Here is a 144,179-nt window from a genome sequence, read left to right as displayed (position 1 = left end):
TACTTTGGATACCCGTGTTTGGATTACAGCTGTGACCCTGTGTCGGTGCTGTGTACTTTAATGGTCCCAGAAAATGGGTCTGGCACTCTGAATTGACGACAAATTGATTGAAACCAGATGTCGTGAAAAATGCCCTTTCCAAGTTCAATGGCACATGAATGGTCTTAGCATGCCCCCGGATAATCTGACTTCTGTGCCCCAGTCTGCTGCAATAAACTAATTGGAAGGATAATATTTTGTCTCTGCATTGTGAACTCCTTGGGGAAAGGAGCTTTTTAATTGCATACACAGCCTATGACCTGGTAGGCTCTAAATCTCACTGGATGATGTGCAAAGTTATAGTGGGACCTCGGCTGAACACCCTGAGCTCATGTTACTGTCTGGATTAGCAAAACTTCAGACTATTAAATCGTCTGTATTCTTCAGGCATTGCTAGGAGTTTGGTTTCCCCACTGAGCTAAGCTCTTTTTTGGCATAGTCAAAAGAAGACAAACAGTACACTACAGGTACAAAAGCACAGAAGAAAAAGAAGCATCAGGCTGTTGTTTGGCCAAGCCAGCAGATGCACTGTGGCAATATTGGGTTTGTGGGAGAGCCGAGATGGCCAGAGCCTGCATGCTCAGGCCTCATCACTTTGCAGACCTCATCATAACAGATATATTTACACAGGCTCCACCTAATTAACACACCCTGCCAGACCCAACCTTGCACTCTTCAGCCTGCACATGCGGAGCAAGACCCCAGTTTGGTCAGCTTGTACTCCCCAAGGCAGATAAAAATGACCTGGAAAGCCAAGTTTGATTCATAGACTGCCATTAGACGGTCCTTGGGAGGATGATTGATTGATCCTGTTTACCTTTGGCACTGCAAGGCATTTAACATCAGGTTGGGAGAAGCACAGCTTTGTAGTTGTTATTCTAATGGGCTTCAGGACAGAGCTATTTGTTTAGGAGCATGGTAAGACTTTTCAGACCACTGGCTCCCCGGGCAAGGCTCTGAACGTCTATCTCAGCACATGCAAAGGCACAGCACTAAATATGCCTTGCAGAGTATTACCAAGAAAACCTGTCCCTGTTAAATTTCGTTGTCAAAATTACAAAAAGCCAAATGAATCCTACAGCGTTCAGCTCACATCTTTTCCAAAAACTGGGGGAAGAAGCCTGCAGCTAAGGTATGGAAGAGAAAAGGTTGAGAGCAGACTCTCCTGGTGACTAATGCAGCCGAGATAAACATCTAGATGCTCCGCTAAAACATACAGTATCACACGCAGATTAAAGGCTCCTTCCGAGATTTTGCAAGCCGCCAGTAACTCCTACCCAGCCATCTGCCCAGAAAGGGCCTCCGACTTGTCAACCAATCCATTTCCCTCCAGTGCCACAGGCTGGGTGATACCGATCTCTGCTGTGTTTTGTTATGAGAGCTTTGATGTACGAGTCTCCGCTGCAGCAGCAGCCCCCCTTTATGGAACAAAGCCGTGGTCTAGCCAGGCTCTTCACCAGTTGTCCAGGTATTAGGTTCTTTCTCTCAGCTTGGGGGCAACCCTGTCACTAACCTTTTCCTGTGACCTTTTGCAGGGAACCTTCTGCTCGTGGCCATCTGCGTCCTCCCCCTTTCCTTTTAAAGCGTTCACCTGAGCGTTTGCAGCAAGCAATTACACACACACTGGTTTGCATCAGTCACAAAAGCTGTAAGCCTCCAATTAACCACCTCATGCCTTTTAATGATACAACGCTAAACAAGGAAGAGAATTAGAGGGAACATGCTCAGAAGTGGTTTGCAGCAGGACAGAGCAGTCTTTATTATTGTTTATATTAGGGTAGCACCTAGGAAACTCAGCTAGAGGCTGTGAAAACAAATGGAGAACTTGGGGAATTAATTTAATATGGAGAATTTATAGTCTATAGGACAAGACAGAGTAGGTGGATGAGGTGTAGTGTAATGAGGAGAACACAATGATTTTCTAAGGATCAGAATAACCTGCCAGCATCCTTCACTTGTCACTGCCAAGTTCCTGTATCCTCCCTCCTCAACACCACTTCAAGAGTGTGAATGCTGGCAGAGGGCTCAATAGCAAAGATGAGTGTTTTTTTGACTCCCAGAAGACCCATGCTGCAAAGTGCAGGGGAACGTGTTGTCTCTATCTTCAAAAGATAGCTGAAGATACTGCACCTGCTTAGAAGGTTTCAGGCAAAACAGCATTTCAGAGGAATTCACCAATTCAGCAAAATCTCAACAAGGTGAGTCAATTTTGCCCAGGTTCCCATGAAACTCACACAGGGCTCCAAACACCAGAAACCTGCTGAGTTTCCTGCCTGGTCACCCATCTGGTTCCTCCGCCGTTCAGGTTTCCAGGGCCCTGGGGCAGCCTGCTGCCAAATAGGCTGCTTCACGAGAGGGGATTTCACTGCTCCCACACTTCTCAGTTTGGGGTGTCCCAGATGTTAGACGGTCTCATGGAGGAAACGCAAGAGCATCCACAGATGGAGAGCCCATGAAATCCAGTGGAGAGGCTCAGCGCTCCAGAGATCAGCTCTTGAGACAACCCACAGTGCAAGCTGGTGCACTGTTCTCTTTTTGCAGAATTGCTGCCTGGTAGTGTTTTGCTCCACTTCAGAGGGAATTCAGCTTAATTTCATGAAAATTAAACTTCTTCCCAAAACAGAATCATCTTTTTAAACCCATTCCTAGCAGATACCCTCACAGGACAGCTGTAACCATTTCCCTCTCAGCAGCAGCCTCTGCACAGCAGTCCTGTTTCAGCTGCTCTTCGCTCAGAGGCAGAGAGCTGTGTATCCTGTACAGCCCACCAGAAACACTGCGGGGATATACAAATCAGTCGAATCTAAATTGCCTGGTCTGGAAGGCAGATGATGCAAACAATCTTGCAGTCCCACGAGCTACCCAAGGGAGGAGAACGAGGTAAAATCTCTGTAATTTATCCATCAGCTTGTAATTGAAACACTTGATCTGCCTGAGGACTACACACCTGATATTGAGAGTGCCTGTAGCATTGCGTAAGGCTCAGACCAGTTCATCAGACTCACAGACAAAGGAAATGGGGGAAAAGGAAGAGGTTCACTTGGAAAAATCACATTTTTTTCTCTGACTTGCTAGAAAATACAGGGGACAGATTTTGGAAAGATTGAGATGAGGCAATACCAGCAGAAAAGGGACTGAAGCAAAGTATGTGAGAGGTTTCTTGTTCTGCTTCATGTGACACTGGACATTTCTCACTGCTCATGGACCTGGAGAACAGCAGCAGCAGCTGCTGTGCACAGACAACTTTGTTGTTCAGTCACCAACAGACTCCACTGGGAGCCTAATTTTGTCTACGCTATGAGAAATACGTTTCCAGAAGTCTTTGCTGTTCCCAAAGACATACCTGCAACGTGCTGAGCAAGCGCCGAGGCTCCTTCTTGGGATGCAGCCGGGTGTGCTGTGAAAACTGAGACCTCCTGAGCACGCTGTGGGGAAGTTCTCCTGGGAAACATCTGTGGGAGACACTGACACCAGCTGTAGGGTTATGTGGGGCTTCAGCAACAAACCATCTGTCAAGACCTGCTTATTAGGATGTTTACTCACAAAACTGGCCTTTTCATCAGTGCACCATAAGTGATTTCTGAAAGCAGCCCTGGCCACCAAGAAAACTGTCTCAGAATCAATCAACAGGAACAAGAGTGGACCCAGCAGCCAGAGGAATCAGTTTCTAGCACAAGGACCAGCTACATTTTGCCCAGCTTCACAGCGGCTATTTGTCTATTTTGTTACCCCTCCTAATTGTAGATCAGTAAATTACTTGTGCGTTTAGATTAATATCAGTGAGAATCCTTTGGCAGGACAAAAAGCCTTCTGTTTCCTTCCCCCATGCAAAAACATTGACTGTCTGCTATACAGTAGGGATGGTGATTTATTATTTTCACTTCTTTTGCTGTGTTTCCTGTCCATATCATGACACTTGTGTTGCAAAGTCAATAAAGAGGGGAAACACAATAGAAAGAAAAAATAGAAAGAGAACCCAGCTCTCCACCCGCCTTTTTTTTTTTTTTTCAAATATGAAATTCATTGGGTTTTTCATATTTTTGTAGTGGATCCACAAAGTTTACTTAGCCCAAAGAGAGAAGTGCTGTGCTCTGAAGTCATGAGGAACACCCCCACAGCTGGATGGCTTCAGATGAGAGTCAACAGGACAGAGGATGAAAGTTAAACAATCCCACTTTAGTGGCAAAGAAGAGGGAAGGGAAGAAGGCTCTGAGCAGCCACACTACCATGTACACGAGCCCAAGCAAGCTCCCCAGGGTGATGGTGGGCATCTGCAACACACCCAGGGAAGACACATGCTCTGAATCAAAAGTCAACAGCTCAGCAATAAAAGCCTCTCTCAGGGCTAAGACCATCCTTCGAGGGCAGCAAGTCTTACTGTAGATCAACACAGGAAAAAGAAAGCAGCAGGGACCACAGCAGAGATCACTATCTCCATGGCAGGGAAGGGGGCGGGGGGGGGGGGGGGGCGGGAAGAAAGGGAGCTTGTCATTTAACAGTAATAATAAACATTTCTGAGCATGCTTCCTCTTCTCCCTGCAGGACCATCTTCACCCTAAGTGCTGATGGGCTTCAGGTGGGATGAGTCAGATCCAAACCTCCCAGTCCCAATATCCCTGTCAGAAAAATATCTTGGGGTAGCTATGGATTGTGCAGACACAGAGTTGCTCCAGGATGTCCTGCACAGTGTTGAAGACAGCAGTCTCTTGTCTCGATGGGCTGTTCCATACAAGCCACTCAGAAGGCACCTGTAAAAAATGGATGTGTTGCAGATGAGAAGGGGATAGCTTCTCCTCCTTCCAAGCAACTGAACATCAAGGAAAACACTATCATGAGGTGTTTGACAGGAGAAACAAGCCAGAACTTCAGTTTCATTCAGTGCTTGTGCTTTAATGCCAAGCCACAATTTATTTCGTGAAGAAGCAAAAAGCAGTAAAGGAAACACTTACCAGGATGAACATGCTGTCTGCTGTGGCCTGGAGGCATGAAGGTGGCTTAAGGAATAGCAGAGATTGGGATATCCAGGTCAATAGCCAACACTGCCCTTGACCTCATTGGCCACTGGGTGAGATGGCTGCTTGGACGACACAGTCAGGCACTGCTCCTGTGGTTGGTGCTATGGCCTTTGCAAGCTGCTCCAACAGGATTTAGAGACTGCTCTCTTATCAAACCTGGTGGATTTCCTCTCCCACTCCTTTCCCAGCCCTTGCCCTACACTGGGAGATACAGAGCATGATGCAGCATTGAGGAATGACCTTATGTCTAGAAAGAAAAGGCCATCACCGTGATTTTGCCTTCCAAGGCTCTGGATTTTTAGCAAACTCCTACTCTTTCCTGAGTTCACCTTCCCAAGAGAAGAGCAGCTTCAGGAAATTGTGGCAGTCAAGAGTCCAGGAAAAAAAAAACCCTGATATGCGATATAGGTCTAACCCGCAGAAACACTGGGAACGTCTCCTTTTACAGTGGGCCCTTCCAAAAGGAAACCAACCCACTGTAAATAATGTGTCTGGGAAAAGAAGACAAACTTTTAACCCTTCCCTTGCCTCTACTGTTTGCTCAGTCAAACTGCAGCTTTCCTTGACACCAGTCACCTTCTCTACACTTCCTAGCTCTGTTCTCCAGCTCTGGGTATCCCCGAGATCCCGCTGTTTTGTTCATCCCACTGCCTGAAACTGGGATTCCAGTAAGATTAGCCAGGCATGTGAATGGGTGGTGCTCCAGGCCCTGCAGGTTTGGTTTCTGCGCCTGGCCCTCCCTGACTGCATCATTCTCCCAGCTCCACCTGGACATCCAAGGGAACAGAGTGAAGGTAGAAAGGGTCACTCTGTCTCTTCCCAAGTGCCGTTCCCAGGGCTTACACAAAGTCCTGCTATTGATACAGAGCACAAGTGCATTCACTCTTATATGTCTCTAAGTGGTTTTAGCTCAGTGTCCTCAAATACAGAAAATAACAAATGCATCTCTTCCTTTAAAAACACTTCTTTTATTACTGCTTAAAGCATGGACTCAAGACACTGCCTCTCCCAAATTCAGATTAACAGTTTGAATCAAGTTTCACCATACAGGGTCTGGCTCTTAAGGGAGAGCAGGGAGTCCTTCCAATACTAGCCAAGAGAAGTCACAGGGACAGCTTGTACCAACAGACATAGGACGCTTGCAAAGACAAGCTTAGAGACCTTGATCTACCAGCATTCCTGAGCATGTGCTTAATTCACTCCAACCACGAAGTACCCAAAGCATGCACAGAAATGCTTCGCTGGGTAAGAATGGGCTTAATCACATGCTTAAACACTTACTGCATGAGTACTTTAGAGATTAAGATTGATTAGGTCTTTCTCCTCCCTGTACCTCATGCTTCCCCTCCTCCTCATGAAAATCCCATTTCTGAAGACACGAGGCTCACAGAGTGCAAGGAGATCCAGGGAGCACATTTCTCAACAGGCTGCAAGTCTTCCAGCTTCCTGCCCTTGACCACAGACGACTTGAACCTTTTTGGGGAGAAAACACTTAATGTGCTTACAAAGCCATTACATCATGAAGTCGGAGTCCAAATTATATAGTTTTTCCTTCAGTATTGTCATGAAAATCTTAGTTCCCAGGTCTTTAAACTCCAACTCCTTTAAAAAGAACAAAAGCCAGATTTTCAGAGCTTGGCTCAGTGAGATCAAGTTATTAATGTTAATATACTTTATTGATCTTAAAGGAATACAGCATGGAAACAAAGGCCATTAATTGAGAGAGAGGCTCTGTTTACATTAACAAGTCATTCAGCACAAAAGGAGCAGATCCAAACTGAGGTCCCCCCAAGTACAATAGCTGCAGTTCAAGCGTTTACTTCAGCCTAGATTTAGTCTGGTCCCCAATGTCATTTGGACAAAATTTGTCCGCATTTTTTGACTGGAAGCTATTCTAGGGAGTCATCACTGGTTCAGAGCCCCATGTCCCTGTCCAGGTAGAAGCATATTTGCTGTACCCCTGGAATGGACTGGCGGGGTCAGTGTTCCAAAGGCGTCTAGATAGCATGCACCAAAACTGCTCTGCTGTCAAACCAACACGCAGCAAGTGGAGACAACCATGGGATTCACTTCCAGAATGCTCTGTTGCTCCGAACAAAAGCATGAATGTAGACACAGTCAGAGGGAAAGAAAAACTCTCCAAGGACAGCGAAGTCCCAAAGGAGGGTGCAGTAGATGCATTCTGTCACTAGGATGGTTCATCTGGTTTGGAGGTCATCGACATTTCCTACAGTTTAGAAGCAACTGTAGGATGCAAAATTGCTGCCCAACAGTGACTCCTATGGTAGACTAATATACGGACCATGGCCATAACAGCGTTTGCCTTACAGCGGGACGACGTTCACCATAACAAAGGACTTTGGCACAGACTGCCTATGTGAAAGGGTGGGTGAAATTATTCTGCCATAGGACAAGAGTGACAGAAACACACGTCCATAGTTTGAACAAAAGCATGCCACCATCAGCCAAGTGTGCAAAGTGAACTTCTTTGCAAAGCAACACGAAACTCATCTTCAGTAGCTGTTGGGAGGACAAAAGACTACTAGAGTGAGGAAATTCGATTGCATAGACAAATCCCTTCAGCTACACCAAGATCATAGGAATACAGGAAATGGTCTGCTGGGTCAGCAGGATGGTGCATCTCCTCCAGCTAAGGGTGCTTCAGCAGTTGCAGGAAAAGACAGTCTTTAGAGGGAGCACATAAGCTTGGCCACTATTTGCAGTCCATTCACCTCACACTCCTCCTAGCATCCACAGTCATTGACACATCCCTCCCTACCTTCTCTAGCCCCTTTGAACTTGCTGATATTACATCTGTCTCACTATTTCCTATAACAGCAAATTCCCTGCTGTGTGAAAAGGCACCTTCTATTACCCCTTTTAAATGGATCTCCCACTTGTTTCCATACGTCTCCCCTCATTCCAGCATTGTGGTATTTTTTTTTAAACCCCAGAGCAATTGTTTCTCACCACAGTGTTCCATCTATCGTGCTTAGTTAGAGAAAGAAACATCATGCCATGCAAGGAGCCTCAATTCCTTGGAGGTTCAGAAGAATTCAGGAGAAAAGCAAGTTTGAAAGACCACCCTGGGGTTTTAAATTGTCTCCATTGGTTTGCAGTCTCTGATTCCTCTCCGCACCGTGCACAGGACATTGCAGAGAGTTGAGAATGGTTCAGGTTTTTTGTACTAGCAGCTCAGTTGTACGTATTATTGTTGGCTACTCCAAAGGTACATACTAGATGCTGAAGTTAGCTATAAAAAATGTCTTTAGCTGTTTCTGCTTCCTAAAAATGTTCATTGTTCCTTGTTCCCTCCTGTGGGAAAAATCACATGCTGAGGGAGAGCCATGCCCAGTGTGGCAAGTCATCTGCCGAGTGGCGATCACAGCTAATAAAAGCCTTGGCTGCCCTTTGTGTCAGAAAAGGATGCAGGTCTTTCAGCGATGGCTTTGCCGGCTGCCACCTGAGGCGTGCCTGACCTTACTCTGAGCCAACAAACAGATAGATTTGGAATTAGTGAAGGCACAGGCCTCTTCTGTCATGGAGAATCTGTTGTCAGGCCTTATCCAAGATCAACCCCCAGCCAGAAGAAAACTAGAAAACATCCCTTATAAGGGATGGACAGATTCCATCTGAAGCCCCATGACAGGGAAAGCTAGAAAGAGCTGGGACCTAGGGGCTCTCTGCAAGCAGGGGTTGTGCTATGGAAGGTCAAAAACAGACTGGAGCTTATCACTCGTCCCGATAAAGCTGTTGCAGGACTTGGCCAGATGGTTAAAGCACCTCAGCAACAGGCAGTACTGATAGTGGTCTTGATCATTTAAAAAGCACTAGAAGAAATGAGGCAGAGTCCCTCAGAGGACTCTGTTTAGCCCAGTCCAACTTACTAAGCTAGGCGTTAGACTGAAATGCCTCCTCTTTGAGCCTCTCCTGGAAATGGGTGAATCAGGGTCAGACCACTCCGTTTACGCTCCATTCTCACTCTCCTTCAGTCCCAGCTGTCCAAACCCTTGCACCACAGACACATCACATTTCTCACAAGCGTGAGGTCCACAACAAGGGCCCCACACAGTTGGGACGTCTAGGCACAACGCCAGGGCCTCTCTGACCTCGCACACACCAGACACAGCTTGCTTCATGAGCTGCTGACCCACAGCTGGTGGCTGGGGTTGGGGAGCAGACGACAGACCCCAAAAGCCTGCTGGAAGGCAGACAGCCCAGTGACATTCTGATCCCTTTCAGATGACAGCACTTCAGTGTGAGTGATGCCGATTCCTGCAGTGGGAGAGACGGTACTTCAGAGGTGTGCAGAGACACTACATAACCTGAATCGCAAGGAATCCAGCTAAAGCGATCTGCTCTTGTTCTTTATGTTAAGCATATAACTGAGTGCAGGAAAGTACAGAAGCATATGCGGAGCACAATGGTAGCTAAACCCAACCCCCCCCCGCCACAACCTGCCCCCACCTTGAAATAGGCCCCGGTGTGCTGAAACATTCCTGCTTCAAGCTTCCAAAGACTACCATAAACACTGCGGATAACTGAAACATGAACATTATGAAAATACACTGGCAAGGACTCAAGGCTGTGGAGCTGGAAAGCCAGGTAGCTTAAAGAAGTGCCAGAGATTTAACTGGTCTCCAAGATTAGCAGATGTTTTTCAACGTAACATTGCAAAAACTGACTAACTTAGATGTGTTTCCTAAATCAGAACCAGAGATGAGAATGTGTGTTGTGTATTGGGACCATATCAAGTGCTTTTCCAGCACTGTAAGATCTTTTATTAAAAAAAAAAAAAAAAAAAGAAAAAAAAAAGAAGAGGGCAGGGGGTGGGAGGGGGAGATGTAAAGAGAAAAAACTAGGCCTGTTCGAAGGATTCTGGATGCTTACCTAAATCGTGTAAGAAAAGGAAAATTCCTTCCCCAAAATGAAAAGACACGGATGCAATTAAGACAGAGATAGCATCAGCCCATTTCCCTGTCTGGTATTAAGCTATTCAGCAAGAGTACTGCAGAATACAGAGGTTGTGGCTGACACAGTCTTAGTGATAATCAGGTGGTTATTTTCTTCCTTTTTTTTTTTTTTTTTTACTCAATTACCCAAAAAGAAACTATTCAGCAGCTCACTTTTGAAAACCAGCCTCCCTCACCTGGTATGAGACAATCTGCTATAGCACTGCAATTAAAAACTCACCATCCCAGAGCCACTGGTCAGTTAGTCTTCTCACCAGCAGCTCCTTTGCAGCCAGAGAGAGAGACTGTACGTCTGAAGATCCTCTCTGCTACTCTGCTACACCTTTGAGGAGATTTACAGGGATTTGCAAGTGTTTTTCTCACTTAAAGAGAGATTATGTGGCATGATTAAGAGATATTCTAGGAAAGAAACTACTAGCTTCGACAAGCTTTTTGACATACCCTTTGTTTGATACAACTCCCATCAGTTGTTAACAGGAATGCATTGAGCTGCTGCTCAGCTTTAGTAATGCCACGTTTAATAACAAACATTATTTCCCTCCCCTCTCTGCAGTGGCAGTCATTGTCTAGTAATTTCTGGACAAATTATTCTGTATCAATATATAAAACTTTCATACATACACATATATATATATACACACACACACACGCTGCCCTTCCATGTGTGAAGCAATGGGAGAGTCACAACCAGATCAGGCGAGTCACACCTTTCCTGTACCATGGGAGATGGAAGTGCAAGGACTTTCTGGGTCACTGAATCCAGAACGTTGCGACCATACTGCGAGATCCCTTACAGAAACCGACATTCCTCTATTAAAAAAAAAAAAAAAAAAGAAAAAAATAATACTAGGAAGACATTTTATAGGTAGGGATTTACTACACCGCAGATTAAAAAATAAAACCTGTCACTTAGAAGTGTTACCACTGTCTCAGAAGCTGCTCCCAGAGATGTTCAATTCTGGGTGGCTCTCTTCTCCCTACATTTGCAATGCAAGAAAATCTGAGAGAAAAACTGCTCTGCCTTTCAGGTGGGTGACAGCAGGAAGGACACAGAGGAATGACAAAGGAAGGTGTCTACTCAGCAGATCTTGCTATGGAATGGACAGGCTGCACACATAGCCATGAAATTCATACCAGTCACAGCATCCACACCACTTGTATGTCCACCACTTCACAGATGCCAGAGCAGAAGATGAACCTGCAGAAACCAGCCCAGCCTCTGGGCCTGCTCCATCAGACATGCATGCCACAAACCTCCAGCCTTCCCGCCAGGCAGCTTCAAAGTTGTTGCTGCAATGGGAAGCAATGCTGTCTACGGTTAGCTCCCTTCTCCTTTGCTGGCAGACTCACCTCCAGCCCTATGGGAAGAAAGAAACGGAGACAGAAACCAGCAGGTGACACAATTGTCACTTCTTTCCATAACCTTGTCCGGGCTGTGATACAGTCAGCTATCACACCTAAAGAGGGCACCAGGGACAGCAAGTCTGTGGTCTCCTCCACCCAGCCCAGCTCGCAGAGCACACAGCTCTCCAGGATTCATTTACTGGATATTTCAGAGGGACACCTGTCGTGTTACACAGGTGTGTTTGAAGGTGACAGAAACCTACCATCTGCCCCTGTGCTGTACCAACCAGTCTGCAAGCACCCTGACAGTGAGAAGGATTAATATTACATTTCCATCTGCTCCACAATGTGAGCTGCCCATAAGCAACAACCTGATGATGCCTCTGGGCTCCTAAATCCCACCTTGCCCTTAAAAAATGCAAGTTACAGGAAAAACAAGAGGAGCCATGACAATCCAGTTCCCTCAAAGCACAAGTCTCATCCACAACATTTTAAAGTTGCTCCATTTCCTGCATGGCTAAATGCAGGGAACATTAACAGGTCACATCAGAGACACCTAAGTGGTGACAACGCCAATATAAAGCCATTAACTGGGTTTGCGCCAACGTAACAAACTTTAAAAAAGTATTAAAACAGACTGTTTATTACAGCATATGATGTGTTATATTAATTTACACAATGATATATATATAAAAACAGCCATTGATGATGTACAGTAAATTGGACATCAACAGGAATATTAAAACTACTGATACTCATGCACGTGACATGCATATGATTTTTTTTTTCTTTTTCAAAAGCAGTTTTACACAATATACTGAAGTTACTAAGCCTTGGTCAGCTGCTCCAACAGTTTACTCTGAACACCACCGCCGTCTGCAGTGGGATTCCCAGGAGATCAGAGCAGAGTGCACTCCAGAGAAGGCGGCTTAACCTCGGAGACAGATTGAACAGGAGCCCTTTCCTGGTGGGGGAAGGCTAGGGGAGGACAGGGGTGAGTTTCAAGAAGAGGATCAACAAGAAAAGAAAACAAAACAGGCCAAACTACCAGGAGGAAGAAGTTCAAGATGTGGCAACAGGAGCAGCAGAAAGGGACAAGCAAAAACATCAAGACCACCCACACTCCCTCCCCCTTACCCCCTAAAACCTTATGACCTTAAGCTGTCGATATCCTGTATAAGACCCAGAACTGGAAAAACTAGGCAAGGAAGATGCATTCCCAGAAACATTAGCCTTTTTTCAAAGCCTTCTGACACCATGCACTGGAGGCTGTTCACCACTGAAATGGCAGTGTTACGTTGTTGGGGTTTTTTTAAAATGAGTACAATGGTCTTTTATTTCCACGTAAAAGGCACTAGTATCCACCCAAGTTCTGAAGACAAGTGACATAATTTACCTTAAGTTTTAAATATTTGTATAAAAAAAAAAATTTCTGTGGAAATATGTACACAAAAGCACCTCGCTTCCGAAAGTGGAAGCAGATACATTCCACCAAGTCACCTCACTAGACAGTTGTCATGAGCTTCAGGGAGCCCGACCGAAAGCGGAGGATTTTCTTCTTGAGGTTATGGGAGGCTTTGATTTTGACAAAGGCCTTTGCCGCATTTTCATGCAGCTCTGGTGCCGTGACCGTTTGGATGGGGAGCGTCTGGACAAATTGAGACCAAATAAGGCCCCCGCTCTCATCAGAGTCACTGGTGGTCGTGCTCTCCCCTACGAACTCCACCTCACTCAGGCTCGACTCACTGTCTCCAAAGCAGTTCGTCGTGTAGTTGCTCTGCTCGTCCTCGCTCGTGTCCACCACGGTGGAGTGGAACAAGGACTCGCACTCTGCCGAGTACTCCGAGTCACTGGCCACATAGGCGTATGGACTGACATAGGGCAGGGGGACTTGCGAGTAGACCCCCACGCCTTCCCGCCGGTTCCTCCTCGCCCTCCGTAGGGCCTCCTCGTAAGAAATCTCCGCCGACGACTTCCAGCGGCGGTAGTCAGCCCGCTTGTGTTTAGGCTTGGCCACCACCACCTCTCGGCCATGCCCGTGGGACCGGATGGCGGATTTGTGCAGGCCAGCCTGCCGACTCTGGAGGCCCGACTCCGGCTGCAAGCCGCTGCCTCTCTTCCCCCGTGAGGAGGGTTTTTTCAGTTTCTTATTTGTATCCAACTCATCGGGAAAGCGGCACTTCTTGCCGACCGGCTTGGCTTTCTCCCGCAAGGTCTGCGAACTGTTTTCCAGACCATTGGCAAGGTGGGGCCTGTGTTTCAGCACGGAGCTTTTCAAAATCTTGACGTTTCGGGTGCCTTTGTGAAGCTTCACACTTTGCTGCTGAGCCGGTATGTACTGGGCGTTCACCAGCAACCCATCATCCAGGCTCTGGGAGGAAGAGCCCTCGCTTTTGAAATCCAGCGCCGGCCTCTCCTCGACGGCAGGCGACGAGGAGCGAGCCACTTGCAAGCTGCTCTTCAGCAGGATTTTTTTGGGAGGCTGGCTGACCCTGTTCTCTGGCTGCAGCACCACGGGCTTCCCTGGACTCTCTTTGGGAGACGTGGCAAAGAGCTGGCCATTCTCCTTGGGGACATCCCCCGCCACGGCCACTGCATTGCGGTTGAGCTCTGGGGGTGCCGGTTTGACACCCCGGGGCAGATGCTTGCTCTGAAGTTCGCTTGTCGCACCGGGCGGTAAAGCTGCCGGCAAAGGTGCCTTCCTACCCTCCAGCTGCTCACCAGCTGGCTCCCTCGGCCTCTGCTTTAACGGGGAGGGTGCTGTGTGGTCCAAAGCAGTGGTCCCACCAGAAGGCAAGCATGTTTGCTTGGAGCTCTTCAGGTTCACGACATTACCATGAGCCACCACCCCTGCAGGCTGCCTGACGCACATGCTTCCATGCCTCAAGATCCCTTTGGTGGGATCGGCGTTGAGACTCGTCCTTGGTTTGTTAGTCCTTACTGCGTGAGTCTTTTTCTGAACCAGGCTTAAGATGTAACCGTCTATCCTCTTGCTGGTGGAAGGGCACGGCGCCGGCCAGGAGCTTTGTGGGAGAAAGGTGTTGGTGGATTTTCCCGAGTCCGTTTCAGATCCGGCGCAAACGTTGCTAATATCACAACCAAGCCTCTCCTCTTCTCGCTGGGGGTCTTCAGTCACGGGGAGAAGAAACATGGGACTCTGCACAGCTACCGCATGGAGTGGGCTGGGGTACCGGTAGACATCATTCCCGTTTTTAGACACCAGATCGCACTGGTACTTTGGATGTACATCTGCAACGACATCGAGGGAATTTGAGTGCGGTGTGGACAAAGAGCGACAGACAGAGCCTGCAGTCTGGTCCTCATGCTGGCCTTCCTTATTATAGTCCATCCAGCCTATGAGATCTGAAAGGCATTTTAGAAGAGTTTAGAGAGCCTGCCAGGGACAATTCTGCTACGTTTTTCACGTGCCATCAAGGACTCTGGTCCCATCTACACATACAATGCAACGTTTATGCTACAGCAGCGCTGTTTGAACAGCAGAAACCTTGCAACCAGGGATGCCATTCAAGCGACATAAAAGTAGCACTATTCTTCTGCGGGTCTCTTTGTAACTGCATCTATGGAGGGTTTGCCCCAATATGACTATATGGTTAAAAAAATATCAATCATAGCCCTAATGAGAACATTTGACATTGGTTTCAAACCTGTGCCTAGGTTGCTAAGAGCCTCCTATTTGACATCCAAGCCACCCAGAAGTCTGTAAGGGTCTCTTACGTTTATCTGTTACACAGCCACCTGTAAAACTCACTGCAGACCTCAGTATGTACGAATTTCGTATTTTATTTGCTAAATCCAAATAGAAACATAAAACATATAGACAAGAGAGCAATGAATTCTTTCAGCTTATTGACAAATACCACTTCCAGATTTTTTCAAGCATATCTTAGGTCAGAAGAAATCCAGAAGAAATTGTTGTTATCATTATCGTTACTACTATTGCTATAATCATAATTATTTTATAGTTATAATAATGTTAATAACAGATGCTCCTTTTGAGCAATAAAGGGTTAAACAATGGGAACAGGCTCGTCTTTCCACACAAGTACAAGGAGTGCAGGTCAATCCAGCTGACATCCTAGCCTTGGCTCTGCAAAGAGAGTTCTGTAAGAGAAATCCAGTGCGTTTCAAGGTGCATGAGTCAGATTTAATGGCTAAGGCACTTATTTAGGAGGTAAGCGACCTTAGGAGCAGGTCTTCAATCCAAGCATGTAAGATTATTATTTTCTTAAGCTTATGTTGCCCTTGTCTTCTTGGGTAGGGGTACAATCTAAATGATCCTTCCAGATCACTGTCAGTCCTGTTTTCTACCCTTGGGCTAGAAACTTCAGCCAGGGTACTCAAATTTGAATGCTCAGTGCTCATCACTTATCTAAGGCTTATTTCAAAAGAGGTCTCACAGACTTTGATGAAATTAGCTGATAGAGATGATGTCCCTGTGTGGCCAGGAGAGGAAGAACAGGGAAGTTAGGAGCAGGAACTTCCTCCAGATCACCTCACAGTTTTCCCACGTTTCCTAAATTCTATGCTAGAGTCAGAAAACATTGCCAAAAAGACTTCTTTGAAACGTGCCAATTTGTGAAATTTCATCTCTAAAAGTCAGACAGTGTGATTAATGAGAGTTTTAGGATTTCATGATGTATACAGAAAAAAACAGCAATGCAATCTGCTGGAACTCCCTGTGTATGTTTTTCTGTTTATGTATGGCCAATGAAGATCACAAACACCTTACAGCAGGGAGCATTAAATTACCTCAAGCTGCTCAAAGGATAACTCAGAGGACTTCTCAGCATCTTGGAATGAATGTATCCCAGGCTGTATATTCCCACTTTAGAGTTAGAAGAACTGGAATTATTTTGTCCTCAATTCACAAAAAAAAAACCACAACACTACAAATTAACCTTAAAGAGCAGAATGGAAACTGGTAATACTGTGGTTAGAAGCATCCTCTACAACCCAGAATGAGCTAAGGCTTTTGAATGAGTAGGTCTGCAACGAATAACGCTTGATCATGAAAGTTCTACTGAAGTGTCCTTTCTGGACAACAGAGGAGGCCTTCCTATTTAACCCTCCCGCACATCAAGGCTCGCACCTTCAGCCTAGTGTCAAAGGAAATTCAACAGCTGTCTGCCAGAGAGACAAAATACTTTCTCCCTGTTCATGATGTCTCTTTGTCTATACTATATAAATGCAGGACACACCTCAGCCTGGTCACCTGGGGGTTGAAGACCATCGGAACTGACAAAATGACTGCTACAGACAGACTGATGTGCACCCTGACCTCCCAAAACCTGTCGCTAGCTCCTTGCTCTATCGCTTGTAATAAGGACATGGCTGTTCAGATATATTTCATTATTGACATTTAGTAAAAACGCTTTTCTAGAGGAAAACATGAGAAATTAGCCGACTAACGTGTTTATGTGTATAGGTACCACTGCCCTCTACTGGGTAGAGCAGCTGTCATATTTGCATATGTTCTTTTCATGTGTTTAGAGCGACATATTCACACATAAGGCTGGAGCAGTGGAGGGCAAAGAGTCCTGCCTCGTGACCCATGTACGTGATAGGCACTGGAATCTTTTCAGAGCATAATATGTCAAATGCAAGGAAGAAGGGTTAATCCAACCCAGATACTCCTGAGGCAGTATTTCCAAAGCCAAAGCCACCTCCTGGAGTATGATGTATTCGACCTGCTTTTACTATACCTGCAGATTTAGGGCGTCCATCTGAGATATTCAGTGTTGCCTCCAAAGGGCTGCAAAAGCAAGTGCTAGAATGGCAACTGGATAAACACTCACTGAAGACAGAGTTAGATGAATTGGAGAGCGATCCAGAAGCTCCATCACTCAGCTCATAAAACCCTATAAAAATAAGAGTTTGGATTTATATTAGTTATGTCTGCACAAAGTTACCATTTGTGTCCCTAGTAAGGCAGTCAAGCTGATGTTTATGTTGGCTTACTCTATTGCAATTACCTACAGGATTTCATTCAGTCACCCAAAAAATAGCGCACAATTTAGTAGTACCCTTATTGCTATGAAGGATTCAGTTTAAACGTAAAGCACTTAAAAGTTAAGAAGTAGAATTTCAGTTAGCATATGAAGTTTTGAACTTTTTTTTTATCCTTTACAGGGGCTTTCAGATTTTTGCAAGAAGGATCCAGGCTGTGTTTGACACCCCATTCATTTAATAGTGTATTATACTTCCGAGACAAACTCTCCAGCTATTATTGGACTACAAAATTTTTAACCAGTGCTATCCATTATTTTCATCAAAGTTCCGGAGATAAATAGCAGATGACATGAAAGAAGGAAAATGGTAAATAATGTGCAGACACAGAAAATTTTATTTCTTGGAAAACAAGGTCTACTCAAGAAAAATATGACATACCATAGTCAAGATTTAAATTTAGGAAAAACAAATGCAGGGCATGTCTACAGAATGGGGATGCATCCTGGAAAACAATAATCCTGAAAAGGACTTAGTCAGCATGGAGAAGCAGCTCAATCAAGCTTAATGATATGGCAAAAAAAGCTAATGAGATTGTTGGATGTACAAAGAGACTAATGAATAGCAGTAGGGAAATGACTTCAGCAGTCTATACAGCACTAGTAAGAAAGACATTGGAACGGTATGCCTAGTCCTCGACTCCAGCACGCTTCAAACAAAGCTAAAGAATTGGAAAGGGGCCACAAAGCTATTTAAGAGCTTGGAAAAATGCCTTAAAACAAATGACTTAATGAACTTGACCTGTTTAGCTCATCAAAAAGAGTCAGGAATTATACTGTGTAGCACCTCCAAGAGGAGAAAAAGCTGGGTACAGAAAAGACTATGGGAGAAAAGCATGTTAAAAAAAAAAAAAAATCAGTGATGGAAGACGTCAAATTCAGATTAGAAATTAGCAACAGTTTTAACAATTGCAAGTTGGTGGATTCTCCGCTTTTTAGTGTCTTCAGAACAAGTCTCGATGCCTCTAAGAAAGGTTACCCATAGTTAAATATCACTTACTGGCTTCAACACAGTTAGAATGGGATGAAATTCAATATATGGGGGATCAAATTGTTTGATTCAGTGTTCCCTTCTGGCTGTAACATCAATTTTGACATCTTCCTCCTCCTGGTGGTGCTTCCTTTCACCATTTTTCCTGCAGCCTCCTTCCTAACATGCAGGAGAATTAGAACTTTTTGAACTAATTTGTGGGTGGCCTTGAAAAAAAAAAAATATGCCCCAAACACTAAAAATCTAATAAAGCTTGACGTGCTCCTCTGAATGTGTTGTTTACAAACAGCAACCTTTCCAGTGGTAGGTGAACTTTGCTAGTAGGCATTACTCATCACAGTGTGAACAAGCTATAGACATTTACTGTTGTAGTACTGAAAACTACAACCAGGTTAATTCCAAGGGAGGCTCCATTTTGCTGAATATTGGCCTTACCTGAACTTGGACGACTGTCTGTCTCAAGGTGTTCATCCGTTGTTTTTTCCACGTCCAGGCGGAGATCACTTATTTGCTTATCTAGCTCTTGTAACTGATTTAGTAGGCCAGCGTCCCTCCTCCTCAAGCAGTTCTGGAAAACAAGAAGACAAACAACATCAGCTCCTTCAGTGAGGCAGACATGAAGGGGCTCCAAAGACAAACAGTCTTCTCCCTCTGAGCACCGTGGAAATACCTTGTCAATATTCTTCTTTAAAAAGTAAAACAGAACAAAGCCCTAAAATACTAGCGAGACGCTCTGGATAAATACTTAACTGAAGAATTATGGCAGCACTTCATTCCAGCCTCTTCCAGCCAGTTCTCCATAAAGAGCACGCCCCACAATTTAGGAAGACCAACACACTATGTTGGCAAAGGGCTCCTTTGCAGGACCACAGCTGTAACAACAAAGCTGTGTCGTATGATATGGTCAAACCAGACCTGCGCAGACGAAACGGGCTGCTTGGGTGAAAGCACAGCTTTGCCAGCGTAATAGGGGATGATCACCACCACAGTGATGTTAGTCAAAGATCACATCTGTTCACACAATGGGATATAACAGCTCTGCCAACAAGTGCTTGTAGTGTGGGAACCGCCTTGTTCTGCTGCACATTATGAGCTTATAGTCAACCATATAGACAGCAAGATTCCCAGGGCTGGGATCACAGCCCTTTTATTAGTTTTGCAGTGCAGCAGGAAGGAAGAGTAATTCTTCCTCTTCTCCCATTATAATTGTATAAAATTGCTGTGAGATGAATTTTAAGGCTATTTATGAAGGTAATTTGATGGCATAAAATAAGCAATAAGAAATGATTTTGTAAGGCACTCATTAACCCACGGTCAACGCAATCAGTTTCCCTGTGTGTATTATAATGTTGCTCATCCATCATCTCTTCAGCTTCATACCCTTTAATTGTTCTGGCTTTGGGGAAAGTGGGGGAGGCAGGAGGAAGGTTCATCCCTTTTTTAAGCGCATCATTTGATAGGTGCCCAGCAGTGCTCTGATACGCTCATCGCAAAGAGTCTTCGTGCTCATAACTGGACTAGTTCTAAACCCATTAAATCCAGGACAACCTTTCCCCTGGGGTGGGCCAGTCCTCGGGCAAGGGGAAAGCAAACGCTAATGGTATTAGGGAGGCAGTTTGAAGATGTGCTAGCATGTTAAGACCATCCTTGGAGAACTAAAGGGGCGATCCCAGGTCTTCTCGCACATTTCTGTTGGGAGCTGGGAGCTGGCTGGAAGCCTGGCTGGCAGAAGCGATGGGTTCAAGCGGTGACTCCCTGCGCCACCTACTGCCACCACAGTCCCCCCTCCCCCAGCGAGCACCGCATCTGTTTCCCATCTGCAATGTCAAGTGCACAAATTGAAGTGCTACCACAAATCCCCGGGTTTTGGGGTGGGTTTTTTTGAGTAATGATTCCTCGGTCCTTCACTGCGTCTTTTAGACAGCCAGCCCCTTCTCAGCAGCAAAATCATTTATTTTAATCTTTTAAAGAAGGAAATCATCCTAAATTAACTAAATCAAAAGGCTAACAAGAAAAAAAAAAAAAAGGGGGGTGGGGAAGGGGGGGGGGGGAAGCAGAAATCAAGCAAATAAATCACGCAATCCAACTTCTCCCTGGGTGAAAGCAAATGCTGAGCCGCGCACAAAGACCGCCAGGCACAGCTGTACGCTATTTTCATTGAAAAATGATCTGCCGCTTCATGCCGCCCTCCATCTCTTCCCACACCAGCTACAAAGCGCGTCCTTCAACAAAAGCATCCCTTATTTTAAGGGGCCTGATCCTGCCCGTGCCGGAGCGCTCGTTACCTCCTCTCGGGGTGGCGACCCAGGAGCTCGCTCCCAACTTCCATTCAAGGTAACGGCAGCGCCTCTCTTCGCCTTGAATGGAAGTTGGACCCGCCGGCCTGGCTCTGGGAACCGAAGGGAAACTCTGTAGCCACGAGCAAAACGCCGATCAATCCGGCCGATGACACCGATTTGTCACCGCTTCGCCCAAACCCCCGGAGCCCCGTTTCCCTCTCCCCGCCGCCTCACCTGCACGCCCTGGCGGGGCGGCTGGGACGCTGCCCCGGAGTGACAGCGGCGTCGCGGGGAGGGGGGGAATGCGTGAACCCCTCGGGGGAACCGCGGCCATCCCCAGCCCCTCTTCCTCCGCCCCCCCGCGGGGTCAGGGCGACCGCGACAGCCGCGCAGCCCCCGCCGACGCAGGAGCGCATCCCGCGGCGCTCCAAGCCCGCAGCCCCCGGCGCCCCCCACCACCTCCCCAGCCGCCCCCCGCTCACCAGCTGCCTCCGGAGGAGGAGGATGTTCTCCTCCAGGAACTTCTCCTCCAGGCTGCGCGGCGACTGCCCCTCGCCCGGCGGCTCCCCTCGGCCGCCCTGCGCCCCGGGCACCGCGCCGGCCGGCCGCCGCAGCAGAAGGCTCTTCACCAGCAGCTCCTGCCTCTGCCTCAGGTACTCCAGCTCGCCCAACCCGGCTAACGTGGCTTCCAGCCTTTCCCGGGTGCGCTGCCGCTCAGTCTCCGCTTCTCCCTTCTCCCGCCAGCGCCCATCGGGCCCCCCCGCTTGCCCCGGCCCCGCCGCCCCGCCGGCAGCGGCGGCGGTTACCGCGGGGCTCGCCTTCATCGCAGGGGAGGGGGCGGCCGCCGCTGACAGGCCCTGCCCGCGGGGGGCCAAGCGCCGCCGAGCGCCGCGCTGCCGCCGCCGCCGCCGGTCGCGAATGGGCCGCGGGGCGCCCGGCTCCCTCCCCGGCTGCCGCCGCCCCGCGCCCGCCCACCGCCGCCCCCCGCCCGCCTCCACTCCCCTCTCCTCTCCTCTCCTCCCTCCCTCCTTCCCTCCCCGCCCGGCGGCAGCTCCACGCCCGCGGTCGCCTTCTTCCTCCTCCTCCTCCTCCTCCCACCCCGCGCCTCCATCGTCCCCCCGCGCCGGGCCTGGCGGGGTGTGGAGAGGTGGGGTAAGCGGGCGTGCTGCCCAGCGACCTCTCCCAAAAAAGTCCCGCGGTGACCTCCGGAGCCCTGCAGGGCATAGTCGGGGGCCACCGGCAGCGCGTCGTGGTGCCATGTGGCTTATACAGCCCGACGCGTCCCGAACAGGAGCATAAACGGTGCAGCCGGGGAAAACAAAAGTCCGGGCATGAAGGAGTGAGGGGGTAAGGAGAGGGTAGGGAAAGGTGGAAAGCGAAGGAGAACATGGCAGTGCCCGCGCCGGGGTGCTGGCCGCGGCGGAGGCATGAGGATCAAAGCGCCAGCGAGGTGTTGCTTCGAAGCCCGCTTGAGTGGACTAGCCAAAAAAAAGCGGTAATGAAGCGAACTTCGTAACAGCGTGTAGACTAATTGCAGCAAGGGATCTGCGGTTAGGTTTTCAGTGGGCACGCAAAGAGGAAGGGCGGCTAAATGCAGATGCTGAAGGAAAAACGGAAAAACGTTCGTATCGGAGCAAAACCGGAGTTGCGGACGTGTTCTGAGGGGGGAGAATGGAGGAGGCAGAAGGAAGCATTGAGGGAGCCCTTCACAATATGGGGATTGATTGGAAAGATGTGAGCCCGCCGTGCAGCGGCTCTCATGGACATTGTGAGCGTAATGAAATGTTCTTTCCTGCTCTCCCTCTGTTCCTCAGAAGATCATGATTGCTGGGGGTTCTGAGAGGTCTCAGGTGAAATTTGTCTCCCCACTCCCGTGCTGTTTTATATTGCGGTGTGCCGTGCACCTACTTTATCCAGTGTAGGTGTTGGTCCTTGTTCGGAGAGCCTGCAGCTGACACAGATCATTATTTCACCATCTTCTTAAAACAGTGTAAAGTGCTTTCTAAAAAGGAGATCCATTCTCCTCCTCCATCTTACGACCGGCCCTTGGTCCCTCCCAAATGCTGGCCCAGATGTAGGTGAGCCCACACGCACCAGCTCAGAGGACGGTCAAAGCTAACGCTAGCTCCATTTCTTTTTGCTTCTGATCTCTTCCCAGAGCTGGTTCACCACAAAGCCGTGTCAGCACAGCGCATCTATTTTTGATATTTTGGTTTGGATTAGGATTGCCTTTTTTGAACCAAGCCTCTAGGTCGTTCTGGCTTACCGTGCTTCAACTCATATCCCAGGGGGATTTGTGAACAAATGAACTGAGCTGATTTGGGGGGGGGGGGGGGGAAAGGCAGGAGAAGGGAGCACACCTAAAACACTCCGGCTATTCATGGATGTTCATCAATTGGCATTCAGTCTGCGGGATGAGAACACAACTAGCCTAAAGTAACACCCTTGAAATACAGACAACGTGGATGGCAGGTCCTCATACTGCTCGGTAAATCCACGCCTCCTGTCCTGTCCTAGCTGCTGATGTAGGTGTAGGTGTATGGACCAGCAAAAGCGGAGAAAATAAGGCAGCATAGGAATAGGCAGCCAGAGAAGGCAGGGCCACTTCTTTGGGGAGCAATGTCACTCCTGCCAGATTCAAGAGACCATGAAATTGCAGCCACAGAGCAAACTGACAAACACTGAAAGGACAAGAGATGCCCCAAGGGCAAAAGATTGACTGAGGTTGCTAAGCAAATCTGGAAATAAAACCCAAGTCCCATCCTGGGCCACTGTCTCCCTACTCCTCTGATGTATCTGGGCCCATAAAAGGCCCAGATGTAGGTTCAGCCCCTGCCCCACAACCTGCAGGCCACCACTGCTGACCTAAAAACCTGCTCCGTGGGTTTCTGTCCTGAGTGGAGCTTGGCACGCAGCACCCTCGGAGCATGTTTATGCTGAAAGCTGTGTCGCAATGCAGAGTTGCTTTCCCAAGTGGGTACCAGAAGCTCTCCGGCTATGGAAGCAGAGAGCTCCCACACTTTCCTTGACCCTTTTTAGCCAGATTTTGCATGTAGCTCTGTGCTTCGTATGCGTTTGCACACAAAGCTTCATGCAATATTTATGCAAAGCTATTTCAACTATTTCTGTGCTGTTGTGCACTGTGCAGTGTAGACGGTGCTTCAAAGATAAATTAGAGGGCTAAATAAAATCTGCCTTAAGGTTGAGATTTATTTATTTTGCCATTTCTCGTTTGGTAGATTTCGGTCTGATTCCTCCCTCCCAAGTCATCTTTTCCACTCTGAAGAGTATAAGATGCTGCTCGTCTCTTATACTCCCTGCTGACATTTCTGTGTTCATCCTTCACAGTGCATCAGTTCCAGGAAGGAAAAGAAACACAAGAACTGCCAAAACAGTCAACTGCCTACATCACGTGGAGAGGAGAATGCGGCTCTGACTGAACCAGACTCAGTGTGCGGCTAGGATCAGCAAAGAGGAAAGGAAGGGGAGTCTGAAGAGGAGCTCAAGTTTCACCCCATAGATGAAGGGATAATAAGGTGCCAGAGAAGCAGTGGGAATTAGGAGGCTGGACAGCATGGGAGAAGGAGATATACAAGTGAGCAGCCAGCAAGAAATGTCCAATTATGTGAATAAGAAAAGAAGGTGTGACCTAAGACACCACGAGTGAGGGGAGGGCCACAGAAGACTATTCAAGAATTAGAACGCAGCCCAGCAGAGTGTAGGTCATAGAGACAAGGGAAGGGAGAGCCCAGAAAGACAGCTTTTGAAGGCAGCAGAAAGAGCATGAGCAAAGAGAATGAGCATAAAATACAGGCCCTTTAATTTACTCGGGAAGATGTTGTTCAGAAAACAACAAAATAAAGAGTCCATAAGCAGCAAGAGAAAAAGTCCGGCCATAGGCAGTGGAATATAGATGAAAGACAGAATCAGAAGAGAACAATAAGGTGAGAAGATGGAGAAAAGGCTGCCTTTGATAGGTATTGTCCTCAAGTAAAACAGGTATTTTAAGCACAAAAGGAACAAGAGACTAAGACTGGATTCTCCCCTCTCAGTTACACTGCAGTCGTTTATCCCAGTGAAAAACTGGTCTGAGATAACAGGGAGCCCCCAATCCCCAGATTAGCTCTGACTTGACAACCTTTGGAGGCTTCTATCTCAGCAAACTCTTAGCAAGGGCTCAGTAATAGGACTTTTGCATGAAAAAAGTCTCCGAGTCCAAAACTGTCTTCCATTCTTCTCCTGGCTTGTGGCAACAGCTGAAGGACTTGCTCTTACACTCGTTTGTAAAGTCTCTATTCCTTCACTGGGGGAATCAGCTGAAATTCTCCGAAAACAGATTATCCCAGATTCCCCATCCTAAACTCGAACATAAAAATTGCAAGGAGGGAGGCAGTGAGTTATCTGCAGGGAAGGAGAAGAGATGATGATTGAGGAGCTCTGTTGCTAGGATGTTATGAGAGGTGTAATTCTGTCTGGTACAGAGGCAGTTGTGAAATGGCTCATCTTTTGTGATTATCCTGGCTCATCTCTTATGATTATATTATTAGGTGGTAGAAATGCTGTGTTCCCTTCGTGTTTCATGTGTAGGGAATAAAGAGATGATCTCTGCCCCACAGAGCTTACAAGACAAGAAACAGCAGGTGGCTGCCACGGGTAATATAAAAGGAGCCCTGAGAAGGTAGCAGCTGGCATGACGGGCAGTGAATCCAAAACACTGGGATGGGGCAAGAATCCAAAACACGTGGGCAAGGGGCAAGAATTTCTGACCCCCAATCCACCATTAATTCCCTTCCCACGGGGAGCGAACCCCTACATCCCAATGCACACATTTGTCTTTCCCTCTTCCACCCCTGCTGATCATTAAATTCAGTTTAGATTGAATGAGGCAAATTAACACTTGTTACTTTTCCTAGGTTCATTTCTGACCAGCCACACTAAAATGAATGCAGGAAACTGCAGAAATTAAGAGGAACATTGTAATTCCCCGTTTGTAAAATGAAAGCAATTGCATTCCTTGCTTATTGTAACACAGCCCGTCGGAGGCAGGGTGATACATTATCCGGAAACATCCACTTGGGGACTGTGCTTAAGACCCACAGCTGTCACTACGTCTGTGATACTTTATTTTAATCGATTCTAATGTTAATTTTCCAAGCATTTCTTAATTGCATTGGATAATATGATAGGGTATAAATCTTATCAGCAAACCAGACTGACACCAGTTTGTGTTATCATATTACCATGGTTACATTATTATTACAAGTGAACCTTGCGCGCATTAGTAACCACACACAATTCTAGCAAATAACCTAAACTGAAGCAAAATATCCTGGCAGCGTTTCCATTTTTTGTCAAGCCAAACCAATTTCTCTGGGTGATAGGTAACTGCAGCACACCGATGATGCGTTTTACCCTGCTCACACTTCTGCAGCCGACATTTATTTCCTTGTGTTTGTACAGCATTGAAACATTTCCATGCTGTCAACAAGATGCAGAGGCCAAATTCCTTAAACGTGGAATAGGATCTTTAACACAAATTCACTGTATTCAGATGACAAGCACGACCCCAGCCTGTCAAAACATTACCACCGCTGTATTGTTATGGCAAAAACTGCTCGTGATTGATACATTACGAACCATCAACAACTCGATTAGGTCCCTTAAGGGTCCAGTTTCCCCTCACGCTAATCTTATCTGACTGTGGTCGCCCACCAAAAGACATAGTCCCACTTTACCTCACCCCCGGTGCCACTGCCCATGCCCTGAGTGAAGGGACAGACGTTTCCCATGGGGTCACTGCAATGATCTGATGTCCGAGAGGGGAACACGCACTGGAGCGGGGGAGGACAGCAATGCTGTGCCTTTCCCTGCTCCTGACTGTTAGTTTGGGCATTTCCTACATTTGGCTATTCCTCTGCTGCAGATCATCCTCCCACCAGCTGTGCAGTGACCATGGCTGGAAAACAGATCGCTATCCTGATCTGAGTCAAAAAAACCCAACTCTTCTTTCCTTTTTGTTAACCCAGATACTTCAGCGATCCACTTTTAAGTGTGAGCGGTTGCACTGGCACGACTGAGAAGGCAGAGCTGTGCAGGAACGAAGAGACAAGAGCAGGAAACCCTCCAGCGAGAAGCCCCATCCAGAGGGAATGTGGAAGGAAGGATGGACTGTTTGCAAAACAAGAAGTCACCCAGGAGGCCATAGAAGAGGACGCAGACAACAGCTGCTTGTGGGGAAGCAACATTAGAGCTTCTCCAGACATTCCTGTCAGACTACAAGCCATGCAAAGACACTCATTTCCTTTTCACAGGCAGCAGCCCATCTGTTGACTCAGGAAGAGGACTGAGTTTGAAGCACCCATTGCTGCCTCAGATGGTACGGTGCTCCCCAAGGCCATGAAAGATCCACTTCTGCTTAGCAAAGGAGCCAGAGCAGTGCAGAACCTCTGGAGGGCTGGTGAGCCCTGAGCCCAGCGAGGTTTCACAGTGCTGCTCCAGCAATGCCTGCTGCCTGCATCAGGTGTCAAACTGGCAAAGATGCAATACTGGCTTCTAGTCCCTGGATTAGGGAAGATGTGCGAGAGAGTTGGATGGAAAGGGCGGAAAGCCAGGCAAGATCAGCTCCATTTTTACCTCTGTTTTAAAGATAAGAGAGGGTCTGATAAGGACATGGGGAGGGGGAACACAGAGTTAAACAAACCAGTGCCACTCCTGATATTCACAGCTGACAAGAAGCAGAGCTTGAAGCTGCCCTCCTCATTGCTCACTATAAAGAAACTTTACCAGCATTTTAGCAAATCACCTAATACATCATGTCCTAATGCTAATTGGTGGGGACTGCATTCCCTCCCCAGGCTCACGGGCACCGTTCAAATGAAGTCAGAGCTGGACCACTCCAAGTGACACTTTCTTTCTCACTTTTTTTTTTCTTTCTCCCTCATCACCAAGCAGATGATGTCAGTTGAGTTCTGCTGCAATTACTTTTGATTCATCCTTACAATATCATTCATGTCTGATGTTCCTGTACTTTGATCCTTTTTTTTCTCATGGCCTGGGTTTCATATTTACACTTAAAAATGCCTCACCTTTGGTGACACGGACTTCTGCTCAATTTAATGCCTTCTTGCACCCATGCTGCCGGTGTTCATCTCAGCACATCAGGCTGGGAACAGCCCTCATCAGCATGGCCTTTGCAGAATATCTATTAAACTGCCAATAATCAGCCACTGTGAATGGAAGAATAGAAACAATGGGCTTTAATTACAGCTTGAGGTTTAGACAGCCTGGGAAAAATTCCCAACAGAAGGAACTGGAACAGCCTGAGGAGAAGAAAGGTTCTCCATCATAAGACAGCATTGACAAAAGGTTAGGCACGGACATGTCCGGATCAATAAAGACTGTTCAAGAGAGAACAATACACTGAGCTCATGCTCTTCAGGTCCCACATTAACGTAGGCCCCAATGGCAGCCAGTCCAGTAAAGCAAGTCCGTGCAAAGGCCAGACCCAGCCCTACCACTGGCTGACTTCCCTTCTCCTCTCCCTCTGCCTTCAGCCCTTGATCTGCCCTGGAGAAGCACACGTCCTTGCTTACCAGGAAGGTAAGCAAGGTTCCACCATACCTGTGCTTGGCTACACAAAGATCTCTCCCTCCTGCCGTCACCAGTACCCCTGATCTAGCCTTCAGAGACTGACCCATGGCAGCTGCGCAGAGGACCACTCGTGCTGCTGAGCTCTCCCTTGCTCCTTCACGTTGCTAAGACCCTCTGCGTCCCCACAAAACCCCATCTGTGTTCCCCTCTCAGCCCCACGTGCCCAGCAGCCCCGCTCTGCTCCAGCTCTCTGCCAGGAGGAGGAAAGGCAGATTGGTCTCACCTCCAGCCCTCCTTTCTTCCCAGTGCCGCAGCGGAAGGGCATCCACGTAGGGGTAGGGAGGAGGGAGGAGCGCAGCAGGGCAAGAGAGGGAAAGCTGGGGTCAGCCCTACTTTGGGGACACTACAAAACTATGGTGACATGGCGACTGTAATTAAGTATAGCAACAGGTCTGTTGTTACGCAGCGGTGTAGCACCATCTCAGCCTGTGTGAACACTTACCCCGTACAGGGCTAACCCAGCCAGCTAATGTAGGGTCGCTAGTGAAGGTATAGCATTAGTGACAGCTGCACGGCCCAAATGTTTTGTCCCAAACAGGCTTACAAGTTTTGGGCTCTCTTTGCTAGCTGAATCATTGCGCCTACCTCACCACATATCAATAAACAGCCACAGCTCGGCCTTCAACCCAGGGCCGGAGAGGTTCATGCCCGAAGTAGTAAGCCTTTCCCAGAAGAAAGGACATAATTTACAGTACGATTTGCATTCAGACTGCCTGCGAGGAAGGCAGAGCTGCCTGCAGTTGTGCTCTTTGGATGGCCTTGGGACCCCTCAGGTGAAGCAGGGCACGTGATGGGAGCCTGGAGCTGGGCAGAAATGCTCGCAGGAAGGCTTTCCAATCAAGCCTGCCCACACGCCGTGGGAAGCTGAGCAAGATCAAACTGCACCCACAACACGTTTTAGTTCATACAAACCTGACAGCAACAGCACGGATTTTTTTTTTCTTTTCTTTTCCTCAGCAAATTCTAGCCCTACAGCCTTCAAAGGAGTTCATTCAGTCTCAGCTGATGCTCACTTGGACAAAGACCCCTTTACATGAGATGCACTGCCAGTGAAAAATGGCCCTTGAATACGAATCAGAGGCAACCTGCATGTGTCTTGTTTGCACCAAACGGCACATTTTACGAACTGTCTTTTAATCTTCTTTTGGATATGGGCAAAATGACATGGGCTAAATGACTCAACCAAGGTCACAAGATCTCAGTGGCAGAGGCAGAAGAGATTATACCTAATCCCCTGCATTTGGGCTCTCCCTTAAACCAGGAGATGTCACATGTAAAGGAAGAAGGCAGGAGATGTCACATGTAAAGGAAGAAGGCTCAAAGATCTTGTGGTATCTAAGTGGTCTACTAAGTGGTCCTCAGTGCATCACTTTGCTCTGACTGTCTCACCCTTGCGTTATTTACATCTAAGAACAATTCATTTAAGAATTTAGCCTAACGCTTCAGCTTTATCTCCATGCATTGCCTCCCTACTGGTTTTCCACACTCAGAGGGTTAATGGGAGTGAGTCTCATTTAGTGTATAACAACAACAGGTCAAGGAACCACTAAAAAAAAAAACCAACATAAATCTCTTTGCCTGAAATAATTCCCTTTCCACTGCCCAGGGAGAACAAACACAGACCTCTTGCTGTTGCTTAAGGCACGTGCCTGAGGGAAGGGAGGTGGCTGGCTCCAGGCTTCGCATCAGTGAGTCCCATAAAACTTGGAAGGTCAGGTGTGCAGTCACGGAGCCCACGACACGTAAACAGCAGGATCTGAATCAGAACAGAGAGGGCTCTGGAGGGACTTGCTGCCAGTCTCTGAGCCTTAACTTAAAACCTGAGCTGAGAAACTGCCGCACTGAAAAGCTGGCTTTGAATTCAGGTGCAAGCTGACCTGCAATGGTACCTGAATCTCTGCTGTTTTCATTGTTTCTTTTTTTTTTTTTTTTTTTTTTTTTTTTTTGAGTATTGAGCCTCTTACCAATGTTGGCTTAAGAGGAAATACTACTTTTTAATCTTCTTTAATGAAGGCTTTCTCCTGGAAGAACACATTTTCCATCAACCCAGGCATCTGCAAACCTGCAAGATAAAAGAATGGCATTTGAATTTCCAGAAATGATTGGCCCAAAACTTTAATCTGAATCTCCCAGCACTCATTCAGGGCACGCTGCATCTTTGCGTATCCATTTGCTGTATTAGCATCGGATGTGCAGACAGGAACGTTGGTTTTTTTTTTTTTTAAATAGCCTGCAACAGCAAGGCAGCACTGGGGAAGTTATTTCGTTTGGCATTGCAAATCAAAGCCTCTCCCTCACATGGCACTGCTAGTCCTGGGATGGCGCTGCCAGCCCTGTCCCAGGACCGACTGGGCAGCCAGCCTGCCTGTCCCTCCAGACCGGGGAGAGAGGACTCAGGGGAGGGAGGGCTGCACCTGGTTTGCCCAGAGAAGGCCACTCCAGCCCTGTGATTTTAACTTTGTCTTTCATTTAAAAGGCAGCTCGGTTTCTGGTAACCATTTTGGTGCCTCTGTAGTAGGCTGAAATTGTTGCCCAGAACTGTTCCCGCTTTTCAGATGATTACCTCCAAGTGGCTCTCAGATTCCAACCGTTAGTCTCATGCATTATGTATTTCATTTCAAGCCTTTCATCTGTGCATAAGTTTTCCATCTATTTCCATCCTGGTCTCAGACACTCCTTTACCTGTAAAGCAGGAAAAGTTGCTATTTCCCCCGCTTCTTTCTGGAGTCTCATTTCTCTCAAGCGCTGCTTGTCAGTTCCAGCTATTGTGCCACCAAAGCGCTATTTCAGGGGATAAGGTTCATATCGATCCTCTTGTTGCGAACTTTTGGGGACACCTCCTTTCCAGCAGCATCTACACTGGCTGAAAAGTTCACTGCCCGCAGCTACTCTTTGTTCCCTGTTGCTGGTGAGGGATCAGTCAGCTGCGATCACTCCCTACCCCACGTCACCCACCAGGAGCCAGCTTAGCTCATGCTCACCCACTCCTTTGAACCAAACTGACTTCAGGGGCTCTCACAACAAGGAGAAGCTGGTTGCAAGGAGCAGCACGGCAGCCACCAAAAAAGGACACCAGAAGGCCTGCAGTGTGCCTCTTCCATCGGGCCAGCAAAACAGCATCACACTTCGACATCCTGGTAGTACCGTGCTGCCTTGGGATCACCGATGGAAACTGCAGGACAGCTGAACTTCTCCAGGAGTTGTGCTGGGGTGTGTGTTAAGTGTCCATAACTCCCTGTCCTCTCTTCATAATCACCTGGTGGCCAGGGACAAGTCATTTAGATGATTTGGAATAGCAATGAGAGCAGATTTAGAGGAACAAGCCTTCAAAGCAGGAATGCAGAGCTCAGCAGTCAAACATCCAGCAGTATCTGGATGCCACTTCTTTTCCAAATCCTTTCAGATGCAGCCTAAGGGGTTAGTATTGACTTTAAAAGCCAGGGGCCCTGATTCAACAGAAACAGCTAAGCACTTAATAACATTAAGCACATGCTCAAGTCTCTTCCTATTCAACAAAGCACTTAAGCACATACTTCACCCCTCTTAGATGGCCCAGAACCAAAACACTGAGTTCTCAGAATTTCTTCAACCTTTATTTAATTTTGCAGGAGGGACAGGAATTTGAACCTTGATCCATGTTTTGCAAAGGGTCCCTATTTGCAAGTGAGTCAGACTCCGGCTCCAGACCTACACACCCAAACGCTGGCACTTTCATATTTTGGATTGGGATCTGAATTTTTCAGCTTGCGCCTCACTCTGATCTATGCTTATATTCATTAAAGAGATTGAACTGCCGGCAGGGAGCTGTTAAACCATTTTTCTGTGCAAGGTTTAAATTGATGATACTTTCCCCAGCTCCACCTAACTGAGATGGAAAACTGAGGCACCACCTCAGTGTACAGCGTGCAGATGCTCAGCCTAGGAGAGTGCAGGATTTGCAGAGCTCCTAAGATTTGGCTGCTTCTCCAAAAATGTAAACCCACCACAGCTCAGCTCCGTAGCCCAACTCCCAGAGTCATGTGAAACCCTCAGGCTTTGGTTATTATTAAAATGTCATAGAGCGTTCGCTTAGCGGTTGCAGAGGGAAAGTGCAAAGGGAGCGAGCCCGGCGGCTGTGAGCCCGCCGGGGGATGCAGCCGAGGAAGGGGACAGACAGCCAAGAGGGAGAGCCTCGATCTGCCTCCGAGCTGTTGTTCCAAGCTTTCAGCAGACTGAGGCAAACGTCACCGCATCGCTTTACGCACATTTCCAAATGTCGCTGCTTCCTCCAACACCTTCTTCCCCCAACCCCCCTCCCTTTTTTTTTTTTTTTTTAATTTTGATCTGTTTATAACAAAAGCTGAGATCCTCCAGAGCGAAGCAGCAGGCATCAGGAAAAGTAGCAAACAAATAAAGAAATCAAACCCAAACCATCTGGGCCACGTGGCCAAATCCAAGCCCGCTTCCCGTCTCACACCAGCGCCAGCCGCATCTCAGCGCGTGGAGCTCAACTCTTCTCCTCTCTCGCTTTGGCAAGGGAGCTCCAGGGCTGCTGGCAGGGCAGAATCGAGCTACGAAATAAAAGGCCAGGCTTGTTCCAGAGAGACTGAAAACAAGTAGACTGCCAGTTGTCTGGGCGAGCTGGGGAAGTGGTACTCAGACATCTAAGGCAGCAGGAGGAGGTGAGCGCCCTCCCACAGGCATTGCCAGTTGCCTGAAGGAGGAAGAAAATGAAGCTGGTTAAAAAGAAAAGGCAGAATTCAAATAGCCGCATCGTGGGCCTGCCGGGAAGAGCATCACTGGAGGGTTTGCTTATTAAATGGTTGCCAGAAGGACAAGAAGAGGAAGGAGCATCCAGCCAAGGGCTATAGAGCCATAAGGAGGCTGTCACTTTGAGCAACAAAAGGCCCAGGGAATCACCGGGCCCTTCCTTGCTGATGACAGCAGCGAGAGCACCAGGGAAGTCAGAGCAGCTGGAGGGACCGGTTCACTCTGTCTTCCCTCCACTGCTGCTGGGGACCGATAGACATCCAGAGAAACAGCTCTTGTCCTTCCCAGGCAGCTAGGCTCAGGGGGAGTCTGGCACAAAGGCTGAACATGAGACCGGTAATGAGGAGAGGCAGGCGTGACAACTGCCCTGTGGGCAATACCTGCTTTAAACCTGTCCTGTTAATTGGCTTTCCACTATACCTGCTCCGAACAAAAGGACGTGGGCTGGAGACACCGAGCATCCTTCATTTGGGTGGCAGATAAAGAGGCTGCAGTAAATGCCCCGTCTTACCAAGTGGGAAGCAGAGATGGGGAGACCTGCCCGAGCTAAGACGCAGAGATGAGAACAGAGCTGGCACATGCACACACACATCTTACTAGTCACCACCTGGCACTGCTGCCCCAAGATCAGGCTCCTTCACACCACTGGATGACACGGTTAAACAGGGATTCCCCCTGGGAAAGATCAGACTTGGAAAACTTGAAGGAAAACATAAAAATAAAAATTAAAAAAAAATCAAGAACTGCTTGCAGCCCGGCAGCACTCTGAGAGCCTGTCACGCTCATCTGGGCTCAGCCATGTCGCTGGGAAGTGGTGCCATCAGCCCCCTCTCTGCGTTTGCGGTGGCGATGCCGAGGGGCACTGGTTGGGCAGAGGGTTTCCCAGCCTTTGGAAATGGACGACATCCCGGTGCAACGAGCTCTCAAAGTTACTCCACTGCGTTGCAAGAGACAAACACAGCACCCTTCACCGTTGCAATGAGGCAAGAGCTTTATCTTTCATGGACAGGTATATGAAGGCACTAACCACAGCATTTTTGAGAGGGCCACAGTGTTGGGAAGGACTGGATGGCAAGTGTTGGTACAATAACAAGGGTTTGGTTCCTGGGTGTCGCTCACTGCCCTAGAGGCCGTTCCCTGCCCTCTCCCATCCTGCTCTGAAGCCACAGCAAGACAAAAGGTGGGGAGGGGATGGACCCAGCCCAAGAGCCACACCCAGACCGTAGGGTGCTGACTGGGTTGTGCTGGTCTGCCCAGACCTTCCCCACCACTGCCCAGATCACAGGCCATTTCCGAGTGGGTGCGCCAACCCTAAATGTGGGTGCAGCCCCGGGTTTACCACAGCAGGGGTTTTGCCAGCACTTCCAGCTTAATGCACCAAGCCCAGATGATCAACACTGGCTTAGCCAAGAAGGAGGGGAAAATCTCTGCAGGCTGTTACACTCTCTTGTCTTTCCCAGCCACCCCCGGCAGCTTACCCAGGTGACCTTTTCACTAAAGTGGCCAAACAACCATCTTTCGTTCTTGGTCCCTGGTACCTACACTGGCTTATTTTCTACCCTACAATTGCAGAGACCATCGGAAACCTGCAGCCCTTGGAGAGCATGCCATGGCTGCAGCAGCCACCCTGGGAGATTTACGAGGGCAGCAAGCTCTTGGTTTCCCTGGTCACCCTCAGAGGATTTACAGCCCCATGCATTGAGAATGAACAAAGACCTGCTGTTCCTCATCAGAGACCTTATGATTCTGTCCGTGGGGAGGCGGCTTCAAACATAGATAACCTTTGCAAGGAGAAATAGCCATTCCTGGATGTAACACGAGAGATAGGCAGAAAGAAAAGCATCCACAGTGCTCTGGGAAATCTCAGAAAATGAAGCTGGGAGTTTGTGTTATTTGTAAGGGCGGAGAAGAAAGGTTAGTCGTGGGGCAGCGGGAGGAGGAAAGGAGGTTGGTAGCAGAGTTTGCTCATGTAAATTTGGCTTCTGGGCCAATTTTCTCTCGGATTTGATACAATTAAAAGTCGCTGCTGCACAGGACTCAAGTTCCAGCTTCTTCTTCTATCCACAGAGCACACAGTGTCTTGAGGTCTGCACCAGACTCCCGTTTTGAGGGAGCTATGCTCTGACATACAGATACGAGGCACCTATGGGCAGTTTTTGGAGTACAAGGGCTGATAAACTTTCAAAGGCTTCACTGGAGCCTGTGCACTTTGCCCCTCCATCTGCGCAGGGGCTCTGATCTCCCTGTAATCAAGAGCACTACCAGCAATACTTTCTAAAAGACTTTGCTACAGAGCCGTGACCTGTGTGGTTTTCCTCTCAGCTTGTTATCCAGTCTTAAACGACTGGCATGAGGCTTGATTCTGCTAATGGATCTGACCATGAATCCCACACAGCTGTTTACTGTACACTTTGTATTGGAGTCATCAATGAAGGAGGAAAGAGAGTAAACAGTAATTACTATGCAGATTTCAAAGAGAAGTGCATCTGTGCCTTTGGTTTCTGCTTTGTTTGGTGACATTTTCACAGGACAAAGTGGAGGCTTTTTTAGCAGGGGAAGTATGAATTTGTTGTGATACTAATTGTCATATGCATTTAAAAAAAAAAAAAACCCACCAGCAAACAAGAACACCACTCCCTGGGACTGAAGATGCTGCATCTCAGTAAGTGGCTTCCTGGAGGAATATAACCACAAAAGAGCAAATTCCCATTCTAATTAGAAGGGAATCTCTGAGACAAGCTTTTCCATGAAGGAAACAAAAAGGCAGCACTGACACGTCTAATGCATATATTAACACTAAAGACATGGAAATTAATTGGATTTATTACTAGTCACAGCTGCGAAGATGGCTCATTTCTAAGTTTATTTTACAGAAAGTGGCAGGAGGAGTGGGATTTAATAGTCATCTCGGTTAAGGTAATGAGCCAAAACTAATGGTCTCTTCTTGTTTAGAGAGGCCCCAGTTCAGTGGAGCACCTAAGCGTGTGCGCAGCTCTCACCATGGTTTCCAAGGGGTGCTTTGCATCTGCTGGAGTGTTTGTGGATGAGTAGGATGCTTGGAGATGCTTATAGTCTGGGAGGGAGAGGAAGCGTTTTTCTGAATGGCAGTCAGAATCATCAGTTAGGCTCATGCCATGTTATCATTTATGTCCAGAAGAGAGGAAATTGCTTTCCAGAGAAAAAAAAAAGGCGATGAGAAACACAGTGTCATGAGGAGTTCCCTGCTGTCTTTAAGTTCTTAGGGTGAAAACAACAGAATCTCTCCCTGCACTTGCAGGTAATGAAGCGCAACAGAGGGTCTGGCAGGACTCACACCCTATGCACAGGGCACAGCTGGGACAGAGGTGACGGCACAAATACAGTGAAATTAATTGCATTTAAATTATAGATCAAAGCTAAGTAAATCCGGCCTGCCTATAAAGAGGTTTTCGGCTGTCCCGGGAGGGTGGCTGGATCCTGCAAGAAGGCTAGTCACTGAAAAGATTGGTGCCGGGCTTCCGCAGTGACCAAGCTGCAGAAGGAACATTATTCCTTGTTTTCCTCTCTCCCTCTGCTGACTGCAGAGTCTCATCCTCTCCTAGCCCAGCAGAGCCCAGTCTTTTTATTTTTTTTCCCCCAAGTTAGTGTTCTGCTATTTTAACCAGCCAAACCAGCTTTCCAAGGGGTCAGATCCATTCCAAAAGAAAGCCATAGCTACCTTGCGATGGCTCCAGCAGGTACACCACTGAGATGGGAAACAGGAGTCCAGCGGCAGCTCGATACCAGCACCAATGTCCCTAAACCACAGCCTCTCTCACGTTTTCTAAGGTGCATCACTTGAATGGATGCTGAAAAGGTGCCCAAAGGAGCTTTCAGAGATCCCTCCTCTCCTGTAGATGAAGAAAACCAGAGGGTATTTGGTGGGAAAGCTGACCATGGAAGCGGAAAGATGAGTGTCATTTGCAAAGCACTTCTCTCGCCTCGCCATGAGAGGGTTTGGAGGATTTTGGTAGCTTTCTTCCCAAATTGGAAACCAATTTTCTGAGGCAAAGGCAGGCTGCCTTAGGTAGGGAGGTGTTAGACTAACAACAAAAGGGAAAGGTGCAAAGAGGGAACAAATGGAAACTCATTTAGCACGTAATGAAGGTGCTGAGAACAAAATTAATCAGAGCAAAGAAGGAAGTGGAGAGAAATTCTTTCATCACCTATCCACTAAAGGTAGGTCCTGGCTAATAAACAGGAATCACTGTTGTACAGGCAAAAATTTTGCCTAGCTGGAAAAATGGAATCCTGGTGGGAAGCTGATTGGAGTGTTAAAATCATGGCTTTTAGGAAGGCTGAAGTGAGGACAAGATGGAGAACTGTTAGAAATAGGATCACGAGCATCCAGGTCATTGGACTCAGTAGTAAATTAATCTGAAAATTGATGGCTCAATCATCTAAAGTAGAAAGCACGAAATAGACCAACCAGGATCTGCAGTGGAGCACAAAATCAAACCCGCAAACCATCTGAACATCTCCCTGAGCAGCTGCCAAAGACAAGGAGGGGAAAAGGGCCGGATTGTCACAGGGAAACTTCAAATAGTGCGAATTCTGCAGGAAAGCTGCCTCCAGTGCTCAAACAGCCTCCGTATTTGAAAAGATGATGGTGATTGTTTCCTATCTGAAAAGAACTTACACATCCAACAGGGAAGAATTGTATATTAGACCTTTTTTTCTTGGCAGATACAGAGAATTTGATCACAGGACTAAAAATGCACAGTAGCTTAGGTAGGAAGTGATTGCCACTTGAAAACGTTTGTTATGTGCAGACAGAATAAAATCAAAGCCAGTAAGATATTGCCTTGCTGTTCTCCCAGGCTGCTGTTACAAACCTGAAAACAATCATGAGCCAAATCAGTTCAGAGGAAGAATTTAAACAGAAAACAAAACAAAACAAAACAAAACAAAAAAGATAATTGGGGAATACTGAAGAACATTTCTCCGTGCTAACCAAAAGCCACAATCCAACAACCAGGAGACCATTACAGTGGTTAAAACAACAACCTCTTCTTCACCAAGAGGAGAACACAAATATCCTTTATGAAACAAATGGGGAACAGGGAAGCCAAAGGCAGTGAACACAAATCAGAAGGTAGGATCTATAGATCGTCCATATGGGGAAACAAAAGGGCACAAGAAGCAGGAGACAGCCAAGAGAATTACGACAATTTCAGCATTTTTTTTCTGAAGTATAGGGAAACTTCTTGTTTTCCATGCCAGGGGCAATAACCCTGCAGAAAAGGCAGCAACGTAAAAGCAACATTTTTGGTGGGCGTCCTTTGAAAACAGCCAGATGGTAAGGTTACATCATATGGGGCTGATGACACTTTTCACTCCAGTGGTAACCAGAGTGATCGTCAGACAGAGGCTAGATATTTTTAAATATACGGGTTTGCACACTCTGCAGCTAGGCAGAACTGTCTATGTTGGGCTTTTACCTTGAAAATTCCCGTTGCTGCTTTGTTGAGATGAGCAATGCTGGGAGCTTCTGTGCAGAGGCACGGCCAAAAACCATGTTAGGTAAGAATACATAATGCAACACCAAACCACTGGGAGTAGCCTTACGGTAAATCTCTCCCGTATCTCCACTGGTATTCATGAGCCAGCTGTACCCATGGCAAACAGTTCTTTCCTGTCCTCATGAAGAGCAGTGGGGTTTGCCTCCTAGACCCCGGAGATTAACTCTCACGGGGAACCCATGCTGCTGTTGCTGGACGCTGTCCTCAGAGCAGCAAGAAGGACCAGGGCCTTGGGTGGGACAGGATCTTGCTGGCACTCCCCTACAGCTCCTGGGCCTGGGACTTGCTGTGGAATCAAGTGTTTGCCTTTCCAGCTGGACACTCCCAAACCCGCTTCATCTGGGTTTGTTCACAGAGATTGTTTATTGCAATTCTGGTTTAGAGACTCCATATAAATAATCCTCAGCCCCTTCCCTGCTATTTAGCAGAGCTGCAGCCCTGCGGGGAGCTCCCAAAACATCCTCAGAATGGCCGGAAAGGCAGAGTTAGTCACTGAAACGCTGTTACTGATGGAGACAGGTCCAGAGGAAGGGTGAGCCCAGGGCAGCTCGACGAGCACATGGCCAGGCTCTCTTCCAGGACAAGGCACCACTCTGCTCTCCATCTCCCTGATTGCGTCCATGCTGACCACCTTCCCACACGCGTAGGCAGATCCTCTTTTCAAGATGGGGGGGACTCATCTCATGCTTTGTGGCACTGCTGTGTGATGGTGGCCATCTAGCTATTGACCCACAAAGCTGTCCCCCTTTCCTCTGCAGCTACATGGAAATCAGCCCAGGTTAACATATCCCGTGGGCCACTGTTGTCTCAACAGTCAATAGCTGAGCTGCCCAACTCACGGTACACACGCAGAGGCGTGTACCTGCTGGTATCTTTAACTTGCAGTGTCTTAAGAAAGAAGCAGAGTGGCACAGATCTGCTGTATTTGTGCAGCCGCGGTGAGACAAGTCTCTAAACGATGTCCACACACACACCCCCACCTCCACTTTCCCAGAAAACGCCTGTCACACCCACTACAAAAAACCCCGCTCGATTATTAACTATTAATGAAGACATTCTCCCGAGAGGTGGGAAGGAACAGGAAAGCCGATCAGCCCAACCCAGCTTACCAGAGCCAGAGATGTGGGGCGTGCAGTGCCAAGCGGCGATTGATGCAATGTGAGCAGTCCTGAGCCAGTAAACAGAAGAGACCTGGCCTGGCGAAAGAGGAGTCTAAATCCCATCGGTGTATAGCTGGGGCCCGGCCAAAAGCCAAAACCATACGTTTTAGTCCTACATACCTTGAGTCCACCATGAACCTCACCATGCTCCTGGGTGCTGCTGGCTACAGTATATCAGTTCTTATTAATACGGACTGTTATTTAGCAAGGGAACAAGTCAATGGAATAATATACTCCTGATTCATTACTGTCAGCTCACTCAGAATTATGTGTATTAATGACCAGATTATATCTGTTTATATAATACAAATTACCATAGAGTGACTGCAGGCATTGAAACGCTCCTTGTCTGTTTGACACACATAAATAATGGAGGAGCTCACGCTGCATTTGGTACACATGACTAACCTTTTATCCCTGGCACCCCGGTGCAGGCTGGAGAACCGACTCGGGTTTCAAATTCCTCGCTCCAGCTGTCATTAGCCTCGCAAAGCGTTAGCGAATCGGTGGCTAATTGATGTCCTTGTTGGACATTATTTTATTAGTCAGGCCTGGTGAGCATCAAGTGGAATTTTAATGCCCTTCTATCCTTGGGTCCGCGTGGCCATAAGCGCTAAGGCTTGTAAATAATTAACTGCACTCTAAGAGTTTTAGGAAGGGGCAAATAAGTTATCCCGTGGGTTCAGGCTGCTCCAGCTGGCCCTGGTGTTGTGGCCAGCATAGGCTCCTGGCAGAGATGAGCTGAGCTCTCCACAGGGTGGAAGGAACAGCCCAGACCTCGGTCCCCCAGCAACAGTGGTTCATAGGGTAGTTTATCGACCGGGTCTGGCGTTCGCATCATCCTTAGGTGTGGATGGTCCTCAGGGAAGCTGCCATGGGGAAAAGGGAGAAGCAGGAGCTTGCAAATAGCCTTGAGAGAAGGTTCAAACGAAAGTTCAAGGGATGAAGCTGTGCCACGCTGCCCCGTGCTTGTTGCTGCACCAAAAATACATCGTTGCATCAAGCTGCCCCCAACATGTGGTGAGGAATACAGGATTTTCACAACCTGCTGTGAGCTTCTGGCTTGTCTGAAAACCCACGTGCCGGGTCATGGAGAGGTTGGGGCTTAGTGGCTGTGTCACTCATCGGTCGGGGCACCAAGTGGCAACCCTGTGCTGGTCCTGAGCGCCCTTCGGCAGCAAGACCGCAGCTGGGGGACCCAGGGCAGAATCAAACCCCTCTGTGAGGGGGGGCAGGGGGGGGAAGGTTTCACTTTGACAGGCTGAATGTAGAGCATGTTGCTTTGAAAATACTAGCCTTTTTGCTTCTACTTTTTGCTTTAAAACTGGCTAAATAACCTGAAAATCAGCATAGATTCATAAATCAAAGACAACAAATATGTTTGCTCGGGTTGAAATGAAATTTTTGGGAATGTTTTCCTTTTTAAAATTTCAAAAATTTTTTTTTTCCTTTGTTTTAACAGCACTGGGGAGTCCACCATAAACTCAGACCTCCCGAGCTCACAGCCGGTGGATGTTCTCAGTGCCATCCCCTGCTGATCTCTTGGGACTTCTCCCCTTCCTTTCCCTCCTCTACCCATCGCTCTGTAACCTCTCTGGGGCAGGAATCGCCTCTTCCTACACGATGTTCTGCATTTGTTCTCAAACAGAGCTTCTGAGGTGATAGCGCAATGCAAAAAATAATTTGAAATAAAACCTTCATCAATCTCATGAGATCCTCACTCCAGCCCTGCTTATGTACTGCAAGGGCTTTCCAGGAGCCGAGTAAAAATGAGCAGAGAACTTGGGCACACCAGGCTATTCATACATTAGGCAATAATTATAATGTATATTAACTGCCTGGGTGTTGAAAGAGTCCCAGCATGAGATTGCTTCTCTAATAGGAGACAGAAGTGATAAAAGACAGTAATAGATTGCCTTTCAGATGTGGAATTAAAAGCAGCAACTCATTAGATTATTTTTTTTTCACAGCCTCTAATCGCAAGCAGCTTCCTTTCAAGTCAGATTTCCATTTCCAAGGCTAAGCTCAGCAACACAAACAGAAATTAAAGGGGGGGGGGGGCTATTCTGACCTCTCCAGCATCACAGGAATGGGGAGTAACTGCGTTCAGCTCAGCAGTGCTGCCCAGCCAGAGTGGGAGCCCAGGAGCCAGCCCACCTAGGCAGCCCTCTGAAGAGACTATCATCAAAAGATCAGGATTTGGCAGCTTTTTTTTTTTTTTTTTAATGTTAGCTGCAGCCACTAAATTTCCTTTTTTAAGAGATAGCCTAGGAGATAAAGCTTTTGAATTAGAGCAATCAAACAAAAAAATGAAGTTACTTCAAAGCAGTGGCGGAGATTCTTAAAATCTGACGTTTCCACTTACTGATCCAGTTTGTCTCTAGCGAGGAATGCTTTCCACACAATTTTGGCTGCCGTTTTTAAAAGAAAAGTGTAGAAAGCAGGAGAAGAAAAAGCTGGATTTTAGCTGAGCTGGGAAGCACAGTATATAACATTCATTAGGTTCTCCTGGACAGTTTTAATGACTCTGAGTTTTAAATCATTCATTCAACATCTTTACAGGCCAAAATATAGTATGGTTTCAAACTCAAATCCTTTGGCAGGAGCTGCATAATCCATAAAACATTTGAAGGGGGGAGTACAGGGGGAGAGGAAAGGAGGTATAAAATCAGGCTGGGAAGGATGTTGCTGATCAAATTTAATCTAAATCAGCCACAAAGCCCGGTTTTATCTGTATCAATGGCACCTAAAAATAAAGGAGTCCAGAGCATCTCCATCTTCCCACCGCCAGAGCCAGGATCAGCACAACCATGTGCACGTTTTGGCTCCCAGCGCTCCCAGAGACCCCAAGCACGGGTTAACCAGGTTTCACCGCCCGTGTTTATGGTAGCCGAGCTCTTAAACACAGATGGCGATTTGGATCCCACAGCACAAAACCTGCGTTTTTTTCCACTGCGCTGTCCACCTTCCCTGGATGGGAAATAAGCTCTTCAGCAGATGAGGATTTTCACAAGATTCATGCACAAAGCCAAGCCTGGGGTTTAGGGCTAGTTTAAGTCTCCCAAAGTGGCATGGTCCGTGTCCCTCGGGAGCAATCCCACTGCCTCCTTCCAAGTCAGGGGCAAACGCTGCTAGTCCTGGCAAGTTGGGGGGGTTCAGGCAGCTGGGACTCGTCTGTGCCCCGATGCTGCTCCTGGGGAGCTGGGGGAATTGAAGGCAAAGCCCAACAGCTCAATCACAGCTCTCCTCGAGGAGCGTGGGGATGCAGGGAGCTCTTCTGGAGCCCAGGAGCTGGTTTTGGGTGCACCATGATAGGGTATAGTCACAGCCACCCACTGGGAAGTCCATCCCCTTGCCCAGCTCCACTAGGTTGAGGCTGGTTATGGTGGTTTATCCTGCCCATAGCATGCTCTGATGCCAGTTAAAGGAAGTTTCCAGGGTGGTTTAGTGCCTGAACTGGCAGAAACACGAAGCCCGTACCCACAGCCCAGCACAGCCATTGTCTGCAGGAGCCCTTCTGGGACACATGAGCTCACGTGTCACAGACCTTGCAGCAGCAGCAAGCGGTGACACAGACCAAGTGACACCAGCTCCGCCACAAGCCAGAGCCACCCCAGACCCAGCTCCAGCGGCACAGCTGACCTGCAGCAACCCTGGGACCCGAGCTGTGCTGGCGCAGGGCGGCAAAGGGTCGGCGTCCTGGGGGAGAGAGAGAGACGTGGTGCAACTGGGCTGTGCTGTTCCCCGAAAAGGGATCGCTCCCCCAAACCCCACTGCACCACCTGGCAGGGAGGGAGCGCGGAGAGGGCGGCACCTGGCAGCTGCGAGGGGTGGAGAAAGGAGAAACCGCGGCAGAGCATCAAATGCAGCGCCCGTTGGCCGGGGAGCTCTTTACAGGCACCTCGCTGCTGGATGTGTCCCCAGGGACACACACTCGGGCAGGGGTCCTTGGGGAAAACAACCCATGGAGGAGGTTTTAAGGAAAGTCTTCAACATTTTAGGGAACTGGAGTGAGCCGGGGGGGGGGGGGGTGCTGCAGATCCACCAGCTCACCCCAGGGCAGGAGCCTGGAGCCGAGATGACTTTGGTCATTTTGGTAGGAAAGCGCTTGGGCTAAGCGTGGTCGGGGCCCAGATCTCGCCCCCAGCGGTGTAATCAGGAGCGCGTCCACCGCCGTCCGCAGGGGTGCGGGAGCAGAGCGAGGCCGTGCCGTTTGTCCGGAGGTGATGAGAAGCAGGGAGGATGCTTTTCTGAACGTCGGTTTGACGAACACGGTGTTGTGGTTAAGAGACGTCTAGGAGAGCCCTGCGAGGGGAAGGAAGAGAACATGCAGGATTTCCCGTTTATCAGCTGTAACCACCTCCTCCATCTCCGCTGTCAGACCAGGAGGAGTTTGCAGGAAGGCGCTGTGGTCTGGGCAGGAAAGGGATTTCGTCCCTATCACACCACACTGCGGCACATCAGGCCCGCTGATGGTTTGCCTGGACCAGACGTGCTCTGCCCGGACCAGCCTTGCAGCCACGTGCGTTTGATTGCAGCAGCCTCTCAGCCCTGCGGATTACCCAACCCGCTCACCAGCTGGTTATCAAACCTGTAGTCAAACCCAAAAGCCCACAAATACAGAGCCTCTCGCCACACTCGCGCTTGGCTCTGCTCCCCAACTCGGTTCATTCCTCCGGAGACAAATGGCTCGAGCCCTGTGGCCGTTTACTTCACAGAAATAGGATCAGGACCTAAAAGTAGCCATTAACCCCCCCTTCCAAAAAGTCCCTGTGGATTAATTTTTGTTGCTAAACACTCTCCCCCTGCTCCCCCTTCCTCCCAGTATCCTGTTGCATGGAGAGCTCTAACACAAAAAAAAATGCACAGCTGAAAATGAAGCATCCCCTCGAGAAAACAAGGAAACCAACCCCGTAGTGCGACCTTCCCTTTGCTGCCCCATGTGCTAAATCCATTGGAGATGAGCCGTGCAGACTGAGAAGCCCCAAGACTTCTCACTCCCTCGGTCTTCTATGATTACACATCCCTGCTACAAGAAGGCAATAACATCCTGCGGCCGCATCAACAAAATTAGATCAATTCTACAGCTACTCATCCACCTTTAAACCTGATCAAATAACTCCTCATCCTAAAGGACCTGGGGAATAGCTCTTTATTGGGAGAGCAAGGAAGGAGAGAGAATCGAATTAAAGATTCGTTCAAATTAAAAGGTTCAATTTCAAAAGAGGCAGGGCCAAGCAAGAAGGAGCTGAGGAACGTATTTCTTAATGAGCTCAGTGGCAGGAGTATCTTTAATAATAGATCTGATGGGGGAACGAGGCAGTTCCCTCCGCACCACCCTAAAAACGAACGGCATGTGTCCCCTGCGCGCAGGTGGCTGTTAATGCTCCGTCTGAGCCCAAGATTAAATTTCGGTGACCAGAAGGAAAATGCGACACCCGTCTCATAGACAGGCCTGATGACGCTGAGCCAATAGCACAGGGGAGAAAGTACCCTGAAAAAAGGGAAGATAATTAATAGTTATGAAAGAAAATGAATAATTCTGCAGTAGGTTGAGGTCCCTGGTAACTCAGCTGTGACCCTGCCTGGGCCTGATTTGAAAACAAACTCAGCAGGAGAAAAGCTGCCGCCTTCTAAGTACGGCTGAGGATTGAAAAAAAAAGGGAAGGTTTTTTTTTCCCCAGGCTCTGGCCTTAACTGCTGGGGCAACCTCAAGGCAGGCACTTACAGCATGGACAGGGCTTCTTATAAATAGGTCAGGATACATACCAGTGCTTGTTGCGATGAACTCCCAGAGCATTAAAAACATGTGTGTATCGCTTAGACACATCATTTCCCCAGTTTCATTTTCAAAATGAGATTTCTCTAACTTTTTCTAGGCAGGGGAGTGGAAAGTGAAAGGTGGTTTACAGCTGTTATCCCTTTTTTTAAAGCAAAAATGCTTTAAAAAAAAAATGCAAGGAAAACACAAGTTTTGAATAAAAAAATTTAGTTTAAGCTGCCGGTGAGGGAGCTCTGAGCTGACAGCCGGGGCTGGGGGGCGATACCTCTCCCTGCCCAGTTTCGGGAGCGAGCACCCCAGCAGCCTGGCAGCCCCTCAGCTGCGAGCCCTCGCACTCACTTATACCCCTCTCGTCCGGCTGCCGAGAGCAGGTGACGCCCTGTCACACAGAAAGACAAGGCAGGGAAATAGCCCCCGAGAAAAAAAAAACCAACCCTACCAAACCACTTGGTTCTAATCCATCCAGGAAGCAGGGCCCAGCATGAAAGAGCTTTGGAGCATTTCTCCGTGGCCCCAAGCCTGCCCAGAGGATGTCTCCCAGCACCCAGCATCTCTGCTGGGGCCCTTTGCCAAAGGTGGTCCCCACTGGGGGTGGGACAGGGGGGTTTGCAGACGCTCGCAGCTTTATTGTAGTTACTGCAGGCAACTTCAGCTCCATCGTTGCAGCTGGTTCTGCAGCTCTCCAGGCTTTTTTCAGTCAATTGCATCAAAACTTACTGTCGGATATCGCATCCCGAAACACCGAGAGCTGCAGCCCGGCTGATTGCCATCTCCCTTTCCGGGAGGGCAGGGGAGCGCAGGAGGGGGCAGCAAGAGGAGACAGGCGCTCTCTGTGAGCGGGAGGTGAGATTTATGTGAACAGTTGTGGGAGGGAGGAGAGGGGGGGGGCTTTGGGGCTCAAGAAAACTCTGCAACTGTTTCTGTTCCACGGCCGGCTCCCTCGCCGGCAGCACCAACACACTCGCCACTCGCCTGCCGCGGCCACGCAGAGGCTTTGCAGGAGGTTCCCGGGCACCGGAGAGATGCAACAGGCTGCAGGAAAGCAAGTTGGCAGCAAGAATGGGCAAAAGCTTGGCCAAGCAGACAGGCAGGTGCGGAAATGGGAGAAAAATAAAGAGAAGAACAATTTGTGCCCCAACCTCTCCAGCTGCAGATCAGTCTTTTCTTTTTCTCTTTTTCCTTAATTTTCTTGGTGGACTTCAATATCGTTCTCTCTTTTCTCGTTAGAGTCTGGCTCTCGTTTTTCCCTCCCAGGGGAGAGATGGACTGCCCATGTCAGCAGCTGCCTGCAGGCAGACTGATAACTATATATGTACGTAGCAGACTATATACAGATGTATATCTATATAGGTGTGTATCTATATATAGGTGGTGCCCTGAGACTCCCTAAGACGCGGGTACCGAAGGGCACAGTCCCACATCACCCCCCCACACACACCTCAAACTTCTCCCTCCCTTGCCCCATATTGGAAGGCTTCTCAAAGTCAGGTTTAAGGTCCTAAATTGCTCCGCTGCCTTGGAAGACTTCCCCGCTTGCTGGGAGCAGAGTCCCCGCTGCAGCACCACAGCCCCGGCATTTGCAAGCCCCACTCAGCTTTGTACAAGCCTTTTACAGTGAACAATGTGGCAACCCATTTATGAATGGGCAGGGTTTGGGAAGAGGTCCGACCTGGAGTACTGGGGTTTTGGTGTTCCTTTACAACCAGTAGCAAAATTGGAGCCCAGCATCTCTGCCCTGGGAATGAGGAATTTCTGCCATGGATGTGGATGGGCGAATTAAGCTAAGAAAAAGTTTAGAGAGGCACTGCACAAAAAACTGGTTAAAATGTTAAAACTTGGGATAGCATTGGAGTAAAAGGGCTCAGGACATTCACAAACCCCTTTAAAACTAAGGGGCTTAGGTGCCACCACGCCTTTAATGAGGTGCCCCAAGCCAGGACTATATTGTCACTGCACCCCATCAGCCGCTGGCCACAAAGAACATCCTGAGTCCCTTGGTGCCATAAAAACGTCACGGTACTTAGTCACTGTATTTAGCACAGCTCTAAAGTATTGCCTGCCAGTCTCGGATCACATCACATCAGCTCCCATTAACAAAACAGAGCGAGACTTTGGCTCTCATGATTGTGGGGTGAAAAACACTGGAAGCAGGTCGGCCCCTAGACCTGCAATGCAGGAAACAAATAAGAAGCACAAGCAATCTCGTCCTTAGATACGGAATTTCTTATCCCAGCCTTACACGTTCTTTTCAGTTGTCATTTCTGGGGTGATACCGTATTTCTTGTTTTACGATATGCGAGACCTGGAAGGTCACCGAGGAGTAAGCGTCATAATATCTTTAGGATCCACCGGGATGGGGACTGAACACATGGGATGAATCCTGCAGGATGGCTGGATCTCCGGAATGCAAACATCCAACCAGAGCATCAAGGACCAACTTTCCCTGCTGATGTTTCATTTTCCCAGCACAGCCATCCACAGAGTCCTTGAGCTAAAGGGAATTTCTTGTAGTTGTTTAAGACTTTTTTGTCCTCAGCAAAGCACTCTTCAGGGCTCCCCGGCCGGGAATAGCCAATTCCCATGAGCTGGAATAGCCTATTCCCATGTGCCGAAATTGCTGCACTCTAAACGAAACATTTCTACAAGTTTTGGCTGCTGTACTGCAAATGCCCTCCATCCCACTTGGGGTAGGTCCCTTGGAAAGCAATTTCTGACGAGTTTTGGTTTTTAATTAGAATGTGGCTGCATTAAAAAGTTATAAAGAGGCTGATGTTAAACTATACTTTTTACAGCTGCACCGTGGGGAAAAAAGCCCTTGCTTTAAAGCATGAGGAGGAATCAAGCATGTAAGAAAGGCAATAGCTTCCCCGGCGCTCTCCTGATGAACTCAGGGCAGCTGAGTGGGGGGGAAACGCCGTGACAGGCAGCTCAGCTCCATCGCTCTTGCCTTCACCTGCCCAAAACCACCACTGCGCCCCCCGCCACGGCCATGCAGCCCCCACGTTCCCTCCTGCAAAGGATCTGCTGCACATTGACTTCCACTCAAGGACAGCTTCAGAAGGCTCGATTTACCAACCGTTACGGGCACACGATCGATCGCCCCGTCACCTCCGGCTGTGCACCCAACCGCTTCCCTCTCTCTTTGCTGCCCTGCGATCACCAAGAGCAAACTGAAGAGTTCAAAAAAAAGATAAGGGAAGTTGTTTGTTCCCATTCCGCGAGGGATCTGGGAGAGGGGTCTCAGGGACCTCTCCACGCAGGTGTGACTGCACGGCCACCGATACCCACCGGATCAAAGGCAGACTTTGCCAGAAGTTAACCGGCGGCAGAAGCTTCAGAAGAGCAGCCCAAGTGCATTTTTCCATCGCTGGTCACAGACGTGCCATCGGACGTTCCGCAAAATTTCTCCCAGTGTTTTTCTTTTGGGTTTTTTTTGGGGTTTTTTTTGGTTTTTTATAGCCTTATAACCACTTAAAACCACTACTTTTGGAGGAGTAGGGGTCTCTCTGTTTAGAAGTGAGGAGTGGATTGGCAGGGGACGAGGCGAGGGCAACCCCTTTCAAATGACTCCCCGTGAACGAAGCAAAGCGCCTGGATCTACAGCACGATGGAAGCAGAAATCTTTCTTTGCTGCCTCTCTTTGGAGAAAGAAACACAATAAATATGATTTATACAGCAGCTCACATGCTTAACAAAAGGCAGGCAACAGTTCAGCAGCTTCCCTGCTCCTGAAGATGGGAAATCTGTTTGGTTACGCTTACCCCTTTCCCGAATTGTTGGCGTATCCCAAGGAGAACGTGATATTCCCGTGTTTCATGGGAGCAGCATAATACAACAGAGAGACCTAGAAATCAAGGACCAGCACAAAAGCAACAAATACCAACCACAGCGCTGAGCCAATTAGCGAAACAAGAGAAAACCAATTCAGCCTTGGGTTTTCACTCAAAGGTAGCAACGCCTCTGCTGCAGCCTGGGAAGTTTGCAGGCGTTGGCAGCTTTCTAAATTCACCTCGTGTAAACTCAGCAGAAAGACGAAAAATACGTTCCTGCTCCAGGCAAACCTGCCGAGAAGCTGCAAAGTGGCTGAAAGAGGAGTCTGCAGGCAGATTAACGTGGGGATCGATGAAATAGCCAGAGCAGCCAAATGAACTCAGCTGGACGTGTGGGCAGATCGATAGGGATATGTGAGCAGCCCCCAGCCCGGCCAGTTAGCGAGCGCTTTGGAAACGACAGACCGCCTGGGTCAAAAGCATCCCTTAGAAAACGCGTCCAGAAAACGGGGATGGAATCAAGGCTGATTTTATCTCTTCGCTGCGTGAGGAGAAACCCAACACAAAAATCAGAGCACCCGAGTCACCACGGTACTTGGGGGGCACTTGGGTGACAGAGAGCAGAGCCAGCACTGCAACATCCTACAAGAGACACACATGAAAGCATGAACAGAGGGTTTTGTGCCAGTAGCTCTCACCTCTGACAGAGGGATTTCTTCTAAGTTGGGACTTCAGTTCAATTCCTGAGCTTCTACACAGGGAAGTCAATATCTGATGACCCAAGCAGCAGCTCTGCTTTGCCTTTATTAACCCATAGCCAAATAAAAGGTTTTAAATTAGCTTTTACACAAAGCTCCTGTCTCACTGCTTTTTGGTTGCAGGAGTTATGGCTCTTCTGAAATCCTCTTCACAGAAAAAAGGCACCAAGGACAGGCTCTGCTGCTGCATGAAGCTCCCCTACTCCTGAAGATCCTGAAAAACCTCTCCTCTCAGCAGAAGCATCAAGCCCGGCTGGCAGAAAATTAATTATTTTAATTCGTATAGACATTGGCATTGCAGCCAGTCTTCATCAGCAAGAGCAAATGTAATTTGGTGACTTCAACCCACCTTGCTGAAGAACAGGCTTCAAAACTCCTCCCGATGCTGCTGTCCATGCGCCCATCACCCTCAAAAACGGGGATATTTGAGATTTAAAGGAGGCTGTGCTGCAGCAGCTAACTGCAGCCCAGCCCAACCTGAGAGCACACAGGAGCACAAAACCCCAAACCAGCGTGAAGGAAGGCTCGGGCCAGTCCAAGCACCCCAGCGCTGGGCAAAGTGCCCAAGGAGCACCAGCATGGGAGGGCAGAGGCGATGGCGAGCAGCAGTAAAATGGGCTGAGCTGGTCACCTAACCACAGCCTTGCAAGAATCAGTATTTAATGTTCCTCAGGCATCTGTGCTGGCAGGTAGTGGTGACACAGGACTGCCATCAGCTCTCAATAAAGCACAAGTCTGCAGGAGATCCCTAATTCTCTGGCCAGAGGGGAAGTTTTCACATCTGGGGACCTGCTGTCTTTAAAGCTCTCCCAATGGTCCCCTCTGACCGTTTTCACAGCCAGTTGCCCTCTCACCTGCAGCAGGGGAGGGAACAGGGCCTCGTGGCTGCCTCGCCTTTCCCACGCTGGCTCTGCCAGGCTGCAAGCCTGCCTGTCCTTGGCCTTTCCCGGCTGAAACCGACAGAGAGGCTTCACTTTTCAACCCGCCTCTTACTTTTGGAAACTTGGGGACCCACCCCAGCCGAGAGCAGGAGTCATCCCCAGATGGCCATCAGCTCCCGGAGCCGTGGTACCTCTCGACGGGATGTCGGTGGCTCATCCGGGAGCTGCTCTGCCAACCTGATCCATCACATCTCCAATATCATTGCTCAGGAGCTCTGAAATTAAAAAAAAACTATTTAAAAAGTTGTTTTTAAATGGAGAAGGATATTCCCAGTGGCTGCCAGCCCTGCCGCGCTGGGCGATACGCAGCAGCACAGACCCGCGCAGTCTGGGGAGCAAGGGGGGAGCCATGGGTGTGCTGGGCAGGACACGGGATGGTTTGCTCCATCCTCTGACAAAGCACAAGCCCAGGGATTTTCAATCATTCTCCATTACCTCCGATGATGCCTGAAGGAGAAGGATGCAGGGAAGGACCAGACGATGCCGGCAGGGAGATGGGAGCAGGAGGTCCTTTCTCAGCCATTTCTCAGCTCGGCTGGAGCAGGCGGCAGTGGGGGTTTGGCACGTTCATCCGCCGGACATCGCCTGTGAGGGGTGCAGAGGGAACGGAGCACACCTCGCTCCTCGTCCCCCAGCACAGAGCGCTCCCACCCGCTGCTGCCACCTGGAGCAAACCCCTCGGCCGGGACAACAGCAGAGGACAGGGGAGCGGCAGGAGAAATGATTTTATTTCATCTCTGCTGCGAGCATCAGGAATCCATGTGTACACTGGCTTTGCAGCAACAGCACCTCTGAAGAAGGGTTTCCTGGCTGGGCAAGAAAGCTCTCTGTTAAATAGTAGACTTAAGGAAAGACAGCTTAAAAACTGTCTATTTCTAACTGACAAATTCCTAATTTCTGCATACGCTCACTGCCCTGAGACACAGCACATAATACATCTATGGGTACCGGCATGCGGTCTGAGAGCTGAAATACTATACCCATCAGTTCGTCTGAGGGAGGAAGATTTATCAGATCAAAGATCAGCAAGATTTAAGAACCGGTAGAGGATTTATCACAGTGGTTTTGCACTCATCTGCTTTACGTACTCAACTGGGATTTACTCGGAGTTGTCCCTATTTGGGCTCTGAGGAGGAAGTACGAGCAGTCCTTCCCCCTTTCCTAGCCAGTGAAACATCTGAGCCTATGCCTAAATTTACCCACGAGAAGGGTCTCATTGAAGCCGGTACAAGTATTCCTACGCTCAGATGTAGGCATGTGTTTTATATATCTCGTGAAATTGAGGTTTGGGCGCAGTAATCCAAAATACTTCCACGTTTCTAAGCTTGTCTCCGGCCCTGATCCTTTCAGAGCTTCTTTCAAGTTGCTCAAAACCTTTGCACATTAGAATTTTCCATTTTGCACGGATACTGCGTCAGTTTTAACAGCAGCAGCAGCCCAAACAATTCAAATACTCCCAGGGACAAAGTCACAGAAAACCAGCATTCGATCAGGTACTCAGCCTGCATCAGAAATGTATGCATTACCTTCACCCTTACCTATCCCTTGCTGCAAGAGTTCAGCTTTGCACCCCTTAAACTATCCAATTTCCGAGCATTGTATTCTTCAGATGTTTGTCATGCAAAAGTATCACAGCTAATAATTCCCATTACATCAAACACCTTTTGAAAAATAACAACCCCAGAACAACCTTTTCCCTAACAAAGATACCCAGCAAGACACAAAAACAGCTGTAAAAGTAACAGCTAAAGTGTAACAGCTGTCTTGCATCCACCTACTTTTGTGTTATGTTTCTGGTGGTGGCCACCAGCAGATGCCCACAGCGCAGGAAAAATCAAATCTGTGACAACTGTCTCACACTTGCTGAAAACAATCTGAATTTGCAGCTAATTACCTCACGTAAGAACTGGCCTTTAAGCCACCTCGCAGCTTATGAAATGCTCTTGCCGACAGGAACCGGGAAGGAACATTTTAATGCCAGTAAAAGCTGTGCAAGAGGACAGTGCTTCCCCGCGGCGCAGTGCTCTGCCCAGATCAGTTTTTCTCTGCTTCTGTTTAAGAGCAGCATTCCTAGGCTGCATTTCCAAGACGTTTTTGGTTTTACAGCTGTCATGACAGCAATTTTCTCAGCTTTGCGAGGTTCCCTCATATCCTGTTCGAACCAGCTTATCTCTGTTTAGAAGCGACGTTCCTACACGGCGTTCCGCAGGAACAGATGTTCCAGCTGATCCCACATTGCAGCGCTCAACTTATTACACGGCCCCATTTTGAAACAATTAGCCTGTCACTATTGAAAGAAACCTAATGGTTGGCTACTTTTTCGCTTTTGAAACAAAAGGAAAAAGAAATCAGAAGTAACCTGTGATTTATACTTTTTCCAAGTACACTACGATGCTCTAAATTTACAGTTCATTAGAACAGCAGCGTGTCCTGGTTCAGCTGCTGGCCCCAAGATTTGTTATCTGGAGAAACAAATCTCTGGGCAAAGCTGCTGGCAAAGAGCTTCCCCAGCCCCACAAGTGACAAAAAAAAAAAAAAAAAGAAGTGATGAGAACCTTTATTTACACAAATTAAACACTAATGAATTAGTAAGGAGTGTTTAGAGCAGCGACCTCCGTAGCTTTCGGACTGCAGACTGCTGTCAACACACAAAATTACTGTGGAATACAAGGCAGTCTAACTACTAAGTTTTTAACAGAAGATGCTCTGGAGAAGATTGCAAACGCCCAGCTGAGGGCATACCCATGGTTGTGACTCCAGTTGTCTGCAGGACAACAGCTTGGGAACCATCCGTGCAGGGCGCTGACGCAGTCCCAGTAAATCACAAGATGCGGTGAACGGCTGTAGTGCCATAAAAGTCAACGGAGCTACATGCGGATTTATATCCGCGAAGGATTTGATCCCCTACATTGAGCAGCAATAATACCCACAAAAAAGGAACTTGTAGGCCGCTGTAATAAAATTATCTCCCTTTGATCTCATCGAGATTCCTCCAGCCTCGTTCCACTCGCAGAAATCAATCTCGTGGTCGTACAGATCCAGACCAAAACGGGTGAGCACCCAGCACAGAGCCCATCCGCCGCCAACACACATCCCCTACTTGTCCCTGTCGGCTTTGCACCTCCCTCGGTATGATTTACAACCCTCCTTCTTGTCGTCTCCCTTTTTCCCTACATCTCCCTTGCTCTTCGGGGTGCACGCACACAGCGATGCGGGCGGCTGAGCAGAGCCCGAGCTGGCAGCCCCGTGGCTGACGTTTCCTGGCCAGCACAGGGTGCAGCAACAAGGAAGACGGCAACAACCGAGTTTCCAGCATGGAGCAGCTGCCAGGCCACGTGTCCCTGCTGACACGCAGCCTGGCAAGGACAGGTCTGGTCTGCCAGGACCAGGCTGAGCAGGAAGAGCATCCCCAGGAGCAGGCTGAGAGCCCAGGCAGGAACAGCATCTCCGGTAACAGCTCGATAGCGGCAGACGGAGATAGGAGAAGAGCTGAGGGTCAGGAGAGGGCTTGCAACAACCACAAGCTTCAATTAACTGAAAACAGCAAAGGCTGCCTGAAATAAAGCTCCTTCTCCTATCAGCTGACACTCAAGGCAACTGCATTTTTGGCCATCAAAGCAGAACAGGAAAGCTTTGCTCTCTGCAATTGCTCACAGACCTTAGCTGGGAAGTAATCCTCCCACTCAGAATTTTAGCGAGAGAAACGCTTTCTCAGGCTCCTGGAAGGACCACACAGCACAGATGTGCCAGAGACCTTCCCAGGTATTACACATGCATATCAGATGCGAAACTCTTTTCGTAAGTACATTTCACTCTCAAGCAAACAGCCCTTAAAATAGGAGCAGCTGAACTGAAGGGCAGGAGTGGAACAGTGGTACGTTTGTAGGGACCCATCCAGGTCACTATGAGCTCCAAATACACATGTAGCAGCCAACACTCCTCAAAGAAAGGTTAGAAGATGAGGTCTGCTCACTTGGAGGCTCTCAGGCCTATGGTGCTGTTGGAAAAATGACCCTTGGGGTGGGCTCATCTCTACCACCCCCTGCTCCCTGCCATCAAGGGACACTGAAGGGAAAGACCCGCCTCTCCCCAAAGGAGGTGTCTCCAAGGGCAGAGATGACTCGGATCATAGAGGGCCTATTCCAGAAACCATAAGGAGGTGCAGAGGGCAAGCAGAGTTGTGGACATCTCCATTGCCCGACACACTGAATCCCACCCTCAGCAACAGGCCCTTTTGCATACACAGGAATAGTCGTTTTGCAATGAAAGGCAAAGCAGGGACCCAGCACTTATTCCCCCCGGAATATTCCTACAAGGTTCATCACTGATTAAAGTGATTTTGCCTCCCCACCCCACCCTCAGACTGGTCTTTCTGCCTCTGGGTTCTTGCACGTACGTGGGAGCGCAGCACTCAGGGACTGAATTACCAGGGTTATAATTCCTGGCTGTGTACTTTCAACTACAGTGACGCACTGGGAGAGCTCAGCGCACTAATTCACCTCCATGTAAACACGATTATTTTAAATGAACTCCAGACGAGGTTTAACTGTAAAAACATCTCCAGTTCTTGTAGCATTTTTAAGTGTTCGGCTCAGAGTTGTTTTCGTTACAGCAAGAACTTATCCTTTCTTCAGTTTACAAAGAATATTTTCAGAGTTAATGATGTCCCAACACTCCCCCCCCTGCCCCGAACTAGAATGCAACACTTAAGCGAAAGCCACAAGTCTGAAAATGAAGCTGCAGCAGGATTTCACAGTCAGGATTTTCCCTTTCTTAGCTGTCTGTTCCTTTCCTCACAAGCAGGAGTGCTTTCTGGTTTCAAAGCCAAGTTGAAGAAAAGCGAAAACAGTACGAGGTATTCACTTGGCCGCATTTCTTCCAATGTTTCTGGCGTAGGGTTCCCATTATAGCTTGCAAGGAGAAGTGGCAGAAGAACATTGTGTATACGTTGTAATGGCTGTACTTTCTCTGAACAGACATGCTTCCAGGAGGCGGCAGATTAAAGAACTGGTGTTAACTTCAGACAGAGAAGACTAACATCTTGCCAGTTGTGTTTATTTGTAGGGACCCGTGATTTATGCTTTCCCATTTGTAGAGGGGTTGAGAGAAATGGATCACATGGGCTCTGTTTAGATAATCGCTGAGGAAATTCAGACTACATCAGGCGGGGAGAGATAGGGTCTGTTCTCATAGATGAGAGAGCCTGGGAAATGGTGGGGAGACGTGAGAGTCCCCTGAAGATCCTGGAATGAAGTTCAAGGCTCCAATTTTCTGAAAAAGGTTGAGTGTGGGTTGTGAGAATGAAGCAATTAAGGTAACAACAAAAATAGTCCAGGTAGGCAGGGACGGGCAGTGCTTTGCTGTTATTTATTGTCCCACTGCAGAGAAAAAAAAAAAAGTTCCTCCCTAAAGGACCTTTCCCTGTCACAGAGTGCAACAAGAAGATGCAAAACTGCTGCTACAAGCACGAAAGAGGGATCTGTCACCCTCCGCGCCAGACTCCTGCTCTTTGTTTTCCATAAGGATGCCTCTTGGTGGTGTGGTCCCCATCTCATCCCTCTGCACCCTCCTGGTTTTAGCAGGAGATGCAGAAACCAGCCGCTATCGTCCCTACAAAGGTCTGTAAGAACCTAAACAAAACCACTGGCATTCCCTGCCCTGAAAAAAAATCCTTATTGAAATTAGAGGAGGCAGAAGTGCAACTGCTTTTAAAAAGAAAATACTTATTGCAAAGACGTCTTTAGTTAATTGATCTGAGGAAACAAAACAAAGCAAAACACAATCAGCTGCTCAAAGTTTGGCATCGAAAGAGGCAATGGCACAGCAGCCCGAGCACGGAAGGAGAAATCCTCCTCAGTCTCGAGCTGCAAAGCTTATCGGCCAGAGGAATCCCTTACTCTACAGCACCTGGCGCCGCACTGCCTAGAAAGCTGCATTAAACAATCGTCATTAACAGACCTAAGTGCTATTTAAGCAGATGCTGGGTTTCACAGCAAGTACCACGTTTGATCCGTGGCTCGGTGCCCGCTGCTTTGCCATAGGTGCTGATTAAGGGAACGCAGCAGGGAAGGAGCCACGACTGCAGCACGGAAAGGGAAGATGATATTTATGTGACAGACGCAGGACGCCGAATGCCCTTCTCCAAGGGCACATCACGCAGGAAGAGCACAATTTCCAAGACTGTCAGAATAAAAAGAAGGGGGGGAAAAAATGACAGGATGCCACTCACTCAGCAAAATCCCCAGTTACTGCAAGAAACATCTCCCAGAACCTATTAAAAATAAGCTCTAAGTCATCATTTCAGTGGCAAGATTTTTACATGGTGATCAAACAGTCGGCTACCCAGGTGACAACAGGCTGTGGGGTAAGTAAAACTGTACATCTATCAAGGAACAGGCACCAACCAGGGGAGAATTTTTCATCTGACAGTAAGACGGTAGGGCAGGGAACAACCCCACCGACACGACTGCGGCATGTCCCTGCACAGGGGGCTCTGCCTGCAGCCAGTTCAAGGCAAAACGAAGTGTTAGAACCCTAAATTGCAGGGCTGGGCACTCCTGCCAGGAAAAGCCAGAGCTGAGAGAGGGCCTGAAGAGTCCGAGCCGCCGCCTTGCTGGCAGGCAGAAGACAGGCTCTGCTGGGAACGCCCTGCCTGCTGCCGGCAGTGGTCACTGCCTTCCTCCCGAATCTCCCTCCCAGCAGCTGCCCCCGGCTTCCAGCTCATCGGCGAAGTAGAAGCAGTAGCAGTGACCTTCCAGTTGCTTTTAGTTCTTTGAGTTTTAGACAAGTTCTTTGCTCGGCATCTGCTCAGCTCTTCAGACGACTGATTTTTGCATCTCTCCTTTTCCCAACGATTTTTCTGAGAACTGCCCCAGACCTGCGATGGCAACTACATGGGCAAGAACCCCACTGGCTTTTAGTTCAAGCCATTTCAGGGTCTTCATGTACCCTGTCAAGGTACTCAACAACTTCAGTGCAAGACCCGCCAGCCTGGAAGACCCTACGGGCCTTTGGGATGAAGTCTGATCGGAATGATGATGCTTCTCTGCCCCAAGCAAGCTCTATACAGGGATGAAAAAGCACCTCTTCCCAAAAGGGCCCTTTCTTGGACTGGAAATATTGGGGAATGACCTCCTCCATGAACAAGGCACCTTGCAGGCTTCTGATTCCACTTCAGATCTGACTTTCCTCTTACCTTCTGGCTTCTATGAAGCAACGCATAAGGAAGAAAAATATCCTCTGAACTGTAAGAATCCACTTTCTGCACTCACCTCTGAAGGCAGAGGATGAGAGCAAAAGGCAAAAGCAGGTTTCACCTTCTACCCAAAATACAACAAAACCTCTACACGCGGATGCAGGATTGTGGGTTTGTATTCTTGCCATCACAGGAGCAGGGCCCAGGGCATCATTATGGCCTCTGCTCAGCACATCACCACAGTGAGATTTCAACATGGTTGTTTTTTTTTCGAGATTTCTGGAAAAAGCATCTGTTTCAGTTCCCTCACCTGGCTCAAGGTCGCCACATCATCAAGATTTCAATAAATGATCTGGCCACGTTTGCAGGACCAAAGCAGCAAAATCACAACCAAGTCCTGGAAGAGTGGGAGAGGCATCAACACACAGTCACAATTATGAGCATTTTAAAGACAATTTTTAAAGACATATATCTAAATCAGGAGTGCAGCAGAAGAAGGGGAGGGGTTAAAAAAAAAAACAGAGCTCCATAGGAACACGCCTGCCAACCAGTGGGAATATCACAACGTGTATACAATAGCTTTCAGTCCCACACCCAAAATGCTGTTGGACACCCATAGAGAGGATGAACTTCTCATGTACCAATTCTGTAGGATGCAATCCTCTTGCCTTTCTGTCTTAAACTCTTGTGTCAAGTGCTAACAGCGAGCTGTTAAACAGCTGCAGGTTCCAGCTCTTAAATGGCTACATTTCAGACTCGGATCCAGCGAATTTTCGCACGTGTGTAATTTAAACATCTAGGTACTTAATTCTCAGGGAGGAGGTTGGCACATACATCTTTACCCAGTCAGGACAGAAACGTTATCCTGTAGCGATTTGTAAAGCACCTTGGAAGGTGAGCACATGTTTTTAGCAGCTAATTTTGACAGCTTCCATCTCCGAGCTATGAAGGTGAACAGGAGTAACAAAAAACTCACTTTATCCAATTTCCCACAATTCAGATAAGACTAAGCGTCCACATCAAATTTTCTGCTTCCTATGCTGAAAACCAAGATAACTCAGCCGAACAGGGGAAGGGTGATACTGGCATCAGCCAAACGACCCAGCAGCTTACGGCTGAGGTCCTGTCCCAAGAGCCTGTGCTGGCCTGGGAGCGGGGATCTCCACCGGTGCCAGGAATTGCATGATGTCCCTGGGTTTTGAGCACCCCACTTCCAAACTGCCAGATTTTACTTATCAAAGTCAGAAAAAGATGCTCTGCAAATATAAACACTTCTGACATTTCCCTTTTGCACTTTCCTATCCTGCAAGTCCAATCCATGAACAAATACCCTTGTTCTAGCGCTTTCCTAATGCAAGACACAAGCAAGCTTCACCAGGCATCCAGTTGAACCAAAAAATAAAGCCAGGGGTTTTTTCCACACTACAATCCTGAAATCCAATAACACCCCCCTACCCCCCCCCACCTCTCTGCTGCTGAGAATTAACTGAAAAATATAGCTGTATAGAGGTGGGGTTTTAATACTTTTCCTGGATGGAATTCTATTTGATGCCGTTAAGCTTTGATGACATACCCCAATGACTTGCTTGGAAGAAATCCATTTAGCAAGCTTGCAAATCATGCTGTTTCAGTTCTGTGAGTGCCCATGAGAAATGTGCATTTTCAATCATAAAAGCTGTAGAAACAAAATGGAACTTGGAGATGCAGACAGACGAATTCCTTATCACGGCTTGGCTGTGTTCACAGAACATGTGCTTACCATTTCAAACTCCGGAAAACTATTTACAGGAATCTGAAATACAAGGCTGAATCCAAAAGTAAGAAATAGATAAATTTCTAGAAGATGTTTCTTTTTTTTTTTTTTCCATTTCAAAGGAAAAATGGAGACTCTGATTAAAACCAAACCACCCCACCCCCCCCCCCCCCGGCCCTGCCCCTGCAGCCCTCAGCTTTTCCTAGGAATATAAATACTTGCAATACAATCTATGCACAGGGTGCCAGATTTACAGAGGTCCCCTTATGTTGGTGTGGCAGGATATTTTTGGTTTGGGGAAGCTTTGAGGAAGGAAAAGCACTTACTGCACCTCTCCAAAATTCTCTTTGAATGGGAACAGCAGAGGCTGCAGTGGGGATCAACAATTAGCACATCCCACTGCCGCAGTGTAATCCCCAGCAGCAGCAGATCTTCGAAGCACAGTGCCAGGAACCCAGAAGCTTCCGAAAAAGATCGGTCAGTCACATTGAGTTGGGAAAGAACACAACTCTACGCGGAATTTTCAAAACTGATTGAAAATGGTCTTCACTGGGCACTTTCTGATATATTTTCCTAAAAACACAACTCATTTCTTCAGGATTCAGTTGATGACAATGACAACACTTTCCACTTAAATGTGTGTGTTCCCAAGAAGAGAAAAACAAGAGAATTAGATCAAAATGTGAGATGCTCAGCACTGCAGACAGTTATTTTCCTGGTGCGAGGAGACAACTGCCTCTCCCCCCGGCCAGGGCTGTCTCATCCTTTCCTGTGCACTCTCCTTGCCTGCTGTCTCCTGTCTCACCCTCAGTTTGTCAGCTGCCTGCGTGTTCTCGACTCGATTACTGCACTTCGTTTAGCAAAGCGCAGTCCTGACCCAGGCCTACAGCAACGTGTGCAAGAACAGTACAGCCCATTTGCTACTTACATTGCAACAAAGGGGACCTAAATTATATATTAGCATCCTAAAAAACCAAGCAGGTTGACAGAGCACTTGGAACACAGTTTCATGAAGGTTTTCTCTTGCAGGAAAGCTGGTTTAAGAAGCTCTTGCCCTGCCCACTGCAATTCGTTATCCTCTCAGTTGTTCCAGTGCAACCACTTGACGCCCTGCTGCAGCAACCTGCTGCAGGGTAAAAGAACATCTCCACCTTCCCAAAAAAAAGGCTGCTGCTTTTTAAAGCACTGATCGTGTCAACAGTCTGGTTTATAGCGCAAGTTCCACAGACAGCAGCATCAGCACAGCCTGGCAGGTATTCCCCTCTGCTCCTGGTGACTTGTCACAGCGTAAGAACGTCCGGAAGCAGCTTTACCACTGGAGACGGTGTTCATGGCATCGTGTGCTGAAAACCAGCTCCCGGTAATGCTGTCTCTTTTGTAACTTCTCTTTCTTGAAAGCGATGTCACGTTTCCCATGAAGCCTGCCATGCTTTTACCCCTCACCCAAATCCGCTATTTACACGTCTGTCAAGGCAGATAAGAAATCAATGCTGTAATATGCTAAAAAAGACTCCCTTCAAAGCTGAATACTCTGTGTTTTACTGACCTTGAACAGTTGAAGCTCTCTCTTTTTCCATTTACCCTTGCAGATTCTGCAGCAAATCAACTGAACCTTGTGGTCAATGAGATCAAAATAAAACCAAGAGGAACTTCTAATCTTTCTCTGTTACGGAGAGATGAAATCGGTGCAAGCGCCGTAAAATAAGAGTAATGGGAATTGTCCACGGTTACGAGTATCTGCAACAACAAAGTGCCTTCATTAAGCGACGCAGTGAAGCCGTGCAGATGAAGTTATATGCTCCGGTGTCACAACAAGGTATAAGTCAGCCAAAAAGGAGTATTTTTTCCTAGCTTTTGAGAGATGCCTTCACGCCCCGCGCCTTTGAAAGTGCCACAGTATCTCCTCTTTTCCACAGATAGCGCATGAAAAGCTCAGACTGGATGAGGAACAGAGCAAAAGCTGTGTTTGCCTTGCTTGGAGAAGAGATCCTTTCCTACTCTTCCTGCTAGAACACGTCTGAGTTCTTTTTTATTTCACTTGGATGCTGCTTGGGGCAGACGATCCTGCCTTCCTCCCCAGCCCCTGCTGGATCAACCACGTTGTCCTGATTGAGGCAATAAAAAATCAGGCAGTCCCTGCAAGGGTGACTAGAGATCATCAGGCTTCTGAAAGGTTGAGACTGCAGCAACTAGCTCTGTCTCATAACAAGCAGAAATTTACATTTAAAAATGTAAATAAATAACCTTACCCACACAATCTCTCATTCAGACATGTCTCAAGACAGAAGAAAATCTTTAGGGAAACATCAAAATGCTGAAAAGTTCTTGTAATTCTAAAAAGATAAATTCCTCATAATTACTGTACAAACTAATGGTCTCTTTCACATACAATTTTGAATTACTGTCGTGGTATCAGTCTTCTAAGGATGAATAAGCGCTGAAGATACCTAGAAACACAATTTTCTTGCCAACGTTGGTTTCAAATATATTTCCCTTTGGCTCAACATTTTGACAGTACTGACATTATACCGAGCCAAGCATTTTTTTCCATCAGTGAGACAGACTTTTGCCATGGACTTTAATACCAATCACCTCCACGTTCATCTGTACATACAATAAATCTTTAAATGGTCTTTATTGACTTAAACTCACAACAATTCTGAAATATTTTAATTTTATTTGCTTAAAAATATCTGATATATTCACAAACAGAATCATTGCCTAAATTCATAATCATAAAAAAATTAGAAGAAAAATCGTAGAAAATAATCAGTCCTGCAAGACTGGTATTTTGATGAAACACCCAGACTATCACACTAGGCAGACAAATGAACCAACAACAAAATCTTCAGACAGCGACTGTCACAAAAAGCCATAAGGTTTAAAACGTATCTGTCCCTGAAGAATCTGTATCCCCACATATACTACTCATACTCTGTGTTTGGTTGTCATCTATATTCATGGAAGGCAGCTTCACTGACACTTTTGCTGCAGAAATATGTGAATTTAAATGTGGAGCAGCATCCTTCCCTAAAAAAAAAAAAAAAATAAAAAATAAATAAAGCAGAACAAAACACATTATTTGCTGTCTACGACAAATAACTAAACCGTACTGAAGTCACCTCCATATCGCATCACTCCATGGAAATACAAAGACACAGACACCCTTTCTGTCCACAGTTTTGAGCACTTTTCAAAGAGTGCTGTTTTAGCATCAGAGTTCTCTTTATCAGGTGAGAAAGGGATGAAGTTCTGTGCATATATAGACTGGGTTGTATTTACATACACACGCACACACACGTACATATATGATCTCCAGTAGGCCCAGAATAATTTCAAGTATGTGATTCCACAGAAATTGGATGAGGTCTGCAGATACTAACAGTATTTCTAAATCCCATCTATATGTGTATGTCTGTTTGCACCAAACCCTTAGAAAACATTCGGGTTGTACAAGGCCACTATCTGTGCACAACCATAAAAAGCAAAGCAATGCAAGTTGAAGCCATCGGCTACAAGTCCTACAGAGAAAAACACCCTGTCAACGCTTCAGCTGCCCAAAACACAAGTGAGAAGTTGTTTTAGCTCTTCCTTATCTCCAGCCCATTTCCCTGATTCATTCAGGTCCTTCTTGCTACTCCTTTGTGGTTCACCTCCCTTCTTTCACCCTCTGACAGACTCCAGAGAAAAGGTACGCAGCCTCCCCCCCTGCAGATGTGGCTTGCAGGACTTTCCAAGCCACGTTCATCTTCCAGCAAGCCTGAGATGGAACCTTGCCACTTCCCACTCCGCAAAAATTGGGACGTCCTGGGAGAGAGACGAGCTCCCACGCAGCCCAGCTGCAGCCATGCCAGCAGCCCCTGCAAGGGAGGAGGACACGTCCCACAGAGCTTCCAGCAGCACTGACTGCTGAGCAGCTGTGAAAGGTCACGGCAGTGCTGAAAATCCTCCTGTCTGGGAACCACTGGAGGGGTAGAAAACAACCTGTAGCCAGAGAGCAGAGATGGGAAGGGAGAAGGGTCGCAGGCAAGAGTTACTCTGTTTAGCCAGAGGAAGGAGACAAGACAAATCAAGTCATGGAGCAGGGGGAGCAAGACATGAACAGGGCTGGAGACACAGAAGAGAGGAGGACAGGAGAAATGGCAATGGATGAACGGCCCAGCATTCACAAAACTACAGAAAGAGAATATTGAGATTTCCGTTGTCCTTAGGACATTTTAATTGTAGCAGCTACAAGCTGAAAACAAACATATACGAGTCTGTGTACAACAGCAAAGGCTCTCTTGGAGTTTGTTCTTATTCCAATAAGCTATAACAATTCTCCCTTCCTCTGTGACAGACTAGGTAATTAAAACGCTATTTTCCCAGTAAAACCAAGAAGTTAGGCTTTCTTTCACCCCAGTTAATTATCTACTATGTCACTGCAGTAGTAATCTGCTTTCATCTGACTAGCAGCAAAGCACGCTTCAAATGCCTAATTAAAACAACAAAAGCCCACTGCTAAAATGAAATCTCATCTGGTGTTTCTCATGCTAGAACAGCAGCTGACAGCCTAGGGAGTCAAACCCGAAGACAGGAGAGCCAGTAGGTGGAGCAACCTGTGCCAGCCAAGCCTTCCCCCTCCAGAAGGCAGGGCTCCGGAGAGGCAGCAAGAGCACAAGAGCACTTTTTGTGTCCCCAGGGGAATCAACATGTCACCTGCTCGCCACAGCCCTCACGCACTTTGCAAGCAGCACTGTCCATAGTTTCACTAGGCTCTCCTCACTAGTTGGACAGCCTTCATCACCCCCAGCCCAAACCCAGAGCTCTACAAAGCACAGCTGCCAAAGTTTGGGTTGGCATGGGCCTGAGCGAACCTAACACGCGAGCAGACGTGAGAAATCCTCCGTCTTCTGAACATGACTCGAAAGCACATTTATGGGAACACCACAAAGATCTGCAAGCAACATATGTGTTTTGTTTTTCCAGAAGTACTTCCACGAGCTTAGTCTGTAGCCATGTTTGCGTGATATTCAGAAGGGGAACTGAAGAAAAGCAAAGCGTTTATTTGGTTAGACGGGAAGCTGACACACAGTGAAGACGTGAATGTGTAATGCCCAAGGAAACTTTGTAAATCATCCTAGACGCTAAAGAGACTCTCCAACACTACATGTAGTTCGATGCTTTCAAAGCTTGACTTTCTTAATAATTTCCACAGTTATGTTACATTGCATGAGGTCATTGTTTCAACAGCTGTTTTCAGGTTTGTTAAAAAAGAAAAAGAGAAAAAAAGAAATGAGAAAAAAATGGAAGGGGGGGGAAAAATTCTCTTATCCCAAGGCTCTGTAGTAACTTCCTAAATATTTGATTCTGGGGCACTGAAAGAAAGTATCATATTAGTCTACATTCCTCCTAACACATATTCTAATATATTTTACAGACACATTATAATTCAATTTTATGATAGATGTAAAATGCTAAAAGGACAGAAAAATTAGAAGAATAATTCCATCTACTTGCTCAACAGAAAAGTTACCGGGTCCTGAATTATCTAAATATCCTTAAAGATAAGCTTAAAAATACTTAGTGACCATTTCCCTTTCTTTAAAGACAGAAATCTGAAGTCTTTGACTTTGTTGGATGCACGCAGAAAATACAGAACCTGGATTTTCAGCATTTTAACTGTAAAAAACAACCCCATGGATATCCTGTTTCAGATACATGGGAAATTCTGCTCCATGACTGTAACTTTCCAGAATGGAAAGCCGCTAGTCCTGAAAATCTACGTTGGCCCAAAGATACAACTACTAAGTTACTCTCACATGTGCTTTACCATTATCACCTCTTGCTTAACCTAAAATCGTCATGCACAGTGCATAAAACCCATTCATATATACATACAGAGATGGGTATGTGAATAAATACAGAAATGCAAGCACACAGGTTTAAATGTTTGTATTCCTGCTCACATAGATGTTTTTAGGCACACATATTTACCGACGTCTGCAGCTGCCTTTTGCTGTACACCAGTGACAGCACTTGCATAGTCCCTGGCCAGCTCCTCCTTTAATAATGTGATATTCCATTTTATTTCTTCCCCTTGTCAGAGAACAGCTCATAACCAATACTAAGATGGTTTCCTCTTAAACACTGAGCTCTTCACTGCCACAAATATGCAAATTGCAAAGGTGCTTCTAATCTTCTGATATGCCATAAGAATGGAACGGAGAATTCCTCCATTCGCAAAGCAGTGCAGGGCAGGAAGGCAGGTAACCTTCACAGCTTTTTTCCCCTCTTTAGAGGCTCTGGAAGTACTCAGTACAATTTTGTAATCATGTACTTAGATGTATTTATAGAAATTTTCCTTGTTAAAATCCAATAAATGGAACGTGTGACCTGAGGTGACCTCCAGTTCTCCAAGTTCATTGTCACCGTCTAATAGAATACATTCATATAAACTGTGAAAACTGACACTCCTAATAAGTGTGTGTAAGGGTCCTTGACTGGAAGAAACTCAACAGTGACTGAAAACATCTTGGTGACCCGCTGATGGAAAAGGTCGGATTTCAGATTAGAGATTTTTCCTGTTCTTGGCCATCTATAACAAATTCATGTACGGTACTAAATTTCCAGATCTTTGTTTAACAGAAACATAAAAATTAATGGTGTGTCAACCATCCGGTGACCTGTGAAGGGAGTTTTTCTCTAAGAGGTACCGTCACACAGAGTATGCTATATACAAGTGTATTGTGAACGTATGCCAAATGGAAAAGGAATTAAACACACTGAAGGGAGGTTTGGTTACTAACACCATATGGCAACAATAAGAACAAAGAAAAATGTTTAAATCTTCCTCTTTAAATTTTTCTATTTGGCAAAATAAAAAGACTAAACAAGTCTGATTTTCAAGCGAAATAAAAGCCACGTGCTTTAACTCCTTCAAGTCGGTGTCCATACATTAAATAAAACTTCTGGGTTTAAGCTATCCAGAGGTAAACCAGATCATTATCTCCTAAGTGAAAAGAGCTATCTTCAAGACAATACATAGGGAGGGGTTTGAAGGATCAGGACCCAGGTTATTGTTTCAGTATAAAACCAGAACCATAATTACTGTAATTACCTACATATTACTTCCTAAATTTTAAAAACAACCATCACCCCTCAGCAGCCCTCCATCTACTCTCCAATGAAACAACTAAAGCAGCGAACTTCTAGAGCAAGAATGAACTTCCACGCGTACGTAGAGAGCTCCAGTGCAGTGTTCCCATTCCTTTAATAGCACGGGTTGACATGAGTGGCTTGTTTCTTCTTCTGCCAGATTCCAGCTGCTTCACTTTGTTTACGACTGACTTCAAAGTTTAAAACACTGTCCTGTCCCAACAAATAACTTCCTCCAGATGGCATTATCTCAAGTGTTCAGAGCACTGGGGATAGCACAGCACCTGCCGATCTGTAACTCAGCATCTTAAAATCTTCAATGAAAATGCCTTTTTTTCCCCCGTGTCATTCCCCACACCCCCATTTTGCTTTTTCCCTACAAAAAAAGATTTACATCTAGGATATAGTTACACATGGACCATTGGCAGAGAAACAGAGTTGTCAGAAACTCTTTACAGTAATGACTGCACACTAAAGTAGAAGAATACCTACAAGCCCAAAGATAACAGAACCACTATCAGCAGAAACACTTTGTCCACTCCTCTCACCTCTAAGTGAAGATGTGAGATACGTACTGGTGCCAATGCACGTCCGATCCATGTCTTCATGGATATCTGTATGGTACCAAAGACAAATTCACTCATTTTCATACGTGGTTGTACAGGCAAGTTACCAAATATAGCAACCCAAGAAACAGCATTTTCAGCAAAATCTAAATTATTCCAGACTTGCTGGGCTAACATATACTGATAACAAATATCCATATTTTGATGTAAGCAATTCTGAAGGCTACACTGAAATGAGAAAATATACTGCAATGTAATAATTCTATACAGTATTTCCAGTTCAGGCTCATGTCTGCCTATATCCTACATATTGGTTACGTAATTCAACACTTCTGGAATTTAATGGCTTATCCAGTTGAAAGTGGGTATGGTAAGGAGCTAGTGACATGGCCTCGAGGTGGTAAAGAATACAACATTCTCAGGAATCAGCATCAACAGGCTCAACAAGGACCATCAACAGTTTCTCAAATAATCCAGTCATTTGGACAAAACTATTCTCGATTCAGTAGAAATGATAGCTCCTCTGGAGAAGGTGTCCTTTCTCAGCTCTGCCAGAAATGAAGCAAAAATGCTGAAGCATACGTGATTTTTAGGGCAGGAACTCTCTTCTCATTGTGCAAATGCTTTGCTAAGCATAGGGCCCCTGACTGCAGGTCAGGCCGCTGCCTGCCACTAGGTTAGAAACACAGAAAGCAAGAACAAGGTGCTCTGCAAATGCACACAGTTCTGGTTTCATAACTGAAAAACAGACTGCCCCTAACTTAGCCGGTTTCATGACAAACAGAAAAGACTCCAGGCAAACTTCGGCCAAATTTCTAGGGCTGAGTTACATGAAAGGGATAGATTTACAATTAAAACACTCCAGTTGTTTTACAGAAATGGACTGACATCGGTAGGACTTGAGCCAAAAATGTCTGGATTTAAAGGCATGAGTCTACTGCTTGAGCTGAAAAAACACAAGTTTCATTCTCAAAGGCTTCAGCCAACTCATAAACCTCCATAAGTGGGCCACAGACACCAGCGGAGACACAAAACTATATAGTACGAGTTCAGCACAAGTTTTGACCTAAACTTGGCAAATTCCACCTTCCCATAGTGTAATGTACTTACCGAAACTCTGCATACAAGCACGCAGAAAATGAACATGCATACACACACGCGCTCTTCTTTTCTTGTTTGTTTGTTTAAACCCTAATGTGTATCCTAGCTATACATATTTTTGAAAGGAAAATAAATCCAGATTCCCAGTCAGTAAAGGAGGGTGGGACACAGGCTAAGCAGCTAACAAATTTTTTAAGCAGAATATTTGAAAATGATTTTCCCTCCTCTCCAGTCTGAGTTCAAGGTTCAGTGGTTTTCCAAAACATGCTATATTCCCACCAATAGCAACACTAAACAGAACAAAAACTAGAAATACATAAAATAAACTAGAACCAGATTTTTCAAAATCCTAACACGGAGACCGGTAGGGAAGGGCAGACAGAAAGCAGCTCCAAAAACATCTAGGAATGCGATTGCAGAGTTTACTAAATAAATATTTCCTTTTGGTGCCTAAAATCTACTCTGCTCCTTTAGCTCTGGCACATTTTGCTCTGTAGAATATCTCATTGCTTAGCAAGTTCATTCCCTGGCCACAACTCCTAGTGTTGTTTCCCAGCAAATCACTTCCAAAAGATGTGTAATGATCTTTCCAAACAACTACAATAATTATTAATACTAAGAAGAAATATTAAAAGTCAATTTGATTTTTTTTTTCCCCCACAGTTGCATGTGGTTTTTGGATGTGCAATTGGCTCAAAACAAACAGTCTTTTCTTAACTTTTAAGCACTGCTGTTTCTTGACTGCAACCATTTTCTTGAGGAGAACTGAGATGAAGGGTCTGCGGTAAATCTTGAAGCAGCAGCTTTTATTTCAAATTAAAAAAGGAGAAGGAGTTGGTTCACTACTGGCCCAGAGTCTTTGAAATTCAAACACCAGGAAAATGTGTATCTCGTGCAAGGGCTGAGGGGAGGCGTAATCTCTAAATCCACAGGAGACAACCTAGGTAAACAGCTGGTGGAATCAGGAGAATCTGACAAGGGATCATTAAAAACCTGCATATCTAATTGTGTAATTAATATTTTGTTTATTCCATAGAACTAAATATCACCTACCTACCAATCTTTTTTCTCATTTTCTGCAAAATCTAACAGGCAAGTGGACAGGAAGGCAATTTTAAAAGTATGCTTGTATAATATATTCAGCTCTGTTACTCACACCTTGATGTTTGAGGATCCAAAAGACACTTTATTGCCAGTATCTGAAGCAAAATAAAAAAAACCCAAACCCAAACAACCAAAAAAAAACCCCCAAACCAAAACGTGAATGATCGATAGTGGGAATTATCCAAACACGAAATTCTAAGATAAAGTTATGCAGACTTCCCTCAGGATGCAGAAACGTTCACTGCAATCCTAGCACGAGGGCTGGCTCCACTGAGACCTCGTATCTTAACAATATTAATTACAGCAATACTGCCTCCAGCTTATCTGCATTGTACCACAGTGCGAGACATAACAGCATTCACAGCCTGCATGGGGAGTGGCAAGTAAAAAAAAAAATAAAATAATCAGAGCATCTTTTTAATTCTTAAAAGTTACATGGCCTGTTTTTTATTTAAAGGTAATTTACACAAGTAATTAAAGTTGAACGAACAAATTCAATGATGTTTCATTATAAATTAGGGTTGCAGTGGGTTTGAAAATCCCCAGTTCACGCTTAAAATGAAGATGGGTGTCCCAGTGAGGGGATCCCCTAAGCAAGTGGCGTTCTTTCCTAAGTTAGCGTACCGGCCAGGCTACACACTGGGTTACTCCGGAGACCCCTCCTGCCTTCAGCTCCATGTGGCCCCGGCAGTTAAGTTACCCACAGTTACTCCGGGACGCTGCTCTCGCGCAGTCTCTGATGGGTGGCTGTCCGTCTCGCCCGGGACGCACGTGTGACAACCTCCACTTATCGGGCAGGTTCAGTACGTTGCAGGTCAGGACCGAGCACGCTGTCTGCAGCGATGCTCGCGCTGCACATGCTCGCTAAGCATCCCACGCTATCCGGCCCTATTAACTCCTCAGCTACGTGACTATTAAACTACTGTTAGGAATCTAAGCCAACAACTTGCAGTGAATCAGTGTAAGAAGTCACAAGCTACTTTCTATCACTTAAAAGTGTGATGGGAGACCTTGATGAGCTCTCCCTCAAACAGACAACAGGATTTCCTGGGCAAGGAGGTTCATCCCCTCCAGCCATGGCAGCAATCCGCACGCAGATTTGAAGGAAAGCTAGGGGCTGGGCAGCAGGAAGAAAACAGAAACCTTTCTGTGCCGCACGGCCTGAAGGGCAGTGCTGCAGGGCAGAATTTTCTCATTGCAAGTCACTCTTCACATACAATGGAGTCACTAATTGCATTCTTATCATAAAAAAATTAAATAAGATATACTCAGCATAAAACCCCCTGTTCAAATAACAAGTGTTTTTCTAGACAACCACAAAAGAGCTGTATTTCTCTATTCTGAATACTTAAATATTCACACGACCCTATGCATTTGTTTTGATGATTTTCACTCACAAACTCATAGGATTCTCCATATGGAAACAGTTTGCCAAGACTCCTATATTACTGTACCACTATGACAAAGATCTGGCATATTAAAATGCCTATACCTACAGCACAATTGCTCCATTTTGGTAATTACACCTCTAAAAAAGAGATTACGAATGTTTTCCCCAGGAAAAAAAAAAAAATCAAAACCAAACCAAAACAAGACAGAACAAATCCAGCTCTATACAGTTACCATTTTCCAGTGATGTGTTCTAATAAACACTAGGATGTCTCTACGCACATTTCTAGCACGTATGCTGACAAACTTGCTAAAAACACCTCCTTTCAAGCCATTTGTTTAAGAGCAGAAGATAGCCACTAAAGGTCTTGCCATTTGTGCTTATCAATTAACTTTGGAAAATGTATTAGGAATAAGCAATTCTAGGAAGTTTAGAGAGGCAAGCAATTTTTCTATTAGCTCAGAAAGAATACTGTAGTAATGCTTACATAAGTATGCATATGTTCAAATAAAGAAAACATTAAATGTCTTTACAGGAATATCTGCTGGGAGACTTTTACTATGGAAATGTCCAGCCTCTATTCTGCTGAAGACCATCTAAGCCTTCTCTTGAAATGAGTAGGCAGTGTGATGACAAGTGACATGCCTCTACAATTTAATGTCCAGGACCAGAAAATTGGAAAGGTCCGAAAGTAAATACATTTTTTTAACCTGTGCTATTTTAAAGTTTGAAATGTTTAAATTTTGTGCAATAGAGATAAGCATTCCTCCTTGTAAAAAAACCAAAACAACAATCTAAGAACCTTGGCCTGTTACGTGGGAAAGAGTAAAACCAAAATTCCTTTGCAATACTTGGGTGAATCTAAGCTCTAAATCAGTAGAATAAATGAACTGTAGAAATCTAGCGCTCTACATCCATGCTACATATTCAGCACACTACACCACCTTCTTAACTCTCTCTTAGGCACATCGCTACTGATTTTAATATGACACACACCTCCACGTCTGCTCACCACTACAGAAAGCTGGGAAAACGCTGCAGACTGCTCCCAGCAACACTGTGCCTCTTCAAGTTTTCACTACTGACCAACAGTTCCCCAGCAGCAACAGTGAAACCAACACCTCCTGTTAGCAACCCGGGAGCTGCTCTGCACAAACCTTCGAGCAGCAGCCAAGCAGTGCCTTCCCAGACACCGAACATACTCGTTTACATCAGAGTCTCATTTGGGCAGATGTTCTTTACCTCTGAAGCTACACACACACACAAGTAGAAATTTTGAACGCTGGCTGCATTAGCTGACAGCGACAACTCCTTCTACTGCCAACTTCTTTGAGAAAGCATTGCGGCTCTTTGACATTCACTCTTCCCAGTTCAAACTGTTGGTGCCAAACCTGGTCTGTGCTCAGTTCATCAATAGCTTTTTTCATTGCTTTGGGCCACAGGCATGATTAATATAGCTTGTACGCAGCCTGAATGAAAATCATTTATCAGTTGTCTGGGTTTAAATATTCCTGGCCAAAATACAGGGAAATCTGCACTGCGAAGGAGCGCGTACGGAAATCCAGTCAGCATGTGTGGGAGCAGCTTCCTTGCAGAGGTGCGGGCTACTGCGTGCTGGTGGGACGGGACTCGTGCAGACGCCTGGCTCTGTTCACCGTTCTAGAGCACACCCTGCAACTCCTGAATTTATACAGCGTTCATAGGAAGAGCAATTATGGAAAGCTCCTTAAGAAAGCAGCTTTTGCAAACCCTTCATATACCTGACAATGACATAAACCCAATTATTTAGCACAATCCTAATCCGGCCACCATGACACCCAGTGTGCACCATTAGGAAAAGCACAAAGGCAAAAAAATCTCGTCTCATGGAATTTAATGGCTCCCCAGTATTTTACTTGAAGCAAATTCATTCATGTTACATACAGACACATACACTCCCAAGTTCAGGAACACTTACTCTGCAAGTATTAGATAAATCAACCTGCTTTCTAGCAGTTTCTTGCACAAGCTCACAGTAAGACCAGAAAGTTTAAAAACATTATCCATTATTTTCTTTCTCTCCCCCTCTCTTAAATATCATGAATGAACTGAGTCCAGAATATACTTAAAATTCAACACAAACACAAGCTGGGGATATGTTTCCCTTCATCATTCCTCTGTCAGTAAGAGTTACACGGCCTACACACAAGTAGAAGAGAGCGAATGCTTAAAAGATAATCTTCCTTTATACAAAACAACATATGAATGTCACTGTTACTTGATGCAATGTTTGGGGTTTTCTTAAATCTTGGAGGGAGGGAACGCACATGTTGCAAGGTCTCTCAGAACAAGACTATCTCCTACCATGTAGGCAGCCCGGCAGAAAGGGGCCTGGGTCGCGCCTGGGGCCTCTCAGAGATTCTGCAACGCAAACCCTAACACAGTTTTACTGCCCAGGTTACAGAGTGAGTTATCCAACCCTCCCTTATTCCTTCAGAGGAAAAATAAACAGGTTAATGCAGGCTCGTTGTCCACTGCTCTGTAATCTATACAGCTACTCGGAGAGCGAGTACCATAGTAGCCAAGGTAGCTTTATTCACCCAACCTACGTTTATCATGCACAGAAAGTTTCCTGGAAGTGTATTCCAAATCTGATAAGAAAAATCCTCATTAAGAATCATTTGCTTGTTTAATTTTCACTTATTGAGCTTTAATGTACCATAAAAGTAAGTAATAACAACAGTGCCTTAAATAAATATTGCTTGTCTTGTACTCATTAATGCTTTAGAAGAACACAAAACTGCCTCTAGATACAGGAAGCTGCTGGAAAATAAAAACTAACCAATCATATAAACTAAAACGAGAGCTTTAAAGAATTTTTTGTGAAACACGGAGTTCAACAAAAATGTATTCTGTTCACTGTACACACGACACCAATGGGAATAAGAGCCAGTTCAAGTTCTAAGTTACCATTACTTGGGTAATAGTTTCAAGCTGCAAGACACAGCTGTATGGGCCCAGCCAGACAGGCTATCACAGCAATGCTTTGATAGCATGGGGCCCTTAAGTGTCAGGATATAGAAAAGGCAGCAGTTGTTGGCTGTGAAAACAGTCTGATACAAACCAGATGGGGACTTACTTGATGGGCAACACAAAGGAAAACAATTGGCTCATTCAACAAAGTCAGGCCACTGCCCCAGAGAATTAACAGAAGACAATAACAGTCAACCAGAGTTGATGCAAACAAGAAACAGCCATGTGGTTACGGTTTAAAGAATTGTTTCTCCTCAGACTAAACATAAAGTTTTGATTTCTAATTCTTATATTCATTAATTTCAGTCTCGTTTACAAGCCCCCTCTTCCTCCAAAGTCTTCCATATAATTCATTTATGTAGCACCAGCCTTCACACACCTACTTAAACAAGAAAAAATTTATATGACAAAGGCAGCTGTATTAATCTAATGTTTCCTGAAGAATGCCAAGACCACAGACAACTTTCTGAACCATGTCAGAACAACATTACAGATCCACAGCACACAGGGTGTTATTAGACGCATTTGCATGCATATGGCGGTGTATTTACTGATTCTTTTTGATTCGAAATGCATAAAGCCCAGTAGGTCACATGCTGGGTTACCAGAGTACAGATGTCTTCCAGTTTTGTGAAGAGTTCTTCTGGTTTCTTACTTAATTTTTTTCAGAAGTAAACTTCAGATCATTTATGTTACCACATAACAGTTTTGTTTGTCAGGCTACAGCTAAAAAATCTATTTAAATAGCTATTACCAAAGGTTTTTTTAAGCAATCGAAAATTTAAAAATTGGTTATTTCAGCCATAACTCAAAAAATCCCCAACCCATTCTTTTTTAGGAGCTTGTAGAAGATTATGGTCCAAAATCTTAATTGCTCTTGCTGTTTTATTACAGGAAATATGGAAGTGACATGTGCAAAGGTATTTTGATTACAAATTACTTACAGAGATTGCACAATAAGTCAGACCTCTAAGGGCCTTCTGCAATTTCACTCTCAGACTAAAAACATCTGAACTTTCTTTTCATACACTTCAAAATATTCCCTCTGGCAGGCTCTGCGCTGCAGTGCTCTACACGAGTGCGAATGGTTGGATGGCACACTCTGGAAGTCAGTCACGTACTTGGGTACCCAAGCAAGTATGTCTGCAAAATGCAGTGACAAGCAGATGTCCTGGATGCCTTATGAAATCACAGCGTCCTGGGACCCGTCAGCTTTAGCGCACGCATCCCCTGAGCTTCGCTGCTGCTGGAGATCGCTTGGTGGCTGGTTCATGGATTTCCAAGCTAGTGGTGTTGCACGATGCAAACATCTCCTATGCACATCACTCGGACCTATGATGGGTACACATGAAGTCTACTCTTCTCTACAAGTGCTTCACTTTCCATGCAGACTTGCAAAAAGCAGCTGGGTTAACGAACTGAGCTTATGGCTCTCGTTTAACAGCCCGCACTGGACAGACAGAGCAAGGGAGTTTGTTGTTAAAGAAAGTAAAAAGCCCTACTGCAATTAATGAAGAGTCAGGCCCTAATTGTCTTCTGCAGTGGTTCTAGCTTTTAGCTGTCGGGGTGCTCAAGCTTGTGAGCATGGTTTTACTTAAAAAAAAAATATATATATAAAAAACCAGACTAAAGCACAGCCTTGGCTGCATTCAGAACAACCACCACATATTGTAGGTAGAAAAGTAAGGTTTTACTTCAGTTTTTTGATAAGCAAAGAGGCTGAGCCAACACTCCAACAAAGCTGTTGTGTGCTGCGCTCTGACTGAGCTAAAAACATCTCTCCGGCAGAAGCATGAGGCTTATTTCCAAAAGCGCAGCCAAATTCTTGAAACCTCTGATGAAGGGGTGGGTTGTCACATCGGAGCAGAGAAGATTTTGCCTGCAGTGCTGCTGTTACTCATTTTTCACATCATATATATCGAGGTCAGAACACATTTTTTTTTACATACAGCTGAAACTTTGGGTTGAATCTCTTCGTTTGGCCATTTCTAGAAGATTATGAATCCCAGGAACAGATCAGCCTTTATCAAGCCTTAACCTCAGAGATACCGGCTGTCGGAGCCTTGCATTTCAAAGCAGATGAGAGAGGAGCAAAAACGTCTTTAAGTCCCACATCTGCCTGTACAGGCAAACGCCAATTGCTCTTGTAAAAATGGTTTTAGACATCGTTCGTCAGAAAACGCCTCCACAAAGGACGGCATGTAAAGGCCAGCTGGAGCAGGGGGAGGCACGACTGCCGGAGCTCCGTTAAAGTGAGGACTCCAACAGGAAACTGCTCCCCCTTTTCTTTTCTCTCTCTCTTTTTTTTTTTTTTCTTTAATCAGGAAGGAAGCTTCATCTTCAGAAACAAGCATTCGCTGTGTAATCTCCCTGCTTGCCTGTCTCTAGGAGCGGGTCCAATTACTGAAATAAGCCACATGAACTTTTAAGAAGTTAATCGTGTATTTACAGTGTAACTCAAACTAGTAAATATTTCCCATTTATAATTTTGATTTACATAACAGGGCACAATGGCAGCTGTTAAGTAAATAAAACAATTTTCTCAAGATCTGTAATTATGGTTTTAGGATTATAAAACCATTTTTTTTTAAAAAAAAAAAACGAAATTAAGCAACTGCCAGCAAATTCCATGCTTTCTACTTCTACTGAAGACACGATGGCCTGACAGGGACAGAAACTACAGCTGTTATTCTGTCTTTAAACCAAACACAGCTCTGCTTAACTCTTGCAATATGTACAGTGAATAAAACAAGGCCACAATATGCAACCCAGAGATTATTACTTTACTGTAACAACCTGAGTTAGGGTGGAGGTCAGCAGATCATCCCCTATTAAGTCTAACCTGCTTTGACTGCGTAGTTTTGAGCCAAAACATAAATGCAATTCTACCAGACCCAGAAAACGGTAGATACACTTTTTCATTGTTCGCATATGGTTGACAATTTATTATTTTGTATTAAAACTACATGCCTATCCGACAGTAAAAAAGAAAGAGTTACTAGAAAGTCAAAGTCATGCCATACACAAAGTTACCTCCCTGCAGCGAAAGCATTGGGGGAAAAAAAAAAAACGCATTCTACAAAACCGCTACGTTATTTTGAGTCACACTCGACAACTTTCACTCAGGTTGTTTAGAACTGTGCTTAAAACCAGTTCTTCCTTCTTTAAAAGCAAAACATAAGTTTTAGATTAGAGAAGAATGACAACGCAGATACAAAGGTTCTAAACCTAAATTAAGTTTTTCTAGGTGTAGGGTTTTTTTTTCCTGAAGGACAGCATTCATGATAAAAACCAGAACACAGTAGCCCACAGACAAAATTTAACCCATCTCCATCATTTACTACTGTTCCTTGCAAATGCACTTACCAAAACCACATTTGCAATTGGTATTTCAGAGATGAGGATTTGTCGTATTTTACTTTCAAAATTAGTTCTATGGAAGATGAAAAGTGGTTTAATCAAGTGATACATTTGCACGTTATTCAACACTATTACAAACTGCAGTCCCATATGCAACCTCGGCAGCGAGCAACAGGTCACCCCTGACAACTTTCATCTTCACTCACCAGTCCTTACCCTATTTTTAAGAAGAAAGCTACTTTGGCAGACTCCATTTCTCAAAATCAGCATGTTATCAAAGAGTAGCATTACCATTATTTATTCGTATCCTTCATTTGGAAGACATCCTAAATAACATTTACTCCATGCTGTTGCCTTATTGGAAAGTTTCCTGGGCTCCTAGTCTTAAGAAATGAATCACATGGGCTCTGGAAACATATATTTAATTATAGGCAGTCTTTCTATCACTGTACTGAGAAGGTGGTGCTGGAAAAAACGGGCTTCTCTTTAGTGCACGAAGCAGAAGGTCTGTTCACCCCTAAAGTATCGAGAAAAATAAGGAAATAAAGTACCTAGTAACAACACTGTTCACGAGCACAAAAACTGCCTGTAAGTCAAGTCCTTTCACAATATAATAAGCAGTAAAATAAATAAAAAATAACATTATAATTTGACTGTGGACACCAGTCACCTAAATATCCATCTTTATTGGCCAGTTAGGTTTTATTAATAACTTTACAGCCATGCCTCGCCTCTGCTTGCAGTGCAAAAATTTACAAAGCATTAAAGAAGAAAAAAGTTTAATGGCTAAGAATGACAGCATTTGTAAATCCCCCATCTCCTTTACAAAAGAGGTTTGGGGGCAGACATTCAGCTACCTCCACTCGGCATATACCTTGTCCTAGTAACTTCTCTTCTGCCCAGCCACTCCCCACATAAACAGCTGGCTCCTTCCAGTTTTCATGTAGTGCTTTAAAAGGCTGAATTGAGAGCTCTTTAAGAACAGGTAAAGCTGAAGGGAGTCCACCTGCCTCTGCCCAAAGATCACCAAAACCCACACAGCAGGGAAAGCAGAAGCTGTTCCTTCTGTCGCGTTGCTCTCAGACACGCACAAGCCACTGAATTATAAAGGGCAACATCTGCCGTCTCTGCCAACCAGAAAAATAAAACAAACTCAGCACATACTGAAGGCAGAAAGCCTACGTTTCTCCTATCGCAGTGCTATGTATGTTTCTCCGAGTTGAAGTATGTGTTTGCAATTCTCCTTGTCTTCACCTGTCACCACCACACAGTATCCATGTGATGTGTTGCCAGCACCCAAAGGCCTCAAGACTTCCCGGGCTGATACTGATGCCTTTTATAAAAGAAATGCAACTTTCACACTAAAAAAGAAATGTGAGATAAGAGGACTACTTAAATGACTGTTAATCCGACTAAGGATGGTCATCCTAGAAGATCCTATAGTGCATCTGCCAACGGAACTAACGCAGAGTCAGCAGCAGGTCTGCCTGGGACAGCTGGGTGGTTCCTGACTCCAGCTTAGCTGGCATTGATGTACCAGGCTGAAAACGATAGTGACCGAGGAGTGGAAATACATTTTACTCAAGGAACTGTCTTTGCAGTTGTAATCTTAGGCAGGGGCTGTAGCATGCTCCTGGAGATAGTAACTCCAACCAAATGCTCTGCTGAGTAAGAAAAAGGCAATGCTATTTCTTACAACACCTCTTGTTCAGTGACATATCGAGGCACATTGTTTAGAACAACTAGGAATCTCAATTTAAATGCATTTGCCATCACTGCTAATGAATAGGCACGTGAATTAAAGTAGTACAAGACCATAAAAATCGAATGCCTCCTTACAACATTACAACAGAAGACGATGTGTAAAGGGACTTCAGACTCAATTATATGTATATAAATGAGCAGCAGGTTCAGGAGAGACTATTCCGATCATTTTCCATGCCCTACCACAACACCCAGCCCACAGAAGAGCTAAGCACGCTTACTTTCTAGATGCACATCAGTTCTTTCTCGTTAAACCATGGGCTCAGAGCTGTGGAACCACTAATTTGTGAGAAACTTCTCCTTGCAGAGAAGAGCTAACTGGAAACAGCCCTCGGGCTGATGTAAGCATTAAGTACATGGGGAGTCTCTGTCCTTAGGTGGCTTGCCCAAGCCCATTAATTTTTTGTGTGTGTCCCCCATTTATATAAGCACTGTTTGCATGAAAGGGGAAAGCAGGTCAGCCTAGTCAGCTTGCTACCATCTGCTTTTATTCAGAGTTACTCAAGATCAGTGCCAGTGGGATCAGTGCCCATTAAGGGGGTTTATTGTGTGTGTTTATTTTTTGCTCTTTACAATGAAGGCAACAGCAATTACTGTAAGTTTGTAAAAGTGCATACAAATCATAATACAAAGCTGCTTCAGTCAGATCCTAGCGTGTTTACGAATCCTACACAGGCTGTGAGAAAGACTGCTTTGGCACAACCACTTGGATAGACTGGTGAGGAGTGTGTTAGTGTCCCGGAGATCTGAGAGTATTTAATACTTGCTATCAAGACCATACCCTGCTTGCACAGCAACTCCAGCTGATTCACCACCCCACAAGAATCTCACACAAAAGAAAAACCATCACATTCTAGCCTGGCCCCCAGACAGGCTGACAATAGGTGGATTTATATAACTGGAAACTGGAACTGGTAAAAGATCAAAGGTAGACTGCCAAAGTGGAAATGGCAATTCAGGGCTCTCGGCTCGTACATTCCAACCCTTCAGCGTGGATGTGCAGCAGCGAGAGCTACTCTCCTCTTCATGAGAATCCTGCCTAGAATATGCCTGGCCACTAGAGACACAAACTACAAAAAACACCAAACCAAACCAAAAAAAAAAAAAAAGCCAAAACCAACCAACCCCACCCCCACCACCACCCCCCTCGCCCCAAACTAGCAAAAAGGGAAAAAAAGGGAAAAAACAGAGAAATCCGCATTGCAGGGATGAGGAAGTGGTCCTGCACGTGCCTGGCAGCCTGAACTGCTTTGGTTCCAGCAGGTAATGACAAGTGCTTGAAAAGCAAATGCAATTATGAATCACATTTTCTTTAAAGAAATTCTAACAAATTTGGAAGTAAAATCCTTTACGTTATTAAGACATACTTAAGAACAGAAGATCCTCAGAACCCTCTGGTGTCTGTGCGACATGATATGATACAGACAGCTGATGCTCAGCACGCACCCATGCTGGGTACCACATGATATTCTGAGGCAAAAAAGACATGCAAACTCCAGAACCTATGTTGGATGCTTTATGCAGCAGTACCACGGGTTTTCAGCTTACCAGTATGAAAAAGGGACTGGTCCCTCATTATTTGCACATTACAGCCCCCATGTAGGAGTGAAATATCAGGCTTGATTTTGTCATTGCCCTGACCTTTAGCTTACGACATATAAAATGCACTTTGAGGGATGCCACAGGTCACTGGATTAGATGACCTGCAATCCTTTAATATCTAGGCTTCAAGAGGGAATCAGATGAGAATTTGGGATGTATACCTTGAGCCTCAGTAAATCTGAAAAAAGACAAGTAAAAATCCAAGAATTTGACAGCCTCCATAGGAAGTAATCCTTTGAGGAGTGATCACGTCAGTTTGAGTAAGTTTTTCTTTCCCTTTCCACAGAAAAAACCCAACTGGTGCTGGAATTTCAGTGAAAATCCCTGCTGCTGTGTACAGGCCGGAAGAGAGACTTGGTACAGGAACACACCTCGAACCTCAGCAAAATAAGTGTATTTTAAACACAGAGATCTGATCAAAAGCGAGAAAGAAGCAACTGTGAACTGCTTTCAACCGCTCAAGCAATGGAGCTACAGATGCCAGGCTCATCTCTCACTTAGAACTCCTGACCAGGACTCCCAGCTCTAACTTCGAACTTCTGACCAGGAGCATTCCTTAAGCCCACACTGGAAGATTTCCTGCTTTATTCTTTTTACTGTATGAAAAGGGCAAAACACCTTTCCTCGGTATTCCCTTCACGGGAAACGTGAAGATATACAAAGCTGTGCAGATTTCACGGTGGGTGTAAAGCACCATCTGAACAGGCACCAAGGGAAGGCTAAAAGGGGAAGTTTTCTGCCTCCCACAGCAAAAGCCTCAGCACAAGGTCAGAGAAATATCTTGGCGATGCTGCAGCGGTGAAAGAGCGCTGCATCCCTCTGTGCCGTTTAAGGAGGCACGCAGTAAGAGGGGAACTAACTCTCAGTCTCTTTGAAGTTGAAGAAAACTGTCAAGTGAACAAAAACCTAATGTGTGTAGATCCCTAAGTAAAGGGCCAGGGTGGTGTGGAACTGGACTCCTGAGGACTTCTACCCGAGCACGCCAGTCGGTAGGAAATCCTCAGACTGCAAGGCAGTATGAGCTTGCTTGGTACAATTTTCTTTAAGATTAAATTGGGTTTTTTTGGTTTTTCTTTCTCTGATTACCTGGATTTCAATTAATGCCTCAAAAAATCAAATTACATTCTAGGAGTCTAAAAAACACACCAGGGAGATTCACGCTTCACCTGTTACTAGCTCCTCTGTTCACGTCTTTTGCACAAATAAGCGAGGGGAAGAAACGACAGGCCTAGGAGACCGGGAGATGACTTCCCAGAAACAGATCTTTTGGGAATGAGTGCATGGATGTGCACAGTCCCATGAAACCCACAGCAGCTCCCGGTGCTTTGTTTCCCAGGACCCTAATTTGAAGCAGCAGAACAAACCCGCAGCAGGAGGACATCATCATCTACAATAACAATTCTACACAAAACTTTGCCTTAAGCTATGAAAAAAATCATACTTCTCTTTTAACATTTTGTCTGAAAAATAACTGAAGTAACTCAGCGGGAAAAGAAGCAATCACAGACCTAAATGGCACTTCTTAACAGATAAATAATATTTACAAAAGCCAAGAAATTCAAAACTCCTGTTCCAAATGGACTGTAACACAGCTAAATATTGACTTACTAGAAACTCTCAAGTGTGGCTACTGCGGATTTTACGGGGGGATATTATGCAAAATGCATACTTAATTACTCCAATGCATGTTTTCTAATGCATGGGCTATCATGTAACTGCTATGGACATGAAAACTCTTTGAGAACTGGTGTTCTTAAACCACTAGGAGCACCTAAAAGCTAATGACTACTTATAGAAAAGACAGAGTTTTTGTGGGAAACGCAGCTTTGCATTTCCTGACTTGCCCAAATGTAAAATACATTAACTGAATTATGTCAATGAGCCATCCAATAGCACGGGGAGGTAACGGTATACGAAAACCAGAGACAAAATAGACCAGAAATAAGAGTGCTGAAGAAGCACTGAAAAACTCACATAAAACTCTAACAGGACATTTGCTTGGAAAATGCCATAATTATAGCCAAGTGATCATTAGTTCAATTTCCAAGATCTTCTCTCAGGAATTAGTCAAATTCAAGGAGCAATGTAGGCTATGCAAACTATTTCCACCTCTCACGCTGTGGTTGTACTCTCTACAGTGTGAAAGAATAGTTCTGTTTTGCTTCACTAACCACTGTTTTCAGGGTGTTATGGACAGTCTTTAGCAAAACCCTTTTGTGAAATTCACTCTGAAAAAAGAAACAGCCGGATATTAAGGAGAAAGTAAACTTTCAGTAGAATAGTTGTTAAGAGTTTGACCAAAACAGTTCCAGTTCCAAGAAAAAAATAAGGACCTTTAGCCTTATCCTAATCTTCTTCCTTCCTTGAAGCATCTGTTAGAGATTTGCCTCATGCCACAGTAGTTCTAAGAAAAAATAACCCGAAACCTAACTCAGAGCAATTCCTGGCTGAAGGAGAAGCAAAGAAGTATTCCGTTATAGCCATACTTTCAGTATTACAGTTTTCAATACAGCATAATGTCAATGTGAACACAGAAGTAGCCCATTTTTGATAACAAACAGGGACTCTGGAAGCTGTATTTTTTTAATACAGATTGTTTTAAGAGCTTCTTGCCCTCTTATTCATTTATTTCACAGAGCATCTCCTCCCACAAGCAATTGTGCGATCTCTCTGTGGCAACAAAGCCAATTGCTTAGTGTCCCAATATTACTTTCCCATGTACTCATGGCTGCCTGAGTATAATTCACTAGCTGGAGAAAAAAAGGAATTACTATCATGAAGTTGTGCTCTCTAGGTCACATTTTGAGAGTGTGCTGTAGAAAAATAATTACGTGAAGCTACATCTACCTCTTGGCTCTGAGCTGCTCACATTAAAGTTTAAAAATGCTCTGCAGTCAATCATTGCCACCTGTTCTTTCATTTTAATTTAAAAATTCTGAATCGTGTTAATGTAAGCCTGAAAATGCTGTATTCTGGAAATACGTGCATTCACCAACCACAACAATTATTATCATATTAAATTTATGAAGATATATGAAAGAATGGTACAAAGATTAAAGGGTATTATAAAGCCAAAAATATATATGTATGCATATTATATGCTACAAATATATGTTTTCAAACCACTGTCTCCACTATGTCTAGAGAAGGCACACATTTCAATTAATAATACATTCAGGCTTTATTTTCAGTTGTAACTTTCAGGAGACATTACCCTTTCAGGCATGATATTGTAACAGTCCTACTGAACTTCAACTTTCATTAGAAGACATCAATCAACTTTCTTTCAGTAAAAACACATGTTCACTGTAGACCACAAAAATTTTTTAAACAACAAAAGAAAGCTCTGTCGTATATATATTTACGACTATAGACAAAAGATGAATCACATCTTGTCATGTATTTATCAATTAAGTAAAAAAAAGGCGCTTTTTATATCCAACTCTTAAGTCCAAAACGATTTCCCTTTTCTCCCAGAACCCTGAATTCACACTTCATTTCAGGGCTCTAGATTTTCTAAGCTCTATTACCAATACAACCACTTATCCTTTAAACGCTGAAAAAATACCTAAATGATCCTGCCTCTGAAATGCTTCTCCATTCTCGGGCAACTACTCACTGTCCCTTGCTATCTCAGTAAAGGCAACCGTTTGGCACGAAGCTCTAACAAACAGGGTGCTTTGAAATTATAGTAACAGATGTGCTTAATTTTAAAATGTTGTATTTACTTAAACCCATGTATACTTATCATGTTGCAAGTTTTCATTTTTCTTTCAAATGATTCTTGTTAATTTTTACCCTCAACTTTTTGCCTGATTAAGTTCCCTGTGGTGAAGCTTTATAGAGACAAGACCTTCTGGTTAAAACTGACAGACAGTTGTTTCCATTTGCAAATCCCCTAGATTTTTATTGGCTCGTTAAATATGTATACTTTGAACGAGATTTAAATTATCCTGGTATATAAATCATCTTCTTTTTTTATTTGTTCCTCTCAAAGAAAATTGACTACTGCCATCTCGTGGTCCAGCCTCTTCAGCTGACACACAAACATAGTTGGACTGTGCCCAAATACCTTGTATTATAGTAGAGGGTTTTTTTTAAAAAAAAAAAAAATTAGTATTCCAGAAAACAACAGACTCGATAAAAAAAATTTACTCTATTTCCATCCCTCACTAACACCCTACTCAATGAGGCAGGCTGGAAGTGCTGCCTTGTTAACAACTTGAGATAAAGTTGAGGTGTAAAAGCATGAAGTACAGCGTTAGGAATCCCCCTTTCCTCCTTCTCTGTGATGCTTAATAGCAAGTGTTGGGAAGTAGAAGAAAAGGAAGAGTCCTACAACTGCTATTAAGGAAAACTGCTTTTAAAGTTGGGAACGGGTCGATCCCGCAAGGCAGAGCTGCCACATTGCCTTTTTGGCGATTTGGAGGTCATACTCAGCTTACTGGAAATTCACTTTCCTCAGGCAATTCGGATTTTCTAAACATCAGAGGAAAAATACAGTTCTTCCTATTAGAAAAAGTCATTGAAATATTTTCCACTAATATTACACAAAAGAGTTAACCCCCATTTTTCAATAAATTAAGTCTCTATTTACCCCCTTCAAAACCCCATGTTGATAAATGTCCCTACAACAAAACACACGCCTGCACTAAGGTGTGCCACTTCAGTTCTGTAAGCTTCTCCACTAATTGTCCATAGGAGCCAAGTTTTGCATTATTCATAACTTACTTCATATGTAAACCATGGTTTTGAAATTAGGTTCCAAGTCCCACGACCAGTAACATTGGCCTAGGGCCTTTCTTACCACTTATAAATATTTGAAGCTAAATAATTCCATCAGAATTATAATTCGATTAGATGTTTTAAAAAAATTAAATGGAAGAAGTTCAAAGAATTATTTTTAAAAGGGCTTGAAGGAAGAATTTCGCTATACTAGGGTGGAGCAATTATAGTTGCATATATTGTAGGAATGCAGGTTTTTAGACTCCCATTCTTAGCATGTAAGATGAAAACTGCTACACATCTCACTCCACAAATTTATTATCTACTAAAACAATTAAATATGGCTGTAATACGGACAGTTTATGTTACTCCAGCACTGTCTCGAACTACAATAAACCAAAAATACTCTCTCCCTCTCATACAACATCCTTAATGCTTTTAACAAACACTGTTAAGTAATCTCCAAAAATAGCACAGTTCTGCATAGATAATGCATAGTATCCTTCACAAAAGAAAATCACTGTTTGTTACACACTAGCTCGAAGCCCATCTCAAACCAGGTCATTTTAACATTGAAAATGTCTACTTTTTTTTTCGCATGATCTTAACTCTGTATTATCTTTCAGTTCTCCTCTAGTACCCCTGCATTTCCTCATGCGTATGAACCACTGCCATCTATCACAACATCATGAATATTTTGTTTGCTAAACAGCCTTCTATAAGGCAATTAAGATTCAGCTGACTACATAATATGCACATGGTAATGCTCTTGGCAAATAAAAAATTAAATAAACACTGAATGCAAGGATTCTGATGACTTACACATAGATACACTTCCAATTCTTTCAGTGCACCCCAACGATATCATAACTATGTACACAGATTTGTACATGCTGTATGTAAGCCTTTGGAAATTTGGGGAATTTGGTAGTAATGAAAACCGAATTTTTTAAAAAAATCAAAATTTTATTATACATCAGTATACAACAACATTCAACAGTGATGTGCTTAACTGAAAGAACTATGTTTGCTTATGGACGTTGATTTACCTTCTTGTTGCATCTCTTCAGATTTCCTCCTCACATGAATAACTCGGGGTCTCACAGTCTCAACTTGTGCAGCTCCTTGGCTTTGCTCCTATACATCATACATTAAAATCATGTTACAAATCTAACTTTTGATGTAAAAGCACAGTAAAATTATGTGGAGCTTCAAGAAGCATCCAAAGATGTTTTTAAAGATTCATTAAAGGATATGCACTTGTTCTGCTTCCTTTCGACTTCAAAAGAATTCAGATCTGAATTAGCCTATTGCAATGCTATTTCCTCTAGATGAACATCCTGGGAGCAGCAGACATGGCAAAGTGCCATTTAGACCTGAAGACACAGGAGACCCTCAATTTCTACTCAAAGCATGTGGCGGAAAGAACATAAGATTTCTCTGCCTTTCTTCAATACCCAGGACTTCTCCCTAGGTATTATCCTCCTGAGTAAAAAGAGCAAGTTGAAAGGGAAAAAGATAAAAATTTCAGCACACAGGCTGGAAAACCCATGCCAATTATAAAATTTATTTCCTTGACCATGTTTTTAAAACTATTTTCCACTCTTCCTGAAATGCTCTTCAGGACCCAGGTCTGCAACAACGCCTACAGGAAAATAGTTTCTTAGAAGCAACAAACACTCTGTGTTAAAAATGGAGACATCATATTTGTCAAGTATGTTTGTTATCTTATGTGTTAACTGGAACAGGAACTGTGGCCCAAGGACATTCCATTACACGTAGGCAGGAAACAAGAGTTCATGGAGTCCAAGAAGACTTAAGCATTCTCTAAGCCAGACAAATTTGATTTCATCAGTTGTTCTGTGGATTTCACAGATTAATGTAAGTTTTTTAATGAAGATTCTTAAAGAAGGAGGAACACAAGAAAGATCATAAATGTTTGCGTACCACATAGCATTTGGAGCCTATGGAGAGAATTGCTGTATGACTTCTGGGAACAGTGTATGCCCTGAGAAGCAATGCCACAGGTATTCTCTTGAAGACCTGATGACAAAGTACCAGCGGTATTTTGCTCCCCAAAAGCTCAAGAGGAAGAAAAAGCAAGTATGCTCCAGTTCTGCAAAAGAAACCCTCCACCACTGTGGAGGCCACAAGTGAAACAAACAGCCAAAAATATAGATGAAAAGAAGAAAATTTCTATGTCTGGCAAACAGCAAGAATGGTGCCATCAGGATTTCCCTTTTCTTTCAGCTAACAACTGTCTCCTACGATAACAGGAATCTCAGCAGTAACGAAATGGCTTCTTAACGATATATTTAAGCCAGTGCCGCAAAAATCAGGAGGAGCAAAAAGATAAGCCGTTCAGTCGCTGTCTTTTCCTCCATGGCTGCATGGACTTGTTTTCACTCCTCATAGAGAGGGCTACACCAGCAGACAGCACGTCATCTCTAACAAGCAGCAGCACCACCTCATCAGCATAGTGACGAGTGTAAGTTGGCAAAAGCGAAATACATGCACTTGAGGTCAAGCCAGCATCTCTACAAGGCACTATAGGTGTGGATAGACCAGTCAGGATTGGCGCTAACTTGGGTACCTCTACACACCACGACGCTGATCAACTCTGTTCATCATTTAAAGCTGACAAGATAAGAAAGTTGAGATGATTTTCTGAAACAGGAAGGTCTCATGGAAATGTGATTGAAGGCCACCAATGTTACAGAACATTAAACGTAAGCAGCATAACAGTATACTCATGAGTCCATTTGAAGTGGGTTTTTTGTTTTGGTTTGGATTTGTAATAAGAAAACTGAACTGAGGTGCAAACAGAAGGTGAGAGGTATCACAGATTCATAACCTACAATTATGCATTCCTGAAGATTAAAAATCATATATTTTGAAATACTAGAAATGAAAGCTGATGAGAATACCAGAGTGACAATCCCACTTAAAAAATGTTGATTGTACAAAACCATTCATACTTACAGAACAACATTATGAAAATATTTTGCAACTAACTGAGTTTCTAAGATTTTAACAATGCATTTGGGACTTCAAATGATTTAGATTTACCATCTTTGAAATGTTTAGCCACACAAATATGACTTCAATGTTCATGTCCCTCCCACGATCAAAATTATTTATGTAGACTAGAAAGAGCCCAGCTTTCTCGTAGTCATTCTCTTGCTTCTTAGGTCTAAGAGCACAGGGGCAAAGTGGCCACAAATAACAGTCAATTCCTGTATTGTTGCACAAGAATGGACAGAAGGGGTCAAACTGAAGATGCATTTAGCCTGGCGTTCTGTCTAACAGTGGCTAAAAGCATATATAAATCTCAAAAAAAAAAATCAATGCCAAAAATGGAGGAGCAGCCAAGGAATTTGGGTAGATAAGAAAATTCCTGTATGACTGAAGTCATTTGTTTTGGAGTGAGTGATCACACAGACTTCCCTCTTCATGACTAAAAGGCATTTGCTCCCACCCTACATGAAAAGACAATGTTCTTTCTGTTGGTCAAAATCAGATCTACACACCAGTGGCCAGGGAGCAAACAAGCAGTACACATATGGCAGCTCCACCTCACTGCCCACAACCTCCTTGAAACGAGGATCCTGTTCAGACACATTAAAGAAACCACCCAAGCTTTGCCATAACACACCCTAACATCCAGGAGGATCGTTCCCTGTTAAATAAGAACAAAGCTCTACCAAACCCAAGGCCCACTGGACACCATCTGAAAGACAGTGTATCTTCGCAGGTCTCTCAAACACCATGAAAAGCCTAGTTTTGCTCTTAGATCAATTTGTCATCTTGCTTTGTATGTAGCTGATAGAGTTTCATTTCAGTGAGGGCAAATACTGCCTAGAGATGAAAAACAAGACGTGGAACAACTGATAGGAGAGTCAGTGACTAACTTGGGAGGAAATCTTTTAAGAAGTTTAAAGCGATTATCTCCTTAAACATTGCACAGAATGAGTCATTCTGAAAGCCTGAGTATCTCTTGCTCTCTTAGCTGGCATTACGTCACTAGAAAATTTGTTTCCTACAGGCAGGTGACAAAGCAGATCCAGCCGTAGATCTGAATACAGATGTCTTTCCTAACTGAAACTAGGGGAAAGATTCATCATTGTTACATGGTAGATAGGTGATTCAAAAGCTTGTTTTGACAGCATCTGATACAGGGATTTTTATTTTTTTTTTCCCAGAGAAGGATGCACAGATCTAGTAGAGGATCTTATGGAGCATGGCTTTGCCCCATCCAGGACAGACATTTACTGTGGTTATCACTTATAGATATGGTCACATCACACAAAAGCTAAAAAGTTAGCCCGTGAGAGACAGCGATTTAGTGTCTTACATCAGGAGCACCCACATATAGGAAGATAATGTTTTGTTTGGGGGGAAAAAACCAACATACACAAAGTTCGGGTGTTTGTTTGGTTTGGAGGGAGGGTGAGTTTTACATGCCAGCAGGCAAAAAAACCCTCGCAAAGGGTTCAGATGAAGAAAAAGTTTCTAAAGATAAGGTAATATATAAATATCTGTATATTAAAGATAACATATAACTATCTGTATATTTTCTATGAAAGACACTAGGTCAGATCACCTTACATTTCTCGCACAGGTAAGACTATGTTGTACATTATCATCTGCCTGTACCCAGGCGAACAAAACAATCAATCCTAACCCCATCAGCTAATTCCCCAGAGCATGAGGTGCAGGTATCACTGTGTTCTTTACCACAGCTAATGGTGCTAAAGGAAGGAAACATATTTTACCCTCTCTGTCCCTTTTGCTTTTGGCTAGTGAAACAAACAAGGACGAGCTTCACCCCAACAGACACAATTTAACAGAACACGGTCTTGCCTGTTAACAGTCATTCCAAGAAACAGTATGTTCTGGTGATCTCAAAGCGAAAGAGGTACAACATTTAAAATCCTCTTTGAAGATGCAACACATCACTTCAGATGACATATTTAAGAACTGCTCCGACACCAATGACACGATACACTTTAAGGCTCAAAAGCGTAAAACCAAAGACAGGTCAATAAATATACTTCAGGCTATTTTTAATATAGAACATCAGGGAAGGACAGAATGTATCCACGAACATAGCAATCGTTGTAAGTATGATATTACTTAACATACTGAAGAGCAGTCTGCCACCTCATTTTTAGCTTTTGCCACTTGCTATTTGAATTTATGTTTCGTTAGCAAGTAAACCATCATTCTCTAGGTAACAGCACGTACTAATAAAGTTGCAACAGATGAACTCTAGGTTTCGAGGAGAGATCAATAGGATCTTCCTCTACCTTCAAGTATTCTGAGGTGGATCATCATTACCACCTTTCCAAACCTGCCCCTACTAGGGCAAATGAAGCTCCTGAAACGCTGAATCAGTGGGTTACAATTCATGAGGCCAAACCTCTATTGTTGCTTCCTCTCCCATCTATCCATCATGTACTGGAAGGACTGTGCCCCTAAAACATTGGAATGCCCCTCTGATCTGAGTAGGTATAGCTCCTGTAAGACCACTGAAGCTGTGAGGAAGCGCAAAAACGGTAAAAGAGAAGGTCTGAGTCTAACAGAAAGCACATTGTAAGGCTTCCATCACAGTAAACACAATTATTTTTATTACATACGTGTACTTTTGACTTTGCTTTCTCAGCTGAATGTGTCACTGTAAATACACCAGTTCTGTGATGTCAGTCACCACAGTGAAACGGGAAAATTTCTTTTCCTAGGTTTCAGTTTGCACTTTCTGACCAGTCACAGGAAAGATCCTTTGAGTTTACCTGGGACTGATCCTCTGAGAGAGATGTCACTCTGCAGCTTGGTTGGGCTGCTTGCAGAACAGGATTTGAAACTGATTGTGATCCCAGTTCGGCCATAAGCATTGGACCACAACTTGTATCTGCATCTCCAAGAATGTCTCCTGAGAGAGAAAAATAAAGAGAAAAAAATTCCTTGATGAGCTGGAGCAATAATCTCCTGGTCAACTCATCTGGCAGGATGTGGAGCCTTTCAAGATTCAACAATGGGACACACAATGTTAAAGAGAATTATTTCCTCCTTACATGGCTCGCTGTCTACCCCTTAAATTGTCCCTGTGGGGAAAAAAGAAATAGGAAATACATGCCTGTGGAAATTGAAAAAATAAATCAGTTTTATCATCTGCAGGTTTCTAACATGGCAAGCATTTACGTTCGCTTCAAAGCTGTATAGTTCATCATACCATTATATGCTTAATGAGCTTTATCACACATATTGGAAAGAGATCGGAAAGGCTTCTTCATGAAAATGTTTCACCGTTGTGTGAATGAAAATAAATCTGTATATAGTCTTTTTAAAAGGGATAATTTGCTGCATAATCCAGCATTTATCATGCTTTTGCAGCCTGCAAGTGTGTAAAGCATCTTTACGAAAAATGTACTGACAGCTCATGACCTAACTTTAGCCTTCTGCTATCATTCGAAACCAAAGAATGAATTTTAAGGCTAATTAACTATAATAATTGCTTAATTAACTGTAATTATTGTTCACTTTAAGACTACATTTGCATGTTGGTTTTTATATCCATGACTATAAGCATTGAAGACAAGGATTTATAAATGAAAGACTGATCATCAAGATGCTGCTATACACCTACATACACAACACCTGCTCCATCCTACAAACAGACATCATGTTTCCATGATACAAATAAAAACTGGGCACAAAACTGAAGATACACATAGACACACAATCCCCAGAATTTTTATGGATATATCTGCGAGTGACTCATTCTGACAGAGAAACTGAGTATCCACTGGACAGATAAAAAAAGATTTGGAAGAAACAGCCACAGATCATTCCTTCCCTACTCACCAGCCCCCAAGAACAATTGTTTCCTATTCAGTGTTGGCTTCACTATCAAAAGGACTTGGAAACAAGATTTTCTGTTCACCCCTGATACGAAAACAGTCTTGTCTTGAAAGCAGATCCCAGCTTTTATGCGACATTGTTTCCTCAGCAATGTCAATGAATACTGTGCTGTGTGTTCAGAGGTGGGGAGGGAGGGAAGCTAAGTTAAAAATCATCAGAATGCAACAGAACTCAGTCTGGGATTATTACAGATCACGTAAAAGCACAGGGCACTCCCCTAGGGTAGTCAGTCCAGGGCACTTGCCTCCTCTCAAAAAACCACTACAACAGAAACAATACTGCGAGACGTAGAGAGATGAGCATAAAAACTTACTAGAGAAACACACTGCTTCTAGATTACCACCATGTGGAGGAGCTGGCTTTGAAAAGTGTTAGATACTCACAGGATAGACAAAGAGCATCCTAAATTAAATTAAATAAAATTTAGAAATAGATATAGAGGAGACACAAACATGTTATGCCGGATACAGCTACGGACAGTCTGGGTGAGAAGGAACTATCCCTAACAGACAGGCTCTACCACTAACGTGCACCTTCTCACTCTCTGTATGGTTCTAAGCACTGTTAGAGACTTACTGCAGATGGATCTAGATCACTAATTTATTCCTACCTCACAGTGTGCTGAATGCTCTGACTGTCCCCTAACAACACACTGTTAAACAAGTGACTCGGAGAAATGTCTTACGCCGGGGAGCCCAACGTAACCGATCCCCAATCAACATTCAACAAACCACTTTCAGGTAAAAGTGTGACAATATATAACGCACCAGAACGTATTCCCAAGGCTGACGGTGGTGCAGCTGGTCCAAAATGTTAGGTAACAGCCAGCTTAAAAAGCTTACTCCCTGTGTAACCAGTTCAAATGTAAATCACTTCAAAACTAAGCAAATACTCTTATTTCTCTGAGATTATTTTTGCCACATGTTGAACACATTAAATTTCAATCCACTTCCTACTGGTTGAGGGTTGATAATGTGAGATATGCTTCTCTTGTCAAATTCATAAATGAGAAAATTAAAAGGACAGAAAACCAGCTGTTTGATCACTTTAGTTTACATAACTTTTAATGAACCACATTTGTGTTGTAACAGCTTAATAACTATTTCTGTTTAATCATACTTAAAACCACAGTCACCAAAACAAAGAGTTTCTATGTGCTTGCAGCAGTTTAATTAAGCAAGTATGGAAGTACATTTTCAGATAACAATAGAGACACGGGGTTAAAAAATAAAGGAGAGGAAGGATGGGCTTTTGGTTACAGCACTAGTTTCAACTGAAAAGAAATAATTTCCCTACTTTACCATAGCAACTTATCCCTGCACTACTTTGTACAAGCCATTATGTGTGTGCCTCAGCACACTCTCAGCTGGGAAAAAAAAGAATTTCCATATTGTTATACGAATATATGAAGCTAAAATATATTACTGATTATGGAGACACTGCAGTATCACCTTGTCAGAGTGATAAAAACAATGAGGAGGAGCGCTGTGTAAGGGGACAGAAAGAAGTAGCTTGAACTGCTGGTGTTAATACCTGTCCTATGGAAACCAACTTCAAGAATGGTCAAACTTCAGTGTTTTTGAGAACTCAGTTTGACTTAAGAGAACAAAACACCTACTTTATAAGTCAACTTTTGTACAGGTAAGTGGGTACTTGCCAAGATTTTTCTTCAAATTGTAGAATATTACAGACAAAGGGTGAAGAAAAGGCTTGACTCAAATCCACTTCTCAGAATAGGAATGATTCCATTGCAGCAGCTGCCTATAAATTTTTAATTTTGGATTTTGAACACATTCTCTGAAATTTTCAGATACTGTTATAGAAAATCCTCAGAATTCACATAAATGTCACAAAGAAGAAATGACAGTTTAATTGTACCTCCAGTTTGGGCAAGCTGCCCTGGCGATGGAGAACGGAAACCCCAGTGCGGTCTGCTCTCAGAAGTCCGAGCAGTTGGATGGTCCACGTAAACTGAACGTCCCATTAGGATTCTCTCTGCTGCTCTGGTGAGCCTCGGCCTTTGACCTTCACTGAGCTCCCCAACACTATCATCAGAATCCTACATAGAACATCAACATCAGAACAGCAGGTATAAAAAAAACGCAATGGCTTTCTTCCAAAACCAGGCATTGTTATCTAATTACGTTAACCGTTAAAGCATCTATAATCTGAAGTCTACTGAAAAAAGAAAACTGAAACTGAGGAGGTATCATCTAACTGGGTTTGGAAGCAAGATCTACACTTATCAGTACTGGACAGAAAAGAATCACAGCAAAAAACTTCACTTACTTTGTCAGTGGCATCCCAACATGATCAGAATCTAAGTTATAGTTTTAGCACACGAAGTCTTAAATGTTACACATACGGCCATTGTTCACTGCCTGGCCTTGTAATGTTGGAAGCATCTAAAAGCTATTGACTCTCTGTTGTACAGCATGTCAGATAAGAAGTTCAATTTTTAAGTAGGTTTGGATGGCACTTAGAACAGGGAAGGTTCTCTGGATTCTGACTTTCAAAGCCGCAGAGAAAACCCAGCTTGCTTCTATGCAGGAAACATGCTGAATACACATACACACACGTGCACAGTATCATTCTAAGGCAATACTAGTAACACTCAGGAGAATATTCTTTCTTTTATAAATGAGAAGGTGAGCTTGCACACACCTTGCTAGAATCAGGGGGGTGGGGGGCAGGGCGTTTATTAGTGTCTTGTATGGACAGACTGAGCGGTCCGTGACTATGGGAAAGGGAAAAGACAAATTAGAGATGTATTTGTAATTGGCAGTGCTGATGAGAAAATGTCACTACAATTACAGTCAGACTCAGAGCTGACACTGTAGAAAGCTTTTCACTAAGTCCATCCACCAGAGCTCATTAAGCAAAATAAAGACAGACAAAGGAACAGTTAAGGAGGTGAGTGAAGTTAGCAATTATTTAGACTAAAGTGACCAAGACAGAAGGAAGAAACTGCACATGCATCAATAAAGTGACAAAAAACAAGATCTGCTGTAAATAAAGGTATTCATGAACCACACTGCAGTATTCAAAGTTCACTTCCTTTAAACATTCCTCCAGCTACATCAGTTAGAATAGACGTCCAGTCCAAACCAATATTTTCCACATAGAAAATACTTAGATATGTGACACAAAATTACTTTTGTCCTTTGTGATGCAGACGGTTATATTTTTCTGTTAGTCTGTTTTTTCTGCCAACTGAGTATGAGTATTTTGAGGTTTTATTCCAAGACCAGTATCAACAGCATGTGCAAAAGTGCATGTAAACATTTGCTGAGTTGTTCTTATATTTCCCTAAAACACTCATATGGCTGTTAAGTGCAGTGAACTTGTACTGTCAAACATCCACTTATATTGCAGAAGTGACAGAAAACCCCTGGTATTCAAAGTGACAGGGTAAATCTGGTATGCTCAACAGTCACATACACACCTCGAAAACTAGGTACCTGTGATCCTATGTACAGCTAATTCATTTATAACAACACATAACCTTCAGTGTTTTTAAAAAGTTTTACACGAGGACACAGCCAACAGAAGTGGGCTCACATCCAGCAGGGAACGAAGCGTACGAGCCTGTTCTATAGCCAACAGGAAGGATAAGCTTGAAATATTTCACCTATTTCTGAGAAGGAAAGTATCACATCAAAATTACTTTATTGAGAGGAAAAGGACTGTAAGTTACCTCCAAATGGTACATTCTCTCTTGTGCAGCAACAGGTGCTTGATTTAATTTGGCTAAAAGAGTCAGGACAGGGTCCCTGTGATAGCCTTTATCCAGTCTTCTCACCACTTGCCCTTCACTAGGAGGATCATAATCCTAAAACAAAATTCACATAATACATGATCCAAAACTAGTTTTTGTAGGAACTTGAGTCATTCCTACTTTAGTTCACAATTAAGCTTTTTTCTTTTCAGTTTCCGCACTTTGAACTTTTGTCACGAAAAGTTCACCTAGGCATTTAGAAGTAAGCAAACTGATGACATACTGCTTTCTCCCTTCACCCACAGACATGCAGAGTCTATATTTGATACAAAAGACTGCAATACTTAGAGAAGAACAAGGTCCTTTAGGCCTCCAAAGTTCAGGGAAACAGTAAAATCCTCACACATACTCGTTGCTAGCAACGACCGGGCTGCCGAGCTGCTCTCCCCAGCAAGGATTTAACTTCCTCAACCAGACAGCCTAGTTTGAGGATGGAGGCCTATTGGAAGGAGTTACAATCCAGCTGACAAAGAGGGGGAAGAATATCTTAGCAAGCAAGCTTTCTAACTTGATGAAGAGAACTTTACTTTAAGTTCACCTGATAACAGAATCTTAAGCCCAGAGGTTAAGAGAGGACGTTTGGCAGACAGAGGAGGCACCTAAAGGGAAGCCCACAAAAGGAACTTTTACAGTCTTGATCAGGAGGGAGGGCATTCTCCTCAGGTGCCTAGACACTCACATGGCAAAGCCTGGACAACAGACAGAAAGATCTGCAAGTTCAGGGCACAGTCTCACAACCATGACATGAATAAATTCAGGGATATTAGATGGGCAAGTACGCTCAGGTGAAGTATGGCCATGCATGGGTAGAAATGTTTAGGAAGGATAGGCAGGGAGAAGAAAAGGGGACTCCTACTCCACAACATTTAAACTTTGCACTATTGAGATTGGCAGGGACCTCTGGAGATTGCCTAGTCCAACTCAACTGCTCAAGGCAGTACCTCCTCCCGTGTTTGGCCACCCCCACCCAGTAAATACATTTCTTATGTTTAAAAGGAATTTCCTGATTTCAATCTGTGTCTGCTGTCTCCTGTCTCTCACCAGATACCACCCAGAAGAGTCTGGCTCTGTCTTCCTTAGTTCTTTCCACCAGGTATTTACACACATCAGTAAGATCCCCTCAGAACTTTCTCTTCTCCAGGCTGAATGATCCAAGCTCCCTCAGTATGACAGATGCGCCAATCCCTTACTCATTTTTGTAGTCCTTTGCTGGACTCACTCCAGTAAATCCTTATCTCTCTTGTACTGCAGAGCCTGTAAATGGATGCAATACTCCAAATGCTGTCTCACCAGTCCTGAGTGAAGAGGAAGGACCACCTTCCCTGACCTGCTGGCAATGCTCTTCCCAATGCAGCGAAGGATGACGGTGGCCTTGCAGGTCTTCAGACCTTGCAGGTCTTCACCCTCGTGGCAGATTTCAACTACCTGGACATCTTCCAGAAGAGCTGTACAGCTCTTGTGGAGGCAGTCCAAGAAGTTTTTATAAACCCCTTTGGAGTTCCCTTCCAACCAGTACTATTACAATTTCACTATCAATTTTTTTATTCTTTCGTAAAGAAAACAGTTTGGTTTAAGCATAGTATTACTCTACCTGATATTACCATTTCTACGACAGCTATGTCCTACCAAGAGGCACTACACAAAGCCAGAGAGGGAAGGTCCAGACATTTGAGGAAAAGAAGTGTTAAAAGAGAAAGGGAATGGAGAATACCTTGACTTGGGAGGCTTCCATGACAACAGACTAAAGCAGCCATCAGGTAAGAAACTATACTGAAGTTTTAAGCAGCTTTAACTAACTCCAGCCTCAGCTAACCTACTTTAATAATTTAAGCACAGAAGCAATTAAAAGATGGCTCAAAGCTGAAACAGCTCAGAGCATAACAATGTTCTATTCTGTTTAAAACGTCTTTAAAAACAATGAAGAAATGAAAATGCGTATTAGCTATCTCTCCCCTACAGAAGTATATAAAACCTTCAACTTTAAAAAAAATATAAATTATTTTGTATAATGTGCTTTTTTCCTTTGGAGTTCTGAAAGTCTAACATTCTTTGTAAGTGTACAGTTTAAAAGCATAAATTTAAAAAGTTAATAAGTGAAAATGCTTAAAGCACATCCAATTTATCAAGATGCTCCAGCTAAAATACCACACTAACTCCGTTTCCTTGTGAAACATTTCCTTACCATTTCATTGGTATCTCGTAAAGTACTTGTTAAGCTTTCAGCAAGGTTTGGAAGGGACAGTCCTCCTTCTGCTAAGATGAAAAATACTTTAAGTTACAAATACTTAAAAAATGCAAGTTATGTGACAGAAAGCCAAGGCCATATTCTTTAATAATTGCAACACAGTGCTTTAGTAAAGTTGGAAATTCCTACAGCCGGATGTGTATTATAAAGACATATTTTCAACTTCCAAGAAAATCACTCTTACACTTTGCTTTTAACAAAAACTTAGCACCACATGGTACTTGTGCAAGACAGTCCCAACTATTTTCCAAGTTGATCTTATGACAAAAGAGCAGATTTAACCTTTTTTCATTAGTAACCAGAAGCACTTTGTTCAGAGACAAGAAAAAGAGCAATGAGGTCTCTTAAATCCAAAACCACGCACTGAAAGTTAAGGACCAGGTTAATGCTTGCAGTTTTATCAGAAAATGTATGAAATGTAACTTCAGTAGACTGGAAGAAAAGTTTATAAAGAAAAAAAATTAATCCAAATTCTAATTTCCACAAATTTCTCTAGTTAGTTACCTCTTGCAGCCAGCACTTGTCCATAGCTGAAGAGTACCTCCCCTTCTGATATGGGTCTGTCTGCAGTTTCTGTTTCAGTTTCTGTGAGGGTGAGGCTGCTTTCCTGCGTGGACAGCCCAGAACTAACTGTAGGCACAGGTGACGGAACCTGTGGATTGCAAGGAAGCGATTCGAAGGGCCTCGCTGATGGCTGCTGAGACGGTAAAATCAAGGCCTCTGGTTCCTCATCATTAGCCACTGACATCTCGCTATAATGTAAGAACAGGCATCACGAATACACCAAAATGCATCGAACAATATAGACTAAAGTCTTAAACCAATCCTGAAAATAAATTGATTTGCAAGTATTTTTTTCAAATGAAAGAGCGCAGCATTTTACAGAATAGTCCGAGAATCAACAAGCCTAAATAACGGTATTAATGAATTTCTGGTTATAACTAAAAATTACCATGTGTATTCCCACTGAGGTAATAGAAAAAATAAAATGCTAATAGTACAATATTTCACTGTCACTGCATTTATTACTGGCGGGTATAACAATGTGAGTTACTAAGTACAGTGTTCAGCAGGAATGAATAAGGACCAATAAATCCTGAGAAACGTCCTGATTTCACATTTTTCTCCAAAACCTAAGTCAAGCAACTAAAAAAAAAAAAAAAAGAATTCTGGCTTATCTCAATGGCTCCTGACATATATATTAACCATTTCTTTCTACTCACTTTTTGAGGACATATGTAGGAAGAATATATGTATTTACATTTTTTAAGAAATGAGAAAACTGTGCAGCCTGTTCAACTCACACAGCCTTGGGACAGAACGGTTCTTCAGTTAAAGGACTGGGTTTCTCTTCTTCCAGAGGAAGTTCTGCATCATCCCATGGGTTTTGAGGCTTTGCACTTTCCATTTTCGCAGCTTCGGAGACCCGTTCTGAGGCAGGAGGGCTTGGTGTGGCAGTTCTAGGAGGTGTATTGACAGGGGTAACCACAGGCGTGCCAACACAACTCGTGGTAGCTGGAATCTGAACTCCTGCATATGTGAAGTCAAATTTCAGATCAGAAAGGAAAGCAGGAAGCAAGTCTCAGACAGACAGCTAGTCAGTTCTACTAAGTGCTTGTAGTTTTTGTGATACCTTACGATAGTAACGGAGACAAGACTAGATTAAGACTAGTTTCTGTTAAGTAAAGTGTTGGCATCTTAAAGAGCGAGAATAAAACCTCAATTGCTTACTCCCTTCAATAAGGCAGACTGCTCTGCATTTTAAAAACCAAGCTGCTTTACTTGGAGAGTGTAAATTTGGCTTAATTAACATTAGAAACACACGAAGGAGCAAAAGACAGCTATTTTTCTGATGTGAAAAAGTGTGGAGGGGCTGGGAGGGGTGGAAATCACACAGACCCTAGAAGTGTGCATTAAGTTTGAAAACAGAACTGTTACCAAATAAAAGATGTTTGCTTTTTAAACGAATTAGCTCATAATTTTTGTACCACATGAGTACCCACTTGATTTATAGCCTCAAGAATATTTATACTGAGAGAGAATGTGTCTTTGAAGAAGAAAATTAAAAGCAGTAGATTAAAGCATATTTGCTACTTCTAAACTTCAATTATTATTTTCACTACCTGTTTCTTTAATTTTTTCATGTTCACGAACATCCCCACTCAATTCTGTAAGAGATAGAGAAGACTCTGGAGTTTTGACTGGAGGCAATTCTTTTTCTGAAGGTGGTGTTTGTGGTGGTGTGGCCTGGGGTGTTGGCAATGGAGTAGGCACAAGAGACTCCTGAGGGGGGGGAAAAAAAAAATAAATTGTAACCACAGTTATTATCTCAACGCAAAATTCCTGTCTTCCAAGTATCCCCAGAGATAGCTGAGGAAGAGAGAGAAAAGCAGGTTATCACAGAACAGGAGCAGTGGTTGCTTAGATACATGCTTCACGGATCTAACTCCTCCATCTAAACAAAAATTTGCACCAGGCTAAATGGTATGCCTGGACAAAGTAAATTAAAACCCAGTAAATTATTCATTAGAATGATTACATTCGGGGATCATTGTGTATAGAACAGAACAGGCTATTTCAGTTGGAAGGGACCTACAATGATCATCTAGTCCAACTGCCTGACCAGTTGAGGGCTGACCAAAACTTAAAGCATGTTAAGGGCACCGTCCAAATGCCTCTTCAACACTGACAGGCTTGGGGCATCAACCACCTCTCTAGGAAGCCTCTTCCAGTGTTTGACCACCCTCTCAGTAAAGAAATGCTTCCTAATGCCCAGCCTAAATATGAATTATATGATTATATGAATTTTAATAAAGCATTTGTTACAAAGTTAAGCAAGAAAATATTTCATGACATGGATAAAATCGACTCAGTATGCTAATTTTATGGTAAGAGAATCAGCTAAAGAGAAAATTACAAACACAGCAATAGCCAAGACAATAAAGCACTAAAATAAGCATGAACACAGTTGTGATGTTCCTTAAAAAATGACAGCCATGGAGATAAGTCTGACAAGCAAGCATGATGGTTGTCATTTAGCCTGCTATGGAGGAATATGATGGATCTTCCCAGGTTTTTTCCAGCCCTGTTTTCTGACATTTCATAAAGAAAACATGATAACGGGGCTAAAAGAAGGCTTCCAGGCTAGTTTCTGAAGAATAAACCCTCAGACTGATGACTTTTATTAAAAACTCATATGGGAAGTGGAACAAGGTAACATTGTGAACACCAAAGAACTCGGTGACTGGTCAGCTTTAGTTCTAGACAGGAAACTTCACAGTAAGAAAGGGTAGATCAAGAATGCATAAACTACATATTCAAGAACTTCTGCTATAAGCTGAGCAGAAATGGAAAAAGGAAAAGAAAAAAACCTTACAAATGTCCAAGGATCACTATTAGCCACAAATGTGGGAAGGCTTTAAAAAAACCATAATCAGCTCTCTGAGATTCCAATAAAGGTGGGAGAGTATCACTACTACAGCACAAGACACTGAGGAAACCCCATCTTCCATACTACATTATTATTAGAAATGTCTATTAGCATATTAGTGTTACCCGTGGTCAAGATCAATCTAAATTGGAAAACAGAAAAGTGCTGCCCATCAGCAAGAGTTTGAAAAATGGTACACATAAGGACAATTGCTTTATTCAGCCTAATCAAACAAAGGCCAAAAGGGACAAAACTAATCTCTTCAAGTGCACAAATGATTATATAGAGTAAAGAGAAAACAACAATTTCAGCCTAAGGACATTTCAGTTTAAGTTGGTGCAGAAACAAGAAGGCATAAGAGAGCCATTAGCACATGTAGAACGGTTATTAGAAGGGGTTTCTAAGTATCACAAGAACAAGCTACAAAGAACGGTCCTCTTTAACCCTCCTTAAGCTGTAATGAAGTGGGGAAGAGCTCTTTAGATGCAGGGTGGCTGTATTTAAGCCTACAGCAGTGAAATGGTTACTTTTGACTAGAGAAAAATCTGTTGGTCACTTACAGCAGGCATTAGGTGGTATTTCAGTCTATACGCACTGTAGCAGAACAGAAGAATTGATCTCACTTTCAACAAAGCTTTGAACAGTCAGATTTCTAAGTGCAGCAATTTCCACATTCATCCCAAAGACATTATACACCACGAGACTGTAGCACAGCCATGTTGTTATCAAAGTAAGAGCCAGCTGTCATTCGATTATCAAAGGGAACAGAGAAAATCATTCTGTATTACAGGTAGCTCTACTAATCACTTAAGCATTTACAGAAAACTACTGAACTCAAAACTTAAAAAGAATTAATAGTCATTTTTACAGATATTAAAGAATGGCTGCAAGCCCATAAGATCAAAAATAATACTGCCCTCAGCTTCTATTTCTTCTTATATGAAGAAATTAGTTTCTTCATATTTAATTTCTTTGCAAGCAAGTAGCATAGCAGGTTTTGCTGAAAGTAACACCAGCTAGCTTTTGACAACGTGAAATTAAATACTAAGTCTTTCCCTTAGAAACCAGTTTTGTGCTCAGCCTTAAAGTAAGTAAATAAATATAGCATCTTGCACGCAGCACAAAGGAATTAATTAATTTTTCTTTTCCAAAATTTTTTGAAGTGAAATAGGCTTTATCTTACTGCTTGTTGGGGTATAAGTAGGAATAATCAAAAAAGGCAAATCATGCACACTCAGTTCATCAGTCTTTTTCCATCATCTTTGTCTTGCACATAGTTGAGCCATCATGCCACGAAGAAACTATCCCTTAGAAAGTCAGTAGGACAGCTTAAATAAAACAGACTCTTACCATCATAATCACTGTACTTGGAAGAACATTTGTAGAAGGAACTGCCTTCTGAGCCTGCTTGTTACCCAGCATGGTCGCAATTGTTTCACTGAGAGCTTCATTTACAAAATGACTTATCATTTCTGAGTCCACAGGCACACCAGCATTGATAAAGAGTTGAAATCCTCTACCACCTGCAACTTCAACTGAAAATGAAGAAACATAAGCACACATCCAGGTCTCACTTCTTAAAAGGCATGTACTGTACGGCAGCCACTCATTTTATTCTCTATGAACTTCTAAACATTTCTTTGCAAAAAGTGATTTCTTTATTTTACAGATAGAGAAACAACAGTAAAGAAGCAATTCAGGATCATACAAGACAGCAGTGAAGGGCAGTGACATCACAGGAGAAAGGATTTGTCTCCCATTCCCACACATTTATTATAAGGGAGGTAATTTTTGACGTATCTATTAACCAAAGAAAGGCAAACAAACATCACAAGCTTAGCAAAATGCCAAATCTGCTTTAGATGGCAAATAACAGAAGCTGATCTGTACAGTGGTGTGTTTTATGTGTTCTTTTATTTTTTTTTTTTAGATTATTTATTTCCTATTTATTTCCTATTTATTTCAACGGTCTTGTAATGCTTGCTCTGTCTCAACATAAACTAAAATGTGCACTTTTGCATTTTATAGCTTGAGTGGTTCAGCATTATCTACTCGTTGGCTCAAGTCAACAGCTACCAACACAGCTTCTTAAAATTAGCCGAAAATTGAGAAAATCCATCTGCTGAGAACAGTAACTCCTACTTACCAATGTCAGAGGTTACAGTCTCACTGTCTTCACTCTCCGAGATGCTAACACTGGGCACTGTTTCTTTCTGAACTGGGTACATCCCACTGATAATTTTTGCCATTATTTCTTGTTCCACCCTAGCAGAATAAAACCCATTTAACTATCAGCAAACACCAAGACACCTAAAAGTATACAAAAGAGCATTCTTGACACAAAACGCAAGGCAGCTCAAAGGAAAAAGGAGAAGGGAAGGGAGAGGAGAAGAAAGGAAGGTATTCTTATGGAGTCATTCCTTCTTCCATATGTGTTCTCTTGCCACTTTGTTACGTTGCAACTCACCAGTTTATCAACCTGTTTTCTATAGTTTCTCTCCTTTGAATCAGTTCATCCAAAACATCAGAAGACTGCTGAGGAGCAGAAGCCACTGGAGGAAACAAAGGACCATTGTATTTTGGCGAGGCAACTTTAAACTGTCCATTAAGCTCCAGAAGAGGCTCAAAGAATTCTGGAATTTCATCCCTCTCCTCTTCCTGATCCTAATAAATAAGTAGTAAATTAAGTTATGGTGCGTTTCTGGAAGGCAATGTCATTGAGGTAACCATCAGATTTTTTTCTTTAAGAAACATTTGTAGATGTGTCACAGCACATAAACCACATTCTCCCTTCTTAGTATGTTGGAGTTAATTGATACAATTCTAAACTTAGCAAATCATAAATCTGTAGAGGTATAAAGCTATAGGAACTGCTAAGTAAAACACGATTTGGCTCGTATTTCCTGCCTCTGCTGCACAGGGCAGGGAGCCAATGGTAATGCTAATACTTGAGAAATTTACTTGTAACATAAGTCAGGTTTCTTTAATATATACTCCAGAAGTGCTCCTTCTTTAAGCAAAAAAGCTGAGGAAACTTTCTACAGTTACTTGTTGGGTTAGGGTTTTTGATTTGGGGTTTGTTCAATTGGGTTTTTTTAGAAATTAAACTTTTATTTTAAAGTCTCCTGTCTGAAGAGATACATTCCCAAAAGTCAATGAGCATGTAGTCAGTCAAAACTCTAACAAAGTTGCCAGCACTGAAGGCTAGATATGAACAGTTCACACCTATGTTACACGTGTGTTTACACTTTCATTAACTTCAGCTGCTGAAAGTTAAAAGGTATTTCTCGGTAATCAACTCACAAGATCCTCACAGGCACTTTGAATTTAACCTTAATGTGCTATTTCTGAAAAGTTACGGAAGTTACTCGGTGTGCACTGGAATGTTTGACTGTTTCCAAAGATGCCACTCTCCTTCCCCCCCCCCCCCAGCACATAACACAGCATCAAGTCCCAAAAAGCAGTCACCAACCCATCATATCGTAATGTAACACTTTAGAAATATCTCGTGATGGATGAGAACCTGCATCCTTCGCTCATAATATTAAAAACAAATGTCTCTAATAGTAATATGATTCTCTAAGAAGAAAATTTGGCATGCCAGAAAGAGATGAAGAGCTGAGCCCTAAATTACCAGTGAGAGGTATGTGGTGTTGCATAAAAGAGCTCACTGTAAATCTACATTTACTAAGATTAATCTCCACCACAGTGAAAGGAGGAAAAAAGCCTTCTTTTCCCTTAAATAAATTACATTTACTTTTAACCCAAAAATAATTTAAAGAGCTGTATGTTTTCTACGAATAAAAGAACAAATCACTAAAAACAAAAATAAGCAAAAAAAAAAAAGATAGTAACGTTTTCCTGTCTCCTTCCCCAACCCAGCATTAATACTTCCCTCCTACCTTAATATACTTTAAAACTGAAAAGTCAAATAGGTCCATGATGTGTATTACAACAAATAGCTACTGGGGAGCAGGATCTTTCTGGATCTTTAAATCATAATAATTCTTCAAAGAAAAGAAAGCTGTAACTTACAAAGCAGGCAAACCAGAATATGTATATTTGGGTGACAAAGATCTCTAAACCATTCTAGGCATAGAAATAAGACAGTAAAGTTAAACTCAGAATGGCACTGGATGCCTTGCAAGCTGATAAGCAGTTCATTCTGTTAGGATATACGTATTCATAACCATAATTCATTCTGACAGCAAATGTAAAGATGTCTTTGTCCAGTGTTTCATTATGCATTTTCTTCTGCCTGTGTTACTCCATAAATTTTCTTTGATGTTGCCTATTTAATATAATCTTTTCTGAAAGTATGCAAAATACAAACATCTGGATTAAATAAACCAAGTACATACAATAAATCTTACAGAAATTTAGTAACTTCTGACAAACTTGCAGTTCTCCTGCATTTGTAAACTATGTGCAAATATACTTTATATTTAATAGTGCACATATCCAAAAGAAAATTATATTCATTTTAAGGTGATATATTATCTCTGTTGAAATAAAAAAATACTGTAATAGTCAGTATTTAATTATACAGATTGAACTTGCACATATATCACCTTGTAGACCAAACCTGAATAATATGCACTCAATTCTGCATTTTACCTCCCTGGAGACTGTTGAAAATATCTACCATGACACCCAATCAAAATACAGCATAAATTAGAAAGTCTTTCATATATGATTGGAATATTAATCACTGTACTTTATAATAAAGTATCAAGCTGAAATTCTATTTCTCAAATTACATTCAGATAATTAAAAAAATGTTTGAAATTATTAGGTGGTATAGATTAATTTTGTTCCATTACCAAACATAGATATGCATAGTCTTTTATTAAAGCCATCCAAATCTTAGCCATGGATTTCTTCCTGACGGATTTCTAAAGCAATTTTCACAAGCAAGGTCAGACTGCATTGCAGGTGCCACCTATGATCTTTTGTCTGAAGTTATACAAGTAAAAAAAAAAAAAAATCACTGCCCCCAAAAGCATCTGTGGTAAACCAGGGTTAAGGAAAATACGTTTACTCAGATCTCCGCAGGTTATCTTTTTTGCGGTGGTATTCAAAATGAAGCAAAAAATCCGAGAAACAAGTCCCCACCTTGCAATTAGGGCACGTCACAGAGAGCAAAAAGTGCCTCTAATCTTAAATCCTAGTAAGTTTGCTAAAGACACTGCAGGATGTGGCTGCTCGTAGAAGCTGGAGAGTAGACTCAGTAAATCTGAGAGTCCGGTCTGGGCTCTTATTAGCTGAGCAAGTTTCTCACTTTGGAATAAGGCCAGGTCCATGCAAGGGCTGGCCTTACGAAACCTCCTCTGCAAAAAGTCTGAACCTACTTCATTGTAGGTGCAGCCATTGATCAGAAATAAAGCAGTGTGTAAATCAAAGCTCTAACAGCTTTTTCTGCTTTATTCCACACGCGAATTTTCTTATTGCGAAATAAGAGCATCTATTTCGACTATTTTGGAAGATGGAGCTCTGGGTCTTCAAGCACTAGACAGCAAGGTTGTAATGGGACAACAAGGCCCATCACCTCTTCCCATGGCAGGGCTTGTGCTTCCTAAGTTGGGGCACGTTGCATCAGTCCTCAAAACTGTTAAAACAAATTACTGTCAGGTTATGTGACAAAAGGTTTGTCTCCACCCACACAAAGGAGCACAGAGGAATGACTACAGGTGGGAGAATAACCGGACACGACAACCGAGCGCCCTGACACGGCTGCTCCCAGGGCTGTCAGGAGAGGGCTCAGCCCCGGCATCCAGGGGCGAAGGCCAGAAGACGATCCCGTGGAAAGACTCTCCAATAGCACCTTTCAAAGGGCTGGGCAGGGGTATTTGGATGAGGTGATGACACGATGACTTATTACGGGATGTAGGGAAGAGTATATGGGGATGGCACAACATTTGTTATGTGGTGTTTACGGGGAAACACCAGACATGTGGAGAAGGAAGGACCAAAGTGGTTTGGAGAGGTACAGGTGTGGGAAAATAGACGAATCGGGACAAAAGTTCCAATTATTTTCCTGAGGAAGGAGCTTTCAGGGGATTGCACGTCCAGGTGCCAGAGCTGGGGTGGGAAAGGACCCAGGGCCAGCTACTGGGTGGACTGAGTGTCTAATGCCAGATACTGGAGGGATCCACACTGCACGTGTGTATGCCTGTGCACAGACACATACAGACATGTGCACACACACAAGCACACCTACACCCCAGACCTCCCTCCTGAACTGCCGCAGAGGGGACACAGGACCAGCCCGTTGGTGCTGCTGATCTGTGCAGCCACACGTGTACACGTATGTACGTACATATCGCACACGTGTGTGTGTGTGTGCATGTGCCTATGGGCAGTACACACTCCGCCTCACTACTGGCTGGACCTGGGAGCAGGCAGCTGCCGCAGCCTTGCCTCGTGGGCTACCAAGGGTAACAATGAGCATTTCAACTCCTAAGTATCTCTTAAATAAGTATCTTCTAGTAGAAAAGGTAAAACAAATCCTAGGAAAAGGAAATGCCTGGGACAGGGTCCTGAGGCCTTTTTGCAATATCCTGGGTTTTTTCCTTCCCTGGTGGAAGAAAGGAGAGAAAAAAAAAAGAAAGAAAAAAGATACTTCACACAAATACGTATCCTCTTCAGTTCTAACAGAATTAAGTTTTCATAACAAAAGGGGTGTTGGGGAAGACAACAATAAGCTGTTTTCCTGTATAGCATTTTATGGACATTTTTTCATGAATCTGAAGCCTCTTTTATAACAATAACTTTGCTTTCTTTTGATGTCTTAAAATACCCCTGCCACTCCAGAGGTTGATTTTATGCTTCCACATTGTGTGTGCCTTGCACATTTTGAAGAACATTGTCTGTGTGGTCATAGGCCAAACATATGTTTCACTTGGAACATTTTTTGGTATTGTGGTTAAAATATATCCCATTGCCAAAAATAAAAGATAAAAGCAATCCAGGAGAAAAATGAAAAAAGAAAAGATGAATAACTATTAGTCACATATAAAAAATTTAACGTTGCAGCATTTTTTTTGTTAGTTCTTAAACTGATTTCTTAAATAGCTTTCTTATTTATTTTTGTAAAAGAAAGCTTTTTGTGCACACAGAAGAAAGTTGTCCCAATAGATTTAACTCCTCCCTTCCAGTAACATAAGGTAATTTTGAAACTAAAAATGAATATAAAGCACTTGCTCAGTTTTGATAGGTAAACCACCCCTTTAGGACTGTTTTAACTAAATGATAATGTTAAATGATTCATTCATTTAAAAAATAAATCTATCATACTGACCTGCAGGCTATAGAACTAATATTTGATGTATACTCTAATCCTGGGATCAGGAGCACACAGAAGAAGTAAAAAGAATACATTTTTGGGTGCATTTTGACATGCATGCAGCAAGTCTAGCTCACTGGAAAGAAGCTTGAGGAAAAGCACTTGGAGAAATACCGGCCAGCAACAGCAGTTTCAAGCTCCTGGTATTTACTGAGTCCTAAATGCAGCAGGAGGTGGAGGCTGCCATCTTCAACAGAGGCAAAATACTCCACCACAGCTGGGTGGCAGCATCTTGCTTCCTTCAGAGGCAGCCTGTCCCAGCTACCATTGGGTTTCTGCTTCTACTCGTAATCTGGAGAAGTGAAATACAGGCTGGTTCTCCAACCCTGAGGGCTGTCAGCCCCCACGCTGACTGACAAGAGGTCAGCTAACCAAAAAAAGGACTTGCTACCTAAAAATTAAACTGCAAAAAATTAAACTGTAAAAAGAGTATCACGAATAAACCCGTGCTATCATAATCCAGAAACAACATGGTTAAACGTGCACCGACACACTAACAAGGCATCCAACAAAACAAACATTTTGTAAACTCTTAGTGGGATCCAGGAGATGAACAGTGCACGTTGTGCACATACACGGCTTGTTTGGGCTTTTTTTCAAAGTTACACCACGTTTGACTGAAATCAGGTATCATGCTAAAGCATTTTAGGACCTCAAAAGCACATGCAAATTGCTCTATACCAAAATTTTCTAAAAGGGAACCCTCAGAAAATACTTTCACATTTTAAAATATAGGTCATCTTACTTAAAATCTGTAAGAGCATCTTATAAAGGCATGACATTCAGAGTCTGAAGTTGTGAAATCTAAGTGTTATAATCACCACTGATTTTGGAGGACTATTCTTTCTAGTGGATTCTAACACATTCAAGTAAAAGCTAATTTTAGTTTTTTATTGTAATTCTTCGAAGGTCCTTTACTTACCAACACAGGTTAACTTCTAATATTGTTTATAGCACTGTAAGCAGTTCAGCATTGTTCACAATGTCTGTTTTTAAAGTTGCTAGTAAAGCAAACTGATTTTCTGCATTGTGTTTCCATTATGACAGAACAATATAAAACAAATATAAAAACGTTTAAAAGGAAAGGACGCCTTTGGCATATAATTACCTGCATGACATCAGTTACATCAATGAAATTAGTTCCCGGAAACTTTCCGTCTTCCTCCTCACTATGTATATCTTCTGGAGTCTAATAAAGACAGATTAAAATTGTTAGGTATTTCATACTTGGCGGGGCGGGAAATGCATTAGCAGAAAAACTTCATTACAAGAATGCAATTAAATCACCACTCACTGTCAACAGCCTGAATCCAGGAAAAAATGCTTTACCCACCTTGGAAGTTAGGAGGAATTTCTCTGCATAGCATGAAGAGAGATTATTAGAACTTTTATTCATATGCTGACAAATAAAACCGGCTGTTACCAAATCTAATGGAATATCTCACCACTAAAAGTTTCAGGACAATACCTGTAACTCTTATTAAAAAAAATAAGTAAGAGGAAATATTGTAAAACATAGCACATGAGTCTAGAAGTGTCTTAAGCAATTTACGTACGTGTCATTTCTACAGTGTCATTTAATAACACCATTTTTAAATAATAATCACTATTTTAGTCCATGGTCTCTGTCTCATTCAGTGAATACCTTGACCACAGGACTCTGGAGAACCTAAATCCTTCAGTCAGAAGAGCAGCTAACACACAGGTAAAACAGAAGGTACAGTAACTATACAAAAATAACCACTGCATCACCGTGCCTTCACACTGCCCAGTCTGTGCAAGGCACAAGACAGAAGTCCACTGGAAGAAACAACAGGACATCCTGTAAACAGTTGCTCTAGTTTACGACCTTATCATTCAGCACACAGCAGTTAACCTTTCCATTGCACAAAAAACTCTCATTACTGCCTAATTAGATTAAAAACACTTTTGAAAAGTTATACGGGAAGAGAATAGAGTAGACCAGCCAGCTCCACACACGACAGGCTAGCAGTGAACAAGCTACACAAACAGACCACTAACCACTCATGTACAGCCAAGGAGCAGATGGAGGAATGAAGAACACCCTCAGTCTTCATGCAAGAACACAGAAGCCAGTATAAATAAGACAGACATAGGCCAATAATGGATTACAACTCTTAACAGGACAGAGAAACACCATTTTTCTTGGGGTTTTGCTACATTAATTATTTAATCTTGGAAGAACAGGGTCTTGCTGCAATTTTTCATTTTCTTAAACAAATACCACATATTACAAATTCTTCAGAATAATTACTCCATTTTTCCTGGAACTGTCCAACTTCCCTAACTAAAACAAGATAATGAGATAACTTTATAGTAATTTCATTTTCACAGACATTCAGACCAATCAATACCTGTATTACAGCATCAACAGGAGGAAGTGCAGGTTCAGAGGCTGGAGGAACATGGTTTACACTCATACTGTCACTTGAAATACTGTCAATATCTACATTTGGTAACACCTAGGACAGAAAAAAGCACCAATCTGAAAATCTATGTATTATCTCAGCTACTATTGTCAAACTTTAATTTAGAGTCTCTCTTCCACTTGCTACCGAGCCACTAAGCTTCAGTGACCTCCTTTTCTCATACCTGTATCTGATAACAACGTGGTTCTGGAAACCAAAATACTGTAACATACAAAAACTATCCCCAGAAATATTCTTGCAGTACCTGATTTCTCCTCTTCTCTAATTCCCTGATACTTTGTCTTGTGTGCAATGAAAGGTGAGTATACCTGTAACTATTTACAAAGCACATGTGTTTGACTTTCAATTCATTTACTCTATGTTGGCCCACAAGCCACTGTGTAGGCTGGTTATTGCCTTCACACTGTCATACATCTGGTATAGTAAAATAAAGGGATAACTCTATTACAATACAGTTTGTAATAAAGGCGTGTCCACTACAGCATCAAAACATGGGGGTTTTTAAAAACAGAGATTTAAATGCTTCCTCAGGTCTTTGGGGGGGAAAAAAAAAAACACCTTAAACATTTAAAAACTGGGCAAAATAACAGAAAAATACATATGGGTGGAATACAGTGATACAGCAAGGGAACAAACCACACACTACTCTACCGGTACTTAACTTGGAGTTCCATGAATCATTTGTATCTGAAAGGTCTGTGTAGGAGCATGTATATTCTCAACAATTTGAATCCAAAATAACAAACATGTAAGAAACATTAACTTCCCTGACAACAGACTCGTGCAAAAAAATTTAAAACAAACGTGCAACCCACTAGGTAAGGACTGCAATGGCTGATTAATCAGGAGTGAAATCCTTGGGTTGACTACCATGCTTGAAACAGAAATCTTAAAAGGCCAGAGCAGTCATCCAAGAAAACTGACATTTATACTAATACTTTTTTAGTTCCAGGTTTGTTCTGGCTCAAAAAATCTCATTTAAGGAAAAGAAAAAAGAAAACATGCCATAGAACTATTTTACAAACACCCTGCAGAGCTGACTTACAGAATAAATAGATTTCTATTTTGGTCAAATAATAAAGACAGTTGTTAAAATATTAATAAAAATATTAGCATCGCATGACAGCTTCTCGGTCCCTCCATTCGGTATGTTTCTATGTTTTCAGTAAAAACCGTCTGCTGACATTGAAGTCAGTTACTGATGGATGAGACTGTCTTCAGTTAGTATTTATTAAAATGAACAAACAATCATCACTCTTGACATGTACCTGCACAGACAGTTGAGGTGGGTCCTTTTTCTCCGATCTCATCTCTATTACAGCTATGTTTGGTTTTTTTATCTCAACCAGTGGTTTTGGTGGCACTTGAGGAAGAGAGGTTGTAACTGTAACGGGATGTGGTTTACCTATAACTACTCCAGCAGGCTGCACTGAGATGTCGCTAATTTGGGTTTGACCTAAGGACAGTTTAAAAATAATTAAAGAAACATATAAATCTCCCAAGTCAGTAAATTAATAAATTAATTAAAATTAAATTCTGGGTGTCTGCGTTTCACATGAGTCAGACTGAGATCTGCTGCACAATTACAGACCAATTAAAAAATCCCCTATTAACACTAGCTAAAGTACAGCGCTTCACCAGGTAACTTTAAGGCATTCCCAGCAGAAACTGTAAACTGAACACGGCCATTTTTAAAAATTATTCACTTTTCTTGACTATGGTGACACCTACTGCTGAAAACGAGAATAACTACATTGTGTTTGCTGTTCAAAATCGCATACCATGCTTTCCCCCACCTCACATTTTCTTAATCTTATTCAAAATACCAGTACACTTAGTACAGCATCCCATAAATTTTTGAGACACCTTTTTTTAAAAATAATTCTCTTCTTTAAATGCCAATATTAACCCTTCCTGAAACAAGGCCTATATAAAGGTTCTATTGAAGGTCCAGAAATGCAGGAGCCATGAGAATGAATTTAGTCTGGCACAATCCCACTGAAATCGTTGGGCTGAAGTCACCATAAATGTTGAATCCAAGAGCCAGTGATTCGGTTTCTGCTGACATGGGTACCAAACTTAAAGCCAGAACAAGAACCCTAGGAATGTGAAGTGTACCAAAGAAGGTACGTACAGCTAGGCAAATAATTGCTCTGTCAGAGTGTTGCCAGACATCAGCACAAAGAATGAGGAAAACCAGAACGTTTTAAATTGTTCCCCCATGTAGATTTCCCATGAGAAGGGCCGCTGCAAATCTCATGGGCCAGGGCAAATCACTGACGTAAAGAAGATGCAAGCTGTGTTTTCATGAAGTAGCAGTAATTAACCTTCACACACCCTTCTACAGGTTTGCTCCTACCTAGTGGAATAGCCATAGGAATTAGGTGGCCTTCAAGCGGACCACAGACAGCGGGCACAGCTTGACTTGGACTAAAAACATACTGATTTTCTTGGGCAAGTGCATATAAAGGATGCTGTTTCCTAGGGCTGGCTACCACCTTCTGTGTGCGAGAACAAGTCTGCGTTCTTGCTGACTTTACCTTTGTACCTGAAACAAGAGCAGATAAAATGCATGTCATCAACACATGTACAAACCCAGTAACATCTCACTAAGTTAAGCCCTTCTTCTAAAAAAATTATAAATTTTTGCTGTGGGATGGAGGGAATGAGGGACGAAGACAGGAAGGGCAGAATCTAAAAGTCCTAAGTTAGATGTCTCAGTATTGACAGCAATGAAGGAGTTAAAATTGCAGTTTTTGAGCATCTGAATCTAGCAAATAAAAGCACAGAAATGTGAAGAAAAGGACACAAGGATGTAGGTTGGAATGAAACATGTGATTTAGCAGCTAAGAAGAAACCCATGATTTAGGTTTGAAATACAGCATTAGAAGAGCGTGCAAGCCTGGCATAAAAAACAGACAGGATATAGAACACAGCCAAATTTTCATCTGCTGTTCTTCTGATTAACATGCAGTTTGTCGCCAGCCACAAGATTGACAGGTACTCACAGGAACAGGTATAATGCACAAATTCCTGGTTTAACAACTCACTGATACTGGAAAATAAAGCCATAACTAATACCCGTAAGTCCCATCGAGGAAGCACTGATTTTCTGGTCCAGTTTTGAAAACGTATTGCTAAACAGCCACCCAGAAGTAACTTGTATGTAACAGTGCCTAAGCATATAGCAGAGGAGAACATTTACTGCGATGCTGCATTTCTCACTATACAGTCATGCAAGGTCTTATTCAACCTACACTCTTTGCAAACAATGGATATTATTAAGGAAATTATTAACTTTAATCTAAATGGATAAAAATTGCCTGAAACATCCCCCCAAAAGGAGTCAACAATCATGAATCAAGTGCTTCTACTGCTCTTTTGTAGGCGTCAGGAAAACGGACCTGGAAAGAAACACATGGGTAACCAACTCTGTATCTTCACTACAGCTGAAAAATATCATCTTACTCCTCTGTTGTTTCTAATCACCACCCTTCCTGTATTAATGGTCAGTTAACACACGGCAACAAGCCCTTTTTAGCTCTGTTCACATTTAATGGCCTCCTAACTAATTAAAAAATAAAAGTCAATGATTATAAAATTTAGGGTAACAAAGATTGATACTGTGACTTCCAACAAAGGCAGACAAGCAAGTAAAGCAATTCACTCCAGAAGTGATGTTTTTGTACACACAAATTATGGGTTATAAGCCTAGAAACAAGAACGGCAAGTCGTAACTGTTCAATGAGAAAACACAGGTCAGAAAGAAGTGTGTCTGAAAAAGGCTTTAAGGTCATGTTGGATAAGCCATGCAATGAGAAATCACATCACAATGCTGTGGTTGATGGGATAAATGTAATCCTCAGATGTCTCAACAGGACATCAATGCAGGAGAATACTTCCATATTATGACAGTACTGAATTCAGTACTAATTCTGTAAGTATTAAAAGAGACTGGACATTAAAAGGCCTTTTTTGTTTTTAAAAGAAAAATCACCTGGAAACTGAAGTAGCTGTAAACTGAAGCCAAAAACTCACTATAAATCAGATACTACGTTTGAAGCGTCCCATTTACTTTTGAACCATATGGTTATCTAGCCATGGGAAGAAGTAGTTAAGGGCAGAATTTCTGATGTCTTTAAATGATGAGCATGTGCCTTTCTGCGGAGCATAGGCTAGCCAGAAAAACTGTTCTTTAGTCAAAGACAAATTACTGGACTCAGTAACATAAATAGATACAGTTCAGTGGCTTGTGATTTAGAAGAGGTCGTACCACATGATCTAACAGTCCCCCCTGGCCTTGAACTTTTGAGTAAAAGCAGAAATTGGCAACGTATCTGTAATACCGTCAGCTTGTAAAAACAAGGTTCTCACAGTAAGAATGATTAAGTACCGCATACACACAGCACCTCATTTTAACTGCTTTCAACTTTTCGTTTCCCCCCCGAAAAGTTTATTTGCACTCAACAGAAACTAGACATTTAATTAAACTTAGCTTTAAAAACCTGGTGTTTTACATATATTTATCGGTTCAAATTATGCAAGAAAACAACTCCAACTTTTTTTTAGAAATGCCCTCTTACTCATAAAAGTGTTAGTTGGATTTTTTTTTCCTAACTTCCCATAAGAAACCAAGCATTAGTCACTACAGTTTATTTGCAAAGAAAATGGTTGAGAGAGTTATAAAATGACTGAAAAGAGACTCTCCAGATGGCCATTTCAGTCTTAAATAAACATCCTTATTCTAACACTAATTTAAAACAAGCTCAGTGGACTGCTCTAACAAAATAAGAGTCATTTAATAAGTCTGGATTTTCCAGCCAATCAAACCCAAGGCCAACGACTTCCAACAATTTTTAAGCCTTTATCACCTGGTACATCAAGGCTAGGAAGGGAATCTGCGGGTGCAGATCCATGAAAGAAAGAACTAACCACGCCTAAGGCGAGCAAGATTTCTTTCTTTCTTTCTTTCTTTTTTATTTTTTAAGAACCTGGTGCTTTAAAATGCTCATTCAACTTTGTTTCATTTTATTTGCACTCCTCCTCTAGAGGAGTACAGATCTGTTTCTAATTTCATTATTTATACTTTCCTGCCATAACAGCATCTTTCAGATTAGCAGCCCTCGAGCATTTCACTATTTTGTCTTCATGAGACCCATGTGAAACACAGAAGTATTACTTTTCTGTTTTATTGGCAAGATGTAGGAAAGCACAAAAATTAAGCAGCTTGACCAGCTGTCTTACAAGAAGAGTCAAAGACAACTAATGCCTTTATTAAAGGCTGACCTTAGTCTAAAGCCATTAAAATCAGAAAACTTGGAAATAGGACACATACTAACTGGAGTGCTATTCTTGTAAGTGACATGCAAAAATATTCCATATCCTTCCTTTCTCCCCTTAGGTCAGAATACATGTCTTATTTTATTTACTGTCACAGTAGAGACAAAACCATAACTTTCTGTAACTGCAGTCTGATGTGAAATGGAGAAACAAATTCTATGGCAGCTTTACTACTGCAAACCCACATGTTGCTTTATGGCTGCACTATGACTTAATGACTTGGAAGAGAATCACTTTGGGTAAAGGCTATCCAGAGTTCATTCTGTTTTCAAGCAAATAGCTTTTAAACTGTATTTGTCACACGCAGGAGTTCTGGAAGATTGAAGGTAGCACGGATCCAGTTTGCAGTTTTCTCTTGCGTTTCTATCCGCCTCCAACAGAAAACGAGCTCAAGCGCCGGAGCAGCTCCTTACAACTGCATGCAACCTGCACCTTTACATGTCACTGACGCTACTGAATTAAACACATTACTGGTAGAAAACTGGCAGTATCAAATGATCAAATGACCTACTTATTATAATTGCGGGGGGGGGGGGGGCACTTTTTCTGCCTCTTTACAAGGTATTGTTTCTGAAATGATGAACTTGGCCTCCGTGGAAAGGTTGTGACCTTCTATAAAGGACAAGAGCCCAATAAATATAGAAGAAAAATGCCATTTAGGACTCAGCAAAAGCAGAACTGCTGATTAAATATTTTCAAAGAAGTGTCTGTTCTCAATCCAAATCTTAGTGGTTACTGTACCACTGTTATTCCTACATTAAGTGCTTACTAGCACACATTTTATTCAAAAAAATCTGTGCAGAATAAACTAAATTACAAGTGTGCAGCATAGCCAGTAGTCAAAAAGAGTGATTTATCATGCTGGTCTTTCAAATGAGTATACCAGCATTTTTCACAAAAAGAAGAAGCATTTCAAGAGGGGTCAAATAAAACATTTAAGCAGCAAGACTAGCAGTTTTCATATACTAAGTTCTCACCTTTTAAAAAAACAAAGTAAGTTCTGAAAAGTCTTCTAGATTTTTGCCAGCATGATAACCCACCATTTCCAAGAGGGTTATGAGAATTGCAAATACTTTCTGCCAATAACACTTCTTCATGGATCACACCTGAGCTCCAGAACACAGGTAAGAAAAGCGCCAGGAAATGGCATAAAGGCTACGCTAAGCTTAACAAGAGATTCTTGTACCATTTTGAGGATTTGCCACTGTGGAAATACATCATAAAAAAATCCCAAACAAAAAAAACACATCAGTGCTTGTCTCCAGAGACATATATATGCTTTATACCACACATTTTAATGGCCTAAAAACATGGTCTCATCAAGTGACTGCCTTCTCGTGCTAATCTCTTAAATTTCATACAGAATATAGTATTTTGACAGCTATAATAAAAACTCAGACACCATTTTTTAAACATGGCAGCTAAGACTGCATCAAGTACAGTTTCCCTGCATGAGTAACCACAGCGTAAGTGCAAGAAGCGTAGTGGGAAGCCAACTAATATTTTTCCATTGATGCTCATCCTATTAACTCGATTGTGCCCACTGTCACTTTAACTGCCTCTTACTCTTGACACACTCTTTCTCTCCATCATTATCTTTTATCATGTAATTTGCTCACTCTTTCCTGAAGTGAGAAGATGATACACATTAGCTTTTCTAACTTATCAGTTAAAGATCAATCTTAGCTTCTGTGTTAAGAATCAGCTAAGTTTTGAAAAGATAACTAGGAAATAAACCAGATCAAATTAAAACATTACTTTCTACTAATGCAAGATCAAGTTTATCTACACTTACCTCTGTCAGATATCATATAGTTTCACTTTTTTATTATTTTTACACATTTTTAATAGGTTTGAGAATTAGAATCTTCTGATCCTTAGACTTTGACTACTGAAATTTACTATTAATCAACTAATAAACTTTATGAATCAATTAAATAACCTTAACAAGCTAGTAGAAAAGGTAGTTATACCCCACTTGTAACCCTGACTAACAAAAGAAGTTATCTGCATTTAGAGAACTTAACTAATGCTGCTGATTAACATGTCTTTCAATATTTTCAACTTAATAGATGTCATCTTCACACCCATGAATTTAAATTTTCATCTTTCAATTAATGTATTAGAAGTGGGAAATGATACATCAGGCTTTCTTAATTTTTCAAATCTCAGTAGATTTCCTAACTCTGAATGAACGAATCATTTAAATTACATGACTGGATAAGCCTGACACAAAGAATGCATCTCTCAATAACCTTCATCAAAAGCTGAGTTAGTTTTTCAACACACAGCTCTCAGGTGCTTCTGTCATTACCTCCAGTAATTCAACTCTTCAAGACTTGAGCAACAATAAATATATATTAATATGTTTATTAAATTTATAAATAAGTATTAATCTACAATCTAAAATAAGCGAGATACACACTAAACAAATCTGAAAACCTACTAGTACTTTTTAGTTTTGAAAACACCACCTTTTAGAACAGAATATTTCATTTGGAAGGGACCTAAAACAATCACCTAGTCCAACTGCCTGACCATTTCAGGGCTGACCAAAAGTCAAAGCATATTATTAAGAGCATTGTACAAACACCTCTTAAACACTGACAAGCATGGGGCACTGACCACCTCTCTAGGAAGCCTACTGCAGTTGCTTAAGCTTTAAACTGAAGAGCAGGTAAATTACGATTGAATAGTTTCATTTATACAAGGAATACCTAATAGAAAAACCGGGAAAGAACATCTTGTTCACATCAAAGAATTACTTACCTCTAACACACTCTACCACCTTGGGTCTTTGAAGTTTAGATTTGGGAGAGGGAGAGTTGAATCTCAGATATGGTGCTTTTTTAAGCGTGCTACGATGGCCCTGGTAAATTGGTTTCCCATAAACTTGATACAGATACTCTTCGTTTGGTACCACTGCACTTCCATCTACAGGTCCCTGATATGCACAAAAAAAAGTAGTTTACAATTCTTCATATGTGAAAATTTGAACACATCAGTAGTGTTGCAAAAGCGTAGAGGAAAAAAAAGTAAGAAGTGCTGCAACAAACAGTATAAATTGCAAGGACACACGCAAACTCACACATACAGGAGACATACAAGAAGCTCACGAACAGCTGAATGAAGCAGCAGGTGCTGGGTAAGACAAACTGGTAACACCACGACGAATTCCACAGCGTTACACACGCTCAGCTTAGGCTTCTGCAGCACAGGCAAACAACATTCTGACAACAGAAATCCGCAGGACGGGGCTATCACTTTCATTCCAAATTATTAGTTACACACACAGACAATTTTTCACATGACTACTGCAACCTAAAGCACAGCAGTCGTTACCAAAATAGAAACCAACTACTCGGAACTCACAGCTGCCCTTTTTTCTTTCCTCTGCAAACTTTCAGAAGAAAAGTAAGTTCTAAGCCTCTGTTTGCTTGTGTTATCTTCTGCTTGCTTCTGCAACGGCTTAGCTGCAGATAAAGGCTTCTTTGTCGAGCATCCTTGGATTTTTTGAGTTTTTGCTTTAATTTCTTTATTGGTCTTCAGAGCCTTGATGTTTTGGGCGCTCTTGATCCATGGGACCTTTTGATCATATTTCACTTGTTCTGAATCAGTTCTTGCCATTTCAGCCTAAAGATAAAACATAAACGTAATAAAGGGATATTTTATCTTCAAGGCTATCAGGAGAGTCTGTGGAAAACTTTGAAGTTCTGAGAAATGGCCTGTTTTTCATGTTAGCCAGCAACGGCGACCAGTCGTTTTCATTAAGCAACTGAAGTTTTGAAATAAAGGCAAATATTTTATTACAGCATACTACATGCTAGGAATAATAAGCAGTTTTCTTATGTTTTCGAGTTGTGAGTGAATGATGTTTAACTACTGACATGAAAGAATAATGTAAGGTGGAAAAATACAATGCAATAAACCTGAACTCATTTTTTCCAGCCATACCTGGATTTCTACACTGATTGCCTTAATCCACTCGTCCACAGTCTTTCTGATACGAGTCTCTTCCAATGCATCCCTGAAAGAGAAGAAAGAGCTATTTTAGATCAGCGCGTCTCAAATGGCACAGATTTGTTCCTGGGAAAGCAGTGACCTATAAACACCATAAAAAAAGAAACCCAGAACACAGACGGTAAGATTACGCACTGCTACGGTCTCCAAAAGGGACTAAGCACAGACTATCCGAATTTCCTAAACCTACACCCGTTCTTACACAATGCCACCTGCAAACCCCACCCCAGCCCCCACTGGTATGTACCAACATCATCACAAATATCTACAAATAAGTGGCTGCCATGTGTCAGTTCCCACTTTGATCAAGAACTGACAAAACAAGGCCACAAAAATATTTCAACTCCAAAGGCAAAAAGCAGATGGCAAAAATAACTACCTCCTCTAAAAGATAATGAGAGCAGGTATCATGCCTGAAAAAAACCTTTACATGAAGAGAATAGTTACCTTCCTCAGGAAAATGTAAGATTAAGTTGTATTTTAATAGGAAAACTTTCATTACAATTCAAGCAAGAGTATTTAACACAACTAACGAAGCACAAGTTCACGAGCCAAAGATCTGCTGCAGGATGACTAATTCTGTACCATTTACAGGCTTTCGAAGCCTCTTCCGTTCCGAATGAGGAAATTACTCTTTAATTTTCCTATTAATGCAAGTTTGTCTACAAAAGTTAAATGCCCCCTTGACATAACAGCAGGGCAGTTTGTCCAGATGGCAAATGTTTCAGAATTCAGATTTACCAAGAAGCAACAGGTACCTGTCAAAAAATTCCGTTCACATCAGAAGGGTCAAAAAACATTTGAAGTTCAAGAGAATCATCTAACGATTGCTGAGAAAAGTCAGTAAATACTTTTTGCAGGGAAGTGCACTAGTTCTTCAATGCACGTGAAAGAGAGGTGATAAAAGGGGAGCACATACAATGAGCAGTCACCCAAAGCAGTGATTTATAGGGTCTAACCTGTTTGCGGTCAAGGCGTTAATAAAAGTATACATGGCATCTCCATCTTTTGCGCGAATAACAGCTTCCAAATTTTCTTCAAGAACTTTTTTATTGTTTTGAACACCTCTCAAAATCCTTTCAGCATCCCTCAGTATAGATTTTGGCACTTGAACATTTTGAAGGATGGATGGTTTCTGGAGCAGACGATGTTCAGGAAGATCAGATGCAACAGCAGGCTTTTTTGACTAAAATTGAAACAGAGCCTCTAGCTTTTAATCAGGGACTGTAATTTCAGTTTTCTACCCGCTGATCAGAATTCCTGTTGATCTACTAGCACATCAATGCCCATCCTATGAAATGCCATCCTTGTGTACTATCATCAGTTACTCAAGAACATTCAGTATCGTGCAAATACATTTAAAAGTCAAGCAAACGGAAAGACATCCAAAAGCTCTCAAATGCAAAATGATGTAAAGCAGGAGAAGCGATGCTAATGAGGCTAATCAGCATGTGAAAAGATGGCAATTAGATACATGAAGTATCACATGCAAATCTCTCCATGTAATAGTATAATTAACAGCCTAATAAAAACCAAAATCCTCTAAATATATGCCCTCATTTGGCATCAATCTGTCCCAAGAAACACCAAGCAATATACTTTAGGTTTAACACCAATAAAATAAACCCTTCAAAAGCACCATGATCCTCTTCCCCTTCCGCTGATTTTTACTTTTCATCAGAAACAATGAAGCAACTATTAGCCTTTTACTCTGCAGAACCCTCTTAACAGAGATAAAAATCGAGCATATATTAGCTGCTAAGTACAAAAGGCAGGGACGCAAGTACACATGAAACAAGGGCCCATACAGCTTCAGTTCTCACATGCATTCTCACACTCCTGGTAAAACCCAGAGGTCCCCAAGCAGAGTGCTTTGTTTTCCAGAAAGAAAATGAAAAAAAAAAAAAAAAAATTGAAAAAGCGATAAATGCACATAAAGTAAAAGGAACCCCAAAATAAAAACAAAATATCCAAACTTTGAGTAGACTCTGAAATCATCAACTGAATGAGGAGAAAAAGACCACCGATCACAAATCAGGCTACTCTTTTTTTTATCAAATCAGAATTAAACACAAGTTTAAGTTCTAAGAGGTGCACTGCCAAAGCACAATGGACGTAACGAAACAGAGAGCACCACACTGATCCCAAGATCTTGGTTTTGCCTGGTGAGAAAAGGACAATATACCAAATTATTTACCAATTTTATACAGGTTTTAATTTTAAAAGTAAACTTTTTGACAAATACTAGCTCAATAAGACAGGTGAAATGTGTGAGAAAATGTAATAAATACAGATATATTTTTAATCGGTAAAAGATGTAGACTTGCCAGTTAGACCCAGATCATGAAATGGCAATTATATCAGCAGTCTACACTACGTCCATTTGAGACAGCAGCTTTCTGCCTGACATTTATTTTATTCTCTGAAGGTAGTTCACCAAGACTGAATAAGAGAAGTCAAAGAATAAGTTAAATCTTACTTTGAGTAATCCAATCTGTACGTAATAGCAACATTTTTAGAAAAAATACAGGTATGCAGTAATTACTGTAGTGTTATCGCAAGCATATTCAAATCTGTTTCAGTATTACAGTATTTAAAAAATCCAAAACATAAAAATTCAAGGTATACCTTAATAAGATCATTCATGTCTGATTTCCATGAATTTGCTTCCTAAAAAGACAGAAGAAGAGCTGTTGAAACTTACGTAAAGACAGTTCTGTCAAGGTAAAATCTAGAGTAAATATTTGATGAATTTAAACGGGCGCAATGAACTCCTTGTGAACCACGAAACCTCCCTGCGCGCGTCTTTTGGATTAGAGCACCACCTTCTGTTCCATCGCAGCCTACCCCAGTTAATTCACTGGCTCGTATGCCACAAAGCTGGCAGTCGTTTACCCCAAGCATTTATTTCCTCACTCTACATCTCCCTCCATAACGAGAAATCAATAGCTAAATATCGAACAGACTCAACTCTGCATTTGCTGAAGTCATCATCTCTGTCTTCCTATTGACCTTTTTCATAAGAAAGAAGATGCTTGAACCCATTCACGTCAGCTGTGTCTTTCTCACCTGCCATTCCTTCTCCCTTCCTCTCCTGTTCTGTGCTGCCCACACTAAGGTATGTTATTCAATGTAAGTTTTCAGCAATAGTGGTAAGAAAATATTTGCAACGTAATCGAGGCACGTGGCATCGGTTCTTTTACAGTTAAACATGCAATCCATTAATATCTTACAAAAATCTATGAAACAATGCAGCAGCTACACTATAAGACATGGCAGATGAAGCTACGTTTTCTAAAGATACAGCAAGAAATAACTGTCACATAATACACAGTATTTTTAAGGAAATATGCAAGCTGAAACCTTCAACCACAGAAACTAACCAACAGAATCAAATCTATTATGTTCCAAGCCAATCCACAAACCCGTGGATATTTAAAGTCTTTCTTCTTTCCCACCATTTATATTTACAGGAACAGAGAGGACCTCAGCAGACAGGCTAAATGATCAGGTGTGCCTTGCTTCCACATGGAACCAGGTTAACAGATAAAAGCCTCAGTTGTCAAAAGCCAGACACAAGTTACATATTGCCAGCACGGAAATAATCTAGCACCAAAGGCAGAAAATCACTACCATGAGAAACAAAACAATGATGTATGCCAGGCAATTCTTTGGAAACAGCACTTTTTACAAAAAGAAATGGCAAAATGAGAAAGGAAACAGCTTAAGTCATCCTTAAAGTTGACTGCAGATAAATAGAACATTGCTCTTTCCCAAATGGGAATGCTGCATCAGCTCTGTAGCTCTAGTGTCACAGGAAGAGAGTCACCAAACGGGCACTGAAAATATCAGAAACCTCAAAACAAATATATAAACCACTTTTTTAACCTGTTTTATGTTTGGTAGAATGGCAGCAAGAGCCCCTACAGTCTAGTCCATTGCACATTCACTGAGACATTACTGAGCCCTTCCACATACGAAGACTGCAATATTTAAAGTAACTGTAAACAAATGCCAGTCTTTCTACAACTGTACAAGCGAGGGCAACCCTTTTACTGATACCAGACCCCTACGTTTTTCTCCACATTATTTATTCCCTTTATTCAAACTCTTGGTCGTTCTTATAACGTGGACTTTACCTGCAGCATGTCATGCATTTGTCTTCTCAGCTGGCCAAGATCTTGAAGTAAATCATCTGCTTTTTTCACCGTTTTCTCAATCGAACTGCAATTTTGAAAGGAGCTTTCAAAAGCAGGGAATGAGTCTGTAGGCAAAGCGGTACGCCTGATGGGAGAAACACTCTTGATTAAAAGTCTCATGGCTCCTCACGTGGCCCAAGAAAGAGGCCACTGTGAAACTGAGCATGAATTTAAAGTGCAAGAATGTCAAACCTTTATATAAAGTGGAATTTGCTTTTTCACCTGTTATTGGGTTTTCTCTGTTGAGCTTGAGCTCAACACCTTGAGCTGTATCCTTGTATTTTGAACAGTGAAACTACATCTAAAACTCAGATCTAATAGAGCAACATTTAAACTTCGGATACATTTCCATTCAAACCAATTAACATTTTTGTCCATACTATCATAAATAAGACAGTACATATGTAGCTGTTTCTCATTACGTTAGTGAAATTATGACATCAAATTACTGCCTGAGGAAAATACGTTTCACACTGGGTGGCCAAGAACATTTCCTCACCCACTCTAAAGCTTAGAAATCATTAGGTGGCTGCTGCTCCTTCCCAACAGAGCGTCCTCACACAGCTCCCATCAGCAGGCACCTCGGAGTCTCACTGCCAACGGCAATTCCACTTAAGCACAAGGCAGCTGGCTTCCTGACACTTACTCTCCAAGCTGCTACAACAGAAGAAACATACTCAGAAGACAGAAGAGCACTCCAAGGGACACCCACTGACCTCTGAGAAAGGTGTTACAGACTGTCCTTAGCAACCAACCTGCATCTACCTTCAATACCACAGAAATGCAAAAGTGGCACAGAAATACCAGCGCTCCAGCGTCGTACTGCAAACACAGCTTTGGCTGACTCAAGGACCACTGCAGTGACTTTATTACACTATCAATACCTAATTCTCCATTTCACTAAAACAAACAAAAAAATCTTCCTCAATTTTGGATTGTTACGTTTATTTACCCGTCTCTCTCTGAATGCCAGTTCATTTTATTACTCTTTAATGCTGCCTTCTCAGAAGGCTCCATCTGCATCAGTGGCATTTCTTGAGAATTCAGAACATGTTCAAGAAGTCTCCCTTCACCTAAGGCAGAAAATAAGAAAGTTACATTTACTGTTCAGTTTGTTCAACATATTTAATACTTTCTTTTCCTTTCCAGCTATTTCACCATTATATAATAATCACCAAGGACAGCAAAACTAATTTTAAAATACAGATTTACTTCAGATAAAACAAGTCACATAAAACCACTCACACTAATCTATCTTACTATGGCTGCTTTACATTAGCAAAGTCAGAAAATGGATGAATGAAACCGTGATGGCAACTAACTGAGACACAGAGAAACATTCTGGCCATAACGTCACAGATTTGTTCTTCTTCCTTTGTCTCGTTTCATTTATTCCTGGACCCACGGAACAACAGGAGTATGTGACAGCTTTGTAAAAGAGAGATAGAAGCAGGAGTCTGAGAAGGATCTGATAAAGACACAAACAGGCACTTTGTCCACGATGTTAAAGTGCAATGGCTGGATCTTTTAAATGTTCTTCCTCAATCTCAGATCCTCAAACAATTCTAAACACAACTACCTAAAAAAAGATTATTTATTTTTTGATTTTTCTGTTCAAAACTGAGTTTTGTGCCACTAAACCGATCAATAAAAGAAAACTGCTTCATACTTGCTTTACACGCGCTGTTTTCTTCACAGGAGCCCACAGACCCTGTGGATTCAAGCTTTAGGGAAAAAAAACTTCCAATTGAACCAATGATAACGACAAAGTTCTTGAGCAGCTCCCAAGCTTTACATCATCCTACATAACCTTCCTTAAACCTGACACTGCTCATTTGATTTTTCACCTGAGAAAACACTTCAGTGAGCAATCACAAGGAGACGCTACAGGTTAGATCAGTGCGGTCACTAAGTGTTTAGTTCATGAAGAGTTAGTGACTTATTCACAAAACGGACCCGTCCCAAACGTACTTTCATATATTCTGAATATATCTATTTAAGTGCCAGCAACCCAACAGCTCAGAATAAGCGAGGACCACACAAAGTAATCCCCAGGCCATACTATTCACGCCAGCAGAGGACAGGAGTGTCTTGCTCACAATACCTTCACTTGTGGATTTGGGAATATTTTCCTTCTCTGTTACAGAGTTTTCTTTCTTCGAGATTTTCACGTTTTTTGATACAGGTTCTGGAACATATCTCCGAGGCACAGGTGTCTTTAGAGGAGATTTTTGTGTATGAATCCCATGACTTTGAAGTTGGCTTGAATATGCTTCAGGGAAGAAAAAATGTAAAGTTATTTAAATGTTAACGATTCTCTTCATAGAAAAAGAAATCTAGAAAAAAAAAACCCCACAACATTATGATTTTTTCACAAAAATACAAAACATTACAGAACTAGTTAAAAAAGTAAACAGGAAGAAAATTTTGTACTTCCAAGTGCTATTATAAAGGGATCAAAAAAACCCCCACCTGTACTATGAATTAGCTCATTACAAGCTTCCACACAGATCACTTCTCAGTAAATTAAATATTAAATAAAAATAGGTCCAGGCCTCTCTTGATGCAGACTAAGCACTTAGCGAATACAAAACTCTCACTTTAAATGTGAACATTTTCAGAATATGTGGTATATGTTATACAGTATATTAGGCAATAAACCACATTATACAGAAGAAATGTTGACATTTACATTCACACATTACTGACGTGACATACAATCCAGTATTAATAGAAACAAAATTAATGCAAAACTAACACTGGAAGAAAGATACTAAGAATTTGTCCTCACCGTGGGCAGGTGCCCCACCGGTAGGAAATAAACCCCTCTGACAGGAAGACACGAAGCCGTCAGTGAGCGATGGCTGGTCTGGCTTCTCAGATTGCTTTGCCACGAGATCGGCGGAAGGCAGGTGAACTCGCTGCGAGCCGCCCGCGCTGACTGCAGAGCTAACGAGATGAGACTGAGAGACAAAACCACAAAGTGTTTCTGACACGTGCATTAGTTTGTTTCCCCAAGCAAAACTCTAAGCCTGACTACTTGCCATGTAACCGCAGCAAACAGATTTTGACAGGCTAGATGAGAGAAAAGTCTTTTACAACCACCTCGGAATACAGACATGCTCGGACGTTATTCTGCCTTTCCAAAAGCACAGAGGACCCTCTGAAAAAACTATTTATAACTGTTCTTAGATTTTTAATCTGGCTAGCTACTTATAAAATGAAAGTTTCCTCAATTAACAAAGGTCTAAACCAATTTCTTAGTAGGAATGTGAACATTTCACAATTTCTGCATTTAGTTTCCAGAGACACAAAAATTAGAGGGAGGAGGGGAGCAGACACCTGGGACAGAACCAGAAACGAAACTTTTCCCAAAAAGCTCTACGCTCATGTGCTGGCCATGGATTTTTCTTCCTAACACTAAGATATAATGCAAATTATTATAACATTAACACTGAGATACAGAAGAAATCATTAAGCTAAATCTTCTGCATTGTTACTTAGATACCTGAAAACTCATTTGCTGCTCCTGTAACTTTTCCAGATGCTGAATCCGTTGCAGCATGAAAGCATTCACTTGTTTTTCGAGCTCACTGACTCTTTCGTGACAGCGGGACATCTCGTGTTGAGTCTTCATATTTGTTTGCCGTTCAGCAACACGCTGCAGTTGCCTGTCTGTCTCCTGCAGTTTATGAAGTAATGCTGAAACTGAGTTAACTTTTGCTTCCAAATCATTTTGAACCTGCAAGAGAGGAAAAAAAAAAAAGAAAAAAAAAGGAAGGGAAATAACCTCACTGCAAAAGATGTGCAAGCATGAAGAGAACAAAACACCCTGCCCACCATCATGGAATGATTTGCTTCCCAAAAGGCACAAATAAAACAACTAAAATAATAGTTACCCCTAACGTTTGGTGGTTTAGCAACACCATGAAATTCTTCTAGAAGACAAATCAAACGGTCTCTGTCCATTTGCCCATTTAGCCAAACGCAAAGGAGTTCTCTCTGGTATGTCAGCCTGAGATGACTGACACGCAGAAAACCATAAGCAGGCACATGCAGTCTCTCTGGCTTTACTACCACCATTTCAGGCTTCCTTAGAACTTCTACCATTTGAAGTGGACAAAGAACTAACGTCACCACAACCAACTCACCTTAAGAAGCGGAGCTGTAGTAGCAATGGCAGCAGCGGTGGCTGCTGCGATGGCTGTCGCGGAACCAACTTCCGGGTGTGCTGACCTGGTGTCATGACCAACACTGTCCTTTTTTTCTGCGGAGGCATTTCCCAAGAGCTGTACCTTCACCTCCTTCAGTACAGGTGCATTTTGAGTTCTATAAACATAACCAGGTGCCTGTAAATAGCTTTGTTTTCTGCAGGTCCCCTCCAAGCAAATGATTTCCCACAGGTAGCATTGATATCACTACTCATATTTCTCCTTGAAGCTCTTGAGACCTAAGAAACAATTTTAGTCCCATCTTTTGGCATGGCACGAGAAATTTCTCAGGATTATGCTACAGATTCTAATGTAAAAGGCATTTCCCTGTGATGAATGCAACCGCAACAAAGAATATCTTTACAGCCTGTATTTTGTAAATTTCAATGTATTAGTAGTAAAGTCCAACTAAATTTCTGATCTTCAGGATTTCCAGCCTCTGAATTAACAGCACGTGTCCTTATTTGTCTTTAAAAATAATATATGGGTTTGGCATGAAATGAATTATCTATGAGAGCAGATCTTGCCTGACTCTTGTATCATTAATTCATGAATTCAAATAGTCTAAAGGCCTTACCAAAAATACTCAAAATAAACAAGATACTCCAGTGAGCTCTGAATGACAAAATAAACTGAAAACACCTTCATAGACAGAAACAGAATACTAACAGAGACAATAAAGAATACTCTTGCCTTACCAGCTACGCATTTTGGCAGACATTTAAAAAGTAATATAACAGTGTATCTGTAGAGAATCAGAACAGCTGAGACACTAACACCAGCACATACTTACCTCTGCTTTAATGCTGCTCTCAAAGCCTCTTTCTGGCCAGTAGCGTATTGAGAAATAAAAACATCATCTGTGGGGAAGGACATAAAATACACTTTGTTGAGTTAACTGACACAAAGCCTCTATTTTAGAGGCAGACAGGAAGCGTTATTTCAACTACATGCACAATTTTGCTGCAAAGAATCTGCACAAAATCACGTTATCTATTGCAGTAACAAACCGTTTCTCTTCACTAAGCAGCAGGCTTAAATCATGATGAGAGTAAGAGTAGGTTACATTCAACACAACTTTACATAGTATTGAATGTTGGTATCAATAACATCTATTTCAGTATGCTGTGAAAGTGACAATACCTCACCTTCAAAAAATTTGGGGAAAAATGCCATATAAATGGTAACTTGAGCTCAGACAACCCGTTCAATAAACTCCTGAAAATTCTAACTTGAAAACAAATGTAATTAAAAAAAATAGAACTGTGACACAAATATTTCCCTGCAGCCATCATAACTTACAACAGATTTTCTTAATAGCTTTAAATTATGCTAAAAGGGTTGCAGGCTCTCCCTCATCCACCCTTTGCTGGGCAGAGGTAACAACCCAAGTTGTGGCAGGTTCGGTGTTTCTCTACTGCCGATCACACACGGCTAGTACACACGTGCTGATAAGCCAGCCAGCTGCTGCCTCGGTGAGAGTAAAAGAGGAAAGAAAAGTATTGATTTTTGGCCTTCAGCGTGGGGTATTGATTTGTGTTTCTTCCCTCTACACAGCCACAGACATCCCAGAAACCCACAGAAGAGTATTTTCTGTAAAAAGTCCTCACTTCCCCAAATCTGATTGAAACTGACTGGCAGATTCAGAAGTTAAAGGCATTGACAATGTGATTTCTATGATCCTTAAGGATTAAAAATATCTTTTTATGGTGTAAGTTGCTTGCAGGAAAATATGCATTTGTAGTACAATTAGTCACAACAGGGAAGTGCATCCGAACAAGGTCTCCTGGCTAAATTCTCTATGCAGAGACATGAATAGTTTGATTAGCAAAAGGAATCTCAGCGTTCTGGTGCACTGGCAGAAGTCCCTCTCCGTTAATCACAAGATCTACATAACTAGTGCAATGCCAGCAGGACTGAGGTAAGAGCTGCAAAATTTAAGAATGTAAATTACAATTATAACTTTCTTATCAAAGGAACCTTTGACTATTTTCACTCAAAAGTTTCCATACTGAAGAAAAACATCAAAGATAAAATTAAAGGTCCCTTTTTCCTCTAATTAATCAGTATTCTTACAGAAAAGGGGGCTGAAGCAGCACATCGATGTGTCCTACCTTTAGGTCTTCCGCTATCTTCCAGAAGCAGTGAAGCATCTTCTTGCACTGCAGCTTCTCTAGGATAATCCTGCAGAACAAGAGCAGAAAAGCATACAATCGAAGCCTCTGGTATCAGTGGCCACAATTTTAGAAGCGGATGGAATTGCTGAACACTCAAATGTAAACATCTCCACACACCAACACAAGGTCTTGGAACAAAACACACCCATTAAGATCTCCGCCACAGAACGTCTGGGCTTTTTAGTCAAGAACTCACATGACGTTTTAGGGATAAAAAGCCTAGAAATACAATTCAAATGAAAAGTATATACTCTAAGTGTTGATTCAGTATATTCTCCTCATTTATGGCCAAAGGAGCAGCAGTGAAACTACCTATGTTTTTCATACACGTTGCTAACCTCAAACAATTCAGGACTACCCGTACACAGGGAATGAAGCACTCATAACACCGACCGTGGAACTGAAGGGACAGAGCTCAAGTTTCTTGAAGTCCACTTCACATGAATAACCAACACGACTGTCATATGATGAGTCATAAAGGCAAGTTAGGAAGGTAAAAATCTCTTCCTTAACTTTATTTGAGACGGTGGAGTACTTCACCATGCTTCTGAGACTTCTGCCCAGCTCACCAGGTCTACTTTGAGCCATGCAGAGACAGCGCTGCGATCCTTTCGCAGCCTAAGTTACTTCATCCTCGTGCACGCTCATCACCAGGTGGATGCCCTAGAGACAAGTTCCCACTCCATGTAAGGCACAACAAACAAATCAAGAGGAAATAAGTCTTTTAACTGTAAGTATTAAAGAGTTCCATATAGACTAATGTCCATTTCACTATCTACGATGAAGAGAAAAAAAAAAAATCTACAAAAATTTTAGTGTTTTTAACAAACGTTGTGCCACGTGTAACTGTCTTTTCGAAGAAACAATTACACTGAAATTTAAAAAACAAGCCTTGGTATTAATAATGCAGCAGGCAGCAGTACAGCAAACAAAGCCCCACCGAACACTTCAGCATTAATATCACGTTAGCAGCAACTCAAAGAGGAAATCAGCTGCACAGCTACTGAGCAGAAGCTGAGGGAAAGATTTCCTGTGCTGTTACAGAAACTACAACTTTTTGAGAAAAATGCTGTTCTCTGGGATTGCAGGAAGCAACAGTAACTTTTCTTACCATTTGCGACAAAAACACGGGCTCTGTAGACTTTTCTACTGAAAGAAGATGTTCTGGACGTCCTTTAGTACTTGGGACTCCTAAAATAAAAGCTGTTTTACTGTGGTCATAATGATTCGCTACGCATTTTCAGTAAACCTTGACCAACCCAAAGCTCAACATTTCCTCTCCCTGTATCTTTGAATATCTAAACATAATGACTTTCATAACCCAATGGCCACAGCCATCAGCCGAAGCTTACCAACAGTAACAAATTCTGTGAGCCTGGATTATAGACTTGTTCTACAACGTATGAAAAAGTCACTGAAAAATGGAGCATCTAAAAACAGGGCCAATGTCTAGCTCAAATTCAAATCTAAAGATCACAGGGATATCGAAAGTTACTTGTCTAGAGAAATAATCAAAATTATATGACATTTCCTACAGAAGGAGGACACTTGAGGACCGTACACATTCTAATTATGTCAGAGAATAATATGTCTTCCTAACTCTAAAAATAACACCTTCGGAAGCTGTTTGAAACTTGACCCTCCAAAAGACTAAAGGCCCTTCCCCAAACTCCAAAGACTGTAACTGACATGTATTTTAAAGAAACAAAATGAATATTCTATCCGACTAGGTAAGTAGCACAGACTGTGACAGTTTGGAATTTGAAGACTACACGGTACATCACCTCAGTGTCATTCTATTAAAAAAAAGACTTAAAAATTTACTTAATACTACTACAAATAGGGTTTTCTTAAAAGTTACAGAAAAGGATGCAATTTATTTTTTCATTTTGTTTACTCATCTATGTGAGCTTCATTGGTACAGGCAGTTGACCACTATATGTTGCTTGTGTCAAGCAGGTGGGGTTTAGGAGGGGTAGGTTTGGTTTGTTTTCCAAGACTACAAAGGTAAAGAAATAATTTTAACAAGTAAAATTTAAAGTTATGGTAGATACCTGGGAAACTTGGGGTTTTTCCTAAGAGGTTTTGAATAGTTGTTTAACTGACCAGCTCTGAAACTCACATTGTTCCAAAAAGCCTGCAAAACCTCCACAAATTGAGAAAGACTAGAGCTGCATGACTTTCCAACATTCAATATTTATTACTTTTCAAGTGTCCCATAAACCCTTCTTTAAAAAAGCAAGCCTGTACAGCTATAGCTTGAACATCGCCTAGCTCAACCCCTCCAGAAAAAAAAAAAAAAAACAGCTTTAAAGAAGCAGAAAAAGAGAAGCATTTAAAAGACTTTTCATTTCTCTTCCAGTATAAAACCACAAATAATTCACAGAATTCCATGAAAACACAAAGAAGGCCCAAATATTGGGACTTCTCAGAGCTGTCGGCAGGAGCAATATTCTGTTAGGCACAGATTTGCTGACTACAGTCCGAGCATAAAAATTAAGAGATACACATGGTGTCTAAAAAGAGGAGCTATAAACTGCATTAAAAATGGTGACAGACCCGAAAGGTATCACTCCTGTTAACTTGCTCCCTAAAACCTTCCTGCCTAGTGTATTTGTGAAATGGCACAATGACAGCCATGATTTTTCTGATAAAGACGGTAACTGCCCAATTTAATTGGACTAGGAACATGGAAAGAAGACTGGAGTTCTGTTAACCGAGCTCTGACCATCCCACCCTGCACAAGTCACTTTTCATGTCCAAAACGTTCAAAAAAGTCTGGGAAAACAAACAAACACACACACGCAACTTTAGGACAAGCTCTGGTATTTACAGGACCAGAATACAAAAATTCCTTCATTCTAAAACTGCTACGTGACTGAAAACACTACACACCAATTTTACCTTAAACCAAACTGAACCCTCCCAGTAAATCACGCACCTGGTGCTGCGCCGCGGGGGGGGGGCTGGGTTACCCCCCCGCACGGAGTCCTGGCGGCTGGCGGGGCCGGGGACAGGCGGGGGGCTCCTCCTGACGGGGCCGGGGGCAGGCGGGGGGTTCCTCCTGGCGGGGCCGGGGGCAGGCGGGGGGCTCCTCCTGGCGGGGCCGCGGGCAGGCGGGGGGCTCCTCCTGACGGGGCCGGGGGCAGGCGGGGGGCTCCTCCTGGCGGGGCCGGGGGCAGGCGGGGGGCTCCTCCTGGCGGGGCCGCGGGCAGGCGGGGGGCTCCTTCTCCCGCATCAGCTGCCTGGCTGGGAGAAACCCCTTCACGCAGCTTCTTGACAGCGATCGTCACTTTCTTCTTACGGCCACCAGCTCCTGTCACAGCGTCCACCGGCTTCTCCCTGTGGACACCAGTGAAGTGAACGAGCACGTCCCCCGCCGTGAGACTGGCCAGGGAGTCCTGGCTGAGGCTGCTTTCCGCCTCCATGAGGCTCTCATCGCGCAGCTCCCCAGGGGAGGCCGAAAGCAGCGCCCTGACACCGAGGCCGACCCCGCCGGCCGGGCGCTACGGCAGCAGCCGCCCCCGCAAAGGGAGAGCGGCCTGAGGACTCCGGGGAACGGTTCCTACCCCTGCCCGCCCCGGCGGCCTGACGGACGGAGAACCCCGGTCCGGTCTTCCCCGCCACCCACACCGGAAGCGCCGGCCGCCATGGCAACAGCGCCGGCCCGCGCTCCCCCACGCCTGCGCGGGGTCCGCTCCTCAATAGTGTCCGGAAGGAAACCCGCTCCCGAGCCCCGCCCCCTCCCGGAAGGGCAGCGGGGGGGGCAGGTAAGAGCGCTGCGCCCCGGGGAGGAGAGCGAAGCTGCCGGTAAGTCGGTGGTGGCTGATTCGCCGCGTGGCGAATCGGCGGGGCCGGTGGGCCTGGTGCGGCCGGGGCGGCCTCTCCCGCGCGGTCCGGGCTCGTGGTGGTGCGGGTGAGTGCGGGTGGCGCTCCGGGAGGGAGGGAGGGACGGACCGGGCAGGCCCTGCGGTGGTGTGGGGCTGCGGCAGGCCGGGGCGGGCCGTCAGGTGCGGTCGTTACCGGGAGAGGTGGGGCGGGCGGCGAGACAGGGCAGGAGGGGCGAGAAAGGGGCCGCGGGTGAAGGAAATCCCGTCCCTTTTCGGGCGTTTTCCTGGTGCCGGCGCGTCTCTTCCTCCGCTCGGGAGGAGAGGAAGGGGCGCGCTGCACCGGCCCGGCGGGCGCTGGGCCTGGTGGGTTGGGGTTTGGCTTAGCGGGTGCCTCCCTCGGCAAAGAAACTCAAGGTGCCCTTGGAAGCAAGAACTGAAGGATGTATTTAAAAAAAAAACCAAAAACAAACAAACAAACAAAAAAACCCAAAACCCACCAATAAAAAAAAAAAAATCAAGGTGAAACTGTTTTACCTCCAGCTCAGGTTTTGCTCTTACTGGGTCACAAGTATTAGCCAGGCCTTATCGAACCTAAAGAGGAAACCACTTATGAAAAAATCATGTATTTTCTCCCAGGACGGATGCCCTTGTGTGTGCTCAGTCTGCTGAAAGAGGCTCTCGGGGTGTCTGATTTCAGACTTGCTATGTTTGTTTGCCTTTGGCGTTAGAAGACCTTTTCCACCGTTGTCCTCTTCAGGGCAGGGTCTAGCCCACAGCCATGAGATCATGAATTATAACAACTATAACAGTATCTTATTATCCAGCCACCTTCTGACTAGGCCCTCTCTCATCTCACCATGTGCTTCTGAAGGCTGACTGTAGTGTGTGAAGGAAAACCTTTGTGTAACCCCGCTGCAGGCACCAGTCTGAAGGAAAGCGGCTGGACCCACTCTGGGTATGGGGGAGAGCGGGCTCTGCCCTCCCAGCAAGGCCGGTGCAGGACGGAGGGTTGCTCAGGCACAGAGCACCGGAGTTTAGTGTTAAATTGTCTCTTGCCCTGAATTTTACGTGTTTAGTTTAGCCTGCTGGTTTCATAGGTATTTGTCGTTTGATTAGATTCAGTAAGAGAGCTTTTAAAATCAATGAAATTTTTTTTAATCTCATGTCAATCAAGTGCTAGCCTAGTAATTCTCAACGATTAAAAAAAAAAAAAAGCTTTTTCTACAGGCTGTGGGTGCTTTATTTTGACACATTTCTTTGACTTGATATTTTTATTCTTTTTTTGGTCCCTTTCACACACATGCAGAAACGCTTGCGTGGTGTTCTGTGTGTACAAGTGGAAGTGAAGGTTTAAAAAAGCTACTACAGCCTTGGATGGATAGAGTAGGTCATACCTACACCTAACTCTGACTGTTAAGCAGGATAACAGGTGTGATGGATTTATTGTGTCTTTCCACAGGCCCCTCCTGCAATAAAATGTAGCTCCTTGCAAAAAGGTTGGGGAAAATACCCCAAAACACAGGGTTTGTTTAGTTTCCATGGGAAAGGATACTGATGATGCAAGATTAGGGGAAAAAAAAAAAAACCTTGCTGTATTTTACAGTGCATGCCTCACCTGTAAGAGCTCGGGGCTGTTGAATGGAGGCAGGGTTTTCAGCCACCCAGCAGTACTGTAATAATAATCAAAAGCTCTGTGCCAGTTATTAGCGCTTAGGAGTTACGTTCATGAGCCTTCTGCTTCTGAAGGTCTGGAGATACAGCTGGGGAAGTTTTGAGGAGTTTTAGGAGAGTTCTGACCTCTGTAGTTCTGGCTTCTGTTCTTGCTGCCATGGAAACGGATAGATGATTGGCCGAGGTTAGCTAGGAATCCTTAACCTAATCACTGCTTTTATTGAATAAACAAGCTTTACCTTTTTTATAAAAGCTGTCACTTCATAGTGATTTCGTGTTTCCATGGCAGTGGGAGTGGCAGCCACAGCAGAAGGAAATACTGGAGGCATTTTCCAGATTCTAAAACAGAGCTGAGAGCTGGGAGGGGTCTTGCATAGAGGCAGGTTTGAACAGGGTAAAGCCTTTGTTATCTTTGGGAAGAGGATGGAAACCCCATTGTGCTATGGGCTAGCAAAACCTCAGGTTATGCTTAACTGCTAATTTTGCTCAGAGAGGCTTATCTTAAAAGAATGTCTCTTTGCAACATCAAAAGATACTTGGAAGAGCTCCAGGCCCCTTTGAGAAGGGAGACTTCGCAGCTGTTGCTGCTTTCAACCAGCACATCCAGACCATGTGGTCCTCGTTGCAGAGGTTTATTTGGAGGTTTCTGCTTCCTTCAGCGTGACCTGTTTAAAAGTGCAGTGCTGAATTTTCAAATCATATTTAGCCCAGAGGAAAGTAATCCAGGCTGTGTGGGTTTAAACCTGAAGCACGCTGGAGTTGTTGGAGCAGCTCTGTAAGCAGCTCTGTGGTGTGTTAGTCGAGGTGCCAAGCCCTGTAATTGGCTCTTTCATCACTTTTTTTTTTTTTTTTTGCTTGTTTCACAGGCTGGAGGGAAAGGGGCAAACAACAGGAAACCTTGAAATGATACATTTAACAGACTTCAAGAATAAACCAGATAGGCACATTGCTGGGAACGGTTAGGTAGCGCGTTTTTAGATGTTAAGGCAACTGACCGTAATTCATAGCTACTGAAGAGGTGCAGTAGAGCCATGTAATTTCACTGCCTGCTGTGTGGAAAGTGTAAAATACCTGTAGAGGGACAAGTGCTTCAGGCACTTAAAATCAGCTGGTGCCATTGTGCCGATTTAAATTGGAGCTGTTACCTGCGAGTGTAAAAGCTTTGTGGAACCACCGTTCAGTAAATCTGTCATTTCAAGCTTGCCAAACCGGTCACAGAAGAACAAAAGATCAGGTTTGTTATAAGCCAGCGTAATGAACCAATATGGAGTGTGAGAAAATGGCACTGCCAGTTGAAGCTTTGAGCTTTCTGTGCTGGGGAGAGGACAAAAGTCTTTCCTGTTCCCTGCGATTTCTAACTGTTTAATCTACATAAACTGGCTTGATAGAGTCGTCCCTGATTTTTCTTCTAACCGGCTGAGAGATGAGAGGATGGAGTTGCCATCCATTTTTGCTAGTTATTGCCCCAGATGACAGTCACGTCTGCTTCTCCTAAAACAAATTAGAGGTTTACCTTAACCCCAGCAACGCCTTGTTCCTTCTGAGCAACCGTATCCTGGAGGCTCTCCTTAAGAGTAACCTGCGACCTGTCTGCCCATGAGGAATTCGTGCTCGTGGGGGTATGCATCTTCAGTCCAAGAATCCTACGTGCTCTTTGCCCCCAGTCCCTGAAGTGGCTTCCTGGGTAGTGATAAAGTGAGGCAGATGTTGTAATCGCTCTGCTGCTGGGAGGGGGTGCAGGGAGAGTGCGTCCTGACGGGAGCTCCGTAGTGCTATTTTTAGTTGCTTGGTTTTCTTTCTGTTGTAGAAATAATTACTAATGTCTTTTTGTTCTTGTTCAGAAGGCTTGCTTACCCTCTCCCTTCCCCCTGCCGAGAGACTGGAATAGTTTAGGCTTTCTAAAACACCAATGTTTCGCTCAAAATTTGGCAAAGCGTGATACAAGATTAACTGTAAGTAGCCCTCGCTGAAGGGCTAAATGAACTCTTTTCACAAGGCTGTTGCACTTAAGTGTGAATTTTTCTTCCACAAGTTGATGTCAATTAAACTGAAGGATCTTGTTCTTGTCAATGTGTAATATTGGCTCGCATTATCATCTGTGATAGGTCTTACATAATATGTAAATCAATGGAAAAGGAAGATTAGCTTTCAGTATTCTTCTAGGAAACCTGCAGGGATGCTTTCAAGCCTTAGCTTGCTTGCCATGTTGGATTAGGGATGTGAGTCTTCTTTGAGGATGCTTGCTTAAATTCTTGGATCCACGGCTGTTCATTCTTTCCTTTTTCTTTGTTTCTCTCCCTTTAAGGTTGCTTCATTCTTTTATGTTTTCTTGTGTTTATTTCACTATTTTCAAGGGACAGAACAGTTGCTCTAGTTTAAGTGTTTGGTGAGAATGCAGCTACATAGAAACCAAACATTGTCTTCCCTGATGCTGCATCTATTCAGGGTGGCTACCATTTTATACTTGCCTCTTTTCCTTACTGTTTTTACAGATGCCATCTAAGGTCACTGTAAACTGTAAGGCTAGAAAATGTTACTGCTTGCTTCTCCCCCCACTCCTGCCCTAGTTTTACTTTGTAAGTTTGAAAGCGTTTATAAAATACCATTTTTTTTAAAAAAGTCACTTTAACTGTTTGAAATGCTTAAAAAGTGTTTAAAGGACAGCAATTAACAGGTGGATCTGGGAAGGTTTCATACCTGGAATTATCTTGGATGTTCTTTTAACGGACTATTTTTCAAATAGGTAACTTCCCTTCAAGTGGATGGCTTGAAGTTTGCTTGCAAAGTTGGATTTAGACACACTTCAAGAACGTATAGAATTCCATTCTGTTGTAGAATGTTGCAGTTCATATGTATGCTTTTTTGTGAAACTCGACTTTTATCTCCAGAATAGGTGACTGAATCACAGGTGGTAGAATATGGCTGGACAAATATCGGAATCTGATCAGATCAAGCAGGTAAGATGCTGCATTCATGAGTGGTGGCTTTGGAGATCTTGTATTACTTTGTCACACAGAGTAAAAGGTGTAGGGCGTGGAGAAGGACAAAAAGTTTGGTTATCATCTGAGTTAAGACTAGTTCTGTAGCAACCAGAATTTAAACATTTGACCATTGACAGCCACAGTACAGTATCTGATTTTGAGTCCTAGCAGCATTTGGTGCTGCCGTCTTCTTGACTGATAGCAAATTTTTCCAGTGACTTGTCCTTTAAATGTTACTATCCCCAGATGGCCCGTGCAGCTGCTTGTAAGAAAAATTAATGTAGAATTTTTTTAATACTCATTGTCTGTTCAATTTTCATTTATAGTTCAAGGAGTTTCTTGGAACGTACAATAAACTTACAGAAAACTGCTTCCTGGATTGCATAAAGGATTTCACTAGCAGAGAGGTTAAACCAGAAGAGGTAGGTAAATGCTTTTAATGACCCTTTGGTAGAATTACTGTGCAGCACTCAACTTTCAGAAGCAACTTAGAAAGTTTTGATCTTTCAACTAGCTAAAAAGCTAGGTAGCAGTCTTTAGCGGAGTATAGGTGTCTGGCACGTAGCTTCCAAGTGAGAAAGGAAGTGAGTTAATGGAAGAAATAGCTTGTCTGTAGTTTTGCTTCTCCAAACACATCCAAAAGCGATGACAAATACTGCTTTGCACCCTAGCAGTCTGTTCACGAAAAGAAACCAACCAACCAAAGCAAGCTAAGCGCTTTTGATGTGTTAGATCATCATCAGCTACAGACAAACTATGCGCTAGGACCTCCTCAGGTTTTGTCATTGTTGTCTTTTCAGTACGTACACACAGAGGGAATCTTCCCAGTCTCACTCGAGTGTTGGCTGCTTATTGCAATTCTGTGTATTTCATTCTCTGAGCTACCAGTGGAGGTTCTTGTATCTCAACTTCTGATGGATCGTATCTTTATGGACGTGGAAGTTGCCCACCTACAGCCGGCATCTTGTTCTTTGAAGGTAGAATCCTACTGAAATACTTGTTTACCTACCCACGTTCCTGCGTTGCAGTGACTCACAGAAACACAGGCCTCCAGAGCTTTGGCTGTTAAATCCACTTCTCTGCATTGCAGGGAGCTCCATCCATGTAGTCATCTGCAAAAAAGATTAAGCTCTCGATAAGATTAGTTGCGTGGTTTTTCGCCTGTCCTCTCCTGTTGAGAGGCTGTTTCAGAATCTCATAATGTTGGTTAAAAGTCTAATAACCGTTGCTTGACTCTGCTGGCAGGGAATAAAAAACCTAAAGCTTTAAACTAACCATTAGTTTTGAGCATTTTCTGCCTCCTTGGAGTTTAACTCCTCAGTGCAGGCAAGAATCATGTCTCCTTTCAGATTTTGATTTACTGCGCTAAACAAAGCTCTCTTAGCTTCCCAAGGCGGATTCCTTGTTTCCTTGATCTTCTCTGCATCTGCTTTAGTGGAATTCTTATTGACTACAGGAGGTCAGAATTGTTCTGGATAAGGTCTCGTTACTGTCTTTTACCGACTCGTTTTTGAATTGTTTGAACGATACAAGGAGTGTCAGTTAACAGACCTGACGGGAGTGTTAGCGGTGCAGCCTCTTTACCCTTCTGGGATGGTATTTGATTCCCAGTAGAGGATTATACTTCTTTCTTCTGCTACCCAAGGTGTTTTCTTTTAAAATAATGTTTCATAGAATTTCTTCTAAAATAACATTTCATATAGTCTTTCCTTGAAGACCCGGGATCCAAAACCAAAGAATGTGTATTGGAGGGGAATTAAGATTATTTCGATACAAAAAATATTCTTAGATTCTGATCTTTTGTTTTGTGTTTGTTTTTGTTTTGTTTTGCTTCTGTGATCTGCAAAGGGGCCGTGTCCGGCAGTACAGGAGCCATCTGTAACAATGGAGGCTAGGAAGAAACTTTCTTATGGGAAGTTTTGCCCATAATTATCCATTATGGGGTTTCTTGCGGAGCATCTGGCTCTCGCCCCTGCTGGAAACAGGACACTGGTCTAGCTGGACCACTGGTCTGATCTGGTATGGAAATTCCTATGTTCCTATTTAAAGCTGTAGTTTCTTATTAAATAAGCAATACCTCCATGAATCAATCTCCTTTGAGAGTCTACATTTGAAAAAAAAAAACCAAACCAGCTTCTGACCTCTTTCTGCACGGCAAGTCCAGACTTCCCTGGGCACCTATGACAAATACCACACCCTCTGGGAGAAGTGGCTTGGGGTAGTTCCAGAGTTTGTTTCCTAGTCAGGCTTAACTCCTGCTTAACAGGTTTTGCTGTAGCTGATGCCAGGTCAAGGAGAGAGAAGGGTGGGTGGTGTGCGTAGCTGCATGGGGGTTTTGTCTTGTTGTTCTTCAGCCCCTCTGCTTTTCACATCCCTGTATACTGAGCAGAATGAAAACAATTTCTGGTGTTCTAGTAATCGTGCAAAGTGGTCATCTTCCTTTTCTGTCTATATTTGTTAACTTTTACAGTGGTAGCAAGGTTTAGAACCATGACACAGGATATCCAATTGGTAGAACCGTTGCTCAGAAATACTCTGGTAACTCTTTCTCTACACTTAAAAAAAAACCAAACCTCTAAATTTCAAAAATAGTAGCATGGGTGGAATAAGCCCTGGTATTTCTTTCCCTGTCCAGTTTACTGATGGAACTTCAGATGGTGCTCTGGTTCCTTTTGTGAAGGTTAAGGAAGCGGGTATAAGAAGACAGAACTAATAGGAACAAGGTCAAAAAAAAGGTTAAGCTGAGCTAGCACACAGACCATATTTGGCTGTCAAAAATAGTATGTGTTTGTAAACAGAATTAAAAAGATATTAATTTCATAGATACAGTATTTCTTGCAAAATAAAATGCTTTATATACATCAATTTCACAAGACGAGCCCAAGGATGAAATGGTACTATGTCCTCGATTGGAGAGGTTTTCCATGAAGAATTTCGTATGAGAATGAATATTAAAAAGATGTTTCAGACATCCCTCAAAAACTAAGCTTCACATTTTCCGCTGCACAGAGAGGCTGTGCGCAGTTAGGCCCTCACCTTGAGGCTTAACGCCGAATGTGAGATGTAGTCACCTCATCACTTAGCCCTGTATGTGATTATATTTTGGGTCCTGTGTCGGGAAGTGTTTTAATTACTGTTTGAAGCCTTCTGTTTCCTGCTTTCTCTAGATGACTTGCTCAGACCACTGCCTACAGAAGTATTTAAAAATGACACAAAGGATCTCCATGAGGTTTCAGGAGTACCATATTCAGCAGAACGAAGCTCTGGCAGCTAAAGCAGGACTGCTTGGCCAGCCTCGTTAGACCAGAGCACTCTCTTCAAGACTTTTCAAGCAGTGCCAGTGTTCACCGGGCAAGAACACGTTTTGGATTTGCTACTGTCGGGATGTATGTTTGGCAACTCAGAAGAGAGTTCTAGATGCTGTTCAGACAGTGGAAACCATGAAGGGTTAAAGAAGAAGTTAGTCATGGTGGACTGGCAATGGAGTCTGTTTCTGAGGTCCTTTTCACTCTACAGTGGAGTAATATTGATACAGACTTTTGCAGGGCCCACAGACTGGTATGTTTAAATTCCAAGGGGGGGTGGGAGGGTTATACTTCCTTTCTGTTAGGGCTGGTTCAGATGAAAAAAAGTGTAATGTGGGAAATACACTTTTTTATTTAATTCAAGTAAAATAAATGGGAACTGTACACTTGTATGTATGTTCTTTCCAAAGATACATTTTTTTAGGACACTGAAAACAGTGTTTTATTTGCTGTGGTTTCATTCCTCCTCAGCTGCTACAGAGTTCTGTTCATTCATTGCTGCTTTGAGTTGCTGATAGATAACAGAATTAGTGACTGTTTTGGCATCTGG

At 43.5% G+C, this 144,179-nt stretch overlaps 3 protein-coding genes across 11 annotated transcripts; 1 reads left to right on the top strand and 2 right to left on the bottom strand.

Moving 5' to 3' along the window:
• Positions 1 to 12,875: 12,875 nt before the first annotated feature.
• DACT1 (dishevelled binding antagonist of beta catenin 1) lies at positions 12,876 to 21,491 on the bottom strand. The gene is made up of 4 exons (XM_086463357.1): positions 21,150 to 21,491; positions 18,824 to 18,956; positions 17,095 to 17,250; positions 12,876 to 14,734 (listed from the first exon to the last, which is right to left on the bottom strand). Exons 1-4 carry the CDS (start codon positions 21,489 to 21,491, stop codon positions 12,876 to 12,878), a joined length of 2,490 nt encoding a protein of 829 aa, XP_086319483.1.
• Positions 21,492 to 62,692: 41,201 nt separating this feature from the next.
• KIAA0586 (KIAA0586 ortholog) lies at positions 62,693 to 135,270 on the bottom strand. The gene is made up of 33 exons (XM_086463377.1): positions 135,051 to 135,270; positions 134,784 to 134,852; positions 132,954 to 133,033; positions 131,780 to 131,849; positions 130,459 to 130,525; positions 129,606 to 129,783; positions 128,963 to 129,196; positions 128,246 to 128,417; positions 127,559 to 127,726; positions 126,407 to 126,527; positions 125,395 to 125,539; positions 123,884 to 123,925; positions 122,215 to 122,441; positions 121,190 to 121,262; positions 120,608 to 120,868; positions 120,005 to 120,179; positions 114,255 to 114,443; positions 113,164 to 113,351; positions 111,830 to 111,928; positions 110,554 to 110,634; positions 104,568 to 104,764; positions 104,247 to 104,365; positions 103,451 to 103,635; positions 100,794 to 100,953; positions 99,975 to 100,200; positions 99,175 to 99,422; positions 98,608 to 98,693; positions 96,345 to 96,479; positions 94,526 to 94,706; positions 91,519 to 91,655; positions 86,776 to 86,860; positions 67,651 to 67,716; positions 62,693 to 62,995 (listed from the first exon to the last, which is right to left on the bottom strand). Exons 1-33 carry the CDS (start codon positions 135,268 to 135,270, stop codon positions 62,847 to 62,849), a joined length of 4,833 nt encoding a protein of 1,610 aa, XP_086319503.1. The 3' UTR covers positions 62,693 to 62,846.
• Positions 135,271 to 135,721: 451 nt separating this feature from the next.
• TIMM9 (translocase of inner mitochondrial membrane 9) lies at positions 135,722 to 143,887 on the top strand. 9 transcript variants are annotated; one of them, XM_086462251.1, is made up of 5 exons: positions 135,722 to 135,758; positions 140,237 to 140,300; positions 140,651 to 140,746; positions 141,125 to 141,301; positions 143,492 to 143,887. In XM_086462251.1, exons 2-5 carry the CDS (start codon positions 140,262 to 140,264, stop codon positions 143,624 to 143,626), a joined length of 447 nt encoding a protein of 148 aa, XP_086318377.1. In that variant the 5' UTR covers positions 135,722 to 135,758; positions 140,237 to 140,261; the 3' UTR covers positions 143,627 to 143,887. The 9 variants fall into 9 exon arrangements, 8 of the variants coding, with proteins under 8 accessions (XP_086318377.1, XP_086318374.1, XP_086318375.1 ...); XM_086462248.1 differs by having other exon boundaries at positions 140,232 to 140,300; XM_086462249.1 differs by lacking the exon at positions 135,722 to 135,758 and adding an exon at positions 139,124 to 139,295 and having other exon boundaries at positions 140,232 to 140,300.
• The last annotated feature ends 292 nt before the right edge of the window (positions 143,888 to 144,179 follow it).

This window comes from Leptosomus discolor, chromosome 3 (genome assembly GCF_034619465.1).
Source record: "Leptosomus discolor isolate bLepDis1 chromosome 3, bLepDis1.hap2, whole genome shotgun sequence".
NCBI classification, from domain to species: domain Eukaryota; kingdom Metazoa; phylum Chordata; class Aves; order Leptosomiformes; family Leptosomidae; genus Leptosomus; species Leptosomus discolor.
This window is presented reverse-complemented; position numbering and strand designations above follow the sequence as displayed.

Excerpts from the sequence above, each read along its gene's own strand:
- TIMM9 (XM_086462251.1), top strand. The coding sequence starts at position 140,262 with ATGGCTGGACAAATATCGGAATCTGATCAGATCAAGCAG. Across the intron at positions 140,301-140,650 it reads AATCTGATCAGATCAAGCAG|TTCAAGGAGTTTCTTGGAAC; the intron begins GTAAGATGCTGC and ends TTTCATTTATAG. Across the intron at positions 141,302-143,491 it reads CGGCATCTTGTTCTTTGAAG|ATGACTTGCTCAGACCACTG; the intron begins GTAGAATCCTAC and ends TGCTTTCTCTAG.
- DACT1 (XM_086463357.1), bottom strand. The coding sequence starts at position 21,491 with ATGAAGGCGAGCCCCGCGGTAACCGCCGCCGCTGCCGGCGGGGCGGCG. Across the intron at positions 18,957-21,149 it reads TCCTCCTCCGGAGGCAGCTG|AACTGCTTGAGGAGGAGGGA; the intron begins GTGAGCGGGGGG and ends CTTGTTTTCCAG. Across the intron at positions 17,251-18,823 it reads AGACAGTCGTCCAAGTTCAG|GGTTTTATGAGCTGAGTGAT; the intron begins GTAAGGCCAATA and ends TTATTTTTATAG.
- KIAA0586 (XM_086463377.1), bottom strand. The coding sequence starts at position 135,270 with ATGGAGGCGGAAAGCAGCCTCAGCCAGGACTCCCTGGCCAGTCTCACG. Across the intron at positions 121,263-122,214 it reads AACGCCTTGACCGCAAACAG|GGATGCATTGGAAGAGACTC; the intron begins GTTAGACCCTAT and ends CTTCTCTTTCAG. Across the intron at positions 100,201-100,793 it reads TGAAAAAATTAAAGAAACAG|GAGTTCAGATTCCAGCTACC; the intron begins GTAGTGAAAATA and ends TCACATATGCAG.